At 27.7% G+C, this 138,007-nt stretch overlaps 17 protein-coding genes and 1 long non-coding RNA gene across 29 annotated transcripts in view; 7 read left to right on the forward strand and 11 right to left on the reverse strand.

Annotated features, from left to right (window-relative positions):
* The window catches only part of Eip74EF (Ecdysone-induced protein E74), a 198,970-nt gene extending 190,094 nt beyond the window's left edge, over positions 1-8,876 (reverse strand). The window contains exon 1 of the mRNA XM_015327235.2: positions 8,552-8,876. The gene's annotated coding sequence lies outside the window, so the exon portion shown is untranslated. The remainder of the gene's footprint in view (positions 1-8,551) is intronic.
* Positions 8,877-14,352: 5,476 nt separating this feature from the next.
* Positions 14,353-15,799, reverse strand: LOC107069714 (uncharacterized). Its single transcript, XM_015327243.2, has 3 exons — positions 15,552-15,799; positions 15,414-15,473; positions 14,353-14,858 (listed from the first exon to the last, which is right to left on the reverse strand). The coding sequence occupies exons 1-3, from the start codon at positions 15,675-15,677 to the stop codon at positions 14,628-14,630; spliced, it is 417 nt and encodes a 138-aa protein (XP_015182729.1). The 5' UTR covers positions 15,678-15,799; the 3' UTR covers positions 14,353-14,627.
* A 377-nt stretch (positions 15,800-16,176) lies between these two features.
* Positions 16,177-22,990, forward strand: Ctr1A (Copper transporter 1A). Its single transcript, XM_089172637.1, has 5 exons — positions 16,177-16,632; positions 21,638-21,822; positions 21,904-22,136; positions 22,239-22,294; positions 22,837-22,990. The coding sequence occupies exons 2-4, from the start codon at positions 21,655-21,657 to the stop codon at positions 22,279-22,281; spliced, it is 444 nt and encodes a 147-aa protein (XP_089028763.1). The 5' UTR covers positions 16,177-16,632; positions 21,638-21,654; the 3' UTR covers positions 22,282-22,294; positions 22,837-22,990.
* Positions 16,639-21,627, reverse strand: LOC149032499 (uncharacterized). Of its 3 annotated transcripts, none has more exons than XR_016176607.1 (4): positions 19,586-21,627; positions 19,288-19,522; positions 18,307-18,516; positions 16,639-17,120 (listed from the first exon to the last, which is right to left on the reverse strand). It is a non-coding gene; the product is annotated as an uncharacterized LOC149032499 (long non-coding RNA). The 3 variants fall into 3 exon arrangements; XR_016176608.1 differs by lacking the exon at positions 19,586-21,627 and adding an exon at positions 18,641-18,932 and having other exon boundaries at positions 19,378-19,578; XR_016176606.1 differs by lacking the exon at positions 19,586-21,627 and having other exon boundaries at positions 19,288-19,578.
* Rab9 (RAS oncogene family member Rab9) lies at positions 22,404-27,722 on the reverse strand. Of its 3 annotated transcripts, XR_016176605.1 has the most exons (4): positions 26,497-27,721; positions 26,177-26,433; positions 25,890-26,099; positions 24,147-25,626 (listed from the first exon to the last, which is right to left on the reverse strand). XR_016176605.1 is itself a non-coding variant. In XM_089172636.1 (3 exons), the coding sequence occupies exons 1-3, from the start codon at positions 26,929-26,931 to the stop codon at positions 22,910-22,912; spliced, it is 786 nt and encodes a 261-aa protein (XP_089028762.1). In that variant the 5' UTR covers positions 26,932-27,722; the 3' UTR covers positions 22,404-22,909. The 3 variants fall into 3 exon arrangements, 2 of the variants coding, with proteins under 2 accessions (XP_089028762.1, XP_015182743.1); XM_089172636.1 differs by lacking the exons at positions 24,147-25,626; positions 25,890-26,099 and adding an exon at positions 22,404-23,003 and having other exon boundaries at positions 26,497-27,722; XM_015327257.2 differs by lacking the exon at positions 25,890-26,099 and having other exon boundaries at positions 26,497-27,722.
* Positions 27,723-28,148: 426 nt separating this feature from the next.
* Positions 28,149-33,692, forward strand: drosha (ribonuclease 3 drosha). Its single transcript, XM_015327258.2, has 10 exons — positions 28,149-28,436; positions 28,721-29,695; positions 29,765-30,008; positions 30,088-30,279; positions 30,378-30,735; positions 30,823-31,240; positions 31,329-32,280; positions 32,358-32,567; positions 32,646-32,968; positions 33,052-33,692. The coding sequence occupies exons 2-10, from the start codon at positions 28,740-28,742 to the stop codon at positions 33,356-33,358; spliced, it is 3,960 nt and encodes a 1,319-aa protein (XP_015182744.2). The 5' UTR covers positions 28,149-28,436; positions 28,721-28,739; the 3' UTR covers positions 33,359-33,692.
* Positions 33,693-33,881: 189 nt separating this feature from the next.
* Positions 33,882-35,133, reverse strand: LOC107069723 (pseudouridylate synthase TRUB2, mitochondrial). Its single transcript, XM_015327264.2, has 4 exons — positions 34,975-35,133; positions 34,491-34,899; positions 34,257-34,393; positions 33,882-34,157 (listed from the first exon to the last, which is right to left on the reverse strand). The coding sequence occupies exons 1-4, from the start codon at positions 35,108-35,110 to the stop codon at positions 33,898-33,900; spliced, it is 942 nt and encodes a 313-aa protein (XP_015182750.1). The 5' UTR covers positions 35,111-35,133; the 3' UTR covers positions 33,882-33,897.
* A 104-nt stretch (positions 35,134-35,237) lies between these two features.
* On the forward strand, positions 35,238-79,166 carry LOC107069725 (14 kDa phosphohistidine phosphatase). 3 transcript variants are annotated; one of them, XM_015327267.2, is made up of 5 exons: positions 35,238-35,352; positions 35,527-35,703; positions 78,264-78,391; positions 78,665-78,704; positions 78,973-79,166. In XM_015327267.2, the coding sequence occupies exons 1-4, from the start codon at positions 35,292-35,294 to the stop codon at positions 78,698-78,700; spliced, it is 402 nt and encodes a 133-aa protein (XP_015182753.1). In that variant the 5' UTR covers positions 35,238-35,291; the 3' UTR covers positions 78,701-78,704; positions 78,973-79,166. The 3 variants fall into 3 exon arrangements, with proteins under 3 accessions (XP_015182753.1, XP_015182754.1, XP_015182752.2); XM_015327268.2 differs by having other exon boundaries at positions 78,668-78,704; XM_015327266.2 differs by lacking the exon at positions 78,665-78,704 and having other exon boundaries at positions 35,239-35,352.
* On the reverse strand, positions 36,401-74,597 carry LOC107069722 (arrestin homolog). 2 transcript variants are annotated; one of them, XM_015327259.2, is made up of 11 exons: positions 73,975-74,596; positions 65,641-65,743; positions 64,152-64,423; positions 55,570-55,620; positions 53,463-53,598; positions 52,322-52,474; positions 43,269-43,416; positions 42,826-43,017; positions 42,557-42,720; positions 37,593-37,874; positions 36,401-37,490 (listed from the first exon to the last, which is right to left on the reverse strand). In XM_015327259.2, the coding sequence occupies exons 2-11, from the start codon at positions 65,722-65,724 to the stop codon at positions 37,203-37,205; spliced, it is 1,770 nt and encodes a 589-aa protein (XP_015182745.2). In that variant the 5' UTR covers positions 65,725-65,743; positions 73,975-74,596; the 3' UTR covers positions 36,401-37,202. The 2 variants fall into 2 exon arrangements, with proteins under 2 accessions (XP_015182745.2, XP_015182749.2); XM_015327263.2 differs by lacking the exon at positions 55,570-55,620 and having other exon boundaries at positions 73,975-74,597.
* A 35-nt stretch (positions 79,167-79,201) lies between the features above and the next one.
* Positions 79,202-81,368, reverse strand: LOC107069700 (WD repeat-containing protein 46). Its single transcript, XM_089172762.1, has 6 exons — positions 81,352-81,368; positions 80,546-81,242; positions 80,133-80,449; positions 79,721-80,045; positions 79,494-79,607; positions 79,202-79,421 (listed from the first exon to the last, which is right to left on the reverse strand). Exons 1-6 carry the CDS (start codon positions 81,366-81,368, stop codon positions 79,317-79,319), a joined length of 1,575 nt encoding a protein of 524 aa, XP_089028888.1. The 3' UTR covers positions 79,202-79,316.
* A 202-nt stretch (positions 81,369-81,570) lies between these two features.
* Positions 81,571-88,018, forward strand: Nup214 (nuclear pore complex protein Nup214). Of its 2 annotated transcripts, none has more exons than XM_089172628.1 (6): positions 81,571-81,725; positions 81,800-81,986; positions 82,217-82,510; positions 82,584-87,426; positions 87,497-87,677; positions 87,786-88,018. In XM_089172628.1, the coding sequence occupies exons 2-6, from the start codon at positions 81,954-81,956 to the stop codon at positions 87,811-87,813; spliced, it is 5,379 nt and encodes a 1,792-aa protein (XP_089028754.1). In that variant the 5' UTR covers positions 81,571-81,725; positions 81,800-81,953; the 3' UTR covers positions 87,814-88,018. The 2 variants fall into 2 exon arrangements, with proteins under 2 accessions (XP_089028754.1, XP_089028755.1); XM_089172629.1 differs by having other exon boundaries at positions 81,600-81,704.
* IntS4 (integrator complex subunit 4) lies at positions 88,009-92,192 on the reverse strand. 2 transcript variants are annotated; one of them, XM_015327217.2, is made up of 8 exons: positions 92,051-92,192; positions 91,311-91,375; positions 90,830-91,248; positions 90,424-90,750; positions 90,087-90,360; positions 89,543-90,005; positions 88,976-89,465; positions 88,009-88,881 (listed from the first exon to the last, which is right to left on the reverse strand). In XM_015327217.2, exons 2-8 carry the CDS (start codon positions 91,359-91,361, stop codon positions 88,143-88,145), a joined length of 2,763 nt encoding a protein of 920 aa, XP_015182703.2. In that variant the 5' UTR covers positions 91,362-91,375; positions 92,051-92,192; the 3' UTR covers positions 88,009-88,142. The 2 variants fall into 2 exon arrangements, with proteins under 2 accessions (XP_015182703.2, XP_015182702.2); XM_015327216.2 differs by lacking the exon at positions 92,051-92,192 and adding an exon at positions 91,563-91,653.
* Positions 92,096-94,959, forward strand: LOC107069704 (uncharacterized). Of its 2 annotated transcripts, none has more exons than XM_015327222.2 (2): positions 92,096-92,236; positions 92,797-94,959. In XM_015327222.2, exons 1-2 carry the CDS (start codon positions 92,154-92,156, stop codon positions 93,347-93,349), a joined length of 636 nt encoding a protein of 211 aa, XP_015182708.1. In that variant the 5' UTR covers positions 92,096-92,153; the 3' UTR covers positions 93,350-94,959. The 2 variants fall into 2 exon arrangements, with proteins under 2 accessions (XP_015182708.1, XP_015182710.1); XM_015327224.2 differs by having other exon boundaries at positions 92,098-92,236; positions 92,805-94,959.
* A 609-nt stretch (positions 94,960-95,568) lies between these two features.
* On the reverse strand, positions 95,569-111,411 carry Ttd14 (TRPL translocation defect 14). Its single transcript, XM_015327219.2, has 9 exons — positions 111,058-111,411; positions 106,609-106,676; positions 104,969-105,006; positions 103,819-103,856; positions 98,610-98,738; positions 98,033-98,506; positions 97,655-97,862; positions 97,366-97,547; positions 95,569-97,281 (listed from the first exon to the last, which is right to left on the reverse strand). The coding sequence occupies exons 1-9, from the start codon at positions 111,095-111,097 to the stop codon at positions 96,944-96,946; spliced, it is 1,515 nt and encodes a 504-aa protein (XP_015182705.1). The 5' UTR covers positions 111,098-111,411; the 3' UTR covers positions 95,569-96,943.
* A 271-nt stretch (positions 111,412-111,682) lies between these two features.
* slim (scruin like at the midline) lies at positions 111,683-114,366 on the reverse strand. 2 transcript variants are annotated; one of them, XM_015327220.2, is made up of 4 exons: positions 114,131-114,366; positions 112,998-113,699; positions 112,597-112,926; positions 111,683-112,511 (listed from the first exon to the last, which is right to left on the reverse strand). In XM_015327220.2, exons 1-4 carry the CDS (start codon positions 114,131-114,133, stop codon positions 112,338-112,340), a joined length of 1,209 nt encoding a protein of 402 aa, XP_015182706.1. In that variant the 5' UTR covers positions 114,134-114,366; the 3' UTR covers positions 111,683-112,337. The 2 variants fall into 2 exon arrangements, with proteins under 2 accessions (XP_015182706.1, XP_015182707.1); XM_015327221.2 differs by having other exon boundaries at positions 114,110-114,365.
* Positions 114,367-115,067: 701 nt separating this feature from the next.
* Positions 115,068-116,229, forward strand: LOC107069706 (RWD domain-containing protein 4). The gene is made up of 4 exons (XM_015327226.2): positions 115,068-115,311; positions 115,520-115,629; positions 115,702-115,897; positions 115,983-116,229. Exons 1-4 carry the CDS (start codon positions 115,207-115,209, stop codon positions 116,148-116,150), a joined length of 579 nt encoding a protein of 192 aa, XP_015182712.1. The 5' UTR covers positions 115,068-115,206; the 3' UTR covers positions 116,151-116,229.
* LOC107069705 (RUS family member 1) lies at positions 116,147-118,716 on the reverse strand. Its single transcript, XM_015327225.2, has 9 exons — positions 118,336-118,716; positions 118,093-118,250; positions 117,845-118,005; positions 117,503-117,695; positions 117,307-117,422; positions 117,036-117,232; positions 116,694-116,956; positions 116,420-116,606; positions 116,147-116,342 (listed from the first exon to the last, which is right to left on the reverse strand). Exons 1-9 carry the CDS (start codon positions 118,403-118,405, stop codon positions 116,266-116,268), a joined length of 1,422 nt encoding a protein of 473 aa, XP_015182711.2. The 5' UTR covers positions 118,406-118,716; the 3' UTR covers positions 116,147-116,265.
* A 186-nt stretch (positions 118,717-118,902) lies between these two features.
* On the forward strand, positions 118,903-121,008 carry LOC107069690 (uncharacterized). Its single transcript, XM_015327195.2, has 2 exons — positions 118,903-119,768; positions 119,826-121,008. Exons 1-2 carry the CDS (start codon positions 119,105-119,107, stop codon positions 120,509-120,511), a joined length of 1,350 nt encoding a protein of 449 aa, XP_015182681.2. The 5' UTR covers positions 118,903-119,104; the 3' UTR covers positions 120,512-121,008.
* Positions 121,009-138,007: the final 16,999 nt, after the last annotated feature.

The following is a 138,007-nucleotide window of genomic DNA, read 5'->3' on the forward strand; positions in this document are numbered from 1 at the left end:
TTATATATATAAACTGATAAATATTCAAAACCTATTTAATTAAACCATGGATAAAATAAGAAACCAAACAAAAAAAAAACAAAACAAAAATCATTCTATCGAATACTTATATCGAATAAATTATAATAACCGATTCAAATTAAAATCCTATACAATTGACTATAAAACGAATTAAACGTAAACGTAAACGTGTATAAAATACAATCTCCTCCCCCTTAACAAAAAATAATTAAAAGAAAAAATACAACATATACACATACATATACCTACACACACATATATATAAGAGAGAGTGGAGTTTGAGAGAGTTTGATGTTTTATAAAAATGTCGGACCATTCTTAGCGTGTCTCCTCTCTCTCTCTATCTATCTATCTATCTATCTATCTACCTATCCCTTTCTCTCCCTTTCTCTCCCTTTCTCTCTCTCTTTCTTTCTCTCTTGAGAGTAAAGCATTAAAGGCTCTTCGCGGACCAGCGACTTGATTTACTCGTTCGAGGGAACGAACTCGCCCGGCACTTACGCTTTGCTAAGGTATAAGCCATACACCTCTCTCTCTCTCTCTCTCTTTTACTCTCTCATTCTCTCACATATATATATATATATACATATACATACACTCTTTTTCTCATTCTTTCTCTCACTCGTTCGTTCACTCACTTACTCACTTACTCTTTCATTCTTTTTTGCCTGTCTATCTTTCTCTTTTGTTCTCTCTCTCTCTCTCTCTCTCTCTTTCACTCTTTTTCTCTTTCTATTTCTTTCTAAGGTTCTATGTATAACCACGCTATTATGCTCGCAGGTAGACCGCTCTCGCGCATAGTCGTCGTAGGAAAATCTTGGTCCTCCCACGCCTCTTCGTTAACTTATTCATGGGCATAGCCCGCGGTGGACCATGATGAATCGAAGTCTCTCCACATTCTCTATCTCTATTTCTTTTTTTTTTTTCTTTTCTTTTCTTTTCTTTTCTTTTCTTTTCATTCTGTTCTTTTTCTTCTTATTTTTCTTTTCTCACTCTCCTTCTTCTATCACTTTTCATAAAGAATAAGGAAAAATTCTCTACACTAGTTTTACTTTTTATCTTAATACTCTCGAACATAATATGTACATTGTTAAACATTACTGATTATAATGAAATATTCAAACAAATAAACGAAATAAGTTAATTGTATGTTTTCATGTATGTTTTCAGACAAAATTGTAATCCTATTTAAATATACAATAAATGAAATCATTTCTATCATCTATCATATTTATCATAGTTTAAAAACTCTTCAAGAGTATTACTGTTACTCTACTTAAGGATTGATTGCAATTGAAACAAAATAAGTTGCATGTATCATTTTAAAGAAAATTGTAATCTAATATAAAATAAACAATGAATCCATTTCATTCATCCAATTCCATCATCTCTCATATTTATCACAGTTAGAAACTCTTACAGAACTATTATATATACTGTTATTCTACTTAACAATTAATCGTAATGAAATATATTTAACAAAACCAAAATTTCTCAATGATAACAATGCAACAACGACAACAACAACAACACAACAACAACCATCCCTCCCTTCCTCCCATCCAAAACATAAAAATTATATTATAATTTATTTCTAATTACTCGACCTAGTTTAGATATAGAATAGGACACTAAGAGAAAGCACGTAAATCTTAACATGCACATTTTCTCTCCTCTCTCTCCTTCTCTCTCTCTCTCTCTCTCTCTTTCTCTTTCTCATGAATAAATTAAAAAGAAAATGATATCACCTGAATCAAAAGTATGTTGGATAAAAAAAGATCATTCGTCATGAGCACACACACACACACACACACACACAGAAAAATAAATTAAAATGAAGAAATATGTGGTTTTAAGTAAAAATGTATGAAATAAAAATAATAGAAGATTAGGGTGGAGTATCCTAAGATTGGTTTGTAAGCATTCGTCTTCTTCTTCTTCATCTTCTTCTTCCTCCTCTTCGTCTTCGTCTTCGTCTTCTTCTTCTTCTTCTTCTTCTGGGCAACGAAGCGTGACGTAGCATTCGTGCAATAAACTCCGTGTGACGTCACTCATTCGATGACGTGTGGTCAACCGCGGTCAATGCACCAGCCCGACGTTTCTTGCAGGGCACTATAATGCTCGGTTCACCGGCCACCTAGATGTGTGGGTTCGTTCACGTATACAATCACAACGACTACTACAACTACGACGACGAACTGCAACGCGATGCACGTGCGCGCGTTACACCGCAAAATACCGGGTGTCCGTAAAATATAACCCAACGTGTTCTACCTACATCTTGCAAATCTTTTAACTCTAATCCCTTCTCCCCCTTTCCTCCTACTCCTCTCTTTCTCTCTCTCTCTCTCTCTTTTCTATCTCATTCATCTTGTAATACTTTAATTATAATCCCTACTTGTATTCTAAACATTTCCTTTCGTCCATTTTTTTTTCTTATTTATTTTTTTTTTAAGATAATATACCTCGACAAATATTTCATTAAAATAATTTAAACTGTTTCTTTTTTCTATTTTATTTTTATTAAATTACTATCATACTTAATTCCACTTGCATTAAGTATATTATTGAATAAAATATTCCAAAATAAAAAAAAAGTAAGTTTTTTAATTTCTTAAATAATTTATATATATATATATATAATTAATTTATTAGATTGAAACTTTTAATAAAATATCATTTTATTTTATTATAATATTAAATATATGTTTTATTAATAATATATTAATTTATTATAAATAAAGTTTTATTTTAAATTTAATAAAATATTATTTTCAAAAAAATAAAAAAAAAAACAAGGAAAATAGATTAAAAATTAAAACGTTTTGTTTTTTTTGCAATGATCAAAGACGAATCTATTTTAATTAAAAAAAAATAATAATAATAATAATAAATCTTCCCTTTCTTTTTACTCTACCAAAGAAAGAGAGTAAATGAAGAAAGAAAGGGAATAAAGGACATGAAAGTTTTGTTGTTGTCACGCAATCATCCACCTCTTCGTGGTCCTTTCCCCCTTCCTACCAACCCACCTACCATCCCCCCCATCGGAAAAGCGTACACCCACGCTTCTTCTTCGCCCACACTAACACACATACAGGTACATGTGTACATGTTATATGCATATATACACACAAATACATACACACGAGTTGGCACACTCCTTTTTTATCCAAAGGTATGGGCTATGTAGTACGAGAGAATAAGAAAGAAAGAGAGAGAGATAGATAGAAGTCGACTAGTAGTAGTAAAAGCAGGGAATTATCAGACAAGTAGAAAGGTCCACGGAGTGGTCGGCCGTGTCCTGATAATCAATGATCTCGCTCGTTCGGTTGCTCGTTCATTCGCGCGACCTCCTCCACCTCCTCCTCCTACACCTCCACCACCACCCCCTCCTTCTCGTAATAGTGCACGCTAACAGATGATTCTTTTTTATTTCTAATAACGTAGAAGAAAATTTAGAACAAAAATGAAAGAAAGAAAGAAAAAGGAAGATAAAAAATAATGGAAGAGAACAAAAAAAACATAAATAAAATTGGTGATGATCTCTGTAGTAATCTATTTTTAAAATATGCGGGGATATATGTGTTAATTTATTTTAATATATATATATATATATATATATATTGTTTGTTATTTATTGTATACATACTAGGGTACGTTTTAAACGTACGTTTATAACGTCACGTTTATAAAACTGTGAATTTTTTTCTTTTTACAAATTAAGAAAAATCTTTTTGGTATTAAATAAAAAGGAATTTTTAATCGATTAAAAAATTATTTTTCTTTAAGTTAGGCATCATTGATTTTTAATTTGATTTATATATTCATTCGTTAATAATAATCGTTTATAATATTTCTAATAATTGTAATTATGTATTGTATTTACTACACTTTATGAACTTTTTAATCGTTTTATTAAAAATTATTTTGTGGTTTCTTTTTTAAAAAAAAAAAGTTAACTGAATCGCGTAAAAATGTAGATTTATGTTTAAAATAAATTTATTAAACGAAAGATATTTTTATATTTTTTCACCTTTCTCTTTTATGTTTCTGATCATAATAACGTTCCTTCGTAACACTCGGAGATTAGTACGAGTAAAGAAATAAATAAAAAAAAAAAAAATAAAAAAATAAATAAATAAATAATTATATCAAAGTTTTATTTGTGTATATAATATAATATAAATGATACGAAGAGAGAAATGTGAGAGGATTATAAATATGAAAAGAGATAATATTTAATAACGATCATGCAAGAATTTAAAAAAGAGAAAAATAATCAATCGTACGAGTAACTCGGTAAACGATTTTAATAACGCTAATAAAATTATTATTATTATTATTATTATTATTATTATTATTATTATTATTATTAAATATAATTATTGTTGTTATTCGTTAACTTTATATTCTCTCTCACACTTCTTCCCACTCTCTCTCTTTCTCTTTCTCTTTTTCGAAATATAATAATCTTTTCTGCGTTAAACCGTATCAACGATTAATTATAAAATCAAATCATTCATTTCAATATATTAATTGTAATAAATACAAATCATTAATGAATATTAATTAAATAAATGTAATAAATTATATATATATTATTATTTATTAATTATTCATTTATAAATTAATAATAATTATATAATAATTTTATTATATATAATATATATAAAAATATTATATAATATAATTATATATTAAAATATTACATATATTATTATATTATTATATTATAATATTATATTATTAATTTATAAATGCATTGCCATTATTTTTTATTCATATACATATGCAATGCATTTATAAATTAATTTTATTAAAAATAATTAATATCAATAATATAATAAATGGGTATAATAAAACAATGAAACATAATTGAAACAATACTTGAACAGTACGTGTCGCTTATATAAAACACGTAATAATACAAACAATTCGCATAAGCGAGAATCCTTTCGAAATTTTCGTACATTTACAAACAGTTTGAACAAAAAACAAGGAAAAAAATAAGAGAGAGAGAGAGACACAGAGAGAGAGAGAGAAAGAGTGATGAACAATTTTTTGTTCAAAAAATTGTCTGAACGATATTCTAAAACGTTGGCAGATCTAATCGTCGGCAAAAGAAACAAAATAAGCTTAGACAAGCAACATTTTTACAACGATGAAAATTTAAACAACCAACACGTACGTCGTTTTTGTTCTCTTGCACATTTCACACACACATATTTCTTTTTATATTGAAAATATTCAAAATAAAATTACAAAAATTCCTAACAACTGACTCGATCGATTCGAAAATCGATAGAAATTACAACATTTGACAAAGTCGATAGAAAAAGAAGAAGAAGAAAAAATATATAATCATAGATAATCAATTATTTCCAAACGTTATCAACAGTTAAACATAAAATCAATCATACAAATCAATGAAAAACATTCCTAATTTTAATAAAAACCAATTACGTTTATAGATGAATTAAAATTATACATTTTATTAGATAAATTTTGTTCTTTATGCAAGATTACTTTTATAAGTAATTATTTTAAATAAATCAATTTTTTTTAATAAATTATTGTAATTTAAAATAATTACCCTTAAAAAATTACTTTCCCTCTTTATAAAAAAAAATAACTCAAGTTGATTGCAAAAGGTGGTAAATCAAATTGACACAAAATCTCGTTAATAGTTGACGAAGGGGATTTTAATTTTAAAAGAGTTCGAAATATTTGTCTTAAGAAAAAAATGGAAAAAATAATAATCATAATAATAATAATAATAATAAAGAGAAAGACTTTTTTAGTTTATAAGGCTAAGGTAGACCTTACAACGTGGACAAGAAGCAAGTCAAGTTGAGAGGCGCGGACGGGCGGTCAGAGACCCCGCAGGGACGGCGCAAACAGTACAGCATTACCCACTCGGTCGTTCTATCGCAACCTGGACCCAACAATGCTCAATAACCCTAACCGACAACCTCTCGCGGCACCTTTTATCCGATAACGTGGAAAAACCTCTCCTCTTACCCTTCTTAAACACTCTCTTCTTACCCTTCCTACCCTTTCCTCACACATTTCCCTCCCTTCCTTCCTTCCTTCCTTCCTTCCTTCATTCCTTCTTTCATTCCTTCATTCTGCACTCCCACTAAACTATTTATTTTATTTTAATTTTATCAGGAAACTAAAACACATTCGAAAATTTCCCATATGATTTTTATTTTTTTTTTTTTATTAGGAACGTTGAATACGAAAAATCGTGCGTACGATTTAACAAAAATTAAATCATAATTTTTCTTTTCATATTTTCTATATATATATGTATATATATTGTTTAACATTTGTTATTGTAATGTATTTTAATTCTCGAGTATAATAAAATCTATAATATTTTTTTTTTTTTTTATTTTATATCTTTCATTCCTTTTACCTCGGATATTAAAAATTACGCAAACTCGCGAAATGAAAATATGAAAATATTTCCATTTTAATATATTCTATGAAAGAAAATCTTACGATTTAATAAAAAAAAAAAACATTCAACATATATATTTTATTTATGTTATTTTAAATTTGTTTGAAATTTATACGAGAGAGAGAGAGAGAGAGAGAGAGAGAGAAAACTTTTTGTATTTTATTTAAAACAGCATTACACGAAATAATATATATATATATATATATATATATATATATATATATATATATATATATATCGAAATGATCATTTATAAACGAGATTCTCTATTATTTTTATTTCCGCAAAATAATTTTATGTATTTATATCAATTTAAAATGAAAAAATTAAAAAATACAATGTACGTTTGTTGATTACGAAATATAAATCTGTGGAATTTTATTATAAACGAGATACTCTCTCTCTCTCTCTCTCTCTCTCTCTCTCTCTCTCTCTTCTTGTCTCTCTCTTTACGTTTATTTTATTCGAATAATTGGTAACAAGTTTATACATGTAAAAATGTTTTAATTGAAATGCACGTTACGAAATACGTATTTGAAATTCCCCATACGGAAAGTTTAATATATTCGATTTAACTGTATGGAAAAACAAACTCGATGAAATTCTATCTATCCAACTATCTCTCTTCCTTTTCTCTCTCTCTCTCTCTCTCTCTCTCTCTCTCTCTCTTCTCTCTCTCTTTCTACTTGGACGAACGTAAAAGTGCTTTAATTTCGACGGGACTTTCTCTCGTGCATGGTACGTCATCGACGTCAGTACGAGCTGCGTCTTTTCTCGTGTGCATTACCATCCATATTACGAAAGAAATCGGTAAACACCAATTTTTTCCTAGATACAGAAGAACTTCCTTAAACCAAAAAAAAAAACAAAAACAAAAACAAAAACAGAGAAAAGGGAGAACTAAAGAAAGAGAGAGAGAGAGAGAGAGAGAAGTGAATAAAAACAAACACAAATTCGAGAGAGAAGAATAAGAGAAAAAAAAAAATCTAAGAAACGAACGAAAATGAGAGTAATTTGATGTGTATGATATTTAAATTGATACCATCCTCCCTTTTATTTTTTCCTATCAATAATTCCGATATCACGTGGTGATCCATACTAATTCGATTAACTAACGTTGAAGCTACAGAATTGGCGGGAAATCTTTCAAATTTTCTCTGACAAATTTTGTGTTTCTACAAAAGACTTGAACAAAATGTGAACGTTAACAAAAATAAAACTGTTTATCGTTATTATTATTATTATTATTCTTATATTAATTGCAATACTTGATGCAACGACGCGTCCTAGTCTCGCAATTTCACAGGGTCAACGATCCCTCTCTCCTCTCTCTCTTTCTCTCTCTTTCTCTCTCTCTCTTTCTTTCTTTCTCTACTCCTCCTCCTCCTCCTCCTCCTCCTCCACCTCCTCCTACCCCTCTCTCCACCCGTTTTATCCCTCACACGATTTCACCGAATTCTCGTAAAAAATTCTCTTGCGAAACTTACAAACTCCTTTCCTTTTTTCTCCTCTCTCTCTCTCTCTCTCTCTCTCTCTCTCTCTTTCTGTTTTTTTTTCTTTTTTCCCTCCAGAAGAGCACGCGTTTTCCGCTCGAAATAAATTCCAAACGGCGAATCTAAGAAACCGTAAGGGAAACCCAATATCATAAGGCGTAGACGGTTAGTACCCTAACTTCCTCTCTTTCTCTGTTTCTCTCGAAGTCGATCCACCTTCTGGTAACATTATCCACTGCCCCTTGGTACGTAACGAACAAACACACGCACACAAATATCCACGCACATGAACGCGTGTAACGTTGATATAATAATACACGTAAAAAGAAATTTTATATATTGTATATATAAAGATAAGTGTTTCGTTTGAAAAACAAAAACAAACAAAAAAAAATAATACACGTTTTATCAAACCTACGATATAATATCCTATAATAATAATAATAATAATAATAATCATTATTATTATTATAAAAATCGATCTAATCGGTAATATTACGATGTTTGATAAAAAGAAAATAAATAGATAGAAAAAAAAATTAATAAATAATAAATTTGTTATTTCACTCACCAATGAAGAATTCTTTCTGCCATTCGAATAGAAGGGGGATGATCCTCGATAATTGAAATCTTCTCTTTCTCTACTTTTGATTCCGTTTATCCACAAAAAAAGATATGCCAGAGATGAAATAAATGTTCCTGTTCTTCTTTGTAGTGTCCCTCTTGGTTATTGGTTGTTGGTTGTTGTTGAATTATCGATAGTACTCACGAATAGTAGTCACCAACTGACAAAACACTCACACACTATTAGATACACCGCCCTACTGTCGCAGGGATTCATGTTCTCATATTTTCTTTTATCCCTCTCATCTAATCGCGATACCGTTTACCACACAATGTATATATTATTTATACATATATATATATATATATATACGGTGAAGACGAAAAAAAACACGAGGAAGAAAGAAAGATACAAGTCAAATGATTAATACAAATTTGTAATCAAATATACTACCGTGTAGTATAGAAAAAAGAAAAGGAAAGTACGAATGAATGGAAGGAAAAAAATGAATGGATAAAGTGGAAAACTCGAATCGCGAGTTTAAAATCGGAATAGGAAGAACACACCACAGTCCGTCCCTGACAGTGTTCAAGCGCGCGAATGCGAATTCGAAATCCCCGTACGGAGTACTCCTCCTCACTCCTATCGCGAGTTAGGTGAACGAATATACCGGTGAGAGTATATGTTGTGTTGTTGTACATATATATATATATATATATGTATGTGTGTATATATATATGAGAGAGTAGGAGAAAGAGAAATAAAGAAAAAGAAAGAAGAGGACTGGTACGTTACGTATACATATACATATATATATATATATATATATATATATATATATATATATATATATATCTTCTATTAGTATATATGAGAAAGAGTAAGAAAGGGAAAAAGGTAAAGAGAAATAGAGAGAAATAGAGAAAGAAAGAAAGAAAGAGAGAGAGAGAAACTCGAAGCCGGCGGCACGTGGTCGTTCGCGATCGAAAACACTTTCGGGTTATACGACGTACATATACATATATATATATATATACATATATGTGAGTGTAGGTAAGTAAGTAAGCAAGCGAGCGAGCGAGCGAACGAACGAACGACTAAGAGTGCGATAGATAGATAGAGAGAGAAAGAGGGGGTTAAGGGAGAGGGAAATAACCCACGTTGTATATTTCGCGTCTTTCTCTCTCTCTAGATGCTCTGTGCTGCTTGTAATCGCGCGTCCGACTGAGCTCAGAACCGAGAACTCACCAAGTCCCCTGCTGGCCTTCTCGCCTAGTGTCGCTCTTCCTACTCGGCTGCCTTCGTCACCCTTCCCCCACCCCGATCGCGAACCATACCAACTTGCTTACTCGTTCCCTCCCGCACCCACCCAACCAACCCGCCAAAGCTCTCCCTTTACCTCCCTCTTACTCTCTCTCACTCATTCTTTCTCTCTCTCTCTCTCTCTCTCTTTCTCTCTGTCGTTCGAGAGAACCTCGCGAAACTCTTCGCCACGATCTTACTCTCTCTCTCCCCCTCCCCCTCCTCACCCCATCCTCCCTCTCACCATCCTACTCTTTCTACTCTCTTCATCCAGTACACACCGACTACTATCTCTCCTTTCTCTCTCTTTCTCTCTCCCCTTCTCTCAACGATATCTCAGAGCTCTCTTTTCCTTTTCATATCTACATCCCCTCTCTCCCTTATATATATACATATATATATTATATATATATATATATATCTTTCTCTCTCACTTCTTCCTCTTCTTCTTCTTCATATTATTATTATTATTATTATTATTATTATTTTTCTTTTTTCATTTTTTTCCTCTCGCGACGAATATGCACATACGTGTATTCGTGTATTTTTGACCTATGTGTATATATAATATATGTATATGTATATGTGTATATGTGTATGGGGTTCGTACAGCACAAAATTACGTTCGGGAAGACGTTTTTGGTTTGCGAGAGCCAGATGTTGTGCTCTTCCTCGACGCGAAATACTTTCATAATCGGTCGACGCAGCGCGTGCGTGCGTGCGTGCGTGCGTACGTGCGCGCGTGCGTGCTTGCGCTCATTCGTTCGTTCGTTTCTGCGTGCGAGCGCATGCGCACCAAGTGTCGCCTTACGACGCGCGCGGGACTCCGTACCGTTCGAATTTTTTCTCCCCTCTTCCAACCCTTTTTCTTTTCTTCTTCTTCTTCTTCTTCTTCTTCTTCCACCATGAGATATTTTATACACGTTCGAATCTTTCTTCACTGTGTTCGTTTTATCTCTAGCTTTTTTTTTCCTTCTTTTTTCTTTTTTTAACTATGATATACAAAATATAATTTATGTCATACTTTTTTTTTTTTTAAACACGTCTAAAGAATATCCAAGTTTTTACACAAATGGACTACAATTATGAGATTAGATATAGACAAAAAGTATAATAATTACATTTTTGGTCACTGATGGCCCACGTGGCCCTATTAAAATAACGAGTGATGATCTATGCGTTAAAAATAAGTTACATTTGATCTAACTATCAGTCATTATCTCTAACTCTTTCTCTCTCTTTTTTTCTTTACTCTATCTTCTTACTTATGCGTAGAAATGATAGTAAAATTAGAGATGAATGAACTAGAAAACGTTTCATAAGAAATATATATATATATATATATATACATGTTTGTAGTTGTGCCGATAGTCGTCATTCAATCATGGAAAACACAGTTAGACATTGATCGTCGATTATCTTTCTTCGGAAACTCGAGCGGCATCGTAAAAAGTGCCGAGTATCACGTTAGCTTGGTGCTCTCTGATGCTTACTGGCAATACATACACAACATACATACATGTATACATATATATACGGTTTGGTTGGTTATCTGTAGAACTGGTACTGTAGTCGTACTGTAGCTGTAGAGAAATGGTTGCTGGTGCTGGTGCTGGTGCTGCCGTGAGAAGAGTGGCCGATGAATGAGCAAAAAAAGAAGGGTATTGCTGGTGGTAGACCTTGGATAAGAGATCGGGCCAACCTACATCTAGGCTAGTAGGTCAAGTAGATGTTTAGCACGAGTATGAATCATGACAAGATATATCGAAATTGTCTAGTTTATGTCTCGTTAGAGGATACATTTAACATCTAACATAAGGACTGTTTGACCAATGATAACTTTCGATTCAAGGAATGATTAGAATTTGTTCTTATATACAGTGAAAGAAAAAACGAGAGGTATATGTACACATGTATGTATATATGTGTGTATGTGTACGTATTTTTTTTTGAGAATATAAAAAGCATAAATGTACAGGAAATCAAAGTTGAACCGTTTAACTGAAGGAAGATCGAAATGTTTTTTTTTTTTTTTTTTTAAAGCATATGATCGAATGACTTTTCTCTCTTTTATTCAATAAGTTTTTTCTTGACAATAATCCAAAGATCGTTAAGAAGTAACCATTGAATTTCTATGATACTTTGAGATTATCATTTCCAAACGATTCTATCTACTCAAATGCAAAGATTTATGGGGTTCCAGTATACGACCAGTATTAATTCATAAATCTAAATGGTATTCATATTGCCATGAAACGTTTGGATTCGCAAATCCTAAGATTTATTAATGCTAGTGAAAAGTGCATGCCGTATACACACACACACACACACAAACATACATATGTACATGCACCTGTAATAGTTCACATAAATAAAAATGATAATAAATGTATAGAAATTCTGAACAAAAAAATATATCAATTACTTTGATAATAATAATTACATTTTCTCTTTCTTTCTTTCTATTGTTTATGAAAAAATGAATACATTAAATAACAGACAATAAGAATCAATAAATATCCCAAAGTATAAGTCATGGATTGTGTTAGTAACGATAGGATCGTTAGGATTGGGCGTTCATCGTGGTATTAATAATTCAAATTAAGCCTTTTAACGTGGATTACAGGTAACGCAACGTCGAATGTTCGAACGGTCGAACGATCGAACCATCCGGCCGTCTCGTTGCGTTTGAGACCACGTTTTGTCCCCCTTTTCAGGGTCGATCGTTGTTACTAATATTCACTACGAGATACAAAATTTGTATAATAAATTTTCTGCAACGTTTTTAAAAAGTTCGTGCCAATTTTCATTAATAAAAAGAAAAATCTCAAAAGAACATTAAGATTAAAAGAAAAAAAATAAATCAATAGGAACTCGACTTACTCATAAAATTCATATTTCAAGATTTAAAAAAATAATCTATAAGTTCAATGTACAAATTAAAAAGTACAAATCGGCAAAAACTTTCCAAGCAATCCACCTCCTCCTCCTCCAATAGCAGGAGAGTATCGGCTTGCACAGAAAGTTCGTACCGAATTGAATAAAAAATCTAAATCAAGAGAGAACGAACTTTCTATGCAACCCAACATACAAAACGTACTCGCTAAAATAAAAAAATAAAAAATAGAAATAATTTTGGGCTGGATGATAGTGCAGTGACGTCAGGTAGGAACATCAGCGAGTTGAGAAGGAGTCATGAAGAAGAAGAAGAAGTAGAAGAAGAAGAAGAAGAAGAAAAAGGAGGATGAGGAGGAGGAGGAGGAGGAGGAGAAGGCCGTTGGTAGAGGAGAGAAGCTCCCCAGAGAAGGAGGGAAGAAGGGTAGGAGGAGGAGGAGGAGGAGAAGAAGAAGGAGGAGGCACACGGGTTCGCTTTTGCCTGAGTGTACCCGTTCGTCCACCCTAGCGGGGGCACCAACCTGGCTTTACTTCAGTTACACGCCGAGAGAGCCGGCGCTGTATATAGCTATATCATACATTCTCGCGTGTACTTACACCTAGTATAGGTGGGTATACTGAGTGTACAGAGAGTGTCCCGCTCGAGCATGATGCGGTTCCACGGCCCTTTGCCAGCGAGGCGGGTTACCGACTTGCCCCGTTCTCCAAAGAGAAAGATGAAGACGACGTTCAAGAGAGTGTAGAAGAAAGACAGAAAGAGATAGATAGTAAGAAAGAACAAGAGAAATAAATAGAAAGAGAAAGAGAAAGAGAAAGAGAAAGAAAGAGAGAGAGTAGGTCCCTTGGTTTCGATCGGGTAGAACGGAACGCGAGCTGCACTTCGCGAGAAGATCGATACCGGTACGAAGATGTATTCTTTCGTCGAGTATGTCAAACTAAACCACTAGAGTAGTCAAGTTCCAGTACTGATTATCCTATGTGTTCAATCGTACGAATGAAAGAGAGAAAGATAGAGAGAGAGAGAGAAAGTATATATATATATATATGATAAGGTTGTTATTTGATGTTAGGAAATGAACGTGTGTTCTTGTGTTATGATAGTAGTAGAATCATTATGATCATCATTCTTGTAATATACATGTAAATGAAATTTTGTTAATATATAATATGCATAATGTGTATGTATGATGTGTGTGCATGTGTACAGAAAATATATATACTGGTAACATTGTAACGATGAGACGTTTCTATCGGGACGGGTTCTTGACCTAACACGATTCACATATCCGAAATGCTGATCACTCGGAAACATAGACTAGCTTACTCGATATTTCTGAGGTCGTTGTTACCACGCGAATGAATTTGCGCAGTTCTCCGCGGATTTCTTTCTTTTTTTATAATCCTTGCTAATGTACAAATTTACTTTCATATGAAGAAATAATACATATATATATATATATATTATTTTTATATTTTTAGGACAATATTGTATAGTTTAATAAAAATATAGTTATATATTAATTAATATATAACTCATATAGGTATATATATATATATATATATATTTATTCTTTATATATAAATTTAATAAAAATAAAATATAAACAAAATAGAGAAAATAATATTAATTTTAATTATGTACACCGTATATATAGATGTAGTTTTATTAACGGATATATTAAATACGTTCGTTCGATTAAAGATAAATAATAGTTGACTTTCCTTTTCTTTTAGTTCTTTGTTTCTTTCTTTCTTTTTGTTCATTTTTTTTTTTTTTTCGTTTTCTATTCCTATTACGTTAATTATTCTTCCTAGATAGAAATTAAACGGGACATAAGCTAAAAGAGCCGATCAGTCGCGTTAATCAGGAAATGCAATATCTTAATTAAGTATAACGAGGAGTATGCGCGTTGACACTGTTGACTACTCTTATGGACACAGGATCTGTCACTGTGTCCGTTGGACTAGATCTTTGAGGTTGATGAGGATAGCTCACTTCCATGTCTATTTCATCTAATTCTTCTTCTTCTTCTTCATGGGTGTCCGACTCTTCCTCCTCCTCCCCGTCACCCTCTTCCTCCTCCTCTTCTTCTTCTTCTTCCTCTGATCCTCTAAACTGCATGTACCATATAATTATCATGATTGTCAAGAAAAAAAGAAAAATAAATAAATAAATAAATAATAAAATACATATATTTGTTTGTGTGATCATTTTGCATTATAATGTAAATGATTAAATTTAAAAATCATTAATTTTTGTTTCATTCCTATCTTTTCCACTGTCGGTAAGTTGCCCCTATATGATGATAACTGTTCATATTTTTTGAATAACTGGTTATCTACTTACACATTATACAATACATAATTTTATACAACTTATAATATTATTAAAATTCGAAATAGTATAATAATAAAATCAATAATAAAATATTCAAATTACTAAAATAGATTCTTCCATTTTTTGTACAGTCAGTTAAATATGTCAAAACAAAACATATATAAATAACATTGCAAATCGTTGCAAATAAAACTTATGATCATTATGATTAGGAAATTATAAATATAGATATTATTATAAATATTAATATTTAACTAACATGTAGAAAACTAGAATGACAGTTTCTGGTTAATTCGGTATATGTTGTGTCAAAATAAAGTGAGGTTAACTTACATCACTGACAGTTTTCCCGATCGGTATATGATCGTATCCTTGAACCCGAACGTGTTCTCTCTGGAAAGAAAAAAATAGTTACTTCAGAATACAAAAATTATACAATCTAACAAATGAAATTAAATTATCTCAATTTACCCATGCTTGATGTTCTGCTTCTAAGGCAGCTACTTCAGATTCCTCGTCAATGGGACTGTCAGCATCAAACCACAAAGGATCCGTTGCTCTTGGTCTTAAACTTGGCCACAATGGTAAAATCGACATTACGAATTATTTTAATTTTAAACGAACAAAACTATAATAACGAAAAATAAATTTTATTCCGACAAATCGCACGATAAACAATGTCAACTAATCGATATATCGTTGTACACTCGTGGCGCCACCTTCATTTGCAAAAGAAAAGAAAACGGAAGAAAACTGTAATCTAGCGTTATCTAACGGTACTGTTAGTAACTAAAGGGTTATATATATATATATATATACTTATTTCATATATTTACTACTGCAAAAATAAAATATAGCATAAGTGATTATTAAACAAAAGATATTTTCTATGAAATAAATTAATTTCAATTAAATGCATTATTATGAATAATAAATAATAATTAATAACAACGAACATTATTAATTAATAATAATTAACTTATTGCTTATCGTCGGTATATATATTTATATATATATATATATATACCCCTTACTGTAAGTCGACAAACAAAATCCCATTCATAAAAATCGTACAACTATCTCCATCTAATGTCAGATTGAAATATCTACTATAACATTATGTCATGTGCATGCACCTGCAATTGAGTCACAGTGCACGTTCTCATTCCCTCTCTACTTCCTCTCTTTCTCACTCTCTCTCTCTCTGTCCTCTCTCTCTTTCCCTCTCTCCCTCTGTCCTCTCTCTCTCTGTGACTCGTTTTTCCTTCAGAATCAGAACGATGGCGACGAAGAATGGAGCAACGAACAGTTTGTTAGGGGATCTGCGAGTGCCTGTGCTAGGGCGTTAAAGCACGCTCTTCAACACGATTTCGCAGATCCGAGTTGGACACGAAGCCGAACAGTCGAACGAAGTGATTGTAACTTTTTCGCGTGTTTAAAGAAAATTCCGTTGCTATCTAAAAAACGAACGAAAGAAAATAACCTCTAATATTTTCTCGATCTCGATTAATTTGAAAGAAAAAGGGAGAAAGAAAAAATAAGAAAGAAAACGGTGAGTAACGAAAATAAAGAAGCAAAACAAAAAATATACAATTTTTCTCTTTCTACATTCTGACCTCCACAAAAATCAATATAGATAAATAGATAGATTTTTATCTTTTTCTCTCTCTCTCTCTCTCTTTCTTTCTTTTTTTTACTCTTACTCTCATTATCTGTCTCTGTCTTTCTAATAGTCTAATAGTAAAGTTGAATTTATTTCGTAACAAAATACCTCGATGTTCTTATTCTCCTCTTTAACAAACGTTTTAGTCACGTAATACGACCTCAACGTTAATCTCTTTTCCAAAACAAAATTCTCATTTGATATGTGTTCTCATTTATAAAATCGTTATATATGGAGAATCGCGAGTTGTCGCATTTTCTCTGCATCCTCGTGCACGTGTGTTTATGTACGTACATACATGTGTACTTTTAGTATACATACGCATATACACAATATGTACATACATAAATACATTAAATATCATGATATATTGTGATCTAAAAAAGAAATAAATATCTTATGAATCTTTTATATTTATCATATATAAAAAAAAAATAAAATAAAATAAATATTGCATCATCATTGCAATTTATTAATTAAAAAGTAAAAAAGATAACAAGATTGAAATGAATTAAATTAATAATAATTAACTTAGTGTACAGTAAAAACTTAATTGATTAAGATGTTATTTAAAATTTATTGCGTTTCGATATAACCGTATCCGTAAACAAGAAAGATAAAAAGAAAAAAGAGAGAAAAAGAAAATTGAATTGAAAGGAGGTGAACGTATCGTAAAATCTTCGTTTCATTATTGTCTCCCCCCACCAGCCCTCCCTTCACTTCTATCCCCTCTTTTAAATAAGATATTTTTTTCTTACTCACACTCCTACTATATTGCATTTCTTAAAACTTACAAAGTTTCAATCTCCAAACGCGGTCACTTTCTACACCAACTAACAGTATAACGAAATCTAGATCTGAAATTCTTTACTTTCTTTTTATTTCATTTGGTAACCATTTCTTATGAACAACAACAACTAAAAAACGAACCGTTAAAAATATTCGTGAACCCCCACCTTTATATACTATATATACTCATATTAATTTATAACGATTTGCTATAGTTGAACCAATTGACGCCAATATTGTCCGTACCCTACGACCAGTAATTTGTATTTCCTAAGTGCACTGAGACCGTTCATCTTTTATGTATACATATATATATATATATATATACCTATTGCATGTGTATAACATACATGTGTATAGTTGAATGTATGTTAAAACTACTTAATCGATACTCTTAAAACCTACTCTTGGATATTTTACATATAACTTTGTTTAAACAATAAAATACATTATATCTCTTTTCTATTCCAAAATTTCAAATAATTATAATATTTAATATCAAACAAATAAATTCATTTTTATATATGTATATATATATGTATATGTACAAGATAAATATTTATTCTTATTCTATTAGTACCATCAGTTACGTAAAACTATTTGCTAATGATGAACTGCCTCTAACTCGTTAATCGATTTTAATTTCTAATAAAAACGATTAATAATTTTTAATTAATCCATATATCTTAAATTTTTCTTCAAAAGTTCTTATTACCAACTTTCTCTCTTTCTCTCTCTATCCTTTGTTGTTCTCATTCTCATACATATACTCACGAGGAAAGGAAGTATTGGAATTTCAATATTAGAGATTCCTGTTGCGTGACAAATTACGATCGAGTTTATTTGAAGGGCCTTGGTAAAGTTCTTTTCCTTCTTCCTTGTACTTTCCCCCTTCCTGTTTTATCTTGGCTCCCTTTTTGAGGTTACGTTTCCACGTTTAATGATTCTCCTCCTTCTTCTTCAATATTTTGGGAAGTTTCTTTCCTAAAAAATAATATAAATATTAATTGTTTGTTTTATACAAATGGTATTTGAATAAATGCATGCTCATTGAATATTCCTAAAAAATTATTTATAAACTTGACTTTGTGTTACGATTATCCTTTACCTAAAGTCAAAATACGTTTATGTTAATACTAATTGTTTTGCCATAATTATTGTATTTACATTAAGTACAGATAAATATGTATTATCTATTTGTTTGTTTGACACTGAAAAGTAGTTTATTTTAAATAGATATTTTTTATTTTTTGATATACTTAGGCATTATTTGCATAAAGACTACTTTTTCCTGTTTTCATTTTTGTTAAACCACCAAACGATTCATTTATCAATGATTTCGATCTTCCGTGGTTTCCGGGATGAAATTAATATTGGCTTAGATAAAATTCAAATCTATTCTAAATAAATATTTTATAATAATAATAATTATAATAATAATAATAATCCTTCATATATAAATATACAATTCATTATTGGATAATTTATAAATGTTTTATCATTAATATTATATTTAAATGTAATCATTTCTATTCATCTAACTAGAAAAGTCATTGAAATAATAAATTTAATATATTTATTATATAATTAAAATAAATGTAAAGAAACATGTTACTTATTAATTTAGCATTGATAAAAAAAAAAAATGAATATAACAGAAAAAATAAGTATTTCATAAATTGGACACCATTTTATAATGGCAATATTAAATATAAAATATTAGCATGTAAATTACTCCAATTAAATTATAATTACTGGTTTTATAATTAAAGTATCAAATAATGAATGATAAAGTATTTATATAAATTGTATCTTGGTAATTATCACAAGAAATATATTATATACTGTTATGGTTATCGTATCGAGGTATGTACACCTAATTATCACCGGTGACTTTTTTCGATTTTCCTTTTTAACTTTAATTAACGTTAAGAAAACGTTTATGGAACAATAGAACTTTTGTCGTCGCTTTATTTTAATCATTCATAACCTAAAAAGATTTATTTTCATTATTCCAATAGAAAAAAATGTAAGAATCTTTATGTATTATTACTATTAGATGATTGGTTCGTCATTAACGATTGAAATTGAAGCGGGAAATTTGAATGCATATTAGTATCAGACTGTTTGAATAATTTCTAACTCTTTTGTTCTTTTTCAATAAACAATTTATCGAACGTTTACACTTTGCAAAGGCTGATCACACTGATAATTATATTTGTAAACGTAAACGTGATCGTATATGAAACAATATATCTTATAACGTTTAATCAATGGATAAAACAGAATGAGAGAGAGAGAGAGAGAGAGAAAGAGAGAAAGAGAGAAAAAAAAGATAAAACAAAAGTAGGCGTTATATCTTATACTTGGCATCGATTTAAAAAAAAAACTCCATTTGTATTAACTTTTATTTTTTAAATAAAAGTGAGATTGTTCGAAAAAAAAATAAAAAAAAAATTGTTCATGTTAGACTAAACATTTTTCTATAAACTATATCGTTACTGTTAAAAGTTATCATTTTTGTTTAGACTAAAAATAATGTTCTTTTATGTTTAAAATATTTATCCACGTTTTGTAATAATTCATTTCGAATGATAATTTGTCGGAAATAAACTCACGCCACTTTTAGTTCCTTTTTTATTTTTTTTTTTTTTTCATTAGAAACAATTTAACAAAAATGTTTATATTCAAAAAAGAAAAGAAAAACGTCAGAATAATTATGTCTTAAAAAAAATTACGTGTCTTTTAAAGTTATACATATTGATATGTATGTATGTATATAAATATTTGTCGTATCTTCTTTTAGATAACAATAAACTATTAAACAATGGTATCATTAACAAAAACGAAAAGAATTTCAAAACAGTTTACTTATTAACAATGTATCGTAAAATTGATAAAAACAAATACAACAGATACACGTTTGCAATTTGAACTGAAATATTTTAATATAATTTAAATGAGATATTAATGGGATAGTCATTCACATTTAACTTTCACTCTGCATGTATATTATTTCTTTTTAATTATGCCACTTTTATTTATACTAAATTCCTTCGTTTCGAGTAGAAACATTTTACAAATTTACTAAAAGCTATTCAAAATATTATATTTCGTTTGACAAATCAGTTTTATTGTCTATCACTGTATCTCCTTCTTTCTTCTTTTCTCATTTTGTTTCTTTTTTTCTTACTCCGAGAAGATTAATTACGAAAAAACCATATCTTATATGCTGATAAAAGAGGTAATAATAAAAATATCAAAATGATAGAAAGACAAACAAATTGCAAACAAAACTTGTGCATTATCTACATTTAAAAAAACAAAATGATGATAAATTCAACTATAATTACATTGATTTAACGTGAATTTAACGTAGTTGGTTCTTCAATGTTGCAATTACGTTTCGAGTAATACTTAAAGTAGTATTCTCTCTCTCTCTCTCTCTCTCTCTCTCTTTCCTTATATTCTTATTCCCTCTCCTTCTCCCTTTCTTTTTCTCTGCACCGTTCTCCCTCTCTCTCTCTCTCTTTTTCCTTATATTTTTGTCTTTCTCTTTCATTTTTACTATATATATGTATATCTCTTTCTCACTTTAGCATTAGAATGGAATGTTCGCTCTTACATCCGTGTAAAAAAGAAAAAGAAAAAGAAAAAGAAAAAATAATGAACACGACGTCGATCCTATCATCCGTAGATCTCCTTTAGAAAGTCTCCGCCAAGTTGGTTTTTTTTTATCGTAGCATTTCGTTCTGCTTGCACGAACTCACGCGAGTCATGAACCGTTCTTTCTATCTTAAAACTCCGTTTATACGAATATAAATTTACAATCTAGTTGGCTATTTATCTGAGAAAGAAACAGATCTTTTCTTCCCTGTTTCTTTTTTTTTCTTTTTCTGTTGCTGTTTTCCTTCTTTTTATAATTCTTACTTGTAAGTATTTATTTTTTATAAACGTTAGAAACAATTTTTTTGATAATCTTTTAAGTGCCATTTATAATGAGGGAGTGGTTTAATCGAAGAATAATTTCAAACAAGTGAAATAAATAATAATAATAATAATAATAATATAAATGAATGTTTCCTTTCTTTCTTTCTTTTTATAGATATTTGACGATTAAAGATGAATTCCTCGCACACAGCCCATATGTCCCATGGGAGTATGGATCATGGGAGTATGGATCATGGAAGTATGGATCAATCAAATATGCATCATGCCGATATGGATCATAGTGGTCACATGCAAAACTCAGCAGCTGGCTGCGATAATATGGGAATGCATGGTATGTCGGTACGTATTTATCATTAATCGTTAATGAGAAATATCAATTTTTGTCTTTGTTCATAAAGAAAATTGAATGTTTATGTTCAGATGGTTTTCCATGGTGGCTACTGCGAGACCATACTTTTTGAAACATGGAAAATAACATCGGTCGGTGGTTTAGTTGGTTCCATGATTGGTATAATGATTATGGCTACACTTTATGAAGGTTTAAAGTATTACCGGGAATATCTTTTCTGGAAAACTTATAGTTCCTTACAATATAGAAGCGTTACTGTACCTCAAGAGAAGAATGTTGTCGCTGAAGATAATAGAGTCGTACAGTGAGTTTCCAATTTCTATATACTTTTAATATATGAGTATAGATTAGTTATACGTTAAGTACGATATATAATACGTGAAATGAACGATATTTATTTAATTAGCTTTTATCCATTTTGCCCTTTTCTAGTATGGTCGGTGAGGTAATCCATAAACGGCCGTAAGTAAATATATTTTGACGGCCTGCTAAATTTTGATTTTTTATTTAGTTACAGTTTTTCATGTGATGTCTTTAGTGTACTGTAGCCAATAAATCTCATTACGATGGGCTCTCTTTTTCTCTCTCTCTCTCTCTCTCTATTTCTTTCTCTTATCTTCTATTTAAATAGTAATACCTTACGTCTTGACAATAGTACCTTCTTCATTAACAATTTGTGCACGATCAGTGTCTTGATAAATGTTGTCAATTGTTGAAAAAAATCTGGACAATGTAATCGAATACTTATTCTCTTTTATAAATTGTTGTTATTTCCCATTGTTACTTCTGCAACATATTTCCAGCATGACTATTCTTCAATATAGAATTCATTTCTATTTCATCCTAAAAAAAACCATTGAATATTTATTATTCAAATAAGTTATTCATATAAAACTTTGATTTTTGTTTATTCTTTTTGCAAGAGCTTCAATGGGTTTATATCGATGTATATTAATTCATTAATAAATGTTATAAATACTATTTTAAATGTATATATTTCACAGGCCCACAATGCTGTCATGGATGCATTGTTTCCAAACGTTCCTGCATATTATTCAAGTCATCCTTTCATACTTTTTAATGCTGATCTTCATGACATTCAACACCTGGCTCTGTATCGCCGTAGTTCTTGGTGCTACCATCGGTTACTTTCTTTTTGGATGGAAGAAATCTGTAATTGTGGATGTTACAGAACATTGTCATTAGTAATTAAATATAGTAGCATAAACCATTAATTCTATTGCTCCGTTATGTATATACTATTAGGTTGCATGTATGGTGATTCTTTTTACAAAAAAGAAAATATCCAAAGTTCATAACAAATAGAAGCGAAATAGAAGAAGACACGTACGATAACAATATAGTATGTTTGTGGTTCTATGCAAGAAAAAAAATCTTTTATCAATACTGAGAGTAAATTGTTGATTCTCAACTATAATATTTACACAGCTATAACTATTCCATAAATATATATATATATATATATATAGAATCACAAATGAACTACGATTGTACAATTATCTTACTTAATTGTATCCTATTGAATAGAGCTATGCACATATTCGCTGTTTATGCTGACGTGCAAATGGAACTTATTTGTAAAATAGAATTATAGAAATAATATATTTGTGATGATTAAAAATATGATAATTTTGCAGAAAGAAAATAAGGAGCTAGAATCTTAATCTTTTTATGTAAAATATATATTATGTATATAAATATTATATATATATATATAATATATATTGTTGTAAATATTATTAAAAACAAGAAAACATTTAAATAAGAAACTTATATGGATTGTATGGAAAATACTTTTTTCGATGCATGCATTTTTCCAACAATCATTTGACTATTTTTATTACTACTCTTTAATTGTTAAATTTTTGTTTAAGCGATAAACATGTAAAAAGACTATTACCATTTGTTACATTAATAATATTTTGAAAAGGGCATAAAGTATTGTATCGATGAGAACGCATGTATAAAACACAACCGTTTTAATGCAATTTTGTGAAGATTATTAAAAAGTTATTACTTTAAATTAATTAATTAATTAAATAATAATCTAATTTTTTAAGTGTACGAAGTGTATGAAGAAAATTTACTATATAAAAAAAAAAAAAATATTACAATAAAAGACATCTATTTCATATAATTTTTCAATTAAATTAAACATTCATTATAACTGTTTATTCTAAATTTTGTTTTTTATTTTTTTATTTTATTTGTCTAAAAAATAATTCTTTTTGTTATTCTATCACGATGGTAAGTAATATATAGTTTTTGTAATATGGATTTATGTGGATGACGATTAAAATTAATATTTCATATTTTATTATAAATTTATACGTTTCACATAGAGCTATACAAAAAGCACCAGCATGCATTTCGTGTACACGATTGTTGTTGATCTTATATTTTTGTTACTTAAGAACAATTTGTCGTACAATATATTCGTGTACTTTTCTGCAATAGCGCATAACACATTTCTAAAGCTTTAAAGTAGAATTCTATTGCTTTAAGAACTTATCAGATATGTACACACTCATCCAAAAAGCTTTCTTTTTACCTCGCACATTATCATTATCATTATTATTATTATTATTATTATTATTATTATTATTATTATTTTCATAGGAAAATTGTCAAACAGTTAGCGCAAAATATTCTGTACTTCTCATACAAATGTTAATTTTATATGTATACATATACATATAAATGTAAACATTATGATATATCTGAGGTTTCTTCAAACAAACGGTGTCAGTATATTATTTGTATGAAAATAAAAAAATAATAGACACTGATGTATGATAGTGAACCTCTTTCACGTGATTATGAATGTACATTCTAAAAACACTGAGAAATACTTGACTCTTCTGCCAAGAAATGTGCATCGATATTATTGTACAACAATTCAAATATTTCTATTGCACAAATCAAATACAAAATAAATATTTGCAACTTTTATATAAAGTTTCAAATGACTTATGTTTATTTAACATTTTGTTCTAATTTTCGTAGATAAAATAAGCTGTCACAGCTTAGCTGAAAAAATCTCAGACATTCTGTATATAATAGATTGATAATTTAAAGGAATATATCATAAATAGAAATATAGTTATCATACTGTTCTTAATTTTATACTGCACTGATAAGGCAAATTTACGTTACAAAGCTTAATTATAATCTTTTTATATGTTGTATGTCTGTCTTACGTAATAAAACAATTCATTATTATTATTATCGTTATTTTTATAATAATCATTAATTATTATTCTTATTGTTATTAGTATTATTTATTACTATATTTATCACAAGCTGATGATGTGTATAACACTTAAAATACTGTAGATAGCTTAAGATCTGTGTAAAGCACATTTTGAAATATTATTAATTGTTCTTTCTCTTTTGTTTCTTTTTTTTCTTGTTCTCTTTCTCTTTCTTTTTCTTTTTCTTTTTCAATATTCTAGCAATACGTATCTTATACGTGAATTATTTTTTAATAATTTGTATGTAAGATACTCAATGATATACGGAGCACGTACTATAATAATAGCAAATTAAAACTAACAGTCCTGTTAATAAGATTTGTGCATAAACTTTAATAACATAAATATTTTTCTTAAGAGAACATCTAAAAAATTGTTATATATAACACACAAGAAACATTATACTGAAATATTTGATCATCGTGGATTTATTTCCAGCTTATTTGAAATATTGGCCTCGTAATTAACAACCGAGTATGGAAGGCTGGGCAAGATTCTCTTCATATTATTTTGTTAGACCTAGAAGAAAAAGCACGAGAGGTATAAGGAATGTGTGTTTTAATAACGTATTAAATTTAATTTAAAAAAATAAAAAAATAATAATTTTTTCTTTTAAATGTATAATTACCTAGATAGATATAATTAAAAAGAATCTTTGTTTAATTATCGAATAAAGTGCTATAAAATGAATTTTGCTATTGTGGAAGAACATTAAAAAACTAAATAATAAATGGACTATGTCAATCGATGAAATCAAAGGAAAATAATAATCTATCTCTTACATTATTTGGTACAATGTCCTTATACATCCTAAATATAGTTTAAACACCATTTTAGGAATTAGTTCAATTTGAGACGCATTATGTTCCTTCCAATTGTAAAGAAACTCTAAAGTGTTCCTTCCAAAAATGTTGATTCGTATCATAAATATTTCTTATCATGTCTATATCTTCATAAGAACCCATTTCAGTTAGCTGGTCACAAATGTAGATCTTTGGAGGGAAAATGTTTCATGCATTATTTCATTGAAAAAACAAAAGAATAATTAACATTTTAATCTTTCACCTACTCAGCACTGGAAACAGGCATACAGCAACTGGAACGTTGTGGAGACAGTTGTTTGGAAAGGTCGACGGTATCTTCAACTATCGGATGTTCTAATTTAGCTTCCAGTCGTGCCCATGCAGCAACAGCTGCTGCAAAAGCTGCTTCTACATTAGTTGCATCCTTCGCAGATGTTTCTACCAGTGGTGGATCCCCATTTTCTGCACACCATGCTTTAGCTTCTTCTGTAGTTACTTGTTTCTCCGATTCCAAAACATCCACCTGACAAAAACAACATTTTTGGTTAGACAAATGATCCTTTTGTTTCTTTGATGCAATACAAACCTTATTTCCCACAACTATAAATGGAAATGTAGATGCTTCTTCGACATCCGCATAATAAAGAAACTCTGATCTCCACAGAGCTAAATTCTTAAAACTTGTTTTATCATCAACAGCATAAGTTAAAAGACAAATATCAGAACCTCTATAAAACGGAGTTCTCAAAGTCTTGAATCTTTCTTGTCCTGCTGTATCCCATATTTGTAAAGTATAAGATTCGCCATTGATTTCTATATCCTTGTTTAAAAATTCTACACCGATGGTATAAAAATTGTGTTCGTCAAAGTGATTGGAAACAAATCTGTTCATAAGACAAGACTTTCCAACTCCACCGTCACCCAAAATCACTACTTTCAAAAGTGTTGATCTTGTTGAATTACGGTTGTGTATGTTCCCACTTCTAAGCGTATCCACTGTCATTGCATTGTTTCCAGACATTTTACAAATATATTTCAATCTTTTTCTTATCTTTAAATCAGCTTATACGAAGTTGATACAAATTGGTCAAAATTTTCAGTGTCTTCTTTTCAGATCAAAAAGAAATGATTTCTAGATATATATATTGTTGTATATATATATATATATCTTAGATAAACCAAATTAGTTAATTCGAACATCCAGGTACACGATAATTTAAAATAGTAATTATCTTATTTCTAACAGATAATATTATTAATAATTCGGCATGTTGTTCTTTCGTTATTCATTTAAAAGCAAATAAATAGCATAGTAACACGCACGCATATACACATACGCATACACATAGAATTTTTCACTTGACGACAAGCATAACCTTCTTTTCGATGCTTTCAATAATCGATATATAGTAATTATTTGATATATCTTTCTTCGATGCGTATAGATTTATGAAGTTTCAATAATATGATCATTTATTTAATAATAATTCATAGTTCAATCACAGAATTTTTTGATATATATAAACCAGCTTGAATCCTTTTTGTGTATGTGTATATTGTATTGCGAATATTAATTATTATACATAAGAAATGTATATTTGTCGTTTCTCGTAGATAGAAATAACTAAATCACAAAAACTCATTAAACAACGTACGTTAATTCAGATCTTTGTTTCAAAACTTTTGTACCGATAATAAATTATTTTTACATACTATTCACTAGTCCCGTCCATCTTTAAATAACGCAAAGCATTTGACACTTTGCAGACGACAAAAAGGAACGCCCATGTTGGATTCTCTATGACTAAATCCAATATGGCCGCCTCAGAATTATAAATACTGTTTTTTACCGGTAACTATAGAACTTACAGAAGGACGAATTATTACGAAATTTAAATCTAAGCTATGAGAAACTAAATCTAAGTGATACAAAATTAATTTATTATAATGAACAATCTTTCTTTCTTTTCTTTTCCTTGTTTTTTACTTTTCGTTTCTTTCTCGTGCAAATCTGTAATATATATCGTGCTGCTTGTAATCTAACAAATAATTATTTCTATTATGAACGCTAATATTATAAACTATAAAAACTATGAAAAAATTAGGTCTCTTCTCTATGAGCATTTATATAAAAATAAATTGAGCGGGCTATTTAAATTTTACATTAGCGTACATGTGCGTTTGACGTCAATGCGCAGGCGCATCGTGTTTACACATATGTCTTATGAATTTTTATATTTATTGTAAGATTGTAAGAATAGGTTGGTATCATTGTTCATACTTTTTGGGTAGATATGTTTTACAATGTTATAAATATTTGAAATAATTGTTGTTCATGCCGAATTAACGCATATATTTTTTTAAAAGTGTTGTTTTTATATATTATATCGAATCCAGTGAAAAAATGATTAAATAGTTGGTGAACAAAAAATTGAACTATGCAAGTAATTCATTAATTATTTTGATATATTTTCTATATATTCAGTGATTTATATATATTTATATACACACACATCTACATAAAAGGTAAAAAAAATATAAAATTATATAAATAATATTGTATCCAAAGATAAAAACAAAAATATTTATATAAATATTTTTCATTTTGTATGCATAGTAAGATTACATAACCTAATTTGATACAAAGTTGTTTACATGCATAACCTTCTTTAATAACATTTCATATAAATAATGCAATTATATAATTTATTTTCATATAAAAATACACTACTATTTTAATTAAGTAATAGTAATTATATTTTTATATCATTGGTCTTGACTTTTATAAAAGATATTTTATAAATTTGTAGATAAATTTCATCCAAAAAAATGGCAAATCTTCCACCAAATACCGGGCAACAATATTTTTGGAATTCTGGTGTAACACAAATGCAAAGTGCAGGATATTATCCTGTTATGCCATCAACTTTTCCTCCACCAAATTTTAGTCAACCACCACCGAATTTTCCACCAGCTAATTTTAATCAACCTCCACCGTCTTATAATATGCCAGTTCCTGCAGCAATACCAGATGACAAGTCAGCTAATCAATTTATGTCATTTCATAGCATTCCTCCAACGTATCAGGATAATACTGGTACCACGTATAATACAGATGATTCGTATTCAAATCAAACAACGATGCAATGTAATAAAAATTATTATCAGTCTTCTTCGTTCTCTCAATCAGAAAACTTTACTACAGAGAATTATAATTCCAACTGGAATTCAAGAAATGTATATCCTGATAATTTTAACAATGAATGGAATAGTAATAGCTCGTCAAGTTGGTCAACAATGCAAAATAATCCTACTACGTCTTGGTCTGAAGTTAATAGATTGCAAAAGGATAATCAAATGATTATGAAAAGTTCACAAAAGAATAAACCGTCCGAATGGAGATATAACAACATGGAATCATCTCGAAATCATACGAGTAGCAGAAAACGTTCTAAAAGTCCTGAAACTAGATCTAGATCTAGTAGATCGCCACGCAGATCAAGATATGATGATCAAAGAGATAAATATAAATATAAACGAGATAATAGATCGAGTTCAAGAGATTATTCGCATGATGATGGAGATTCGAAACGAAGGGGTTCGTATAGAAGATATGGCAGTCATGTATCGTCCTCTGAAAGATCTTATACGAGTAGTAGAAGCAGAAGAAGATCAAGATCTCCAGAGTATCGATCCTCAAAAACAATTAGTCCAAATAGTAGAAGTAGTTCGATGTTAAAATCAAAATGTCCAACTGAACGAGAATTATTATTAGAAAAATATAGGTAAGTAAATAGTAATTAAATGTATAAGTATGAGAAAGAACAAATTTATATATAAGTTTTTTTAAATAGGCGTAATTACTGCGCGACCAGCAAAGATATGGAAAGAAAAATGGATGAATTGTCGGCTATGGGTCCGGAAGGTATAATGGAAAATGAACGTAAAATTTGGACCCGTACTGCACCAGCTGACTTGTATTACACGAGAGATGAAATTAATCCAAAGATAATGAAGGGTACGCAGAAGTTGCGTGATTTATGTGATTTGTTTAAAAATATCCTTATAGATAGAGCAGCTGCTGCACGTGCACTACAAGTATGTTAAATAAATTTGAATATGTTAAATAAATTATTATTAAATGTAGTCAAGATAACTTATACTATTATTTTTGAAGCCTCCATATGAGCCACCACCAAGGAAAACTAAAGCTCGTTTGTGCAAGCATAAATCAGAAGCTTGTAGCAGTTCATCATCAGACAGTGATAGCTCTATAGATGAGGATGACAGAACAATGGAAGAATTAATGACTAAGAAACAACATCCTCAAAGATTACATCCTGAAATGTGGTTTAATGATCCTGGAGAGGTAACGTTTAATGAATTTTATAAATGAAAATAAAAATAATAACTTTTTATCATTTGTATTATTTTTATTTATACGAAAAACTTTGTATTGTTATATAGATGAATGATGGACCATTGTGTAGATGCAGTGCCAAATCACGAAGATCTGGTATAAGACACGGAATTTATGCCGGCGAAGGTGCAATAAATAAATGCAATCTTAATTCAAATAATGCTGATAAGTTGTATCACTATAGAATAACAATCAGTCCTCCAACTAATTTTCTAACTAAAACGCCAACAATTATCAAGCATGACGAGCATGAATTTATATTTGAAGGATTTTCTATGTTATCACATTTTCCTCTTGTTAAATTGCCAACGTGCAAAGTAATAAGATTTAACATAGAATACACAATTCTTTATATAGATGAAAAGCTACCTGAAAACTTTACTATACAAGAGTTAGATTATTTTCGTAAGTATATTGAATAATAATATCTGTAATTATAAATATTTGTTTAATATTATTGCCATAATGTGTACATTTTTTATTTTATTTTAGAAACATATTTATTCAGAGAAATATTAGAGCTTGTAGATTTCGATTTACAAGCTGCCCAAGATAAATCTGGCTGTGGACAATTTCATTTTATGCCAAGATTTGTACGTGACTTAGCAGATAACGGACAAGAAATTTTATCCATGAATGAGGTTTTAAACTATTTAATAAAAAGTAGTACTCTTTTAATAGAACCAGAAGATCTACCTAGATTAATTGAAATGCCACAATATAAGTGGCAAAATTTTGCTGATGAAGTTAAAGGGATGGTTGTAACGTATCCTGGAAAGAAACCTTGTAGCGTTCGTGTTGATCAACTGGACAGAAATCAAGTCGATCAACCACCAGGAGTTATCGCTTATCCTGAAATTGTACATTTTGGTATAAGACCGCCACAGCTCAGTTATGCTGGAAATGCAGAGTAAGTTTATTTACTTGATGAATTATTTTTCTAATAATTTTATTAAAATCTCCTTGTATTATTCGTCTACTATTTATTTCCATTTTAGTTATCAAAAAGCATGGAGAGATTATGTCAAATTTCGTCATTTGTTAGTTAATATGCCCAAACCATCTTTCGAGGATAAAAGAAAACTCGAAGCAAAAGAGAATAAATTGCAAGAATTGAGAACGCAGAGTAAAATGAAACGTAACGTTACAGTCGATGTAAGCTCAGAAGGATTTTATAGAACAGGAATTATGTGTGACATAGTACAACACGCAATGTTAATACCTGTACTTGTATGTCACTTAAGATTTCATAAATCTTTGGATAATCTAGAACGTACATTGGGTTATGAATTTAACAATAGATACCTTCTTCAACTTGCATTAACGCATCCCAGTTATCGAGAAAACTTTGGCACAAATCCAGATCACGCTAGAAATTCATTAACCAATTGTGGAATAAGACAGCCAGAATATGGTGATCGTCGAATACATTACATGAATACACGTAAACGCGGTATAAATACGTTAATTAACATAATGTCAAGATTTGGAGCTAGACGAGAAACAGAATCTTCCATAGCTCATAACGAAAGATTAGAATTTCTTGGAGATGCAGTCGTCGAATTTCTCACATCCATTCATCTTTTCCACATGTTTCCTGATTTAGAAGAAGGTGGATTAGCTACGTACAGAGCAGCAATTGTACAGAATCAGCATCTTGCTGTTTTGGCAAAAAAACTTAATTTAGAAGAATATATGCTTTACGCGCATGGCAGCGATTTATGCCATGATTTAGAATTAAGACATGCTATGGCGAACTGTTTTGAAGCACTTATGGGTTCATTATTCCTTGATGGAGGAATAGAAGTAGCTGATAGAATCTTTGGTGAAACTCTCTTTAAGGATGAAGAAGATCTTGCCAAAATTTGGGTGAATTATCCTAAACATCCTTTACAGGAGCAAGAACCGACAGGTGATAGACAATGGATTCAAAGCTTTGAATTACTACAGGTATAATAAAGTAATAAATGTATATAAAATAATGATATTATTTACTAATTATTAATAAGAATTATTTATGTTATTAGAAACTAACAAAGTTTGAAGAATCCATTGGTATAGAATTCAGTCATATTCGTCTTTTAGCAAGAGCATTTACCGATCGTAGTATAGGATATACTAATTTGACTCTTGGTTCAAATCAACGTTTAGAATTTCTAGGAGATACAGTTCTTCAACTTATAGTTTCGGAATACTTATATAAATTTTTTCCCGAACATCATGAAGGACATTTATCTGTAAGTATTTTATACATTTATATCTATTTAAACTTATTCAACGATTCATTAATTATTTAAAAAAATTATTTTTAACAGCTATTAAGAAGTTCGCTTGTAAATAACAAAACGCAAGCAGTTGTGTGTGATGATCTAGGAATGACGAAGTACGCTCTTTACGGAAATCCAAAAGCTGAGTTGAAAACTAAAGATAGAGCAGATTTATTAGAAGCTTTCTTAGGGGCCTTGTACGTTGACAAAGGTTTAGAATATTGTCATGTTTTCTGCGATGTCTGCTTCTTTCCACGATTACAAGATTTTATTATGAATCAAGATTGGAATGATCCCAAGAGTAAATTACAACAATGTTGTTTAACTTTAAGAACGATGGACGGTGGCGAGCCAGATATACCAGTATACAAGTAAATACGAATGAATATAAAGAATTTAAATTCTATCTCTCTATAATTTTTGTTTTCTATTAATTATATTAAAATTCTTACAGAGTAATCGAATGCAAGGGACCAACAAATACAAGAGTTTATACAGTTGCTGTTTATTTCCAAGGAAAAAGATTAGCCAAAGCATCAGGACATAGTATTCAAGAAGCAGAAATGAATTCTGCCAAAGAAGCTCTTGAAAAAAGTCAAAATCTGTTTCCACAGTTAGATCATCAAAAGAGAGTAATAGCGAAAAGTATGAAGATGCAACAATGGCCAAATAAACACAAAATGAAAGATAAATTTACAAAATTTAGCGATAGATCAGACGATTCAGATTCCAGCCAACATCGTAAAAAAATTAAAACATAAGATCTGTGATATGTTAATTTATTTTGATCGAAAAAGAACATTTTATCGTTATAATTACGTTATTATAAAACATTAACAGAGAATCTACGAAATTCTTATCACTTTCTGAAATATTTTTTGTTTTTTAATCATGTTTATAATTAACAACTGATTATTAGTTGTTTATTGAAAATAAATATAAATATTCTAAGTTTATGGGGATCTTTGAATAAGAAAAGTAATTAAAAAATATGTGAATTATGATTTTCCGATAGAAGAAGTGTAGAAGCCTATTAAGTATTAAAAAATATAATCGATGATGTTTATTATATATAAAGAATTTTTTTTATATCAACATCATTCCACCACAACATTGATGCTACTCTCTGAAGTCAACACTGCATGGTATTGCAAAATGGTAATTGATCCATGTTCTAACTATGCTTATGTCGTTTAACTTTAGTGATCGAATGAAAACTAGTTTTTTCAATGAGGCAAAATTATTGACATAAATAGTTATATATACAGAATATATACACGTGTATTTATTTAAACAAAATTTATTCATTATTTTCTATCAAAGTGGGACTAGTTTGTTCTATCAAATAATCATTTTCTTTTAATATTTTTCTACATACTCTCATATTATCTAAAATAGAATACATATCCCACTTTTTAGATAACAGTGCATGTTGTAGATCAAATAATCCATATTTGAAACATTGTACTTGTGTACAAGTAGCTGTAGAACGAACTTCCATACCCAGATCATGAACTAACGTCTTTAAATATTGTTCGTACTCATTGATACAGACAATTTCTACAAATAATATATATGTATTTAAATCTTATTTGATTAACAAATTGCATGCAATATATGAGTTTGTTTAATTATTTTAATTTAATAATTTAATCTTACCAAGCGTAAATTCTGGTGGTTGGAAATCTATACATTTTATTTCATATAATACAGGAATACTAGAATCAGCTGGCCTAATCAAACCTTGTACTGCTAATTCATATGCTTCTTGACTTTGGATATCGACTCCACATAATCTGAAATATTCATTCAAATCATATATATTAACTATATTTTTCACACTTCACACACACGATTTTAAAGATTTATATAAATATACAAATGACTACTTACTCGAACATTTTTCTTTGATGAGAAGATTGCATCGAGGCACATATTCTATCAATGTGAAATCTTTGTACATGTTTGTATGTAGATTTTTCAACTATTTTACCGGTTTTAAATTGATTATCAGTTGCCTGTCCTAAGATACCTTTGAGTCTGTAAAACCGTGCTGGTTTAGAGGCTCTAATTTTGTGAATCAACGAATTACCTTTGTTGATACCGCATACTAAAACACCACAACTATCTGGCTTTAAAATATTAGCAACAGTAAGTGTAATATCTCTTTCTTGATAACGTGGTCCTACAATTAATGGATCGTCTCCATAATTAGGACGAACAGTAACACTCATAGTTTCATTTGTATTTCCTTCAATTACAACGTAATCAGTAGGCGGCCTAACAATCATTTCATTTAAGTCTATGCAAAAAAATATTATTATTCGTAAATAAATGAAATAATTAACGTTAGATTTGTAATTAATAATATATTTACCTTTACATATATTTTTTATTAGAGTTTCTCGTACACTTAAAAAATGTAATAATGCTGGTTTATATATAACAAATACACCATTCAATAAATTCCAACCTATGCTTGCTTTGCATGGTACAACAGAACTCATAGACATTATTTTAACTTGTAATATTAATTATGTTTTATTATAAATATCTTTATAATAATTAATATTAATTATTCTCGCGTAATAATAACCAAATTAAATGTTTATAAATTTCAGGTTATGATTGTTCAGTACCAAAATTGACCATCTGATGTCGCTACCTGTTTCGAAGTGACATCTAATAAGAAATATGATTTTGAAGGTTAGTAAGTGCATATTCCAGCTTTATGTTAACCGGCCTTTGCAATTAAGTATGTTAAAATTTTATTTAAAAAATAATAATTTTTAATTTATATATTAAAAAATACTTTAAACTTTGTTCTAAATGTTTTGACAAGATTTGAAAAGTTTAGACAAGTTTTTCTTTTTGATATACAGTAATAAATGCAATTCAAATAACTTGCATAACTCGTTTTTTTTTCTAGGTGTTCCTATTAATAGCCAATGGTTTTCCACGAAGATGTCTAAATATCTTAGTGAAGTGCCTGAAGTAGATATCGATGGAAAGGGAGTTTTTAAATATATGTTATTAAATATTCATGATAAAGCCACCGATGACTACAAACCAGTTGTTAGAGGTTATCTCAGTGCAGCATGGCATGGTAAGTCACTATTGTATTTGACAATTGCATATTCATCTATCAATATAATAAAATGTTAACGTCATAAATAATAATTAAATATTACAATAGTTTTGATAACGCTCATGGGGGATTTTATGTATCGTAGAATCATTCATGATTTTAGGTTAATTTATTTATTATTTACTTCCCTTATATTTCTGTTGACGTATACTTCTTATTTATTGCATGGATGAAAATAAAAACCATAGTTACACAACAAATTATACATTTGTATGATATTATTATTATTATTATTATTATTATTATTATTATTATTATTATTATTATTATTATTATTATTATATTATTATTATATGCGATATTTTAAATTTCTTATATATGTCTTACATATAATATTTACAGTATTAAAAACATACTCTATACAGATTTATGAATTTATAATTTATGACAATTAATTAGAATAAAAGATTTTCTGTAATACTACTGGATTACATTTTTCTTTCTTTTTTTAATAACATTTTTTATACACATATATAAAACATGCTGATGCATTTGAAAATCTTATTTGTGAAAAGTCTACAAAATAATTTCTACGTACATCAGTTTTAAGAAAAATATGCTTGCGAAATTTTATATCTCTTTTGTTGATTTTTATTATTAATATTATTATTTATTTTCTTTAGTTTTAAGAAATAGTTTTGATGGAATGTCCATATTATTTTCTCTTTTTTGTTTTTTCTTTTTCTTGCAACAATAGTACCTTGAAAAAACATAGTAACTTTAAATTCCAACATATTTAGACTGGCAGTTGATATATTTAATTAGTTTTCAAAGATTTACATAATAATATGAATGTAATAAACATTTGGAAGTTCCATCAATAGATAAGTTTGATATATCATTCCATATTTCCTTTTACACGTATTTATATTCATCATTCTATTATTAAGAATAACTATTCTTTATATTTTTATTCAATTGACATATTTTTTGATCGCAGTAAATCTCAATCATTATTACCACGAAGCTTTTTCTATTTGAACGTAAGACTCTTCTGTTTCACCAAATATTTGCCAGCTTTGTATATATCAAATCGAAATACATATACATATATATATGTTATTAGCGTAAGAAAGTTAAAATATTAAAGGAAGCTCCCAATTCTTCGTACTGCAAATTGATAATTTAAAATCAGTCGATAAAATGACGATGAATGAAGGAACCTTTCTCTGGAGCATGAAAATGTATTTTCAAAAAATATCTACTTTCTCGACACATTTCCAATATGACAATCATTCAACGCACACTTCACATATTTTCATTTCTATCAATAATCTTAAATGTTATTTCATATTCCAGTCGCACTAAGAGGCTCTTCTGAAACAGCACCATGCTCTTTGTATACTAAAACCTAACTTACAGTCTTTCTCATTAGAATTCTTCAATTGATAATTTTTAACATCGTTATTATCTTTCTGCGACTGTCGAGTAGACATCTCGTCAGTTTTAACCAGCTCTCAGGTACTGTCTTCCTCTTCACATTGTTCTATTAGATCAACATCGGTAATTCTTGATTGTTTATTTGTCTTCTCAATAGTCTTCAATATCGATTCCTTGTTTTTCGTTTGATTACAATCATACTTATCCGGATGTTCGTTAATATCCTCCATTTTTCTCAAAGGTTTAGAAAATTCTCTAATCGGTGATGGGTATTCAACGATATCTGGATCAGTAGTGGTATCAGTTAAAGTGAATGGTAATTTTAAGGAAACATCACCTCCTATTGTTGATATTATCAGTTTCACCTATAAGAATAATGTTAATGAAACAGTCAAAAATCTATCCCATTAATTTACATATAAATTTACATAAATAAAAACGAGAGATAATTTTTTCTTGTAAAATACCTTAACGTAATATGACACGTAAATAGCAAAAACATTCCTATCTTCTGGACCGTTTCCAGGACAAACGATCGTAGAAGCTAAGGTACCACCGATCCTACTATTACCATCTTCCAAAGCAATCCAATTCTTACTGGACCCTTTGATAGGTTTCAAGGTGTAAGATTTTTTCAAACTTGATCCTGGTCCTATAGGACAGCCCTCTTTAGAAGATATAAGAGCTACCACGTTTTTAAATTTGCCATTGCTGAACATACACACATCGACATGTTGAACGACGAAAACCTAGAACACACACATAGAAAAAAAAAACAATTAAAAAACAAATGAAAGATAAAGATATAGTTAATAAAAAGTTTTCTTAGATGAAAGTGTTCTTTTGAAGTATATCAATCCATCAGAGTAATAATAGATTCAAAGATTTAATAAACATTTCGTGTATATACACGCATACATATATACAACAACGAAACGTGTTGTTCTATTAATTCGTACGGATATTCTCAGTAAATACAAATCTATATATAACTATAGGAATATTATTGAACAGTTATATACCTACGTTTCTATACATACATATAGAAATAGGAGGGAACATTTAACTAACCATTTACAGAGATATCAGTAGAATTAATACATCATATTTACTCTCTCTCCCTCTCTCTTTCTCTATCTCATTCTCTTAGTGGCTTCTACAAATAACAATAAATAGAATGTTGAATTTCCTATGACATGAATGCTACTATTCATTATCTCTTTCTCTCTATATATATATATTAGTTTGAAATTTAATCAAATGAAGTATTTTCACATTTAACTGATTTAATACTTTTCCCCTGTCTCCTCCTCCTCCTCCTCCTCCTCCTCCTCCTCCTCCTCCTATTTCTGTCTCTCTTTCTCCTTTTCTCATTAAATATCCTTAGAAATATGAATTTTCCTATAGCAGACAATACGTGATATATTAAATGAATAAATTAATCTATACATAAAGATTTACGTAAAAGATGGAGAAGAAAGAAGAAATAGAGAGAGAATTATACATATATATATACTGTTACTATTAATATTTGTGTGTGTGTGTGTATATATATACGTGAATGTATTTAAACTAGACTTTCATAATATTATTTTAAAAATTGATTTTTCTCATCAATAGATGAATGTAGTTTAAACTTTATTCTCTTTCTGCTATAGACAGCACCGGTTAAAGCAACAACAATAACAACAACACAATAACAAATAATAATAATAATAATAATAATAATAATAATAATAATAATAATAATAAACTAGGATTGACCACGTTTTATAGTCACGTTTGTCCATGTCGATGCATTTTCTTTTTCAAACAAATGATACTACTATTGTTCTCGTTTAAATAGGGGAAGATGTATACCAGACGTTTGTTGATTTTCTAAATATTGGTATTATTTGTATATTTGTGTCATCTTTTGTTTATTGAAGAATCTATTGTTAAATTATTAAAAATTTTTTAGTCATATATATGGGATTCCTTTTTTTGTATTATTAAAATATGATTTAATATTTTGTTTCTTTTTTTTTTTTCTTTAGATAATAACATAGATTTTGTTTTCTATCATATTAGTCTGGGTTTTGATCATGGATTTATTTTTTGCAAGTAATTGAGACGGAAGGGACGAACAGGTGATGTTTTCTCTTATTTTTCTTGTTTTTCTTCTTTTTTTTTTTTCTTTCTCTTTCCCTGTAGTAGAAAAGGTCGACCATAATAGTATCGGCCGTGAGGGACATATAAAAAGAATAGCGAAGGGTGTGGGTAGCCAAAAAATAGCACACTTAATCCCTACCATAAGTCTTACCAAAGTAACGAAAAAACTTTCGAGTAAAGTTTTTCCTTTTTTTCCTTTTTTTTTTTTTTTCTTTTAACATCAAATTTCTCTTTTAAGATATATAATTTACAAAATTTGTCATCGTACAGGAATATTATTTTAATGCACGTGTGTTTTCAATGATTTTTATTGATTTTGTTTTAATTGATTTCAATTATTATAGTTTAAAATTTATAGAAGTATTTATTTTTTTTGTTTTTTCTTTGAATTGAACAATTCAAATTTATTTTATTTTATTTTATTTTATTTTATTCGAAAAGTATATCCGAGTATATAATTAATTGTAATAGTAATTGAATAGTCTTTCGTTTGAAATTCCAAATGTCTTCTGATTTTTCTAAACAAGACTAATTGTAAGAGATAGAAGAGAAGTCATTACGATAAAGTGGATCTTAATGACATTTATTTGAAGAGAAGCAAGGTAATCGTAGTAACGATACTCGTTTAACCTTCTAATTATGCGATTTTCTATGTTAAGTTACGTTTAATTCGTTGTGCTTTGTTTTCTAGTTTCGACGAAATTAGATTTAGCTTTTAATGTCCTTCAGCGTAGTTTAGCGAGGTATTATATAAATGAGGTATTCACAAAATACGATTTGCCATGGCGTTTAAATCTATCCTTGCCTTTTAGCTTTGAATTAATATATGACGGAGAATGTAGTATAACATTTTCTTTCTAGAATATCATATTACTTTGTTTCTAATATTTGTCAAGATGAAGAGATTTTTTTTCTTTTTTAACGTTGTATCATATTCTATGATATATTTTATATACTTATGTATATTTTTATATTTATTTTATATTTTTATATATTTTATATTATTACTATATATATATATATATATATTTATATTAATTTTATATTATTACTACATATATATTTATATTATTTTTATATTAATTTTATATTTTTATATTTTGTATTATATATATATTAAAATATGTACGAATAATATATAAGTAAAAAAACATATCAGATATCTTCTTTAAGTTTGGTCACAATTTAATTTAGGGATAGTTAAAAATTGGAATAAAATTTAAAAATTCTCGAACGCATCTATCGATCGAAAATTAATTCAAAATCAGTTTGACAATACTATAGTATAGTATACTATATCTATGAGTTTACGATAGTGAAAAAGAAGATAGATAGTATATATATTTATATACATAAGAACGTGAAAATATTTACTCCGGTAAAGTGGAAAACTTTGAGAAACATCGAACTGATATATAATTTTAAAATACGAATATAATATGTATTTTATTTTATAATATATATTTATAGAGATACATTTAATATTGAAATATTTCTATAGCAATTTGAATAATCAAAAATATATATCATTTATTTGCATAATCGTGTACTTGCATATTCGTATCTAATCACGTATACTAGATTATTCTCCATTTACCCTGACACCATATATATATTTTAAGCTTATTTCAAGTATATTTAATCGTTCTACAATATACATAATTTCATATTATTGTTATAATTTTCAATGTTAAATTTAAAACGAATAAATATGTGTTTGATAGATCAATAAAGAATGTATGCACTATTAGTAGATTTTTTTTTATTTCTTTTCTTTTCTTTTCTTTTTTTTCATTATTGTAATGTATAAAAAAATAAATAAAACTTGTTAAAGAAAATGTTGAATAAAAAATATGACGAAGCACGTTCATCAAATAAAAAGATAGATAAATTTTTTTTTTTTTTTTTTTTACGATCAAGCGAATTATTTTGTTAGATTTTTATTCATATTTTCTTTTTTCCTCTCTGAAATATATATTTTTTGTTATCACAGAGAAAGAAAAAGAAAGAAAAAGAAAGAAAGAAAGAGAAAAATCTTTTGATATTTATTTTAATAATTCGTCATAATTATTCTCTACTACGGTTTGTTTTATTTCGTTTTTTTTTTTTATTTAAGTTTAATCGCGACAGGAAATATTTTTGCTTGACATTAAATTTAACAATTTCACGGTTATTGTAAATCTCGGTCAAAATTGAAATTGGAGAAAGAGAAAGCAAAAGCATTAACACAAACACATGTGGTACATATATACCACAGGTATTAACGTATCACATACGTTCATATAGAAGAATAATATATATATAATGCATTATAAATTATTGATTTCTATATCTCGACGTAATTATCAATTGGCCTTTGTCGTTAAATTCATTCCTATTTTCTACGTATTTGCATTGAAATTTAAATCCATGAAAATGGATATTAAATGTAAAGGCTCTTTCAATTATTTAATGAAATAAATAATATTAAACAAATATATATATAAAAAAATAAGAAATATACTTTCGTTTAAATCGTCAACGAGTTGTTGAAAAGTTTTACGCTATAAATTAATTTTGGTAAATTTATTTAAACATTCATTATCATCGTGTAATTAAACGTTATTATTCTTTGTGAAATAAATTTCACGAAAAAAAAAAAAAATAACGAGAGAACATCTGATGTTATTCCGATATCGTAAATATTAATTATAGATTAAATTTGATCCAAATATTTCATAATATAAATTATTTATTTGAATATTAATTATTAAAAAGTTCACGGTTGTTTTATTATTATTATTTTTTTTTTTAAGTTTTGAAACTGTGTTAAAACAATAAAAGAGTGAGTTATGTTAGGCTCATAATTTTTCAACTCGACGAGTGCTGAATATTTTTATTTCAAATGTTTTGTAGGAATAGAATAATTTATTATTAACTAGATTCTAATAATAAATTATATTTTATATTATATATATTACATATTTTATTTAATTATTTATTATATAATATATTTAACATATATTTATTTAAATGAAATAATTTATTAATTAAATTTATTTAAATTAAATTTAAATTAAAAAATATTAATAAAATATATATTTATATATAATATTTATATAAATATAAAAAATAATAAAAAAATAATGTAAATATTAACAAACACGTATATGCTTCGAACGATAATGTTAGTAATTGCTACCAAACGCATATATGCGTTTGTAATACTCAAAGGGTTAATTTTTTTTTTTTTTGTAGTAAAGATAAATTAAAAAATATTTTAAAAATGATATCTATATACCTTGATCCGTCTGATAGATTTGCTGCTATTGTTATTAACATTGACGTGGACGGTTATGGAATCATCATGAGTATAAATTGCACGATCCAATCTTGCCTCTAAACCAACATGTCCATCACTCAATAAAAATGGTTTTTCGATGGCAGCTTGTGGTACTATATTTTCTATGACAACAAAGTATCATATATCCCTCGATAAATCTTTCATTATTATTCTTTCTTTAAATCAACAAAATATTGAATAAATTCACAGTGAATAGAAAAACGTACCAACTTCATCGACAATTTCATTGGTTGAAAAGGAACTTCTCATTTTGCACGTTTGAATCTTTGGAATTATTCTTGATGCAGGAACACTGTACATCGTGAGACATGGTAATGGTGGTTTCGTAGTTCGTTGAATCACTCTAATCCCCATTCTTATGGTTGATTTTTCATGCAACTTATCTTCCGGTCGATCAGCTTATATGCAGCAATAATAATTGATAAAATAAATAATACTGATACTGAAATATACTTATATTTTCTTTTTGTTCATTTTTTTATATGCATGATTTATTTTGTAATCTAATTTTATTTGTAAAAGAAAAAGAAAAAAGATATAAAAAAAAAAACTACATAGAAAAAACAACGGATTTCGCTTGTTTTTTTGTTTTGTTTTTTATTGATCAATTTGTTAGTTTATTTATTTTGTATTTTGTCATTGTACTCACCCATGTAAACTCTGATATCGTAACTCGTTCCAATGGGTGCACCTGTATATTCTTTAGCAGGTACCAATTGCACCGATGGCGGTGCCACAGGTGCCAGTTTCATGGTGAATGGGTAAGCGTTTGGTCCCAATTTTTTTATCAATGCTTCCTGAAAAACAAAATTAAGAGAAACAAAAAAGAAAATTCGTATCAATTTGTTAATTGCATGCAATTTAATTAAACGTCAATAAATTTATGTTTTCTTATGCGTACGCGTGTATGTATGTATGTATGTATGTATGCGTTTATGTATGCGTGTATACAATTACAAAATTTAATAGAATTTTTGTAAAATTAATTATTTCTCTTTTTTTCAAATGATTTCAATTATTATTGTTGATCTTTTCTTTCATATTTATCGATGAATTTTTGAAGTGAAAACTTCTTTAGAATTGGGGTAATTTGAAAATTGTGAAACGGAACAACGTGAAACGGAAGAACGTGAAACCGATGAAACAAAAATAATTAATTAATTAATTAATTAAATTCAATATATAAAAATTCAGTGTAACAATATGTTTATCCACTAATAATTACGAAACTACTCAACTTATTTTATTTCACGTGATTTGTTCCAACTTAGCACATATCACAATTTTTATCGCGATTTTTTTTTTTAATTATTTTTTATTACTAATTTAAAGATTTGTATTTAAAGGTTATCTAGGTTTTGTAAGGTTTTTTTTTAAATAGATGGCACTGTATTACAATTCAATTGTTTCGATCTATTCACGTCTCGAAATTTGGTTTTCTTTGAAGGTTTCAACTTCTACCGTGTGTGATTTGCAAACATCTATTTGTTAGTATTATTATTATTTTTAGTTTATTTATGGATTTGATATATGATAGGATTGAAATGTCGAGAAGCTTTGATGATTTATAACTGGATTACACTTTGTCAGAGTATATTGGATTTACATCTCAACGTATATGTGTTTGTTCGCGGCTGATAACCATTGGATGATGATTATTACCTTTTTCGTTTGTTCAATTGTATTATTTTTCTCCAATATAATATTGACAATGTTTTTTCTTTTTTTTTCTTTAATATAGGATATTTTATACAATATTAATCCTAACGTGGTTGAATTTATGCAACCCTTGTAAATATGCGTTAATAATTCTCAAAAGGGAATGATTATTACACATAAATTTTTATTTTTAATTGAAACATATAATCAAATATTAAATAATATAAAGAGAATAATGATGAAAAATAATTGAAATATTTTAAAACGAAAATATATGCAATGTTATAAATTATTATTTTTAAAATCTCTAATATATTTATTCATGTATATATTTAATTAATTATATAATATATAATTATATATAATTAATTTAATATATATTAATATCATAATATATATATATATATATATATATATATATATATATATATATATATATAAATAATGGATAATATTTTTTTAAGCGATTTTATTTGATTTATTTTTATTTTTCCAAGGAAGGTACGTCCGAAACTATTTAATATTAGTACACTATCTACGTATATTTGATCTTAAAAGCATTTTGTATAGTTAACGATCATAATCCGAAATCAAACAGATGTTAATCCTTCACTAATATTCTATGAAGCGTTATCCTTTGGTTCCTAGAATCATATTCTATATATATGTATAACACGTGTATAATAACTATTTTAATATAAGTAGAGTGCATTAGAGATTAAAATAATTATAAATTAATCAAAAAGAATGTGTGTTTTTACTTGAAAACCCCAAATTACCATAAATAGAACAAATACTATGAGCTTTTAGATAAAAATAGACACTTTTATCGATAATTAACAATTACTTTAATACTTTAATGCATTCTACTTATATTAGAACAGTATTAGACACGAGTTATATACAGGGTATTAAAAAAAAAAAATCATTATACACACACCCTGTATATACATCCTAAATTCTTACAGAATAGAATCTTATAATTTATTGTTTATTCTATCGTTAAAAGAAACAAAATATCAAACTTTCTACATAAATTTTATTCGATCAATTTAATTATAATCAATTGTTATTATTTTTTATTTTTTTTTTTCTATAGTTTTATATTTTCTTTTCAAATGCCGATACTCGATAACAGTTTCTATTAACTTTTATATTTGAAAAACGAAACCTTACGAAGTTTAATTTTTATCGTACCGATAAAAAGAAAAATCATCATATCTCCATCACATATAGTACTATCGTATAGTATTATTTTTTCGAAAGAAAATTCACAAGTTGAAAGGTCATAAGAAGAGAGTGTAGGAGAAATAGATGATGGGTAGTAGGTAGGAGGAGGGTGGTGGGTGGGTGCTTGGGGTGGGTGTTAAAGGAAATGATTGATGAACCATACCAAGGGTGCCAAGTCATAACGAGCTTTTCAATCGTGATTGACTCGTTTGTAACAGGAATTGTAATTATTGGAACTGTCGGCGGACGTTTGTTTCATACGTTCCCAAAATTTTTTTCAATTTTCTATTTTTACTTTTATTTTTTTTATTTTTAATCTTCCTAAATCTCTATTATTATTATTATTATTTATAATAATATTAATTTATATTTATTAGTAAAATATTGGTAATTGTGATTGGAAATTGAATATTATGAATAGAAAGGTTAACGTCAAATGTGAATTCAAAAGCACCTGAATCTATTCAACCGTTGATACGCGTATACTGAAACGGGTTGCATAAATACAGGCGTCGAATGAATTTAATGTTTTCTATGTAAAATTATATATATATATATTTTTTAACTGAAACATTTGTCAAAACATAATCGTAAATATAATACATACACATCAGTACGATTATGAGTACTCGTGTTTAATAAAAAATATAAAATTTGATATTTGTTTGCAACGAATTCGTTTATAACTGACCAGTATTACTATCGGATTTTCTTCTTTCTCGTATTTTCACCTCTGTGATATAATTAATCGCCACAAATTGTTCACCGGTATTTAAATCGAATTAACGCGATGTCAAAATTAATAATAAATTTTGCTATTTCCTCGTTACAGATGATTCATTTTAAATGGTGCATGCACACGCCGTTGTGTTTGTGTAGCAAATGAAACTAAACTAAACTAAACTAAACTAAACTAAACAAAACTAAACTACTACGTTCACTTTCGATTGTCGATCGTTATAAATAACGTTCGCGAACGTAAATCAAACATAAATCGATAACTGTTATTGAATTAAATTGCCAACTACGATTTTATATTATTATTTTAATCGTTTTATTCTTTTTTCCCTTGTTTTATCGTTTTCGTAGTATGTTGTTCAGTTTAAATGATTTTCTCTCATCCATTTTGTTTTTTTTCTTTTCTTTTCTTTTCTTTTTTCATTTCCCCGTGAATTCCTTGCACGATCGTCTCGTTAATGATCCACTCAACCCTGTCTCTAGGCCCTTTCCCTTTCTCCCATCCCATCCGACTAAACCTTCCAACATTATCCCTTATTTCCTTTTTTCGTTTTTATGTAGAAATTTGTCTTTTCTTTTCTTTTCTTTTCTTTTCCTTTCCTTTCCTTTCTTTATCTCATCTCTCATTCGCACGAACGCGAATTTTCTATTACTGCCAGTGAACATAATAAATATTACTAAAACGTTTCAACTCCTCCCTTAGTAATTGTCTACAAAAATTGTACCGGGAATATGTTAAACACGTCTATGAGATATATCTTCTTTCCTGCGTGAGAATAAAACGAAGTATTTTTGCATTATCTTTATTCTCTTTCTCTTTCTATTTGCATATTATACTAAAAAACACACACACCGAATATACCGAATTACACACACCTACTGTAAAATGCTATTCCCATTTTTTTTAATGCGTGAAAATAATTATAATTATGTTTAATTTATTCATTTCTTTTTTCACACCATTGCATTTATAATTCTCTCCCCCCTCCTCCTCCTCCTCCTCCCATTGGTTCTTCCCTCTTCTAGCATTTGTTTTTATTTTTCTTTCATTTTATTTGAACCCATATTTTTGTTGTTTGTATTACTTTTTATTCCGAGAAACATACTTTAATATTTATATATTCATTTTCCTTTTCTTCCTCTAAACAACCCCTTCTTGTCCAACCTCTCCTTTTTCCACTCCCACTGGTTGTTTCATTTTATCCTATAGGTACGTTCCTTCATTATTCATCATCTTTGAAGATAACTGAGAAGGGTACGTTAACGTGCAAGCTCGAATGAGATTAAATTGTTAAAGAGGAAACCATCGTTATCACATTTTGATCCATTGGGTACAAATGTAATTATGTTTGAAATGAATGATTTATCATCGATTTTTTTTTTTTTTTTCTTGAGGATGTATTTTTCCCTTCACACGCAAACCCCCACCCCTCCTCCTCGTCTTCTTCCTTCTTTTTTTTATTTTTTTTTTTTATTTATGATGTAAACCAATCAACGCGAGAGTAGTTTATGGATTATTTCCGAGAGTGGAAATTCGTGAAATTCAGGAAACGGCAATGTTGTTTTCAGTGAAATTCATTTTAAATCATATTGCTGCGAACGAAAGAAATAATAAAACGAGAGATAGAAAAAGAAAGTTAGTAACACGGTGATTTAGTTTTTATATCTTTTTTCTTTTTTTTTTTTTATATATATAAAAGTACACGTTTGTTTACTTTCTTTTTTTTAAATTTTATTTTATATTAATAAGACTTATTAACTTAATCCTTTTCCTCGTATACAACATTTGGGGAGGAGAGTGAAACGTTTTAAACAAATCATCGGAATAACTCGATTGCTATAGAGGATAGAAAAAAAAAAAAAAAGAAAATGTGTCGGACGAAATATATTTGGTTTCGAAGGGGTGGAATAATCCCACGTTAAAAGATCTTTTTTTATTATTCTTTTTTTTATTTTATTTTTTTATCTGCGAATATGTAGAGGACGTACGAAGGTCAACTACAGTATTTTTTTTCTACTCTTTACCTTTTTTTTTTTTTTTTCACGTTTTTGTCCAATGGGACATTTCACGTCGCGTACAATGAGCTATGCTAGGGATATTCTACTATTATTTATTACAAAAAAAAGAAAAATAATAAAAACGTGTAACGTAGAACACAGTAAATGTACGTCATACTGTATAAACACGTAGGTATGTTGAAAAGTATTGAATTCAACGTAGAAAATCATTTTTTTTTTCTTTTTATTTCATTCCAAAACTCACTTTTATTTTAAAACGAATCAACCAAAAAAAAAAAAAAAAAGAAAAGGAAGAAAATAAAAAGTATTATTTCAATCGTTAAAGTTGAAAAGTATTTAACTACTCATCATCCTCTGGGTACGTCAAACGAGTTTATGTCACCCATCGAAATCGAGTAAGTCTCGTTTTTGAAATATTTGTAACCTTTTTTTTTCTCCTTTATTCTTTTTTATTCTTTTGATTTTTCCAATAACAATCGTATTTTTCCAATATGGCGTGTTTTAAAATATCACACTCCGGGTATATTCATCGAAAAGAAAAATTGTATTTTTCTCTGTCTTCTTGTTCGCATTGGGAATACATAAAGAGGATCCTATGTATATGTACATGAATGAATGCATACATGCATTATATATACAGTTGGTCATAGTAATATCGTGAAGAACTTTACATACTTCATTTGCATGCGGTAAAATGAGGATGATTTTATCAGTCCAAGGAGACTACTACTTTTACTACTACTTTTACTACTATTACTACATCTACTATTCGTTATTCAAAAGAAACTTACTATTTTTTAAATATTATTTAAAAATTTCATTTTTCGAAGTTTTTCTTTTCAAAATTTGTCATCGATTCGTTTCATTTCTTATATTCATGTCTCATTATCAATATTTCATTTGTTATGATAGTTTTTATTATGTTAACACTAGATATACCAGACCAGTCATTTTCACTGGTCGACCATTTTAATTCAAAATGTCTACTTCATGTAACATTTAGATTTCTGTAAATAATTCAGCGTTTTGTTATTTAAAATGTCTATAAATCCATTTATCTATTAAAATTATTATTTTTTTTTTTTAACATTTTTTGTTATTTTTTTTAAGAGTAAATAATAACTGGAAGCTTTAAAAAAGCATTTTTGTTATACATCAGTCATTTTGACTGATGTGGTAGAAATAGGTATACTGAAAATGGTGGTATATCTAGTGTTAAATAAATATTTAATGTTTTATTCTTCTCATGTTACTTATTGTTAGATATTGTTTTGCAAATGAAATGAATCTTAATTTTCATTAGAACATGAAACGTTTTATTTATAATGTGACCATTGTGCCCATAATTATGAAAGTGGTTCTAAGTCATATATCTCTTGTTTCGAGATATTTCAAGATTTATATTTAAATAAAATGTATTTAAATAAATATATTTATTATATATTTATATATAATAAATATTATATTTAAATAAATATATTTAAATACATAAAAAAAAAAATAGTTTTGTTCTAGAAAACCATTACTCAAATCAATTTCACGTTACTTTTTGCTAGATAAATTTTTGCAAATTAAATAAAATAATATATTTTGATTTTCATTAGAACATAGAAAGTTTTATTCATAATGTGACAATTATTTATTGATATGAGACAATTTAATTATAAAATAATTAAATTATTCATTTAAAAAAAAAAAAAACAAATATATACATGTTACACGTTAGGTTATTCGTATAATTTATTGGTATTTAGATACATTAATAAAAAAAATAGATTTATTCTTGAATAACTATAGTTTTGTTTATAACGTTGATGTAAAGTAACAATTTAATCTTTCTCTACTAGAAGATATCAAAAAAAAAAAAAACACACACACAAAATATATCCTATCTCGTCTAAAAATAGTAAAAGCTTTTAAAAGATAGAATAGGTATGGATATAAACAAGTAAATGGTAGGATATAAAAATTTATCATTACTTTCGAAGCTTAGCTTAGTGTGTCCTTGAAAAAAAAAAAAAAAGAAAAAAAATATCCTATATACCCAACCAAAAAAACGAGCAAAAAATATAAATTTTCCTTCTTCCTCGTTTCTTTTTTATTCAGACATATAAACGTTAGAATATCATAAAATACCATAAACTTTATATTTAATGAAAAGAAAAGAGAAAAAAGAAGAACAAGAATGAAAGAAGAAGACAAAGTAAAATTGGATATAATAAATTGTAGAATAACAATTGAAATGATGGTTGGATTGTGAAATTTGAAGGATTACGAAATTACATTTTTTGATGATACATATTGTATATATATTATTATTATTATTATTATTAGATAAAAGAAACATCTAAGTTTTCTTGGTTTGTCGAGAAAGGATATTCTATTTTCTATAAATGCAAAAACAAAAAAACAATAAAAAAAAAGAACAAGGAAAAGATGTCTCTTTTCTGTCGAAAGAGAGAGAGAGAGAGAGAGAAAGAGAGCGAGAAAGAAAGAAAGAAAGAAAATTTGCTGAGTCTTCTAACTGGCCTTGCCTCACCTTCGTGAGTTCAAGGATTCCATGTGTATGTACAATGGTTCTATCTATCGTGTTACTAGTTATAACAGGTAGATATAGAGAGAATGTATGAGAAAGAGAGAGACGGAGAGAGGAATGGTTTTCTATAGGGGATGCTGAAGAATAATATGGGCCAGGGTCAGATTCTCTACGGGGTCGAATCGAGCTACGTCATTCCAAACCCAACAATCCTTGCTTCTTGCTTGATCTCCTTCAAATCAAATATGTTATTTCCAAAGTTTCTGTATATATATTTATTATTAAATAATAATTGAATAAAATAATTATTAAATTATTTGATTTTATTTTTTAATTTTGATTTCATAAAAAGCACTAAATGTTATTCTAAAAATATGCATAAATTTAATTACAATATTACAGTTCAATTGTTATCATTATTTATAAAAAAAATATTTCATTTGTAAACATTTTTTAAAGTGTTTTATTGTTTACTTTCTTTCTAATTATTATAAAAAATGTGCGCCTGTATAAATGCAACCCTCCAACACACACTTTGAAAATGTTGCTTAAGAGCGCCATCTGTCAGGACGGAATTTTTTTTCTACCCGAAAGATAGGCAACCTGTCATACACACGTGTATAAACAGTTTTGACTGGAAAAAAATTCCGTTCCAGTAGATGGCGCTCGCAAGCAGCATTTTTAAAGTGTGTCTGGAGGGTTGCATAAGAACAGGCGCGTATTTTTATAATTAGAGTAATAATTAAATAAATAATTACAAATTAAAAGTACAAATAATATTAGAATAATATTATATAATAAATTATTCTCGAAACTTGTTTATTTAAAGGTTTCACTTCTAACTTGTGTGATATAAGCACATGTTTTTTTTTTTTTTTTATAATTTTCTTTTGGTGTTTTATTCGAAACTCTCGACAACGTTTGTTACATAAATGTATCTTCTGTTAAAGATTATTTACGACAATGATATTTATTCCATGAAATTTTATAAATAATACATATATGACTCTAGTAGTAACGCTTATATGAAAAAGAAAAAGAAGAAAAAAAAAAGGGGGAAGAAAATCTCTTGCTTGAAATTCTGATCGATTTCACACTCACCTTAAGTGTCGATTAGATCGATACCTATCATTCGTAACAGGTAAAACGTGACTTGTTTGATAGTCATGATACGACGTAGAACAATTTATATTGACGATGTACCATGGGTTATAAATTTTACTATTTTTTTTTTTTCCTTTTTTACAATCGTAAAATAATCCTTCTTGAAATGAGTCTTAAAATTTATTCTTTTTTAATATAATAAATAAATAAAAAACAACTCGTAATGAAAAATAAATACATTTATTTTCTAATTTAACGTATTGAACTTTTTTAATTATATTTTCGTTTCAATAAGGACAAATTCATTTCAATAATTAATGAAAAAAAAACATTAAGTGTGTTTAATTGAAATTAAAATGAATTTGTCCTTATTGAAATAAAATAAGATAAAAAACAAAGAAGTGGGAATGATTTACCTGAAAAGGTGCTACAATCTCGTGATAATCTGCTCCAGAATATGGTGGATAAAGTTGGGCAACACACATGACTGCCTCGTTGCAAAATTTTAGGCCCATTACTTCCTCATCTTCTCTCCCATAACGAAACGTCAGCGTTATTTGTCCATAAACCTGAAGAAAAAAGATGAAATAAAAAAAAAAATTATTAGGGTTCTATAACCAACGATTTATCTTAAATTCATATAATTTATACTTGACACAAAAATCATTATATTATTTCATAAGAAATCAGATTTAATTTCTATTTAGTTGAATTAAGTTTGATTCGACAAACGAAAATAGGTGGTTAATTAATGATCGAAGAATGTTACCAACAGTTGAAGGTTGCTTATTTCGTACAACGTTGAATTCAAAATTACCCATTTGCAAACACAACTATGAACGTTTTCACACCTTACGTTACTTTAGGGACTTCAAAGGAGTGTCATTTATCATAAATGAAATACATACGTTTCTCTCTCTCTCTCTCTCTCTCACACACAAACACACATACACACACACATATTTATGTTATTTGTATGTAAGTGACTTCTGTTCAAATTTTCAATGAAGAATTTACAAGGTTCGTACAAACGGGTTAATTAATTTTGACATATCAATGTTGTAGAAAAAGAATATAAAGTTATAACAAAGATAACAAACAAATGATTATGTTTTTTAATTTTGTTTTGGTTTGTTTAGTTTTATAGATATTATTGAATTTTAATAATTAATGGAAAAATAATAATAATAAATAATTAATAGAATAATAATAAATAATTAATAGAAATGAAGTATATACAATAACATAATAAATTAAATATAATATAATAGAATAGAATAGAATTAAAAGTATAATAATAATTAATTATAGTAGAAATTAAATATAATAAAATTAATATAGAATTAAAAGAATAAATAATAAACAATTAATAGAAATGAAATATATGCAATAACATAATAATTTAAATATAATAGAATTAATATAATTCAAAGGATAATAATAAATAGAATAATTAATAGAATTAAAGAAATAATAATAAAATAATTAATTGTAAAAGATTAATATTAATAAAAAAAAACAACGAATAAAATAAATAAATAATTTCAAACGACTTACCCTCTTTTCTTGAAGATATTCTGGATCGACCAATAAAACACCTTGTAACTTATCTATTTTTGCTTCACTTACGATGAGGTCTCTGTTTGCTAGGTAAACTGTTATTTTACCGTTTTGCGAACTTTTCTTGTAAACCCTGTAAAAGAGAAAAGAAAAAAGAGGAAGAAAAAAAGGAACATACAAAATGAATAACAACAATGAGAGTATAATATAAATCGTCGATTAATTCTAAGAATTATTAGGAATTTTATTCTAATTCAAAACTCAAATGATATATCATTAGACAATGCTCGTTATTTTTTTATTTTTCTTTCCAAATTGTTTAAAAAAAAAAAAAAAAGGAAAGTAAAGGTAAAAGAAAAAGAAAAAGAAAAGAAAAGAAAAAAGAAAAAAAAAATAAACAAGATTTGCAATTAGACTCGTTTGTCCTGAGTCCTGAGAATTTACGAGAGAAATGTTTCATTTTTTGATTTCTTTTTATTTGAACACAGTCAAAGCTTTTTAACGAAGCTTTTCCAGAAAAGAAACAAAAAAAAATAAATAAATAAAAAATAAAAAAAGGTACTCTAGAAGATTTTCATTTTTTTTTCTTTTTTTTTTTTTTAAAGATAAAAAGATTTAACAAAAAAAAAAACACAACTTCTTACGTTTCGATGTCAAGCAGATTAGTATTCGTTACTCCAATGATTTATATTTCATTTGCAAACGTTTTTCTTTTAGATATTTTTCTTTTTTTTTTGTTTTTTTATCTCTCGTATTATCTTTATCTCTACGAGCCTGGGATTTATTTGTTTTTTTTTTTTTTTTCTTTGATTTATGTATTATAATTATCTTGTTCCATATAATAAGCAATTTAATCTTTATTATCCTTTTTTTTTTTTTTTTTTTTTTAACAGTTATGCTAAAACGTATCGTTTTGGATTATTAATTTATTTTACAAAAATTGGAATCAATGTTTATTTAATTTTTTTTTTTTTTTAAAGATATAATATTATTTTGTTCCATATATTAGATTGGCTAGAAAGTAATTTTGATTTCTTTAGGATGAAATATTACTTTCTTCCTAACCCAATAATATTATATATATATATATATATATTAATTATATAATATTTTATTATATAACATTAATTACTTTCTTGCCAACCCAATAATAAACAATTTAATCTTTATTATTATTATTTTTATTGTAAACATTTATATTCAAACGTATCGTTCGTTCCCATTATTTCGAATGATTCATTTATTCTACAAATTTGAAATCAATATTATTTTTTCTTTTTTAATTTTGTTTTTAAAGATATAATATCACAAAAGAGAGAAAGAAAGAAAGAAAGTGTATTTGATTAAACATTTAACGATTGTACATATATAGATATATACATAATACAATTTCTGATTATGTTATCATCATATCGGTAAAAAATAAAAAGAGTGATAAGTTGATAATATAATTTTATATAACACCTACGCTTTTTGTTCAAATTCACAAGATTAAAATCTAATTATCGATATTTTCTATGAAAAAATACAAAAAAAAAAAAGAAAAAAAATAAAATTATCCAAAGGAAAGCACATTTGTTTGGCTGATAACGATGAGATAAATTAAAACGTATATACATATATATATATGTATCTATGTGTGTATGTGCATGTGTTTTTTAAATACGTCGTAATTGTGTTTAATATAATAATACTCGATTTGATTTAATTTATAACAAACGTTGAAATAATTCTCTTCTCTTTTTCATGATTTTCTTTTTTATTTTTTTTTATTTTTTTTATTTTTCATCAATGAAATTCGTATGAAAAATATGACAAATAAATTTGTTTTATAAATCAATAATCGAGTTTTTTTTTTATAAAATTTATAATAATATAAAAAAATATATATATATATATATTTATATTTATTTATTATATTTATTATATTCTATTTAAATAAAATAAAAAAAGGAAAGAAAAAAATGTAATAAAAGTTCTTTTTGTCGAAGCTCAAAACTTTTCAATCCATTTTAATATATTAAATGAAAAATGAAAAAAATAAAACTAAAAATGTATAACATAAAGAAATGAATTAATTGAAAAAAATATTATCATTTCTAACCTTTGACTGATTGTGAGAGTTGAAGCGGACAAATCCGAACTTGATTTGAATCTGTAAACAAAAAGACAAAAAAATAGTAATGAAAAATAAATAAGTACATACTTTTACAGTGTGATTCTTTTCTTAATTTTTTTTTCTTTCTTTTTTTTTTTATAAAAATATCTTTCATATCTTTCTTCTTCGTTTTATTTGAGATAATGTTATTTTAATTAAAAGACATTTCGATAAATCCATCAACGAGTATAATCTTTCACGTTTCCATTCAATTAACGTGTCTCCGTTCAAATGTGTTTCAGATTAAAATTGCAATAAATAGTAAGCAATGTAATATCGTTTAATTTTAAACGTAAAACAAACTTTTACGGTTTGAGGTAAGAATCGTTAATATATTCTTGATTATTCGTCATATCGTAATTAATAATAATATAATCAAGTATGATTATCAATAATGTTTTTTATTGTAAAAAAAACAACAACAAATGGATGAAAAGTTTCAAGGATAATTTCATTTAATTAAACTTTTACCAACGTCTATTAAACGATATGAAACTTTAATAATTAATTCAATATTGATATTTTAATTAATCCCAATTAACGTTAACTAGTGTTCATTACAATTAATGTTTTTAATTTATTTTTTTTCTTCTTCCCGTGGAAAAACAATTGAAACAACAAGTAGGACTGAAAAGTTTTGAACCCTACCACACAACACATATATTTTTGTACAATAAACCATGACTGTTAAAAAGAAAAAAGAAGTTTTCTTGAATGTTCAATAATTCATTTTGACGATATTTCTATTGAAACTTTTAAATGGAAACCAACAATGTTTATAATTTTCAATTTGATTTGATCTTATTGAAAGAAAGTACAATTGACTTTGAAAAGGAATCCCTTTTTTTTAAATTTTATTTTATAACGTTGATAAAAAGAATAGAATCAAATAAAATAGAATAGAAAAGAAAAAGAAAAATAAAAAAGAAAAAAAATAAAATATTATTAGATCGTAATAGAAAAGTTAGCTTGACAATTCTTTTACGAGTTAAACAACGTAGGTAGGCTGGTTGTATATATAAAAATCGAAGTCACTGTTGTAACTTCTTAAAGGTAAAAGAATATGTGAGTTGTTATAAACTAACAAGAGAAAGGGAAAGAGAAAGAAAAGGAATAAGAATAAGAATGAAAATTATAAAGGGTAGAAAGGAGAGGACAAAGAAAAAAAACATGAAGGAAAAGTCACCCTTTTAATACACCTACACATACATAATAAAATATATGCCCTACATCTTTGTGTGCTAAGAATATTATAACTGCGATCATAAAAATAAAAAATGCATAAATATTTAAAGCACACAAAAAAAAATCAAGGGTACTATCAAAGTATATATATATATATATATATATAGTTTGTGGTTTGTAGGTGTGTAGAAAATTTTATGAATGTATTTATGTAAATATATATATGCATATATTCAAATGTAAGTATATATATTATAAGTAGGTTATATATATATTCATATTTATTATATAATAATATATATATAATACTAAATAATAGTAACACAATAATAATATAATAATAATAAAAATATATAATAATATAGTAATTACTATTCTAGTAATATTTATAATATATTTGTACATATATAACTTACTTATAGTATATAATTTCATTTGAATATATGCATGATGTATATGTGGGGGTATGTTATATATATAAATGTGTTTGTATATATATATATAGTTACTATAATAACTTGCCATTTGTTCAACTTATTATGCATATAAGGCTTTAGGGAGTGTCGTTATCCTACCCAACTGGGACATTTGATGAAAATTTCATTTTCCTCCTTCTCTTCCTCTTACTTACTATACATTCGATGTCATGTCTATAACGTGACTAATGAAATGTCTTGAAAATTTACTGGATCTTATTTGAACGAAGAAATAAGAGAATAATTTCTCTAATATATAGAAATTGATAAGAATATAATAATATATATATATATATATATATATATATATATATATATATATATATATATAACGAAAAGAATTACAACAGATGATTTAACATTAGCATCGAACAACCGAAGAGTTTTAAACGACAACCCTTATCTCTTTAAGATAAGACATTTCAACGAGAGAGAAAGAGATAGATAGAAATATATATAGATAGATAGATAGATAGATTGATAGATAAGAGGATAAGAGGAGAAAGATGGTTATATATAGAAAGCTTATTTCCTTTTGTTTATCTTGCAAATGACAACTAACGTACGAATTATTCTTCCTTATCATTGTAAATAGTAGTAGTAGTAGTAGTAGTAATAGTAGTAGTAACACAGTGTAGTTAGGTGTAGTAATAGTAATAGTAATAGTAACACAGTGTAGTGTTGGTGTATTCCAATATGTACGAATGTATCTACGAACGTTCTTACTTATCATTTAATAGTAATGGTGAATAATAATAGTATATATATATGTTTCCATGTGTTCACATATGTACAAATGTATAAACGAACGATCTTACTCATCGTGCAATAAAATAGTGAATAGTAATAGTATATATGTATATATATGTTTCTGTGTGTTCACATATGTACAAATGTATGTGCAAATATTTCTTCCTTATCTAGTTGCAGTATTTGTAATAGTAATGTAATAGTATTCGTAATGTTTCAAGTTCTCACTCAAGTTATGTCAAGATGATGATCGATTCTCATTCGTAAGAATTAGTCTCGGTTATATATTTAAAGTTCTTTCACCATTTTACTGTAGATTTTAACTTCGATTAAAGTGTCCTCATCGTTCATCTTACTTTCTTCCTTTTTTTCTTCTTCTTTTTTTTTATTTAACGTTTATCTAACAACGAAATATTCCCCCTCTTTTTCTTTTTCTTTTTCTTTTTCTTTTTCTTTTCTCTCATTTTATTAAAGACGAAGTTATATCAACAACAAGAAAAAAATAAAAATGAGGGTAAAATAAAATATAATAAATATAACAAAATAAATAAAATATAATAAATAAAATATAATACAATTTAGCCTAGTCTATAATACGATAATTTTAAATTCGTAACATAAAATATAAATCAAAATAATCAAATTGTATGGGACTTGTATTTTCTTGTTATTAAAAAACTTCGTGTGAAATTAATAAAAGAATAAATATAATATATAAAATAAATAAAATATAATAAAATTTAGCATAATGTATAATACGATAATTTTAAATTCTAAAAAAGAAAATAAGAAACAAAAATGAAATCAACGACACCTAATCGTTCATATATTTCAATGACCTTTTCAAATCTTCTTTTAATTATCTTTTTCCAACTTTCAACATTTTCCATCATGACCTTTTTCTTTGAACTTTCAAATAAGAAAAGATCTTTCTGATATTGCTAATCAAATTTTCAAATTTATAATAATGCTACATAATTCATAGACAAACTTATTGTTAGTTTTGATAGAATCGATAATAGGTAAAGTGTCGTTTAGTGGATATAATAGTTTTTCATTTTTTTTTTTTTTTTATTAACCTTTTATATTTTTTAAGGGGAAGAAGAGAATAAAAAAAAGGGGGTGGTCTTTTCGTTGATCGTGTATTGTGACATGTGTCGAATAAAAGCATATTGTACAAGTTGAAAGGGTACTCTATAGCATGTCATGACCTTTCATGACCTTTCTCTCTCTTTCTCTTTCTCTTTCTTTCATTCTTTCTCTTTTTCTTTTTTTTGTTTTGTTTTTTTTTTTTGCACATACACACATACATATATATACCAGTATTTTTTTGTTTAAGGTTTCATATCAAAGGTAAATGCATTATAAAAGCGTGTACTTTCATTTAATATTTCATATGTGAAATTCCTTGAAAATTTCAATCTTCATTAATTAGACCTTCAAGAGTAAGTCAGTCTTCAGGTGTAAAATTAATTAGTCCAACTTAATTAAGTTATTTATTTGACTTGTACTACTTTCAAATTTTACCATCTATGAATGACAGAATTTTGCAATACAACGATTTAATATATTATTCTATTTTATTTTATCGTAAAAAAAATAAAAATAGAAAGAACATTTTTATATCAAATTGTTGAAAAACTACATTTTGTCAAAAAAAAAAAAAAAAAAAAAAACCAAAACTTAAAATACTGTATATCTAAAAAAAAAAAAAAAACTGTTTAAAAAAAGAAATAACTTATGTAAACTTTTTTAACAAACAAAAATAGGTGGGTGGTATAATTTTGAATTATAATCAAATCGAATTAATATAGATTCAAATTCGTATCATTTGCTGGATATATTTGTAGTAGGAGAAAGATAGTTGAAGGTCATCCATCAATCCTATTAATAAGAGAGAGAGAGAGAGAGAGAGAGAGAGAGAGAGAGAGAGAGAGAGAGAGAGGGAAACGAACTCATCGATTTACTCGAATTTGACGATGAACTTCCCTCACTCCCCCTTCCACCCCCCACCCCCTCCTACCACTCCCTTTTCGTCTACTGTTCCTTATCCTTATAGCTCTTAGCAAACTATGACCTTTTGCAGGACCCTTTCTCATTTCTATCCTATCTTTATGCATAAGATTTGAGAATTCTCACATTTACTCTGGTTTGACTTAATCAACCTAATTAATTCATCTGCATGCATGGACACAATTACTCACACATTAATAATACTTACATACGCCCACGTGTATTGTGGGGTTTGATTTTTATGATAAAACAAATACTACAAATCATCATGTTACATTTCAAGAACAATAATCTCAATTTATTTATATATATAATAAAAATAATATAATAATTAATATTAAATTATTATAAATAAATAAATTATATTATATATGTATAATAGTAAATAAATACAATATTTATTATTATATATATATGATAATTATTTATTGTTCCAAGGAATGTTATGAAAGAAAATGAAAAATATTAAATATTGACAATCTTTCGTATATAAATTTAAAAAAAATATATATATATATATATAAAAAATAATATACGTTGCGTTGACACGTAAAGCAAAAACATTTCTACATATTTTTTATTTTTTCTTTTTCTCTTTAGTTTATCGAATCTAAAACGCCGAAGATTTTTAATTGAAAAAAATGAAATGACGAACGGGTATTGATTAATCGGATAGCACGGAATAAATATTTTATTATTATTATTATTATTATTATTATTATTATATTTATATCCTTGATATTTCTATTTTATTCAATCCGATAGAGAAATTATTTGTTTCATTGTGAATAAAACATTATTACAGTAATAACGAATTACGTATTCTAATTAGTCGTATTAATTAAACATCTTGTATGTTCGTATGAAAGACGTTAGTAATGGCAGTAATATAGGATTGGAAAAAATTTCAATTCACATTTGCTATTAAATTTACAGAAAACATATCCATATAATTTATATGAATTATATTATATATATTATATGTTAATATATAATATAAATACAATATAAATAATAAATAATAAAAATAAATAAACAATATAATAATAAATAATAAAATAAATAATAAAAAATACAAATATATATATATAATTTATATTTTATACGTGTGAGTGTTAGTATTTGCGTATAAATACTTTCTCAACAAATTCTTGGATCACGCTTTTCTCTCTCTCTCTCTTTCTCTCTCTCTTTTTCTCTCGAGTAAGAAAAATTATATTTACTTTAATAAAAAATTAATTTTATCTTCCATTTTCCTTCCCTTTTCACCCATTCACCTCTCCTTGTCTCCCATTTTCTTTTTCTTAACGATATTTTTCAGATTTTTATTTAATCTTCGAAAATAACAATTTACAAATTACAAATCTTTTAAATATTCTTCTAAGATATTGCAAGAAAATGAAAATTAAATATAATATGTTCGAATGATTTTTGATCAACGTTGGAAATAAAAAAAAAAGGAAGAAGATTAAAAAAGAAATTTGTATTTCTGGAAATGAAAAGACGTGTTTACGTTAGTATAAGATTAGAATATTGAGTAATCTCATCTTTCATCTTATTCGACTCTATCCTATTTTCTTTGATTATTTTCAATTGGTTTTCTTCGAAATTTCTCTGTGTAAAACTTTTATTTAGATATTTCTAATCGGAAAAAATACAGTTCTTTTTTTTCTTTGTTTTCTTTAAATCTAAAAAGCATGAGAAAAAGAAATTTACTATAATATTTCTTATCGATAAATTCATTTACTATTAATCTCGTTTTTATGTTATTTGTTTATATACAATTCGTGTTTTACGTTTATACATTTTTCTTTCTCATTAAATAAAAGAGAATAAAAAAAAAAACAGAAAAAAAAACAGAATTGAATTTTTTCCCATCAAATAATAAAAATATTATTTGTTTAAATTTTGTCTGATTTATTTGTATTTAAAAAAAAAAAAAAGTTTAATTAAATACGAGATTCATTGTATTTGAAAATATTTCATGTGAAAACAAGACGAAAATATTGTTTTTCTTTCTCTCTCTCTCTCTCTCTCTCTCTCTTCTCTCTCTCTCTCTCTTTCTTTCTTCCCTTCTTTCATAGCCAATCCGAAAATACTTGTATTACTCGTCGTTGCGTAAGAAAATTTTTGTTTGAAGAAAATCATGTAGGAGTTGTGAATCTTCGTTTTGCAAATAACAAGCAGAAGAAATGTCCATAAGAAATAATTGATAGGAATATTTCGTTAACACCTATAAATGGCCGCTCACACACAACATGTGTGTGATAGCCGAAAACAACCGTTATTGGCCATTATTTATTTATAACTTTTTATATATTTAAAATTATATTAAAATTAAATTTGTTGTTTATTTTATATGTTAGTTTTATCGTGAATTTAATAAAGGTTTGTTTAAATTAATTTTTCAAAAATATTACCGCGCTATTACTGGCGACGTTTGACTGCATAGACGTGCGGCCATTAAAGTGTTAATATATATATATATATTTTTTTCTTTTTTTATTCAAAGGAAGTAACGAAGAAGAAGAAGAAGAAGAAAAAAAAGGGATGAAACATTAACGAAGTATACCGTAAAAACGTTTACATTCATATTACATTATATTAAATTATTCGATTATCGATCGTGTCATTGGTATTTTAGCATATTCTAATTAACAATAAATTTACTTTGATTTCAATGTAACGTAATCTGATAGAATATGACATTTAACGTTAGTTAATTAATTTTGGCTTTTATCATTGTAGTAGAATTATTATTATAAATAATAATAATTTTTACATCAAATATTGTTGATTAATTGATCGTAATATTATTAATTTAGAATTAATCTATCGTTAATATTTTATCCGTTAGAATTTATCATTAATTAATCCAATGAACGATACAAATATCTATATATATATATTAAATTCATGAATATTACATACACCATGATACACATGATGTCGTCCCTTTGATTGTTTTCACAAACCAGCAAGCGAATATTATTATTATGTGTAAAATATTACATCAAAATTTGTTATAAACATGTTTCTTTTCTTTTTACACGTTGCCGCACATTTTTAATTTGAAGATCGTAATCAGAAACACAAAGATCGGACGACTATAACCGTCATTTGCTGCAACGTGTTAAAAAAAAAATATAAATAATAAAAAAAATTGAATTTTTACAATTATTTATTATAAATAAATCTATACATATACGAAGTATTGTATTTTGACACGTGTCTAAAAAATAACTTAAGAATCAGTGAATAAAAATCGATGAGGAGGGGAGAGGACTATAAGGAAGAGGGTTGGAAAGGGAATGGAGAAGGGGAAGGGGGGAAGGGGAGGAAAAATTGAACAAAAAAGGAATCGATGAAGGACTTAGTAGGAGAGTGAGGAAAATACGCGTGCGCGTGTACGCACACGCACACACATTTACTAACTGTAAAACAAAAACTGCAGAATATCGTGAGGAACGAAAAATGATAAAAAAAAAAAGTTAAGGAGGGGGATATATAAAAAGGAGAGAGTAAAATGATCGATAAAAGGTAACGAGATAGCACAGCAGTGATATTTTTTATGACGATTTCCAATTACATTGGATATTCTTCTTTAACCCTCATCTCCCCCCTCCTTCTCCTCCTTCTCCTTCTCCTCCTCCTCATCCCCCACACACACATCCCCCTTTTCCCTATCATTTATCCTTTAACACCTTTATTTTGCTTTAATGTTTCATGATAAATTGCATTCGACAAAAAGCAAACAGCAAAGACTATGTACTCTACTACTATTACTATTACTGATACTATTACTAATACTAATACACTCGTAAATCTTTCGAAAAAGAAACAAAGATAGATAGACAGAAATAGAAAGAGAGATAAGAGAGAAAGAGAGAGAGAGAAAGAGAGAAGATTTACGATATGAAATGATTACTATTTTGACATGCAATCCTTTCACATTGATTTTTCAAATCAAAAGCAAAAAAAAGTAGTACAGAAATAATTTTATATATATATATATATATATATATATATATATATATATATATATAATATGAAACTATGATATGATATGATATATATATTTGTATGTATAAATTTAATACTTACTTATCAATTTGTTGTATATCAGTCGTTGCTGTTAACGTCGTTGTTGTCGAATAATTTTGCGAATTATTCTGTTGCACTTGTTGTTGTTGTTGTTGTTGTTGCATTTGTAATATCCTCTTTTCTATTTTTTCTTCTTGTTGTTCTTGTTTTTGTTCTTGTTTTTGTTCCTCGATTGGAGCGACGCATATCTCATCCTCCTTGCTGAGATCCGAGGTTACCTGCTTCATCTGCATTTGACAGCGTTTACCTTTGACCTCGCTCGTCATTTCATTCTGTTATAAAATATATTAGAAATAATGTAATATGAGATAAACTTATCTTCCCCTAATCCCCATCTCAACTCATCCTTACAGAGATATTTGATATTTATTGTTAAAAAGGAATTATTTTTTTTTATATTATTAGTATTGTTTATTATTTATTAGTTTGATATTTTTGTTGTTGTTGTTGTTATTATTACTATTATTATTATTATTATTTGTTGTTATTTATTGAATTTTTTCTAACTATAGGTAAAGTAATAATTTATTCATTAAATTTTTTTATTTGATCGCGATTAGATATTTCAGTTTTCTTTTTTTTTTTTTTTTCAATCGTTAAATCTTAAACTTGTTTACCGTCGTTCCCTCTTCTTCTTCTTCTACTACTATGTTTTGATTAAGATTGACTAGCCAAACTCAATAGAAGAAATTAAATGTTCATCGATTTGCACACATACACCAAAGCAATCGAAACACTTGCATAAATGACAGTGTTTTATGTTATAAGACTTTTTTTTTTTTAATATTTTATTATCAATAATTTCTATACCAATTGGATCCTTTTTCGCAATTATTACATTGTAAAATAATAAATAAAGAAAAATGATAAACTAACGTTATATTTATGATAATAAATATAAATATAATATCATAATTATTCAGGATACAAGTTTTATCGTAATAAATCGTATCAATTTATTTTTATTCGTATTATAAAAAGAGAAATGGAAATAGAAAAATTAAAATAAGAATAAAAAAAAAGAGATCGAGTTAACGAACGTTTTTGCATTAAATCCGAGAAAGTATTAATAATAAAACTTACATCACAGTGTTGTCACATTAACAATGATAAAAAAGAAAAAAAGAAAAAAAAAAGTTTATCCGAGAAAATATTCCAAATACTTCTTTCGAACTTTTAACAAAAGTTTATTGCTGTTACGGATTACGAAGTTAGCAAAGAAATATAAATAAATATCTAAGGACAACAACAAAAATAAGATTTATCTTTTCAAAGATTTTTATTTTTTTTTTTTTTAAATTAAAATTATTATTCGTATTTTATTTTTTTTTATTTTATCAACGAGATACTATAAATGCAATTATTACAAATCGTGTGTGTGTGTATGTGTTATTATCTTTTAATATATTTAACACAATATAATAGAAATAATAATAATAATAATAATAATAATAATAATAATAATAATAATAATAATAAGCTATGATACCTCAGTTGAATGCAATTGGACATCAACGTTATGGGAAACTTCGCCAATTTCCACTTGCACCCGACAGTTCCCGTTCTCAGCCATTTTCTCGCTTCCTCGTCCACTTTGAACCACATAAGTTAAATTAGAATACGAAATATATATATATATATATCTAACAACTTTAACTTTATTCCATCTCCTTTCATCGTTAATTCCTTGTTCGCATAAAAAAAAAGAGGAAAAAAAAATAAGCTTCACATTTACACAGGTGCAATGCATTTTACATGCAGGAATACATACACGTGCATACACACTTTCACATTTCTTATTTTAACGAGCCACTTTCCTTCTCCTCCTCCTCCTCCTCCTCCTCCTCCTCTTTCCACTTTTTTTTATTGTTGTTATATTTTTCAATTTGTAACTTCGAATCATTATAGAATTGATTTTCACGAATCAGTGAAATATTTAATGATCATATTATCAATTGTTTATTATTATTATTATTATTATTATTTTTTTTTACATATCATTGCATACAATCGATATTTCGATTATTCCATTAATTTTTTTTGTAATGTATATCTTTTGTATTTTTTTTTATTTTATTTTATTATTATTATGTGTTACAACTATTATTAAACTTTTCTAATATACGTACTTTTGTTAAGTTTTTAAAATACGAGTGTATATATATATATATATATTTGATATTTTGTATAAAAATGTAAATACGAAAAAAAAGATTTTACATAGCCGCATCGGAAATTACTTATGACTCGATTTAATAATAAAAATCTTATCCGACTATTTGAATAATTATTACGATAGATAATACAATTATTTTGTACTTGTAACACACAATTGATTCGCAAATTGATCCTCTCGTTATTGAATTGTCTCAAATACTCTTGTAAAAAAAAAAAAAAAGAAGAAATGTGTTGAATATTCATGAGAAATCGTTGTATGCAACTGTTATACAGATATTTAATACTTCAATTAGAGTAAAATAAAACTAAAAAAAAAATAAAAAAAAAAAAATAAGAGAGAAAAAAAGAACATTGAAGAAAAGAAGAGAACGTTCTTGTAAAACTTTTAATAACTTTTACTATATTCGATAAATCGATATTTGCTAATACATTCTGAAAGTAATTTTTCTTGAACGATAAGAAAAAATAAAAAATAAAAATAAAAAAGAGGAAATAGAAAGATAGATAAGAAAATATATATTTTTTTTTCTTTCTATTCGTTGAATTATTCTTTCGAGTTTTATTAATTTATTCTCTTCTTGTATTTTTCTTGTTCTAATTTTTAGTTTTTTTTTTTTTTTTTTAATTTTATACTTTTCATTTTTATTATATAATTGGAATATCGAATTTCGATCTTTTTTTCATCCCCATTTTTGTTTTGTTTTTTTTGAAAAGAACATAGCTAATGAAAGAACTCGTAACAATATTTAACTTGTTGCTATCTTTGACGAGTGACGCACAAAATGAAAAAAAAATAAAAAATAAAAATACAAATAAAAATAAACTTGTAACCAAGGTATAATTTTACTTTCCTTTTACTTTTTCTTTCTTTCTTTCTTTCTTTCTATTTTTTTAAAACAACTATTATTAACAATAGTAAAAAGTATGATAACTTAGACGTTTATTATTAAAAGATGAATGAAAATTGTTAATTAAAAATTAATGAAAAATTAGAACAAACGAAAATGGGGGAGGGAGAGGAAATATATTAAAAATTTCTTTTGACAAATCTATTCTGCATTGGTTTAAAGTTTAATCAATTTACTACAAAATGTATCTGTACATTTTTTTTTTTTTTTGTAATTTTATTTTTGTTTTCTAAAAGTGCATAATTACTGAGATATTCAAAGTCAAATATATTTTCTGGTATCGAATTAACTTCTGTGTGCATTTAATAATTTTCTACAAAGGTTTATGGAATTAATACTTCATTTATTCGTGTTCATTTGCTTCAAAATTATTAAATACAAGTTTATTAAAAAAAAAAAAATATAAATAAATAAATCCAATTCAAAGGATGTATATTAAAAATAAAAAAAATAAAAAAAAAAAAAGAAAGAAAGATAAAGAACAAAGGAAAGAAGAAAAGAGTTTTATGATGATTGAAAAATTAAACAATTCGTTCAATAGCAGCACACATTTAATATCTTTTATTTCTTTTATAATTAAAAACTATAATTATATTTATTTTAGACCAGAGAATCGTTAGAAAGACTCGTTTACAATAGGGAGCCATTAAGTGTTTTGAAAAATTTAACCAGAACGAATTGGTAACACGATTTTCGAAGGATATATGAGTCCTTTGAGAAATAGAAAGAAATAAAAGTGCAAGTAGTAAGAGTCAAGTAAAAGTCAGGCTCGAGGTTAAAGCAAAGATCACCAAGAAATCTGATAAATTATTATCCTTTATCTATCTATCTCTTATTCTTTTTAACAAGATTAATCAATATTGTTTAATTGACAAATTGTCTAATTTTTTTATTCAATTATCTTCAAAAATTAATTAGTTATTATAAATTTATTTCTATCAGATAAAATCGAAATAATTGCTGATATATAAAATATATTTGTTTTAAAAAAATAAATAATAAATTTAAATAATTTACATTAAATAAAATTTTGAATTGTTAATAAAAACCCTGACAATATTATTTTAAATAAATTAATTAACAACCCTAATGTTTTATCTGTGTTCAGGTTTTAATTCTCTTTCTTTTTTTCTATTCGTCAATCTTTTACTATTGTATTACTATTACTACTACTACTACTACTACTACTACTATTTTATCTATTGAACGATCTATTTTCGTTCACACTCAACGTGATAAAATAGAACTAGGAGCTCTTATTATTCCAAACTTTCTAAGCAAGTGTTCGTAACGAGTACTTAAACTCAAATGTTTGTATATGCTGCTTTACACACTGATTGTTTATTTTAATTCGAAACGACGCGTCGTTTCACTTGTTTAAAGTTTACTTAAAATTATTCCACGAATTTATAATCATCATGTTTAATTAGATTAGAATTATTATTATTATTATTATTAGATTTACAGATCAATTTATTTGTATGCGTTATATATTATATCATTGATTACAATAATTAAACAAAACAAAAATAAAATAAAATGTAGACAAAAATTAACAAAAAATTTACAAATATTAATATCATTAATTATTTATTATTATTAATAATAATAATAATAATAATAATAATAAAAAAGAAAAGAAATAGTTTTAAAATAAAAAGAAAAAATCGTAACTTTTCTCAAAATCTTAAATTAGTTCACAATGATTGAGATATACTACTAACTATCGATTTATTCGTTAGTTGTGGTTACTACACTACCGCAATTAAATGGAAATTAATCGATCGATTTTCAGGAATTGACAATAATGACGACATTTTGATAATGATGCTGGTCGTCTCATTGCGTTTATATTTATCCATGATTACAATTGAAAACAATGATGATATCGTTCATATTTTTCGTCTTGTAAATAAATTTCTAATTTAATTTCATTCTTTTTTTATTTTCCTAAAAGTAATCAAATTATTTTACCTTTTTTCTAATTATTTAAAAAATTATTTATTATATTTTTTTGTTTTAAATTTATTAAAATTATAATTATTATTATATAGAAATAATTATTAAAAAATTATCAATAAATTTATTACAATTATATTATAATATATAGAAATAATTATTAAAAAATTATCAATAAATTTATTAAAATTATATTATAATATTATAAAATTATAATTATTTTTAAATATTAATATAATATAAATAATTTTTCAAAATTATTATATAATTTTGTTTCGCAAAATTTCCATTCTCGGTTAAATAAATAAATAAACAAATAGAAAATCACAAATTAAAAAAGATCTATATAATTATATGAATAAAAGAAAAAGAAATTATTTATATCAATTATATGATAATTAAATTATCACAATGAAACATTTATTTAACTATCATTGTATTGTTCAATTTGTAATTGTAAATTGTGCAAAACAATTGTATAATATAAAAAGGAATGTAAGTAAATCATTCGAGAAGATTAGGACAAGTAGACAAATAGGTCTGATTTAACGTTTACTCTTATCCCTTTAATATAATCGAGAATACCACCCTCGACACGAGTTTTCTACGAGAAAGAGAAAGACCAAATTTATTCTCGAGAGCAAGAGAAAGAGAGATTGATACGATCAAGGAATGAGAATAAAAATGTCCTTTTCTTTTCACTTTCGAAGGAATAACACGGGGATAAAATGTATTACCTTTTAAAACCATTAAACCACATGATTTTCAAATGAATTTGTTAGATTATTTCTTTAACGTGTTAACAAGAGAAAATGTTTTTTTTTTTTTTTTTTTTTTATCAAAAGATATTTTCATACAAGTTTTTGTATCCTTGCCAATTTTCCAATACCATACGATATCACAAAATTTTGTTTTTTATTTTATTTTCTTTTGTTTTTTTTTTTGGTTTCATTTTTAAAACACGTGACAACCAGTTTGTTTGTTCTTTTCACACATTCTCCTTTCTCTTTCTCTTTCTCTTTTTTTTTTTATCTATTTTTATTTTCCCACTCTTTTTCTTTCATTCAGTATTTTTGTTCTTATTAAATGTTTATTTACATTTTAACTGAGAAAGAACTGCTTTACAGACAAATCGTAAAACTAGAAAAGCTTTTAAGATAATTATATAACCAACGTGAATATACTATAACACAACGTGAATTCATCTTACCATGAAAGGATTTATTGTAACCACGAAAAAGTAAAAGTAAACCATTTTCAATTTGTTGTATTTCAAGTTTGTTTAAATTTCGTTTGAATCGATTGTTAATTCATCTTATTATACGATCAATTTTCATATATTAACACTGTGCCGCTTGGAAATTTGGAATTTTTACAAAATTTAGAAAGTGACGGTAATATTTATTGCTTTCATAAAAATATGTTATGCAAAAATTGTTCTTACTTAATTCTCGATTAAATAAAGCACAATTTTATAGTTATTATGTTCCCTTAAACAACCACGAAATATAATTCAAATGTTTTGATTATTTTTAAATGGCACCAAAGTGGTACCACTGGCATACAACAGATAGTTTTTGCATGGCACCAACGTGGTGTCACCGGGACACCATAGAATTAACATTGAAGAATAAACGAGCAAACACACTAGTTTTTCCATGGTACCAGCGTGGTGTCACCGGACACCATAATATTAACATTGAAGAATAAAAAAAATAAAAAATAAAATGAAGTGAAACAAATAAATATGTTCGAAACACGTAATCGTATTTGTCGTTCACTTGATTACTTTCTTTATTTTAATTGATATTTTATTTTGCAAGAATACACACACACACACAATTAAAAGTATCTCGTTGGTTAAATCATTTCGTGAACACGTTTAACTTTCATTCCTTTTTTTTTCTTCTTCTTCTTCTTCTTCTTTTTCATTAGTTTTATTTTCTTTACGAGTCTGTTACCCCATCGAAAAAACATTTTCTCTTGGAGATGTTTTTTTATGACGTAAAAAAAAAAAGTCAAGAAAGATATAACGATCTGTCTCTCTCTCTCTCTCTCTCTCTTGCGATAATGGACTCCTTTGCTCTTATTTTTTATTCTTTCTTTTCTTCGTAAGAAATATTAGGATTAGAAGGATAGAAAGAAGAACGGTGGATCATAGGAATGACAGGATTATGTTTATCGTTTCAAATTTGCATAAACTAAAAATATGATATCACATGAAATGATTTACTTTTCTTTTGTGTGTTTTTCTTCGTTTCACTAATATAATAATAAAAATAATAAAAATAATAATAATAATAGTATTAATAATAATAACTTGCTGCGTGCGTACGATTTACGTACGTGTACGTAAGTGTGTACGTGGCATTCGTTTGATGCTAACAAAATATGACTAACGATAAATAAAAAGTAAAATGAATTTAACAAAACGTCAATCCGATGTCTAGGCGTGTGTGTATTTTTTTTTTTTTTTTTCTTCTTTTTGTTAGTTCGACCTTATTTTATATATATATATATATTTTTTTTTTATTTCTTTTTCTTTTTTTAAATTATTTTTCAATCGTTCATGCGTTTAACAATTTATCGTTGATTGGTTACGAACACTTGTTGATGATGTTCAAACGTTTCATACCATTACAATTTTGATTTTATTTTTAAAAAAACACAGATTGAGAGAAAAAGAGAGAGAGAGAGAGAGAGAGAGAGAGAAAAATAGGCACGCAAATTCAAAGGACACGCGCGAATAAATACGCGTATATGCGCACGCATTATTTCGTGTAGCGTAAATGATTTTCAAATTTGACGTCAATTATTCGATGAAATAAAAAAAAAAATACAAGAAAGAATGTAATGTCGAAGAATTGTTTTTAACAAGAAAAAAAAACACACACACATTTAATGTGTTTGTGTTAGAATAAAACAATGAATATGATTATAATTATTAATATTATTAAAAATAGAGGAAAATATTGATCACATAAGTAGTATGTCAACCATTGTATGTGATACGTGTTTCTTTTTTTTTTTTTTTTTTTTATTTGTTAAATAAACTTTGCACTTGGTATGCCATAATACCATTGAAGACCAGAAATTCTTTTCGTGAAGATAAAACTCATATAGAAATTCATGACGGAAAATAAACTTGGAAAGATAAGAAGCGGAAAAGAAAAAAAAATAAAAAAAAACTTTCTTCGTCCTCGAAAAAAAAAAAGAAGAAGAAGAAGAAGCAGAAGTAAAAAAGAAAAAAGAAAAAAGAAAAAAAGAGTGAAAAACAAGAATAAAAAAGAAGCTTTCGTTTATTCGATCTTCTCTCTGTCTCTCTCTCTCTCTCTCTCTCTCTCTCTCTCTTTCTCTTGTTCTTTTTCTCTATCTTCCTTTTTCCATCTTTATCCCCTTTTTTTACGTTACGTTATTTCGAAAAAGAAAATATAATATTATATATATATTCCTTTTTATATTCATCGTGATCACAAAGAGACAACAACGAAACGAGACACACCATAAACTAAACAATTTCCTACGAATCATATTTTTCTTTTCTTTTATACATATATTCCCTTTCTTCCTATTTGCATAATAAATTGTATAAACAATAATAATAATAATAATATTGATATTAAATTTTTTCGACAAAAATATGTGTACCAATATATTGTCAACAGAATTGCATTGAAATTTTCTTGAAATATTTTTCATATGTTGGATACACAACACACACACACACATCGAAATATTATCTATAATATAAAAAGAGTATATTTTGTTATTGATAATTTTTATGAAAAGAGAGAATTACGCGAGAAACATTTTTAATATATTTTATTTACTTTTCACAAAAACAATTTGCGTTCATATTCAAATTTACTTGTAACTTGTTGAGCGCCACGTCAGTCATCGGTGACTGACTTTAGACTTTCCATTTAGGCCACGTCCGTCACGGGTGACCGACACGTTCAACAACTATTTTTTCAATACAAAGAAACATTTGTCATCTGACAGGAAATTTCCTTAAAAAATTTACATGACGACGGTCAACGTGGTGTTAAATACAATAATAATTTAATATTCATTGAAATTATTTTTGTATATACACATTTAGTATAATAATTTGTAATATAATATGTAAATTCATTGAAAAATTTATAACAAATGTTGAATCATTTAGATTGAAATGAATCGAAAGAAACATCTAATTCCTTGTTTTGTTTTGCATTTAACACATTGTTTTTACTGATGTGTGCGTTTTAAATGTTGTCAAATCATTGACTCTTAAATACCATGTGTAAACAATCAAAATTAAATTAAATTCTGATCGAATATGGGAATCGTTAGAGGGGTGCAAATTAGAATAAATGTTTTCAAATATTTTCTAACGAATTTCAAATCAAATATTGAACGTATTGAAAACACGTGCAATTGTCATGAAAATTAAAATATCAAAAAAGTAAACAACTAATTATATTAAAATAAAAAAAATAAATAAAAACGTACAGAAGACACGTGCAATTCTCATGCAAATTAAAATATCAAAAAAGAAAATAATTAATTATATGAAAATCAAATAAAACGTATAAAAAACACGTGCAATCCTGACGAAAATCAAAATATCAAAAATATAACTAATTATATTAAATTAAAATTCAACTAAAATTAATTAAACAAACAAACTTTCAACACGCAATACACGCGCATACGATACATGTCATAAATACACACATATATATTTAAAAACATAGATATATATATATATATATATATATTATAAAAAAGTATACCTTGAAGAGGAGAGAAAAAAAATAAACAAGAAAGAAGTAATAAAAGAAAAAGAAATTCACAAAATTGACGATGACAAACGAATTTCACTTGAAACTTCCTCGTGTTCGTTGCACATATTTTGTCAATTTGTTGATCAACTTTTTTGACGAATAGAGAAAAACAAAAAAATTTGAATTTTACACCCAACAACAACAACAAACAAACAAACAAACAAACAAAATGTATATCGATGATCAATTTAACGTTCGATGTCTTATTAATTATTTGAAATATTATTTGTTTCAAATTTATTGATTAATTTATACGATGAAATATTTAGGCGTTTATAATTTGAGGATAGTATAATATAGTATGAAAGTAGTTAGGGTCAAGGTAGAACCCGACTCACAGTACCGTTCCCTAACACGGCTCACCGTCTACTGAAAACTCACTCCGACGTCAGGCGTCGCGACGCGTCCCCATCCTATTCCCATTTCGCGCGTTTCTTCTTCCAACCCATTGCTACAAACATAAAACCGTTTGGCCTAAAACGATAACTATACCGAAACTTATTTTCATCCATAATACCAAATAAAATTGTCCAACTAACGGAAATTCGTCGAATATTTGTTTTTTTTTTTTAAATACGAGCATGAGTTTATCTTTTATATTAAGCAACAAATATTTATTCTATTTTAAGAATTGTTTTTCTTATTTTTTGGGGGGGGGGAGGGAAAGGGATATTTTGCAATTAATAAAAAGTAGTCGATGTGAAGGAAAACAAATAAAACGATGCAGGAGTGTCGTTTAAAAGGTTTAATTAACCGTGGTTTTTTTTTTTAAGAAAAAATCAATTATCAATCGTTAAATATATATATATATATATGTGTGTGTTTGTATACTTTCTTTTGTTATTTTTTAAATTTTTATTTTAATTAAAATTTATAATATTATAAATTATAATTTATTTATATTATTATATTATTTAAGTTATTGTATAATTATATATAATATAATATTGAATTTTATTTTTATTTTATTGAAAAATTTTATTATTTTGTTATTCTTAAAATTAAGAATAATAATAATTATAATAAAATAATAATAATTATTCTTAATTTTATCTTCCTTTTTTCTGTCTTTTATTTTATTTTATTTTATTTTATTTTTTTTTTTAATTAATTCATCGAATCAAAGCAAATACTTGATCAATATTTAAAATTTTGTTGATTCAACTAATATTTGCTTCATTAATTTTCTACGAATATTGATCGTTTATTCACTAATTGTAAAGTAAGAAAATATTTAATATCCTTCGTCTTTCATATTATCTAATCTCATTTTAATACTCTTAATTATTTGTCGATCAAATTTTCCAAAGTTTAACTCATTAATGATTTCAAATCTCTCATAATATTTATGAGAAATATTTTCAAGATTCATTTCAGGTTTATAATTTGGAAATTTAATCAATGCAGACCATTGAAAGGTGATAAAATCCCTTTAAAGATATATAAAGAAGACAGTTAAGAAGAGAAGGGAGGAGGGTGAGAGAGAACGGGCCTAAAAGGATCGAATTTGATTTTCATTTAAATCGAGGAAATAATAATTCAGTCATATAATGTATAATAAGTGTATAAATTTAAATAATTAATGCTAACAACCAAGAAATTTGAAATAGGTTGTAAAAATATCCAATTCTCATTCAGATCTGAGTACTTTGAAAAATTTCCTGACACTACAAGGATGATAATCATAAAACATCCCAAGAGATTTTCAACACACGTCAACGACTCAAAAACAACTGTATAACGTTTATTAGCTTATGTTTTTATTCAGAAATGAATTCTTATCTATTTTAAGAATGAGATCTACATTAAGAAAATGTCAATGGAAAAAAACCTTTCTGTACATGATAGAAATGAATAAAATATACGTCAATTAAAAATCAAATAATTACTTCTAATTATTTCTAGCATGTAAAAACAATTTCTACATCAAGAATCTCAACAGGTGAACAGACAAAAAAACAACAACATGTGTGCAGATCACACGTGTTAGAAATGAAACGTTCAAAAAACTAAGTTTCCAGAGAATAAGACGAGTGCACACTTTCAACAGTAAGATAAATTGTAGTTATTAATAATAATTGATTTATTATAATATTATTACCATATATAACAAAGGTCACTGGTATGATCTCGGAATGGAATAAGTGATAAAAACTAAACTTTGTCTAAATTCAAGCAATAAGAATTGATGAATGCGATAGTCATAGATAGACACAAAAATCGGTAGATCAAAAACGCAACCCTGACGCAACCCTGACACAACACACACAAAGAAACAAAGACAAAAAGACACAAATACAAGCCACTCTTGTAAACGAGCCTCGCGGAACCAGTCTCGTGAAGAAAGAGACATATGTGTGTGAATTATTTTCCTCGATAAACATTCGAAGATTTTTGTGTCCATCTATGACTATCGCATTCATCAATTCTTATTGCTTGAATTTAGAAAAAGTTTAGTTTTTATCAGTTTTTTTTTTCACCAGATAGCGTATTCAAGTGCTAGAGATCCCAATATCTTATATAAGACCTTCCTGTATTCTCCTAGAAGATAACAAGCACAAATCATACCGATAAAATAGCAAAAGGATAGCCATTAAAATAGTAATAATAAAACTATCTCTCTTCGTTATCGCACTTACGTATCGAATGTCCTTATTGACCTGCTTTTTTTCTTTATCCATAAGACCTCGACATATTCCACAACGGGGAGGACTATGCGATCATCGATTTAGAAACCTTTCTTATTTTAAATATTGATCGAATCTCTTATTTTCATCATTGATTTAAAAAAAAAAAAAAAAAAAAAGGAATGGAAAATTTTAACGTAAGAAAAAGAAAATAAGAGAAAGAACAGAAATTAATAGAAATAGAAAGAGTGAGATAAAAAATAATAGAGAAAGAGACTAACAGGCAGGATAATATTTCAGAGTGAAAAATAAATGATTAAAGATGTATGTATGTGTGTGTGTGTGTGTGTACGTTCTCAAGGCTTCTTTTAAAGAATAACATTAAATGAAACAATCAATAAACACGACGATAGAAAATTATGGAAAAATCTTTTTTTTTTTAACATACCGGAAATTAATTTACGCGTCATTCAAGAATCCTAGTACCATATGTTTTTTTTTTTTTTTTTTTTTTATTATTTACTGGTAGCTATATATACCAACTCAATGCTATACTTTTACTATATTTTCCACTTAGTCCTTTACCTGTTCGTGCTTTTAATACCCACTGAGAGAAATGACTGATTATGAGAATAGGCAAAATGGTAAATAACAAACAAACAAAAATATATATATATATATATATATACGTATGTGTATATAGAAACTTACTTTTATAATCGATTTCTTATCATTTCCATAAGATTTTTGTTGTTACTTTCACCAATAGTCAAGCAAGCAGTGTTCATTTTTAATATTCAAGACACGTGTTGTTACTTCCTGCAAATACAAAAAAAATAATAAATTGTTAGATATATATATATATAATTATAACGTAAATATAGAATATTTTCTTAACTATTTCATCGAATAATCAATCTCGACAATTTCGAAAAACTTTCAGCATTTTTTTTTCTTTTACAGAATACGAAATATACTTACTGTGTATTTAAATCTCGAATATCTTATATCGTAGGTTGAAATGTTAAGCATTCTTTATACTTTGTCTAATTTTTTTTTTTGTTCAAGAAGAACAGTACTCTTTTCGTGCCAAACGGATAGATACTCTTCATCTTTTCATTTCTTCTTTTTAGGTGTTGAAAACTTCCGTTACAAAGCAGAATACACTTTTCTTTCTCTCTTTTTTCTTCTTTATTCTCTTTATCCTCTTTATTCTCTTTACGTTCTATATGTTCTCTCTCTCTCTCTCTCTCTCTCTCTCTTTCTCTTTCTCTCTCTTTCTTGTTAAAGTGAAACTTTTTAGGTGACAGTAACGACAAAATTTTATGAAACTCCCCTGACAAGAAAAAAAAGTATAAGGCATTAAGAAAAGAAAGAGAGAGAGAGATAGAATCCACAATATAAAAATATAAAAATAATATTTAACACCTTCTTTTCCTCCTTCATCTATTTTTTATTACAACTCTACGATGAAAGGTCAAAAAGTCCTTCGAAAATCTCCTTCCTATCTTTCTTACCTAATGTTGTTAGTCTAAATCACCTGAAATACAATAAATTTCTGTTAATTTTATAAAAAATATATTTAATTTTCTTTTAATTTTTATGTTACAGATGATGTTTTCGAACAAACTAAAGAACAAGTGAAGAAATATTCTGATCTTGAAGTAAAGAGTTTGGGTGGTGGAAGGATACAACATGATCCAGAAATTAAATCTATTCGAGTTTATGGTTACTCTCAAGTAAGTTAACAAGTACTATCTATACATGTACATATTTATTTTTTTATTATTTATATTAATTATATTTAATTAATATTTTTAATTATATTATATATATATATTTATACGCGTATTTATTTTATATATTATATTTTTCTATTTAATAATCTATTAATGTATTTTTATTTATTTCTATTTTAATTCTATTATTTTTTATATAAATATATTTATTAATATATGTTAAAGTTTAAGTTCCGTTAAAGAAATAATTAATAAAATTACTATCGGTAATAGCAGATCACTCTCTTACCTACGCAGTCACATCATTAATCGAGTGAGTAATTCAGTCGGTAATAGTAGATTAAATCTACAGTTGGTAATAGTAGACTAAATGCTCAGTCGGTAATAGTAAATTAAATTACAATCAATAAATTAAAAATTTAAATACTTTAACTAACTTTGAAAATAAATGTAATAGAGATAAATATTGATCTATTTTGAAATTTAAAAAATATAGCTGAGAAAACTAGCTAGACAACTCCTCACTACATCGCTTTGGTACTATTCTTAATTGAAACATATTTATTTAATTTTTTTTACAGGGATATGGGCAAGCCGATCACAGCTTAGCAGTAGATTTGTTGAAAAAAAAATATTCTAATTACGATATTACCTGGACGAATGATGGTTATTAAAAAAAAAAGCTGAAATATTTCTACCTGATGCTAGAAATTCTATCGAATCTTCTCCTTTGTAAAATATAAATATTTAAATAAAAGGAGCAAAAAAAAATCAATTTTTTGTACATATTATTTAGTAAAGAATTCATCATTAAAATTATAAATAATAATACAGATATATTTATTATTACAAAAACATTTTTTTTTATGAAAAGTATTTAATCATCATTTGATAATATATTTATAACTTAACTAGTATTGTTATTTCATTTAGATACAAACCTATCTAAAACACCATAACTTTTCTGAGGAACTTCCTTCTTTTTCAAAGCCATTTCTTCACTTACATCTTTGAGCATTTCTATGTGTTCCTAAATATAATAAAGGTTAAATATTAGTTTGTAGAAAATTGTACGTTTATTTAATATTATTGCAATACTTACTTTACGACTTAATTCTTTTAAGATCTTTTTAGTTTTAATTACTTTCGCAGTTCCTCCTTTACCTTTCGATTTAGTTTTACGTGGTTTAAAATCTATCTCCTTTGGCTTAATATACTACAATTTAAAAACAAAATTACAATCATATAATATAGATTATTTTATATGTGGTTGTAACAATAATAATGTCAAAATGATAGTATTATTACAATATTCAATTTGTTACTTACTAAAAGTTTCTTCTTTGCTTCTACTTTTTCTTTTAATCTAGGAACATCCACTTCTGCTAAAATTGTTGGATCTAATGATATTAGTTCTGGTTGAATTTTATCTAACAATGCTTTAACTTCTGCCTCGCGTCTTTGTTTCTTCGTTTGATATGGATTTATTTCTAAAGCATCAAAATTAGCTTCTGCGCTTCCAGGAACTAGGAGAGATGTAAAATTTTTGGCTGTTGCAACACCTAAAACATCTTCGTATGGACAGAACTGCATACTTGATATACTAGATGCTAATCTATGTCTTAAATATGGTTTTATTTCATTCACGGATTCTCTGTAAACAATTCAAATATATTACAAAATTAAATATACTACTGTCTGGATTAATAAAACGCAAAATTTTATTATAATATTATTTTACCTATAAACCTCCACTACATTTCCCATAGCAGCTGCTAAAAGACCTCGTTGACTGTATGATAAATGTTGTGCTGGATGTCGAAGAATCATATTATGAACAGGACCTGCAAGTTGACGAATATCCCAAACTTTCATATATCTATTTGAACAACTTGTAGCCATATAAGTTCCATAAGGATGAACGACACAAGCTTCAATTTTGTGTTTATGACAAAGCATTTTTGCTAGTGGTTGTTTAGAGTTAGGAGACCACATTGATACTACTCCTTTAGCATCACCGATACATAGCAGCGCATTAGTTGGATTTTGTGTCATAACCTATATTCAAATATTCATTGAAATTATTAACAAATATATATTTTATATTATATATTCATGTATATATAAATAGAAATATCTACTTGTAAAACTTACAGTTATGTTATTACATGTGGTAGAAAAACGAGAAACCAGTTTTCCTATAGAAACATCCAACCATGTGAGATAACTAGTTCTAGAACCGCTTGCAAGCAAAAAATGATATGGTAAAAATTCTAACTTATTAACATCGTTCATTCTCTTTAAACAATGAAGTTCTATTCCTTGATTGTCATAAATATAAACCCAATCTTTTTGTGCAACTGCAAACATTGTCTCGATATGAAGCCATGATACATCATGCACAGATTCCATAACGTTCATTTCACAAGCAAGTTTTTTAGTAATCCAATCGAAACCTGCTACATGTCCTTTCTTTCCACCCAAAACTAAATGTCTACCATTTCTAAAATATTTTAAACAATACGGACCAAAATTTAAATCTAGTGTAAAGAATTTAGTAGCACTTGTTATATCAACATTGTTAGCAATCTCTGATTGTTTATATTGTAGCGTTGAATCACCAGGATCAGCCTCTAAATGACCATAATCTTCAGTTAAGAGTAATTCTGCTCTAGCAGAATTCTCGATTGCATGTTTTATAGCTTTTTCTTTACGCTTAAATTTCTCTATATGTATTTTATTTTTTATCTTAGTCGTATCTTCTTTCAAGTTTATTCCTTCTCCTTTGTCATACTTTAAAAGTCTTTTTTTAGGGATGGGAACTCTTCTTGGATGTGATTTCTTTTTTTCTCTAATTGAAATAAAAGAAAACTTTTTATGTTAATTTATGCATACATGTACATATAATACATAACCAAATACAAATGCAAGTTTAATTTACTATCAAATGAAAATAATACTTACGTGTATTTTCCATCGTAAATATAATTTATATTAGCTTTTATAATACTTATTATTAAAATAACAATTCCATTTATTCTCACTCAAACAACTTGAACGTTTATTCAACAATAACATGTGCTTTTTAACCTATATATAGTTCTACCGTACTAGTTATTAAACATAACCTCTTGCAACGTGCGAATGACGAGACATCTAGTGTCGTATTTTATAGTTTCCAATTGCATTTTCTTACCTACAAAAGATGCAAATTGAAAGAAAAAGAAACGAATGCAAACGAGCGTTTGATTTAACCGGAGAATAAGACATTGTTTAGAAAAAAGGAAATGTTACATTGTCAACAGTGTTAATTGTAATCATCAGAAATTAATATGTAATTAATATCGTTGATTATTTTATTATTTTCTTTTTCACATCTTTTTTATTATATTTTCTCTTCAATTGCAGCTGCTGATAGAGAAACTTAGATTTTATTTATAAAAGTATATGTACTATACACGTTATTTAGTTTGTTATTAAAATTAGAAATCTTTTACGCAAATTAAATATATATATATATTTTATTTTTTTTTTATCTAAAAACCACAAAGTTTTATTAATCATGAACACTGCTCCTGATCCCAAAGATGTGCAGGTATGGTTATAATTGAAATTATTTTATGTTTTATATATATATATGTATATAAATAATTACATAAACTTGTGAAATCAGAATTTCTTTTTAATTAATCATTTAAGTTTCATTTATATTTTTCATTTTTTGTAATAATATTACTAAATATGATATCATTTATGTGCTCATTAAAGTTTAACAACATAACAGAAAATATAAATAATATTAATGATAAAATATTGTAATTCCAGGAATTCCTGTTTAAACAGGCAAATGTATCACAAATATGTGATAGTTTTACATCCATTCCATTAGCTTGCAACCTTGTTACTGTAGACAAGAAAAGAGGATTACTTTATATAGCAAATAATGATATATTAACTATTTTAATATCAGGAAGTGAGATCAATGTAGAACGCAAAATAGAAATTAATTTACCTTTTAATATATCCAAAATATCTTTTAACTGTGATTATTCATATCTTGCCGTTACACCATTGGTATCTAAAGTATTCATTTACGATGCCAATGCTCTTACAAAACATGTATGTATATTATAACCTTGCCATTCATAGAAACAATGTTACATATTAATGTTTAATATTTTATTATTTTTAGGAAGTAATATTATTATACGAAGTACAATTATCTCCATCAAATGCAGAAGCTTTTGTCTTGGATTTAAAATGGAATCCTACTATGCCCAAAATGTTCTGTACCGTAACAACTGATCATACTATTGGCAATTTTGAAATAAAAGATGGAAAAGAAAATGCAGTTGGAATAAAAGCATTAGAGAAATTAAATGGAATTGAAGCTTTATGTTTGGCATGGAGTCCTAAAGGAAAGCAATTAGTTGTAGGATGTAAAAATGGAAATATTGTGCAACTTAAGCCAGATTTAAAAATTGCTAGAACTATATTGGGACCTAATCCGTACGTTGGCGAAGTTATATCTATCTTATGGATTAGTAATTATCAATTTTGTGCAGCTTATTTAAGCGAAGAACAACACATTAATGTTCTTATCGTTGATGCTCCTAAAGGGGAAGCTAATGGAATTTTTACATGTTACGAAGATATAACATATGGAATGTTTGAGGTAGAAGGAAATAAAGATACACCTCGTTATTATTTTGATTGTGTACAAGAATGGGGTCTCATCATTGCTGCAAGTAGCGGAAGTAGTGAAGTAGCTGTTTTAGGATCAATAGATGGTGGTAATACTTGGAATCAATGGCAACTGATCGATAGTGGAAGAGCACAATTACCACTTATTAGAACAACAGAAAGTTATCCAGTTGGTTTTGCCATAGATAGAACACCAACACAAAAATTAGCATGGGGAGCAGATTCAACTCTTCCACATCCTGTTCCTATACTTCATATTTTAGGAACTTCTGGTCAATTGTGTAGTTTTCACATGGTTAATTTAACTCCTAATTGTCCTGCCATTACTTCACCACCTACTGAGACTGTAACTCTTCAATCTCCTCCAAGCATGATGATACCTTCTAATGTATCATTAAGTAATGCAGTAACCAGTACTCCTTATTCAAAAGAAAATCGAAACGTTGCATTATTTGATCGTCCTAAAACTGTAGCGTCAAATATTTTTGGAGATTCATTGAAAGCTGCTGGATTTTTTCAACAACCTCAACAACCTCAACAACTTCAACAACCTCAACAACTTCAACAACCTCAACAATCTCAGCATCCTCAGCATCCTCAGCATCCTCAACATCCTCAGCATCCTCAACATCCTCAGCATCCTCAACATCCTCAGCATCCTCAGCATCCTCCACAACCTGTACAACCTCAACAAGCTGCACAACTTCAACAAACTCCACAACCTCAACAACCTCAACAATCTCAACAATTTTTACAACCTCATCAACAAACTGTGCCAAATACTATAGAGGAAAAAGTATCAATGCCAGCTAAAGTTGATATTCCTAAAAAATCAATTCCTCAAGAAATTGAAAAAGTAGATCCCAAACCTGTTATGACTAAAGAAGTACATGCAAGTGAATCTGCTGAACAGCAAAAAGTACAAATCGATGATAGTATTTATGTACGTGCTTATATGGAATTATTTACTCTTTTTGAAAGGGAATTAAAAAACAGAACAGGACCACAAATATCTGAGTGTGGATCAGAGGAGGAACGACAACAATTAGGAGAAAGATCAGTTATAGTAGATCAATTTCTTACCGATTTACGAGAAACTACAAATAGTCTATCCACCGATATTGCTTATTTGAAGGCTTTACTTATGCAATCTTTTGCCTGGGTCGAAGAAGCTCGATCAAAAAATGCAGTAAATTCAGAAGGTGGTACTACGAGAAATTGTGAAAATAGTAAAATAGCAGAAACCCAGAAACTTTTTTATCATACTCAATCTCAATTGATACAAGCAAACAAAATTCTTGATTTTGAATGGTCCGAACATATGTATCAAAAAAAATCTAAAATGAAAATTCCCAGTTTAGAATTTCTTTATCAAAATCTTGTATTGCATAATAAAATTATTATAAAGGAAAAGAGCAAAATAGAAGAACTTAATAAAAAGTTGAAGTCAGTAAATCGTACAAATAAAACTTCTGGATTAAATCAAATGATGAGCAATTTAAAAGTATCATCATCCAAAAGAACGCCAAGTCTTCAAGGAAATACAGATGTTATTGATGCACGGTGTAAAGATATTGCTTTTAGGACGCTTAGTTTTACGTCTGAAAAACAATTGAAATTGAAAAATTTACTTTTAGAATCATCACCAAAACTTATCAAACCTGCAACTCCATCACCTATTCAAGATCGTTTAGAAGCTACCTTATCTTCTTTGGCATCTCTCAGTCCTGTAAGTACAGATTCTAAGAACAGGACAGAACAGTCTCTAACCAAATATGATTCAGAAAAAGAAGATACTGTAGGACTTAAACCGCAATGTCCTTTGGCTTTATTGAATAATGTTGTTGCCAAGATTGGATCACCCGATACAAGTTCAATGTTGATACAAAGCAAGACATCAGCTAAACAAATTTCTAACGTTCCTTCTTTTCCTCCTCCAGCTGTTAACAAATTTTTACAAGCTGACAAAAAATATCCTGAAAGTTTTGAGCCACTGTCACAATCTATGAGCAAAAATAATGCTATTGCTGATGCAACAATGCAAAAAACTTATAGCAATGTATATGCTAAAGCATTACCTAAAGATACAGAGATCAAAAATGATAATCAAACATTACCAAAAAATGCTTTTGAATCAATGTCATCATTTTCAAATAGCTCATTGGCAAATGCATTACCATTAGAATTTTCATCAGTCAAAAATCAGCCCGTATCACGAAATATTATTGCTTCAATGGCATCAGGTGTACCATCGACAATTGCTAAAACTGATGCTATGAATGCATTTAGTTTTGCTAATTCAAATATGTTGCCTGCAATGATAAAAAATTCTTCATCAATTCCTACATCTGGTTCTTATCCCCCGGAAATATTTTCTTTTGTTTCGGATACTGTAAATTCCATGTCATCGGCTAACCAACCACAAAAAGAGTTACTCAATTTGATGGGAATATTTTTAGATCTCGAGAAAAAAGAACAAACTGAAATGACATCTATTCCAGAAAATGTTTCAGTAAATAATAAGGCCAATGTTGCTATTAATGCACTCCCTTCAACTGATATTAATCCACCAGCAGTTTTTACAACTCAGGCTACAACTAATAATAATATATTTGGAAATCTTATGTCAAAACCTAATATAGAAAAAACTTCTGAAACTTCAATCGCATCTGCTCCTGGAACAAACAGTACAAGTGATAAAACTACATCTACATTTGGAGCAAGTAATACTCAAGTACAACAACCATCAAATACATCAATATTTAGTGGTCAACCGACGACATCTAATGTATCTATTTTTGGAGGTAATTCATCTTCTATTTCAACTGCATCGACTTTTGGAGTAACTAAAACTACACCATCTGTAACACAAATGTTTGGAACACAAACTACTCAATCTTCTTCGAATACATTCAGTGGATTTTCTTCTACTCCTTCAATAGTATCTGGCACCACTACGCCACCTTATAGTTTCTTATCAAAACCAATCTTTGGCCAATCTAATATTACTGTATCAACATCGAATGTAGCTGCGGTAACTACTTCATCTGCTGCATTAACTTTTGGGAACACTACAACAGCGTCTTCGATTGCAAATTTGTCTCCTCAAAATATTGGAAAACCTGTAGAAACAACAGAGGCAAATCCTCAATTCCTCCCACCAACGTCTGTTACTTCAGTTACGAATATCTTTGAAAAAACAGCTATAACATCTAATCCTGCACCATTTAACAATCCTCCAAGTAATCCTGTATTTGGTAGTATATCTACGACTCAATCAACCACCTCAATTTTTGGAGGAAATTCTCAATCAACCACCTCAATATTTGGAGGAAATCCTCCACCATCAACAACTCCGTCAACCACTTCAGTTTTTGGAGTAAATACTCCACCATCTACGACTTCGTCAACTACTTCAGTTTTTGGAGGAAATCCTCCTCAACCATCTACGACTCAATCAACAACCTCAGTTTTTGGAGGGAATGCTCCACCATCTACAACTGCGTCAACCACTTCAATTTTTGGAGGAAGTCCTCCACCACCCACGACTCAATCAACCACTTCAGTTTTTGGTGGAAGTCCTCCACCACCCACGACTCCATCAACTACCTCAGTTTTTGGAGGAAATGCTGTTCAACCACCTACGACTCCTACGTCAACCACCTCAGTTTTTGGTGGAAATCCTCCATCACCCACGACTCCTCCATCAACTACCTCAGTTTTTGGAGGAAATGCTGCTCAACCATCTACGACTCAATCAACAATCCCAGTTTTTGGAGGAAATGCTGCTCAAGCATCTACGACTCAATCAACAACCTCAGTTTTTGGAGGGAATACTTCCCAACCATCTACAAATACATCTATATTCGGTGGAAATTCTTCTATTACGTTTGGTTCAACTTCAACTGGATCAATCTTTGGGAATAATGCAGCAAAATCAGCAGCTTCAATATTTGGAGGTGGCGGAGGAACATCAGGTTCAAATTCTTTATTCGGTGTTAATGCAAATGCTGCATCTTCAACGGGGGTTGCCAGTCCTTCTTCTGGATCTTTATTTGGAAGTTCAGCAACAATAGGAAATGCTAATGCAGGATCTTCCTCTCTATTTGGAAATTCTGCCAGTAATATTCCTACTACTGGATCAACTTCTGTATTTGGAAGTCCAGTAAATGGTTCACCATCTATATTAGGATCACAACCAGCCTTTGGTCAAGCACCTGCTTTTGGTACTAAATCTGTATTTGGATCATCACCAGTTTTCGAATCACCTAAACCTGTTTTCGGTTCAATGGGATTTGGAGGAACAGGATTTGGTGCTACTTCGCCAGGAGGTAAATATTAATTGATGCTGATCTTCCTGTAATTTAAATCAATTAATATAACACATAATTTTGTAATCAGGATTTGGAAGTCCTCCTACTATAGGTGGAAGTCCTTCGCCACTTGGAAGCAATATGCCAACTGTATTTGGAAATACAACAGGTAGCAGTACGTTTGAATCTTTAGCTAATCAATCTGGTGGTCTAACTTTCGGTAGTTTGGCTCAGAAGACTCCAGAACCTGAAAAACCTGCATTTTCTGGGTAAGTATTATTGAATATATACAGAATGCATATAATTTAATTAAAATATATAATATAAAAATTAGAAATGATATGCATCATAAACAAGTACGTATTTTGTTGTTTCAGGGGAAGTTCTTTCTCTAATTGGCGATAAAAGTTAAATATAAAACATAATTACATAGAGACAAATGTAAAAATTATTTCTTACATATAATTTTTCTATAAAAATCTAATTACAAAAAGACTTCAATTAAAAACGATTTATTTACTTTTAATTCAATAAAAATAATTCATTTTCATAGGCTAATTTTAACATCACAACATTTGTGGAAAATAAAGAGAAACTAAATAAAATAAAATCTTTTATTTTATCTTATACGTTAAAGAGATAACAGATAAATTAAATATATTATAAGAAATAAAATATTTCCATGTAAAATATTTATTGATTACATAATAAAATATCATTAAAAAAAAATAAAGTTATATTCCCCTCTTTATTGGTTTTGGTGCTATAGAAACTTTAGTTGGCTTACAAAGATCTATAACACATGGATCTTCTAAGGGAGCATGTGAAAATACTGTGGCTGAAGGTACAAGAAGTGCTAATGATATTTCTACATTGCAAGCTTCCATCCATACTTGATGTGATAAAAGTACAGTAGTTCTTAATCTGTAATCATTCTGATCAGAGTTCTGAATACGCAAATCTGATTGTCGAGGTAACAATAATTGCACTTGTTGATCTGGATGTCTTAATTTAACTCTTAAAATGCTAGGATCTCGCAAATTTAATATTTTAGCTGTTAGAGGAATGCCTAGTAATAGACCCCCTGTAAACTTCAATGCAGCATCCGCATCTCCTCTAGGCTCTTCGATAATAGCACGACAAAATCTAGTAGATATAGGTGGTCTTGGAAGTCTTTCTTCACCCTGTATTGAAGGTGTAAGAAGTAATGGTAATAAAAGTCGTGTCAAAGATCCTGGCTTTACATCTGCTAAATTTGGAATTTGGAAAACTAATGCCCTAGAAAATGGTGGTAATTTGGAAGTATCTTGTGGCAAAGAATCTGCTTCTGATAAAAAATAACGAGCCAATGGAAGAGCACTGCCTGTTGCACTTCTTGTAACACGAACTAGTTCTACAGCTAAAGCCTTCAGCCACACATCATTAGCTAATGTTACTTCGGCCTCTCCTAATCCACTAAACAATCGTTGCAGCCTGTTTAATTAAGAAATAAAAAATGTTGAGATAAATTAATTTTTAAATAAATTAATTAAAGTTATAAAAAGAATATTAAAACACATATATATACTTTTGTGTATGCTGAAGTAGAGCAGAAACATTGTTACTTGTATTTGGTATTGGACTTGCTGATATTGAAGTAGTTGCAGAAACAGAGAACTCTTTCAAAACTGATTTCAATAATAACAAACAGCGAATATACAAGGCTGTAAAACGTGCTGCACCTTCCATTCGATTATCCATTTCCGCAAGACGATCAAGATCAATAGTTGCAGTTTCTAAAAGTTTAGTATTTACTCTACCACCTGGTCTTGCATTTTCTATACCCATTACTACTTTTTCTAAAAATTCTCTTCCTCTACGATCTCTACGTTCCTCATTAGCGGTATCTTCCTTGTTTGTTCCTGAACCATTAGTTACTGCTGGACGTAATCTTGGCACCAAATGTGGCATTGTGTCGCGTAAATAGTGATAATGTTTAGAAGTGTGTTCTGTAAATAAGGCATGCATACTTGGACAATGCAATGCTGCATTGAATATCAATACTAACACACTTGCATCTAATTACAAATATTAAGGATCATATAAAAATATTTAAATGAATTTTGATGTTATTTATGTTTATATTAGAGGATACAAGATGGTTCATCGACATCTGGTTCTGGTGTATCAAAGAAAGGATGTCGACCAAGAAGTTGTGGTACTAAAGGTAAAGTAAGATAAGGATGTGAAGCTCCCAGTGATGCCAAACATACTCTAATACTTTCTTTGTCTTGTGGATAACGTGTTAAATTATCCAACAGACGATTGACACACATGTGAAGACAATTTCTAGTAGCAAGTTGACTAGCTGCTAACGTAGCGTGTAAACCTTCTCTTACTTCTCCTGAAAAATCTTCTAGTGCACCCAGTATAGTTTCCAATTGATCTTCTCTAAGAGTTACACTAGCAGATATTTTTCTTAATGATTCTATCGCTCTTAATCTGACATTTTGAATTTCATCATTAAACATATCCACCATAAAATCTAATGAAATTCTAGCTATACTTGGTTGTTCTAAAGATAATTTACAAAGTGCTTCAACGGCTGCTGTTCGAACCTAAAATGATTTATAAATAATAAATTAATAATTAAACTAAAATATATACATATAAATTAAACTTTTTATATGTTCATCTACCTCTAAAAATTCATCTTCTAATCCATGAATAAATGCTCCACAAGATCCACTCTTTTCTTCCACTTCAGGCCTAACAGCACTGTCTACTTCTACTACTTTTTGTTTTTTATCTAGTGCTTGTTCAATATAACGTCGTGAAACACCTTTCATGGAACCTAATAAAGACATAGCTGAAGCTCTAACCCGTGGTGACAAATCACCCATCAAACTACAAATTTGAGAGAATGCACAATCAACCATACGTACATCTTCCCCATCTAAGCCAACGACCATGCTGCAAACAAAAGGAAAGTAATTAATAAAATTTCAAACAATTATATTACTTATGATATCTTACTTTTCAGGATATTCAATACCAAGAAGCCAAATTATTTTGAGAACAGCACGTCTAACTATTTCATAGTCATCGCGAAGAGCAGCGCATGCTTCTCCAAAGAAACTAGCAGGTAATCTACAACCTCTATGAGAATGTAGTTCTGCCATTGTTTCAAAGGCTTGTGCACGAACTCTTGGATCTTGTGATTGAGCATAATTTCCAACAAAAATAAGTGTATCATCGCTAGCATTAGCTGTCAAATATCTTCCTATTATAGAAAGACATCGTGTTTGTACGCCGTGCCATGTATCTTGTAAATGTTCACGTGCAAGAAGTAATACCAAATTTCTATAAATTAGGATCATATTATTTCTATGTTATAATAATTTTATTAATCACTATAAATGATAAATATTATTATAAATGCCTTTGGTAATCTCCTAATTTTAACAAAGCTGCTAAACCTTGACTCTTAACTCTGTGAGACTCTTCGTGTTTTAAAAGTTCAGCTGTTTCATTGACAATACGAGCTTTTTCAGCAACATCATTTGTTACTTCTCCAAGTTCACCAAATATCCATAATATTTTTGCACGCACAGCAGCCTCAGTTTCAATAGCAAATCTTTCTGAAAGTTTCTTTATTGCTATGGGTACATCATCAGGAGATATGGATGTTACAGTGTCAGATATACGAACAAGTAGCTGTAATGCATCGTTACCACCTTTACATTTTTCTAAACATTCTATATAGGCTAGCGTAGAGCTACCTTCACCATCATTTTTACTACTTCCAGCTGCTGAAAGTCGTAAAGTTCTTAATCTTTTCAAAGGTGGCTCATTGATTACCTATAAACGAAAGAAAAATTCATCTAATGTCCAGAATGACAGAAAGATCATTGACAACATACCTGACTTTGGGTAAATTCAGCTAAAACTCTTTTCTTCATCAGAGCAGCCATTCTATTCTAACCTACTATATATTTATTAATATTTAATTATAATAATACAAAACAATTGGAAAAATAACATAATAATAAACAATTGTAATGATACAAAACAATTGGAAATAACTTAATGATAAAAAATTATTTAAATATTAATCATTTAAATATTTTATAAATTATACATAAGAACAATTTCCAGCTATATAATCAACTGACCACATAATGAAAATGATTTCTTTTTATATTACGAATTTAGGTTTAAATAACCTAAAATTCTGGTTCAATCGTCAGCAATATAGTAATTAGTTTGTAATATAACTGCTACGTGTCGCTACATCATAATAAAAAAAAACAAATAATAAATAATCGATATGTCAATATTTTTAAAAATATCGAGATAATTATAATTTTAAATAATTAGTTATCATTGTTAATGACATTAAATTGAAATAAAATAATTATTTGAACATTTATTATAATAAGAAAAAATTACGATTGTACAAAATGATACTTTTAAAACTTAAAATTAACATTAGAGTACAATTTTACTATTAGGCTTGGTTTAAAAGTCAAGTAATTAAAATTAATCATAAAAATATGATAAAATTAAACAATGATATAAATAAATATAAACTAAAATTTAAAAATTTTCCCGCTATGCAATTAATACGGCAGCACTACCGACATCCGTTATTTCATCTTACCATTGTTGCCACACCTTCTTGAACTCGAGAAGAACAACAATTCACAATGGTCACATTTAGATTAGTGTTTGTAGACTGCACTGTTAATTAATTGATTAAAATTATGGCTTCCTTAGTTGCGGATTACGGAACTTCCTCGGGTTCAGATAGTGATGGTGATGACGTATCGGATGATGGTGATAACACGTAAGCTTAAATTAAAATGTTACATTTAGGTAGTATTGTTTATTTTCTGTTTTAGCTAACCTCTAATCATTCATATATATTACTTGAAAATTTGTTGATAAAGTTATTGTATCCATAATATTAAATATCATTTAAATTATTTTATTTGAAAATCAATTTGTATACTGACGTATAGATGAATTTTGATATTTGCATGTATCTAACTTTGCAGCAGATTTATTTTTTATCTATAAACATTTGATTCTTTATTTTTATGTATTTTAAGTTATCTATACATTTCATGCACGTTTACTACTGATTTACATTTAAGTATGTTCCTTATTTGATCCCTCTTCTATAGTTTTATTTTAGTAATAATATATATATTTAAAAAAGTATATATATATGTATGTGTATAACAAATTATTATTAAAATCTAATTAATAAATGGGAATTAATATTTGGATAACAATAGTATATTAAAGATAAAAATATATTTAATTGTAAATTTTGATGAATCAGTCTGTGCATACTCTTCAATTGAGCTGGTTCTTTGTAATCTGATATTGCTGAACTCTTAGTTTTAAAGGGGAAGAAGAAGAAGATGGGGAAGATGATGAGCCTGGTGAAAATAATGATGACATACAAACTGAAACTGCTTCCAAAGAAAAACTTCCATTACCTACACCTGATTTTAATGGCACACCTACTTTGAAAACTTCCGTATTCTCTAATCCATTTGTTGAAGCTGAAAAAGCTAAAAGTGCTATACTTGAAAAACATGTCAAAATGACTCCAACATTGGATGATACTAAAATGATAAATGGTAGAAAAATTTGTTGGAATTATAGAAAAGGCAGATGTCGATTTGGTCACAATTGTACTTTCGCTCATGACTCAGACTTGCATAGAACTGCAGCTGAGTTGGAAGCTATACGAGCTCCGCAAGAAACCATTATTTGTCAAACTCAGTATAATGGTCAGCTTTCTGTAAATGATGAAAATGATGTTGATCAAGAGAACAATCATACAAATAAACGTAAAAAAAGACCAGGATTAAGTCAGTCCTTAATTCCTAGTAAAAAGGTCTTAAAAATGTACAAAGCCCAGCAAACTAAAGCTATTAGTAGGTAAACAAAATGTAGTCATTTTAGTATTTCAAAGTATATAGTAGAATATAAAAGCAATGCTGACTATTATTGTCATTTGCTTTTAAAAAAGAAAAGATATTAGTCCTTCCAATACTTAAATTAGTTATAAATACAATTTTACAATTCTACTAAGCTCAGTTTACAGTTGTATAGAGGAAGCTGCTTTAAACATAATACTTGGAAGAACTATCTTCCATAAATAACAATTTTTATAAATTTTAATGACTTTTACATAAACAAAAAAGAAAAAAATATTTATGGAATTAAACATAAAGCTAAGATATCTTGCAAACAATGCTTCCAGAATGCTAATTATTAATTCATATTATATTTATATATATATATACATATATGTATATATATATATATATACTTTTTAAATAATTAAAATCTAGTATTTTTAGGTAATAACTGGTATATCTTTATGGAACAGGTTGTAATCTATACAAAGTTTAGATATTATTTATAGATTTAATACTTTTTATGTGCTTAAAAAAAAAAGGATTAATACACTAAGAGATCATCATGTATACAACAAATCGTTTTTGCAAAAATGTTATTCAATTGTAGTTGAGAGATATTCAAAGATTCATATTTCTATAAATATAGTATATCTTCTCTTGTCTTCTTATAAAACATTTCATAATTTTTATCTTCTGATCGTATGTAATCATTACTCACTTATACACGTATGAGAAAATAATATACGAACAAATTTTAGTATTATATAATATGAAGTAATATGCATTTAATACTAAAGAGTTTCCATTAAAATATATCCATACGTGTAATCTTTGATAAACATATTGCATTAATTAGATATTTTCTTGCATATAAAAGTTTTTATGTATTAACACTAGATTTACGAGCATTGCCTGTATATCTTTTTTTTTTTTTTACTGAAATCCGTCTTTTTGACGGATATGTTAAAATGCAATTTTGTTTTAAATTATTTATTAAAATGAGGTATATATATACCACATCTGGAAATAATAAAATAAAGGTGTTCCAGAGAAAACGACTAGAAATATATATTCATTGCATTATACAATTAAAAAGCAATATGTAATATTTAAAGAATAATATTTTCATGTTCAGAATTTTGAAGCATTAAATCGAAAATCTAGTGTTAAAATATCAAATAAAGGATGCCCACATATTCCAATATTTTAAGCATCTTCTATAGAATTTATCTCGATATACTATTTCTTCCTCATCTATTAATATATTTATAATTACATTATGTACCTCATATGACTTGTTAAAAAGATATACGAAGTTTATAAATTTTTGTTTGTTTTGTTATATATAAGTGTTTTTATGCAATCAAATATGTATTGTCACAGACAGTCCAAAGTTTTTCCCTTATAAATATAATATGGTTGTTCATTATTAAAAACAGTAATGTCAGATATAATCTGCCAATATGAAATGTACAAATAGATAAATTAATAAACATTAAATTAACATTTGTGCATATTTAAAATTAGAATGTGTTGTTATAATATTTATTCATATTTTGTACAATTGTTTGTACAATTATGAGATTTTTTGGAAAATTTGCAATAAATTGCGAGGCAATAACTACATAAATGTTGATTTATTTATTTTTTTCCTTTCCTGAGACCATAGAAAATAATTTTTATTTGAAATTTTTCAAACCACACGAAGAATAGTACTTTTTATATTCGACGTCCGACAAGTTTTACAAATGCAATAAATACTGCATTAATACCTCATTAAACATGCGGAATATACTGAAGCTGGATAAACTGGATAAACTGGATGCACGATGTCACTTGCATGCAATGTTCTTGTTGCAAAGTTAAAAAACAAACACACGACTCGAAATGCAAAGAGCGATACTATAACATCAACTTCCCGCGCCAGACTAATGACTAATTGAGCCGACAGGTGCCGATAACGAACGACTCTTGCCGAGCTCTCGGTATGATGCGCGAAATTGATGCGTACGAGCAAAAAGCGAAATATTTAAATGTACATTTAATCTTATTATTGCGTTTTTTTTTCTATTTTTATAATAATTTGATTCTAACATTTTTACATGTTTTGATAAATATTAATATATCTTCTCGTAATTATTTTCTCATTAATTTATACTAAACAACATATTGTCGGTTTCCCAATTTGATTTAAAAAAAAATATATAAAAAGAAAATTACTGTAAGGATAATTTCAAAATTGATAGGCACATGATATTTTATTTAGACAATAATGTGTACAACATGAGTTCGGATCCATTTTACATGAAATAGGTGATAATAACTTATTATTGCATTTTTCATTGAAAATATATATATATTTATATATAATTTCCTTTTTTTCGCGACTGAATATCTCACAGGCACTTTATCTTTAAAAAATGGCAAAATTTGGTAAACGTTGTCCTATGTAAATAAGCACAAAGAGTGTAGCCATCACAGTTATCATCTACTCTTATTTTAATTTCTCTTCCCTCCCCATTCAAAAAAAAAAAAAACAAGAATTCGTACATCATGCCATTGCTATTCGACACTCTTAAATCTGTTTGATATACACCATATAATAAATTATGATGTTTCATAAAAGCTATAACTCAGTCATACCATTGCAATTAATCACAGAAATTTTTTTGACAAGTAGTAAAATCATATATATATATATATACAATTTGTAAACCTATTGATACGGGTTATGTGCCCGCTTTAAGTATTGATAAGTTTTAAATTTGTTATGCTCTAAATACGTAATTTCCGTAAATTACGTTAAAACGTATTTTTTTCCACGACCTTTTTTACTTTTATCTTTTTTAATCTAGAAGATAATAATTAGACAAGCAATGTGCATATTACAATCGACTGAAGAGAGTCACATATATACGTATAATAATTAATACCACCACATATCATCCGTAAATTAAGCTACCATTTAATATTCTAACGCTATTATTTAAAATTGAAAAGTTACAATAGAAGTATCTTGAAAATTGTGTTTTTTTCAATAATTTTCTTCACAAGTTTGTAGACATTTATTTGGAAAAATTTAATGTACTTTGAAAAAATCGACTAAAGATTTTATTGAGAAGAGTATAACTTCGTGTTGATTGTATGTTCTATTTAAAATAATTATACTTCATTTTTTTTTTATATGTCGTAGATTATATATAAATATATATAAACCTTTATCACAATCATTCATAGTAATTTTCTTAATTAAGAATCAAGACAATACTTTAGGTAGAAGGATGCATAGGAAACTAAGGAGACGAAGAAACCTTTCTTAAGTATATAAATACTTGGTATTTCGATAGACATATCACTTGTTGATATAGATCAACAAGATTAACAAATAACGATTAAATCCTTAAATACATTCTCTTAATGGAAGATATCCAAATGTGTAACACGTATGTTCGATTAAAAAATAAAATTTATTATGTAAATTTGTCCTTATATATTGTGTAATTTAGTCAATGCCAATCAAATTTATATTACATCTTTTTTTTTTTTTCTAGAAATTATTTTTCCTTTCTCTTTTCCTCTCCTTCATTTTTTTTTTTTATTCTTTATTGTTACTGTTATACTTTTACATTATCATGAAAGACATTTTTATTAAGTTTGCCATCTTTCTTTTCTTGTGGTAATTCATTTATCTTTTTCGTCGGAGTGTCATATGTACGCTTTTGACTCTCTTGATTAGTCTTTACATTATTCTGATCGAAATATTTATATCGATCTCCGTTTGCTACTCTACTAACACCATTCTGTACTACGCTGATAACATTATTTACATCATGTTTTATACCACCGATTCTGACATCGGCTCCGTTAACTTGATTCCTAGTTTCAGAAGAATCTTTCATGTCTGAAAGATTAAGATTCTCATTTTCCAACATCCAAGTACCTGGTGGTAAACCTGTAAAAATTGATAGATGAAAGAACATTTACATAAGAATAAAATTTTGTACGAAAAACACATTTTATATTCTTTTGTACATACCATTTAAATTGTGGCAATATTTATTTGTGGTATTCCATTCTTCTCGCAAACTAAGATTAAACATGCTATAATCAGGATTCCCAGTGACTTCCTTCTCGATAGTGAGGAACTGTGGTAGAATATTTTTTAACTGGTCTCCCGTCAATGCCGTATAAGTTTCGAGTAACATGAGACCTCGGCATCTAAAATAAAATGGAATTTTTCTTACAAGGACGTTTCTTCAAAAAAAAAAAAAAGAAAAAGAAAAAAAACAAACAAACGAAACGAAAAATGTCTTGAAGATACTTACCTTGGATGTGCCGGTTCTTTATATATATCCAACTGAAAATACTGATTATTGATAAGGAAACAACGTCGCCTTTTGAAGATAGTAAAGTGTGAATCATCACGTTGTGCTAACATATTTAAATAATCTCTATGTGTTAATTGGGTCTTTACCTCAATTACTTGACCACACATTTTTGGTCTTCGGATGGTATGTATGTAAGACCAATGACCTTGAATCAAGAAATATAACGTTAGAATAAAAGGAACTTCGTTTTTACCTTTTTTTTTGGTTTCAAATATATATATATATATATATATATATATATATATATATATATATATATATATATGAAAAAATAATATAATAAGAATAATAGATAAATAATAAAAGAATAATTACCCTTTTGACCACGCTTTCGCAAACGTGCTTGCATTTTTGGATTATTACTTTGGAGGTAGTTATGTACGACATCGAAATCCTGATATGGCGGAAATTCGGAGTCTAATGGTAGGGGATCTTTTACGAGGAACTTAACTTTACGACTGCTAGAACGTAATCGATCTCCAGTATCAATGCCTAATTTCTGGCAAACACATTCTATCATACGACAGAGTTTTATTTCAAAATCTTGCGAATTGTCGATCACGTCGAAGTAAGGATGACCGACCCAAGCTGCTGCGGCCTTGTAATCCAATTCTCTAGCAAGTTCAACACCTTCCGAGCGACAAGCATGATCTTCGGTTGAATAAAAATCTTCAGCTCCGTTTGCTGCTGACACCATATGGATGATCTGATTATATCGGTTATCTCTTAATTCTACGTTGTTCCAACCATTTGAAGCCATCATCAATTCCCATTCGTCTTTCGAGATAACTATGGAATAATTATAAGTTACATTTTTAGAACAATATCTCATAAATATTATTTTTCAAATATATCTATTTAATTTGTTATAATTTATAAATAAATTACTTACATGCCGAGGCATCCATTGCACCACGATCACAAATTATAAGACAATTTCTTGAGCAACTTTCGCCTAATTGAAAGAACGTATTTTCAATCTGGATCATCGTACGTAATAGATTCTCCTGAAATTTGAATCCTGAAACAAAATACAAGATATAATAATAAAATAAATACGCACACAAAGAAATGATATTCTACAAAAGTTTAATATCATGAATTGTTGTACGAATATCGATAGCATGTATTATAAATACGTTGTCAAAGACAATGATTCTAATGTTCTCTTTTAAAATGTGATCTATTCGTTTAAATGAACTAAAAGAATAAGATGGTAAAAACAAACAAGACTACTATTAGTGTGATGGAAATCGTTCCAAATGTAAGAAGCATGAAACTGGCAAAAGCATCTGTGATCTCTTTAGCCATTACATCTGGCTGTAAGATGTTCTTTTTAACTGCGAACATATTTCATTCTTTTGAATTATATGACAATTAAAAAAAGAAAAAAAAGACTAAGAAGAACGATTATCATAATTATATAACTTTGTTTTTTTATCTACAATTTGTTCTTGAAAAAAAAAAGAACCTATATCGAGTGTTTAAAATTAAATAATAATAAACATTATCACGTATTTTATCGTATGTTCATTTTAAATCGAAAAAGAAAAAAAAAAAGAAACACACTTAGATTATAGAAAATTAAGACGGAGTTTCTTTTTTTAATTCTTTCGTAATATAATTTGAAAAATGTCAATTTTGTAACAAGGTCTATCACTTATGATAAGTCAGCAATCGGGGACTTCCGTTTCTTTCAACTTATCTGATATTTGAAAAGTAACAGGAATATTTGTCTTCTTTTTCTAATATAACTCAACCACCACATTCAAATATATTTTCTTCTTCTTTTTATTTTGATTTTGAAGCAAAAGATTGACGTCATTTTCATATCGAAAAGACATTTCTTATTCAAATTGATTCTTCAAACTCTCAAGTCACTGTGCGTTATCTTTCAATTTCTTTTTATTATGTACTTCAAACGTAAACAACAATCTACATTGTTATACGGTAAAATTGTTTAAAATACCACGTGCAGATAAATCAATTGCAATTTTAGTCCTCTAATACAACGGAAGATACCAATCGACTTTAATCATATCATCTCAAGAAATATAGACTCATCCAAATTGAGTGTCACATTTTTCAATTGATTTAAAATACAAGAGGTATTTGAAATTTGTAGAAATTACTTTTTTTTATTTCAACGAAGTCTATATTTTATAACATTTATTATGAAAGATTTAATCGAGAATCTTCATCGAAAGTAAAACACCAATAATCCGGTAGACAGAAAAATAATACAACAGTTTGTTCAAATGATAAAATTAAATTTCAATTATATAAGTTAAGATTTACTTTAATAACGTTAAACTTTAATTATGTTAAAAACTCGGTCAAATGTATAAGCTTTTTGAAAAGAAAAAAAAACAAAAACAAAAAGAATTGAAAACATTTAAATGAAATATTATTTTTTTTAGAAATAATTTTCAAAGTATACAGAATTATATTTTGAATATTTTATTACGTTATTTTATTACGTATATGACGTTTTTATTACGTATATTTTATTACGTTATTTTTCCTAATCTTTTCACCTTTAATACTGGGTTAACATATAAATAGTACCATTCCCCGTAGAATTCCGATGGTTTACTGGTTACGAAATACTATGAATTTTCAAACATATTTAATCGATTCGAAACACATCAATTTATATGTAGATATTGATATTACTCACATGTCGTATGATAAGCAATAAAAACAATACACCATTACGCAATTTCGAAAATAAAGTTTCTTAGGTTTGTAAGAGCGAAAGTACGGAGGGATGAGAAAGGTGGTAAGGGAAGGAAGGAAGGGGTGGTTGGTTGGTAGTAGGGTATCGATTTGCTCCAAACAGCAGCCGCACACATAACACTTTCGCCCTTTGACCTTCACCTTACTCCGAAAACATTTCTCTCTCTCTCTCTCTTTCTATTTCTTTCTGTTACTATTTTTTTAAACGTGGTTTGAAAAGATACATTTATTTAAATAAATATATTTTTCTATTTCTTTTATTCCTTAGAAAGGTCTAAGTCGAAACAAAACAAAACAAAATAAGATAGTCATACATATGTATATGTAATATGTGAAACATGTAAATTATTGGATACAATTAAGATTTGATTTTATCGATGGTGTTACTACCATATTGTATATTAGTCATTCAAAGTATAAAAAAAAAAGGAACGTGTTCGTTATTCGTGTTAATAAATCATGTGTTGTCTCTTATTGAATCAAAAATTAATTTGAAACTCGTGCAATGCACCACACACATATACACACAGATTGACAATTGGTTTATTGCCAAAGAATGAGTGAAACCTAGTTGTGTTCGGTGGCAAATGATTGGACGATAATAAAATACGATGAGACCAAAGAGACATATATAAAGAGATTCATTTATATATCTTAAATTGGTTACTTTAAGAAAGAGAGAGAGAGTAAACGATCATCAACCTATAATAACTCATAAAGTTTCAATATCGATCAATTAAATAAATCATTGTAGCTGTTGGAATGTACAGTCAAAGGTTTATTGTACGAGTATGATAACATTATGATGATTGTTGCTAATTATTAACTTATTCATCGATGATAGAATAATAAACGATGATCAATCAGAGTTTGAACTATTTAAGAGTCATGTTTACGATTTTAATCACTCATTGGCATTTAATTAATGTAAATAAAGATAAATAACGATTTGTTTACAACGTTATGATTAGTCAGATAAAAAAAAATGTTCTAATTTGACTATTATAAACTTTCTCTCTTTCTCTCTTGAGAAAGAGAGAGAGAAAAAGAAAAGAAGCTTTTCGAAGCCAAACAGATGTAAGGGCGTATGCAATATCTCTTTTTAGGAAGCCAGATTAATGCATTTGTATGATTCAAGGACGAGAAATTAAAGACTAATGAGAAAGTTCTTTCTTTTTCTCTCTCTTTCTTTCTTTCTTTGTTATGTAACTAATAAGTCTAGATTATATTTTTAAAAAATAAACGAGTTATTTCATGAAAAAATAAACGTCATACTTCGTTTAACGTTATTCTAGTTAATCGTGATTTTTTGAATTTTAGAAAATACTTTCCCCATAATAACACGTAACCAAATGTATTCTGATCTTGATAATTAAAAAATAAATATGATTATTAAGAAAGATGTATAGTATTGAGGAAAATTGTTTATAAAAAATATCACTCTACTAATATTAGTAGAAGTGTTATAAAGGTAAAAATGTTGGCTATATAAATATATATTAATATATATATAATATAATAATAATATAACAAATATATAATATAATTATATAAATAAAATAATAATAAATATATATAAAAAAATAATAAATTATTATTATTAGATTATATATTTTTTTCTAATACTTTATTTAAAATTGTATTAAAAAAAAAATAAAAAGAAATAAAATCTAAATGTTTGTAATTGATTTCTTTTTCTGAAGTAAAATTAAATCTATGCTAATATTACTATTATTTGTTTAAAAAATACGTATGTATATTTATTCCACAACGAGAACGAATATAGATTCTCGTTATCCTTGAATAATATTCCAATCGATCGTTAATAATAACGCATTAATTAATTACTATTAGCAAAGTACTTAGAATCCAATTATTTATCGTATTAAACCAGTTTTATATCAAATGATACCAATAATCTCATGGCAACTATTCATAAGAATCTGACGGCAGGGGTTTGAGGAAGGGGGTATTGGTATCCTATCGATCTGAAATGAAAATGAGATGGAGAAAAAACAAGTGGAAAATTTCATCAGACTATTGTTGTGATCGATAAAATAACCTTTAGAATGAGAATTGCAATAGCCAATAGCTTAAAGGAACACAAAAATTGAGATGAACAGTTTGTTAGATGACAATGGGTAGGAGGAGGTAGAGGAGGTGGTGGAAGAGGGGTTGTATTCTCGAGAGGATTGCACATTGCGTGATTTTCTAGTCGAATCGAAAGAAGAATTTTGGCAGGTCGCCTTATTTTCTTTTACGCAATCACCAGATGGTGTGCGTTAGTTTCGACATAGTTTTTCTTCTTGTTCATCAAACCACTAAAGCGAGAGAAAACATTTTCAGAACATATATATATAACTAACACGAATAAAGCAGCAACGTGTGTAGATGTGTGCGTATTATACGTAACGTAATAATTTTATAATGAAAAAAAAAAGAAAAAAAAATAAAAAAATATAATAATAACATACAGCAATATATAATTACATTATATATACACATACACAACGGTATAATTATGTTAGCATAAAAAAGACATAATTTAATTTTACGAGGATTGTTAATGTGTTTGAAAAAAAGAAAAGAAAAGAATAAACGTTTCTTATGTTAAGAAATTTAAATGAAATAAAGATTTCAATCTAAAGCACGCAAAGTAAAGCAAGAAGTAATATTTTTCGATATTATCATTCCTATTCACAGTTTTACTAATTAAATTTTTCTTTATTTTCTCGCGACGAAAAAACACCTCTCATCTTCTCACCTTTCTCGTGAAAATTTGGATATGATAAAAAAAAAAAAAAAAGAAAGCATATTAAAACGTGCCATTGATCTGTCTAGAAATAGCATAAAATGACCTCTTTGTTCCAATCGACTATACCTAAGTCTAAAGCTTATTTTATTGTTAGTAACATCTATAATTAGTAATAGATCAAGAGAATAAAAAATTACTCACTGTTATTTGAATTAAAAAAAAAAAAAAAGGAAAAATATGAATTATTATTATTCTTCTTCTTCTTATTATTATTATAAGGTTGGATAAATTGGCGTCACATGTTCTCGAGAAATTCGCGAAGAACGGATCTCTTATGAAAATTTCTTGGCAAAATGTGTTATATTATACTATTTAAACAAAAACGCTTTTGTATTTCTTGCTAAAGAGAAGAGAATTTTAATATATATATATATATACAAAATATATAATAATATATAATCATATATAATGATATAATAAATATGATATATATTATATCATTATTATTATAAATCGTTATTCGTACAACGATGAACATGCATGTAGAAATTACTTTTTTTTTCTTTTTAATAATAAAAAAAAAAAAAAGTACAAAGAGAGAACTCACCTTCCTCGGCGTTCAGCTCTGAAAACTTGATGCCACCACTGAAATGGAAAAAGAGCAGACGATGGATGAGACCTTTGTAAAATAATATTTGGAACGTGTAAAAAGCTCTGTTTTATTTGTGTGTGGGTGTAGATGTATGTTAAAGAAGAAGAAGAAGAAGAAGAAGAAAATATATATATATATATATATATATTATTATATATTATGAGAAATATATAGTGAAAATTTGGCAATAAATAAATAACAATTCGTTTGTCAATGTTATCAGTAAAATTTCAAACGAAGTCATTTCCTATAATTATATACTTCTTGCTATTATTAATATTATGATATATACATATGCACATATACGTATATATACGTATGTACATATATATATAATATAAACACATTTATAAACAAGGTGAGTCAGCTAATTTTAATACCTTAAATATCTTCGTTGTTTTTGAAAAATACATCAAAAATATTTTTGGAATTTTATGAGCTCCCATTTAACCCATTTAATTCTTTTTAAACATTTGACGTATTTTTTTTTTTTTTGTTAAAATAACAAAGATATTTAAAGTATCAACGTTAACTAACTCATCCTGTATATAAATACGGATATGGATGTATATATATATACGTAAAAAAAACCTAATGTATAATTAATTTCTCTTTGAAATATAAAAAAAAGAAGAAGAAAAAAAAATCTACAAAACATTATCTCAACGCGATTTGTATAAAAAAAAAAAAAAAAAAAAAAAAATCAATCACGATTATTATGAGAAAATATTCTTATATCATTTTAATACACGAATACGAAAAATAGAGGATCTATTTTTTTTTCCTAAGGAAAAACAATTAAATGAAGAAATAATAAAATTATATATTGGACACGTTTTTATTTTTTTTTTTTTTTGATTTTAAATAAAATTTCGTGAAACTAATACGAATCTTTTCATGGATATGCCAAACTTATTTGAGTTTATTCAATTCTTCTTTTTTAGGTTTCTTCTTCAACATATGTTCAATCCTCCATTAATCGTCATCGTCATTCTTTCTTTCTTTCTTTCTTTCTTTCTTTCTTTCTCTCTACACAGACACCATCATTCTCTTTCTTTCATTCTTTCGATTCCTTTTGTAAATTTGTTATCGTGTAATTGCATACCTGAGCAGCACGGACGCTGTCTCGGGAACACGGAACACCTGAAAAAGAGAACAACCACCGCTCTATCGAATCCACAACGTAGGGGGATAACTCAAACCCCAAAAACATGTAACTCCTCTTTTTTTTTTCTTTTTTTTGCCTCTTTTTTTGTACAAAAAAAAACTAATAATCGATAGAAAAAATGTAACGTGTAAAAAAACAAAAAAAAAAAAAGAAATATTTTGATTTCTTTCCTAAACTCCCACCCAGTCTCACCCATTCCATTTGTTACTTAAATAAAAAATAAAATAAAATATGGGAAAATTGTGAAACGAGCTTTGACCAAAAAAAAAAAAAATTAAATATTAAAAAAGATAAAAAAAGAAAAAAAAAACAACAACAATTTGTTCCGATAGGTTTAACTATGATCGTTAAAATCGATTTCTGTACGAGAAGAGCCCGGATTGCAGTTAATCGTCAAATACAATTGCGTTAACTTTAACAATATCAAATTGTTTAAAGGGATCAAAATGTTTCCCTTGTTGTCTGGCTAAAATCTATATTAAACTCTCTTCGAAAGAAAAATTGCAAGAATTCGTATGCGTTATATCCGGTTGGTACGAATGAAGAGATAGGAGACTGAGAATGATCTCTTTTTTTTTTCTTTTCTTTTTTACTTTTGTTATTTTGCTTTGAGATAAGGAGAGATCAAGACGAGACATCTTCTATTTTTTTCTCTCTCTCTCTCTCTTTCTTACTGTTATTATTTTTATTATTATCATTATTAGTATTATATACACTTGGTGGACTATAAATCAGCTGACAAAAGTATACATTTTATTACTTTAAACATCGTTTAATTTATAGACTGCACAAAAATTTCTTTGATTGCATTTACTAAAAAAAAAAATAATGTAATTTTTCAAAATTAATAATATAATAATTAATTAGTTTAACATGGTTGTAATCAAATCTATTTATATAACACAAGAAATAATGAAATTTTAATTATATGTCTACGTTTATAATGATTTTATTACTTCCTCGTTAATTAACAAAATTACTATTTTTATTTTTTTATTTTCTAAGATAAAATTAAACTCGAAATAAGTAAAACAACTAAATGTGTATAAATTTGTAAATTGTTAACATCAATTCACAATATTATTTCACGGCCTATTTATTAATAATAAAAACATAATAAAAATAAAATTATTAACATATATATATAATCTAATAATACAAATAGATTAAAGGATGTATATTTATTAGCTACACAACTGATTCATAGACCAACCATGCATATAACAAAATTTGTCTACAAATTGCAATTTTTTAAATCATCTTCATTCGTACCATTCGCTCTTTTTCCTTTTCTCTATTTATGGAACTGTATTTGTTTTCGGGGTTAAAAAAAAAACAAATTAATAAATAATAAAAATCTATAATTCGGATGTTATTAAAAAATAACGAATCGACACACAAAACAAATTTATCAATAAGAAACAAAATGTCGTCATCCGTTTATTATACGGCGACATTAACATAGGTTTCCCTTTTTTTTTCTTTCTATTTTTTGTGTGTTTCTTTAGTTTTCCTTAAGATCCAAATGTTAAAAGCAAATAATAATAAGTATATATATATATATATTTCATGCCTACTTTCCATCCCATATTTTCGAAGAAAGTACACAGCCGTGCCTGTCCTGTTGTTTTTCCACCGCAAGGTCCTGCACAAACAAATAAACAATTTATAATTAATTAATTGAATTAATGATACTTTTACAATCAACCAATAAAATAATCGAAACGTGATATATAAAATGATAAGAAATAATCTTGATTATTACAAATATACTACGAGGATGTTGAATTTTCATAGCATAAATAGAAACGAAGTAGTAATACAATCATAACTAAATTACATGTTAATTTAAACATTAACTCTATCATATAAACGTTCTATGTTAATATTAAAACAATGTTCAAGAAAAACAATACAAGATATAATAAAAACATTCGTGTTATATATCCGAGAAATGATAAAGTCGTATGTTGTATGAAAACCGTGTCATAAGAATATTGTTTCGAGTTCGATCCAGTTTGCTAACGTGAAGGTTAAATTCATTAAAAGTATAAGTTCTTTTTGTTAATGCAACATTTATTAAGAAAAGTATTAAGGTCTCGGTGAACAATATTGTATGATTGCAATTCTGATTGATCATTTATTTGTCATCAATTGTATTTATGAGCAATTTTCCTTGTCCTTTTTTTGTTCACATTCCGACCTTTAACTCAACAAAAAAGAAAATAAAAAAAAAGAGACTGAAAAAAAAAATACAAGTAATAGGTATGCTTGAACAACATTCTATGAATTATGTTAACATGTTACCAATACATGGTTTTTATAATCATTCTAAAATTCAAAAAACAAATTATAGAAACTACTTAATATTAATTCGAAGCATTGATAGAACTAAGGTGTTTGCTTAGAAATTTGAACTATGTGAAAGAATCTTTTGCATTTTGTTGCACACCATCGTTGTTTGTGTTTTATTATACCTATATATACATAACACTACTCTTGGTGTATTTCTAAAATAAGTAAAAGAACAAATTTACCATCATATTTTACGAAGCTAATTTTTTATAAGCTGATCCTAGTCATTTTTTATTATTGTCATCATAACTAACTACGCTAATAGTAGAAATCGATATGTAATAAGATAGCTTATGATAACGATGATTGTCGTCCTTCGTGATATGTATGTATATTTCAAGAATAAAAAAAAGAAAAAGAAAAAGGAAAAAATAAAGAAGACGTGTTTATAAAACATTATAAAAGATGAAACATTATTGTTTAAGTATTATTACTTGTTAATTATTATTTAATTGTGATGATTATTTTCTAACAATGTTAAAGTAAACGATGTCTTTTTTTTGTTAACGGTGAACAAAAATTATTATTACATCGAAATGATTATTTATTTAAAAGCAAAACATTAAAAAGATAAAACATCATTTAAGTGTGATGATTATTTTCTAAGAATATTAAAGTAAACGATGTTCTTTTTTTAACGGTGAACAAAATTTATTATCAAATCTAAATGTTTGTTTATTTTTTAATATTTAATATAACTTCGAGATAAGTCGTCTTCTTCTCGTGTATATAAAAGTGAAAGAAATGATTCTTCTACTCGATCAAATTGACTATTTATATTTTTATTCCACTCTTTAATTGATTTAAATTGTACTAAACTGATATTAATAGGACGATGCACGCAAACTCGTTTATACAGATCTTCAAACATTCATCCTAACTAAATAAATAGCTCTTATTTTTTTCTTTGTATTCTTCTATACTTCATTTTTTAAATTCACAATTAAAAACAAAAACATTTAAATAAAACTTGGCTATTTTTTTTTCGTAATTTAAAATTAGTTAGTATTGTAAAAAATATAGATTCTAATTATAGAAAAAAAAAGAAAAAAAAAGAAAAAAAAATTGCAGATCTTGAAATGAAAATTAAAATGTCTACTATTTAAACATGTTACTGTTAAACATTTGAGTGCTATGGACGCATATGCATGTTTGAAAATATTAATATAAAATAATATAATGTTTATATTAATTAATTAAATTATATTTAGAAAGAAGAACTTTAATTATTAGATATAATTTATTATTAGAATCTAGTTAATAATAAACAATTTCATTTCTACAAAATATTGTTAGTAAAAGTATTCAACACTCAAAGGGTTAATGTTGAAATAACGGTGATTATTTTATAGAATGTTCAGAAGATTTCGGTCAATCTTTAAAATGTGATTAATTTATTTATTTGTGTTTGAAGAATTAGGGGGAATGATTTTAAACTATTATAAGTAAAACAAAACATGTGGAAATAAAAAAATATGTAGACAATGCTTCTAACAATTTTCGGTCAATTTATAAAATGTGTTTCAGGAAGGTGTATTTTGAACATGGAGGAGAATAAGAAAGGGAGAATCTCAAGCTATTGTCTAAACATAGGCAAATGAAGCACACTTCTATAGAATTCAGGTTTCTCCACATTAATCTTAAAATGTTTAATTCATTAGTTCATTAAAAGAATGATGCATCCGCGTTCTTTAGAAAATCAAATTGTAAATTGAATTTCTTTTAATTGTAAATTGTATACAATTAATATAATACAAATTTAACGTAAAATGTCTAAACATTATTTTCTTTTAAAAATAATTACAAATGGACGAAAAATTAAAAAAAAAAAACGCATTAAGTTAGACCTAAATATATTATCTAATTACGCCATGTATTATCATGATCAAAGATAAACGTGAAATGACCTTCAGAGAATTGTTATAAAGTAGTTAATCAAATTATGAAATCCTCTTGTCTATCGTATAAAGCCAATTTTTGTATTCTTTTTCCTATTTTTTTTTTTTTTTACTTTACTTTATTAAATTATACTTAAAGAAGACATGGAAAATATATAATCTTAAAATACGTATCAAAGTAAACCGATAATATACGTAACATATATATAGATATATATATATGCGCAAGGTCGTTCCAAAAATTTCTTTCTTTTTTGATGATAAGTTGAACAATATTATATGCATAATATATTATAATATATTAAATAATATAATATACTAAAAATTATAATTTAAATAATATACTAAATAAATATCAATTCTACTTTATTTGACCTTTTATTATACTTTCAATTATTCAACATAAAAAATATTGTACCTGTAGAATTACTAAAAAGAAAGAAACTTTTAGGACAACCTAATATAAAAATAAATAACTAATTAAACTTTAACAAACACTTTAACAAAAATGATATTTTAAATAAACTAATTGGAAGATAATACTATTAGTTTAAATTATCAAAAGAAAAAAAAAGGAAATTTGTACCATACGTAGGAATAAAGAAATAAAATATTTATATAATTATTTTATAATGTAAAATCATAAAACTATAAATTGATTCGTGAAAAGTTTTGTCTGTTTTAAATGAGTAACGAGAAGAAGAAACCTCATGAATATTGTGAAGGTTATTATTAGGGAGAGATAAAGATAAGGGAAAAAATGAAGGAAAGGAAAAAAAAGATGGCTTTTCATTTGACGAATAACGTAGAGTCCCCTTTCACCTTTGTACCTGGGTTCCATTGACGAAAAGAAATCATCCCCATTCCTTTATTTCTTTTTTCTCTATCTTTTTCTTGAACCTTCTTTTAAAATATTCTTTTTTTCTCTCCTATGCTTCTCGTTTATTTTTTCTTTTTTTTTTTTCTGTTTGAAAAAGAGAACTTCCGAATAATTTAAATACACGCGCGCGGTTTTTTCACGATAGGAGGAGCAGCACCCATTTATTGTCGTATTGCGCGGTATCGTTGTTGCTGTCATCTTTTCACCTGCATAGTACACTCCATGAATTCGATCGATATTTACTCTCCTCTCTTCTCTCTCTCTCTTTCTCTATCTATCTTTCTTTATCTCTCTACAAATAGAAGGATACTTAAACTCTGAGAATAACGTAAATTTACCATAAACGTTACAAATAAATCATCAACAAAGTTTATACATTTTTATATTCATTAAAATGAGCCAATGCAACATTGTTCTTCTATGAGAGTATGATAATAAAAGAAAAGATATGCACGTGTTAGTTTTAGAGATTAATTTCTAGTTAACAAAAAAAAAATAAAATAAAAAAGAAATATATTAATTGAAATAATTACTTTTTTTGTGTGTGAATATAATTTAACGAAGAAATATGAAGAAATAAAAGAGGAGTATTATGCAAGAGAACAGTAAAACATTCGTCGTAGGTGGAAAAACGAGCACGTGGTTTCTCGCGAGAGCGAGAAAGAGATCTTGAGCGTGAACGAGAGAAAGAGAAAGAGAATGCTGCTGGCTTAGTTGCGTGTTTAGATTCTTCTTAAAGATATTTCATATAATGATTATTTACGAAAGAAATATCTTGTCTATCCTTGAAACTTTGAAAAAATGGAAAAATCTAACTCGATGATTGGCAGAAACAAAAAGATTGAAAAAGGTATAATCCGTTATAAAGAAATAAAGTAAAAAAGTTTGCTTACCTCCTGTGAGTACTAATTTGTACAGCCTCTTCTGTTCCATTGCGAATGAAGGGAATCCTTTTTCAAATAATATTTTGTTTCGAAATTTCTTAAGCCACGGGAGTTGTAGCACTTCCTACATCCAATTCTGGTTTCGCGACGTTTGACACGTGAATGGCGTCTCGTTGTTTCACAAATGCAATAAATACTAGATCAACACATCGTCGTACATGTCGAAATGTATTATAGTTGAATGCATCGAATGCATGAGTGCAGATCTCTAAGGAGACAAATACGTTAAAAAGTATTATGACGAAAACGATATCACCGTTCTCGTCGCGAACTTGAAACAACGAACACACGGCTCGAAATAAGTCCCGTTGCACTAACCTTCCACGCTCATGCACCCTTAGCTCGACGACAGAAGCCGAATGACAAACGAATTTAGCCGAATTCTCGCAAATGCGCAAAATCGATGCGCACGAGCAAAGCCAAAATGTATTTGCATGAATGTTATGACGTATGTCGTATTTTTGTTTTATTTTCATATAACGATTTAATTTTCATCTTTTTGCATGCTTTAAGATAATAATATATCTGTCTATTATTATTTTCTTATTAATTTCATTGAATCAATACACGAACGTTATACGGCAAGCAAAATTTTATTTAAGAAGTATAATTGCATAATTGCAATAATGATCGTAGACATTTGTGTATTATGCATTTTCATTTTTTTTTTCTTTTAGTGTAAAATTTTCACAATAGATTAACCTAGTTTCCATTGAATTTTATTTGCAGATATTATAATAATTTATATTTGAACTTTTTGAGAGAGAGAATTTTATTACTATATTATTTAAATAACTATTAAACTCATTTAACTATTTCATTATCTTCAACCTTCAACTAACAAAGTGAATGCAATAGATCTAAAGAATTTTAATTACAATCTCTTATACCTTTATTTCATAATTTCTAGTTTTAATTTTTAAAATATACTATTTCATGATCTATAATTTGTAAAATACTGTATAACTTTGTATATAAAAGCATATGTCTTTAGAATAACATTGTTAACTTTTAAAATATAGTTTGAAACAATTATAATTAGCGATATAAGTACAATAAAGCATTGATTATCTGAAAACCGATTATCTAAATGACTGTTTAAAAAAATGCTGTAAACAAAATCTGATTATATTAAAAGACAATTTTAATATTAATGTAGTAAGTTACCAATAATAATCAATGTTCTAAAATATATAGCATATTTTTAAAATGTTTTAGTGTATAGTATATTATACGCAGGGATCAAGTCTTCGTACAAATTTTAATGGTATACCAAGATTAAGCAATTTATCCGGTGATCGTTTTCTCAAATCCGAAATGTAATAATTTAATGCTAGCCAACATATTTCAGATAATTTAGGTATTGTTAACCAAACTGCATAGATAGCATCTGTTCTTGCTGCCTGAAATAAACATTTAACAAAATGATAAAATAACAATATATTATGTGTAATTTTGTATGTACAAAAATGATAAAATAATACTTACTTTATCACGTTGCATGCTTACACCACCAAAAGTATACATACGACCCTGAGGAGTTAAGGCAGCAGAATGAAAGAATAATGGTCGTGGGAGTTTACATTTTCTTAGGCAAGTCCATTGCATTTCTTTCAAATCTAGTCTCCAAACATCGGAAAAAACAAAAGCTCCATTTGTACCTCCAGAAACAACAACGTAAGTTACACCTGTCTTTTCATCCGTATATTGGACTACACCATGACAACGTCTAGGAGCAGGAATTGTATTATCCTCGCTATCGCCTTGAGTATTTAAAATTGTCCATTTTCTTTTTTCCAAATTAAAAGTTGGTATTTCCTTATAATTCATAAATGTATATTTAATACTAGTTAGAAAAATACTATCTCATTTGAGCAAACAATACTTACTGCTAAACTAAATGCCTCAGAGCCAGTACCTCCTCCTATAACATAAATGTTTTTTCCATCAAAACCAAGCTCATGTCTATACCGTCCCATTGGTTCTGACAAATCCTTTCCGGTGCAAATGTAAACTTTTTCCCATAGTCCAGTTTCAAAATTAAATCTATGAATATCACAAGTATATTCTCTTCCAGTTGTACCGCCAACAGTGTAGAGATAAGGTTCATTAAATAGCAAAGCTTGTCCATATTGTGGTTTTGGCATGTCACCTTTTGCTATCACTCTTGTTGTTTTCCCATTATCAACATTACACACATAAAGCTGACCATTACAGACATCACCAAAGGGTACACCTGTTCCACCATAAACTATTAATGCATTTCCTTTCAAAACAACCGCATTAGATGCTAATTCATCTGGTAGATTTTCTCGGCCAGGTAAACGTTTCCATTGATTTGTGGCTAAATTAAATTTCCAAATTTCTTTAAAAAGTGGTTTACTGGCAAGCCATATGCCATCATTTCTCATATCACGATCATAATCAGTAATGCAAGGGTTAAATCCACCATATGAATAGAGGTTTTTATGATCGCACACTATTCTGTGTCCACTTCTTGCCTTTGGTCGTTCTAGGCATCGTGAACGATGTCTTACAATAACAAATGGTTTAAAAACATACATTTTTTTTACGGTTGATTCATCACTTCCCTATAGAAATAATAGGTTTATGATTTTTTATGTGAAAAATTTCTTACAAAGTAAATTCTTGAAATAAATTATGACAGAAAATCTACATATGAGAAACGTTTTCTATATTTCTTACACATGCAACCATAGTAAATAATAATATTTCTTTAATTTCATTCTATGTAATAGATTCTGTACACAATCACGTACTACATAAGTATATACGTGGCTATATATTTTATGTTAGTTATTATAGTATACAGAGAGAAGCAATAATGGCGTCTAGCTAGAAAATATTTCTATTTATATTCTTGAACATCTATTTCCACAAATTTTTTCTTACATTTACACTATTGTCATTCGTTCTACTTTTAATAATTTTTATTAGACATAATTATTACTTCTAATTGTACATACTTAATAATACTAACATTTTTTGCTCAAAATCTAACCATGTATGTAACCGACGTAAATCTTGTATATCAAATACGTGTCCAATTTCTATTAAATAGATTTTCTAATGTCTAATTATCTCTTTCTAATTATCTTTCTTGATGTAAAGTCAATATAAACGTAGTTGCATTACAAGCATATAAAGTTTTAATTTAAAATAAACGATTGATCAGCTGAAAAGAGTTGTAGAATCCTTTTTTTAACTGCACTTACAAATTATATACGTATACATGTGCATATAGGTATCCTGAATTGCTTTGCGACTGCGCGTCATCGATCAGCTGAGCGATTTACAGCTGGTTATGCAGGATGCACCTGTGCTTAACTTGATATATTTATTTGGTGTTTCTCATGCCGTCCTTCTGCAATTAAGCTAATTATTTTCTAATTACATCTTCGCATTTTGCAATTCTGCAATTTTGCAATAACACATGTAGATTTCGTATAATTAAATAGGTACAAAGTTATTCAATAGAATGTCTAAAAAATAATATTTTAATACGTAATATTGACAAATAGTTGTAATATGTAAAAATAATATTATTTTTATTTGTACCATTATTATTATTATTTATTATCCTAATATAATGTAATGTATTCTTTTCTCTTGTAATTAATTGTTATAAATTATTATTATAGTATAATGCACATATCTTTAGGGATCCTGTAGGAGGGATGCGCCATTCATATTCAGCTCATGTGTCATTGGCTGAAAATTTTGAGGGACCGCTTGAATTTATAATAATTTTTTCGTGTAACCTATTCTATTTTAATATAAATTTTTAATTATCATTAAATATAGTTCATTTTTGTCTATATTTAATGCAATTCATTATTTCATAATTATTTCAATGTTTAAATTATTCGCGCCCAAAATCGAGTTCCGGTCCCCCAGTAATGTACATGGCGCATCCCTCCTACAGGATCCCTACATATCTTATAAAAATGGCGCCATCTATATAAACTTGAACTTCATACGAAGTTTATTTCTAACCTAACCAATACCCATGGTCGAATCTTGAGATAAAATTATACAATTGCAAAGAAGAATAACAAAAATAGTTGCAAAAAGGAAATGAGTGATGTCGAATTACAAGAGGAAGAAAGAGAAGTATTACTTTCTATTTATGAGGGTGATCCAGCATTTAATCAGTTAACACCCACTACCTTTCAATACAAGGTTTGATATATTGCAAAAGTTTTAATTTTACTTAAAAAACATATTTTATTATTCATTAGATAATTATTATTTTTACTCTTACGAATATTGATTAAAACATTCGATATATTGTGTCAAATGTAAATTCTAACCTGTTACTATTTGAAAAGAAAAAAATAATGTCATTTTTAATACAAATTGTTTATGCTAAACATATTTTTATATACAGTATGGAGAAGATAACGACATAAAGTCATTTCTATTGGAAATTTCATGGGGTCCGAAATATCCATCTGAAAAGCCAAACGTCAATATGAATACATTTTACAATAAACACATGTAAGTGACAAGATTATCTGATTTTTTTGTATTCTATGGTTTTGATTAAAGGTAAATAATTGGAATATATAGTGTACAAGAAGTAAAGGATGAAGTAGTGAAACAATTAGAAGCAGAAGCAGATCAATGGTTAGGTAGTGCTATGACATATACATTATTCCAGTATGTTCAAGAACATTTTACCGAACTGTTATCTATGCAACCGGATTCTATTGCTGAAATAAATTCACAAGCCAGTAAACTTAAAATATCGAGTGAGAATCAACAGGTACACAAATAAAATATGTATTATAGATTTTATTATATTGATAACAAATTTATGCATAAGAATTAATGATTTCATTATTTTAAAGACGGAAGAAGTTGTAAAAAGACCAAAGAAAGAACAATTAAGCAAAGCTCAAAAACGTAGACAATGGAATAAAGCTGATGGAAAAGGAGAAAGACCACGTGGATGGGATTGGGTGGATATTGTTAAACATTTATCGCAAACTGGTCCAAAACAGGAACAAGAGTCTTAGTTTACATTTTCTAAGACTTTATTGTACAGATTTAAAAAAAGGTGTGTCATATTTTTATAAAATGCTAGAAATAAAGTATTCTCTCTCTTTTTCTTTTTTAACCTATTTTATAATATTATTCTTGAGATCTTTTAATATTCCATACACATCTCCATGAATTTATGGATAAAAGATTATTTTTCAAATTCCATTCTAAAAATAATCAAAATGTAGTTTTATAAAAAAAAAAATCTTATACAAAAATTCTATTAGTAATTATCATTACATACCTTTGTTTTCTAAATGTTTTGCAAAAGTTTGATACTCTTTATCAATAATAGAATCTGTATGATAAAAGGTACTTTCCATAGATGAAAAAGAATTATGATCTTCAAGAGAATCACATTTCTTATAAAGAAGATATATACGTATTAAAGGAAATGAAGGTTTATATGTTTCAGTTGTAAATAATAATTCCTAAAAAATATATAAAAAAATAAATAATAAATTAACAATTAAAATAGAAAGGCCAATTGTTAGTAATTAAAAAAAAAAAAAACTTACAATAGGAATTTTGTGTGATATACTTGTTAATATACCACAAAGGCAAGCATGAAAGTATGCTTTTAATATTTCATTCTGTCCTATGTTTTTTTTCAATACCACATAAATAGTCTTTTTCTTGATATCCAAAAATATTAAATATTCCTTATGTTGAAAATCTTGTAGAAAATCTTCTATACGCTTTGTCATATTATGATTATTTCTTTTCAAAATATATGAAAGTGATACTCCTAATTTTATATTAAAACCGCATATATCCTTAGCTAGAAAAATAAAAATTCAAATTTATAACAAAATTGTCTTAAATATCATTAGAATAATAATAATATAAATTATTTTTACTAGGTTTTTTCCAAAGGAATACTGATTCTTTTTTATTAATTTCTGCTGCATTAGAAACAGTTCCATGAATAAGATAATTTTTTATTAATAAAGCAAGTCTATCTTCATTTAATGAGTTTAACCATAAAACTTTGATTGCTGAATAATTGGCATATAAATGTACTATTACCAAAAAGACATAGAGTTCTAATAAATATCTATAAAAAAAATATATATTCATATATAACAATTAAAAGATAATTTGTATATAAATAAATTATAATAAAATTACCGTCCATCATAAATAAACGACAGTATGAAAATTCCAACGAAAGATGCAACAAGATTAACACAAGTTTCTTGACTTCCATCTTTAGCTGAAACATCTGCTAAATTGTTTTGTAAAGCCTAACATAAAAAAAAGTAGCATATTAATAAATAATGATATTTCTACATAGAAGATAAATGAATATTGTTTTTCAGGAAACCTGATGTTGCGTTAATGCAGCTCTGGTTGCTGCACCGGCTACGCCAACAATAGATTTCATTGCTGTGGAAGCACACAGTATGACCATTGAATGAGCTAAGAAATAGGGTATTAATAATTCCATGCCCATTGCCACATCATTAAGAATATCCGCAAAAAATCTCCATTTTTTACATTGTCTATCTAGGTCAGACCTAATAGATCAGAATATAAATTGTAAACATGACGTTACAATGTAGAGATTAATAATATTTAAGATTTGTAATGTTTATATTGATTGCGAGATAAAACTTATTAACAATTTTTATGTGAATAGTTTAAATAGTAATTTTATAAAGTTTACCCATTCCACCATGCAAAAACTATGCGCCCAACCATACCAGTTCCATCTTTTAAAATCCAAGTTATTGCTGCAGCTAAAGGTGTTGCAGTAGATTCTCCAACACCTACTGCTTGCATAATCGAATGAGTCGTGAGAGTACCCATTATGGTACTTGCAAATGCCTATTACATTATAACAATTATTAATATACAATTTACTTTTCCTTTTTAACATGAAACGACAAATAGAGTGTTCGCTGGTATTCTAACCTGTACAGTATCCCATATTTGATAATGAATGTAATCAGGATGAACACTATCAGGAAATCCTTGAGGTAAAAACACGTCTTTGATAAAAGACAAGGTTCCAGATAATATCGGCTTTTTACTTTTTGATCCAGTATTTAAATTAACTATTGATGTGTGATCTAACCTCAATTGTATTAGAGAAATATATTATATGAGTGTTATTTATTAAAAATATGTTTCATAAAAAAAAAAAAAGTAATTCACCTTTTGAACTAACGTATATGTTTTCTTTCTCATTGCCAGATATTTCAGTAAATAAAATTTGGTTTTCCATGGTAAATAATGAATAATATTAATCAAATTTATTACAGTTCACGTGTTGACATCTTGCAAGTACTTTTTCATAAGAAACGATTGACTTTTATTCATTATTATATTATTCCTTATTACAGTGATATTATTATCCCTTATCGGTCGTAAGTCATCTCTCATGTGACAACCAAACTTTTTCATTATGGACAATTAATTAATTAGTAATTAATAATTATTATTATAATTGTTAATGTCATACATTTGTAATACTCTTTCAAGAAATAAATAATTTCTAATAATAATGTTATTCTTACACTATTTAAATTTAGGTTGCATATTTACAGTAACAAGATACAACCACCTAGTGAAAATCACGCGTATAAATCTGACTACCGATAAGGGTTATATTCATTTTTACTTTATATTTATATTAAATATTTATTAGAGTATATTTTTGTTTATTATTGTTTATTTTTAATCAATATATATATATATATATAATACATTATTAATTAAATTATAATATTCAATTTGATTCGACTGAAATTAGTCGATAATACATACGCCGTTGAGAAATAAAAAAAAATGTATTCAAAATTAAATATGGATTTTTAGGCGAATAATCGGCAAATTTGCAGGTTACTTTTTTGACAAATTTTTCTATTCGAACAAGTAAACAATATAATTAGAAAATATACTATATTTTAATCGTAAAATAATAATGAACGAAAATGAAATATCCGACATATTGACGCGTATTCAAGAAATCGAAAAATTACAGAAAGAACTTCGAAATTTATTACCAAATGCAACTAATAAAAATCGTACTAACATAGAAAAACCTTTAGAAGTTAATAATTTAAAAAGAAAATCATCATCAACAATACGTTTTCCATCTCTTTTAACATTTCCTGGACTAAATGAGCAATCAAATGTTAGAAAACATAATCGCATAAAAAGTTGCAAAGAAATTCGTTCATCGACGATGAATATGAACAACATTCAAATGAAAGAATCATTAAAAAATGTCAATGTTTCTAAGAGAACATCGTTAAATATTACTGTCAATGATTCTTCCGTAAAATGTCATCGTAACAACAACAATAATAAGGATCTTCCGAAAATATTAGAAAATTCTGTTAAAACTCGTGCAACAAATTTGCAATCATTTCATTCGAAATCAACATTGAATAATAAAAAAACATCTAATGTCTCAACGATATCCGAAAAGATTGTTAATAATATTCCGAATAAACGAGATTTTAAGAAATCAGAGAAACAAAAAATAAATAATTGTAAATCAGTAAACGTTAATAAAAATATAAAAGATCAAAATGAAAAGAATATTTTGTCCGAATATAAAAGGAAATCAAATTTATCGCCAGGTAAATACAGTGAGTTATGATATTTTCTGTATATAATTTTGAATATTTTTGTATTAGTCATGGAATTCACCATACACTCCTGTCCGCAGACATCGGATGTGCAAGTTCAAATGGAAAAATTAGGAAAGAATCATGGAATACTCATATGTCGGGAAAATCAAAATGAAAAAGAAAAAAGTAACGATATTTTAATAAAAAAAAATAAATACAAATTGGACATTTTGGAAAAAATATTGAAACGTTTGGGTTATTGCATTTTGGATGATCAAAGTATATCGTCGTCGTCTATCGGTTGTTACTCGAATGATAAACCAAGATATTTTATTTTACGTAAAGTAGAGAAATCACCTTTTATTACTAACGAACAACAGGAAACCGACGAAATTCTTTCTTCTATTAAGGAAGTCATTATTTATACAAATATTGCAGCAAATAATGTTAGATTAGATTCAAATTTCGGTAACAATATAGCGGCCATTTGCAAGATTATCAAGAAATTCGATGGTATCGACAAAGTATCTAAAATTTTTAAAATGTCTTGGAAAAAAACAGGTTTCTCTGATACTTTACGACATGGTAATCGATTAATTGAGATACAAGATAACATGAACGATCAATCGTGTTTAAATTTTAATCGAAATTCACCATTGAAACCTATCGAAACGATTAACACGAAATCATTACGCGGCAAGAAACATTCGTTTAAATTTCTACGAAAAATTTGTTTCTGTATGAATTTGTAAATAAAACGATTAAAGAGGTTCTCTTTCTAAACGTTTACTTAATTGACAAAAAAAAAGAATAAAATATCAAATTTATTGTTAAAAATAAAAAATTCAATAGATAAGTTCTCAAACACCACCTAGCAATGTAACGCCCATGCGACAAACTACAGATGCTTATTATCCCCGATGATATACTATATTAATACACGCGAGTACGTATGAAAAATTTGATCATATAAATATGAAAAAAATATATAAACACATAATAAATATACACGGTAACGTGTAACGGGTAGTACAAGCGAAAAAATGATAATTATATATGAAAAAAAAAAATTTTAAATCACTGCGCATAAAAAATAAATTATTTACATTAGAATAAAAAGAATGTTCAAATCTGAACGTTATAATCTTGAATTTTCTTTATTAGAATTTTAATTACCGTTGCAGAAATAATCAACATAAGAAAAATCATAAACAACTTTCTAATCAAAGTTTTGTTTTAGAGAACAACAGCTCAGTCTATTAGTGTATTTCGAAGAAGAAGGTACTCCGAAAATATATTTCGTACTTTTAAACAATAATCGATACTTCTATCGATTAATTAACAATTATTTTAATATTCTAATACACTCTACTTATATTACAGCATGATTTAACACTCGATGTTATCACTGTTCATGAACAATAAATTAATTATATTAGAATGAAAAGAATGTTCAAATCTGAACGTTATAATCTTGAATTTTCTTCATTAGAATTTTAATTACCGTTGCAGAAATAATCAACATAAGAAAAATCATAAACAACTTTCTAATCAAAGTTTTGTTTTAGAGAACAACAGCTCAGTCTATTAGTGTATTTCGAAGAAGAAGGTACTCCGAAAATATATTTCGTACTTTTAAACAATAATCGATACTTCTATCGATTAATTAACAATTATTTTAATATTCTAATACACTCTACTTATATTACAGCATGATTTAACACTCGATGTTATCACTGTTCATGAACAATAAATTAATTATATTAGAATGAAAAGAATGTTCAAATCTGAACGTTATAATCTTGAATTTTCTTCATTAGAATTTTAATTACCGTTGCAGAAATAATCAACATAAGAAAAATCATAAACAACTTTCTAATCAAAGTTTTGTTTTAGAGAACAATGGGTCAGTCCATAAGTAAATTTCGAAGAGGAAGGTACTCCGGAAATATATTCCGTACTTTTAAATAATAATCGATACTTCTATCGATTAATTAACAATTATTTTAATATTCTAATACATTCTACTTATATTACAGCATGATTTAACACTCGATGTCATCACTGTTCATGAGCAATAAATTAATTACATTAGAATGAAAAGAATGTTCAAATCTGAACGTTATAATCTTGAATTTTCTTCATTAGAATTTTAATTACCGTTGCAGAAATAATCAACATAAGAAAAATCATAAACAACTTTCAAATCAAAGTTTTGTTTTAGAGAACAATGGGTCAGTCCATAAGTAAATTTCGAAGAGGAAGGTACTCCGGAAATATATTCCGTACTTTTAAACAATAATCGATACTTCTATCGATTAATTAATAATTATTTTATTATTCTAATGCACTCTACCTATATTACAGCATAATTTAACACTCGAAGTCATCACTGCTCATGATCAATAAAATACTTACTTTCGAATAAATAAAATAATAAAATCTGTACGTTATAATATTGAATTTTCTTTATTAGAATTATAATTACCGTTGCAGAAATAATCAACATAAGAAAAATCATACACAACTTTCTAATCAAATGTTTTGTTTTAGAGAACAATGGGTCAGTCTATAAGTGTATTTCGAGGAGGAAGGAACTCCGAAAATGTATTCCGTACTTTTAAACAATAATCGATACTTATATACAATAATTAACAATTATTTTAATATTCTAATACACTCTTCTTATATTACAGCATGCTTTAACACTCGATGTCATCACTGTTCATGAACAATAAATTAATTACATTAGAATGAAAAGAATGTTCAAATCTGAACGTTATAATCTTGAATTTTCTTCATTAGAATTTTAATTACCGTTGCAGAAATAATCAACATAAGAAAAATCATAAACAACTTTCTAATCAAAGTTTTGTTTTAGAGAACAATGGGTCAGTCCATAAGTAAATTTCGAAGAGGAAGGTACTCCGGAAATATATTCCGTACTTTTAAATAATAATCGATACTTCTATCGATTAATTAACAATTATTTTAATATTCTAATACATTCTACTTATATTACAGCATGATTTAACACTCGATGTCATCACTGTTCATGAGCAATAAATTAATTACATTAGAATGAAAAGAATGTTCAAATCTGAACGTTATAATCTTGAATTTTCTTCATTAGAATTTTAATTACCGTTGCAGAAATAATCAACATAAGAAAAATCATAAACAACTTTCAAATCAAAGTTTTGTTTTAGAGAACAATGGGTCAGTCCATAAGTAAATTTCGAAGAGGAAGGTACTCCGGAAATATATTCCGTACTTTTAAACAATAATCGATACTTCTATCGATTAATTAATAATTATTTTATTATTCTAATGCACTCTACCTATATTACAGCATAATTTAACACTCGAAGTCATCACTGCTCATGATCAATAAAATACTTACTTTCGAATAAATAAAATAATAAAATCTGTACGTTATAATATTGAATTTTCTTTATTAGAATTATAATTACCGTTGCACACATGATCAACATTCATGAAGTCATATAAACAACTTTCTAATCAAAGTTTTGTTTTAGAGAACAACAGCTCAGTCTATTAGTGCATTTCGAAGAGGAAGGTACTCCGAAAATATATTCCGTATTCTTAAACAATAATCGATACTTTTATCGATTAATTAATAATTATTTTATTATTCTAATACCCTCTACCTATATTACAGGATAAGTTAACACTCGAAGTCATCACTGTTCATGAACAATAAAATACTTACTTTAGAATAAATAAAATAATAAAATCTGTACGTTATAATATTGAATTTTCTTTATTAGAATTATAAGTACCGTTAGACACATGCTCGACATAAAAAACAAAAACATAAACAACTTTCTAACTCATGTTTTGTTATAGAGAACAATGGCTCAGTCTTTAAGTGAATTTCGAAGAGGAAGGTACTCCGAAAATATATTTCGTACTTTTCAATAATTATCGATACTTCTATCGATTAATTAACAATTATTTTAATATTCTAATACACTCTTCTTATATTACAGCATGATTTAACACTCGATGTCATCACCGTTCATGAACAATAAAATACTTACTTTAGAATAAATAAAATAATAAAATTTGTACGTTATAATATGAAATTTTCTTTATTAGAATTTTAATTACCGTTGCAGAATTAATCAACATAAGAAAAATCATAAACAACTTTCTAATCAAAGTTTTGTTTTAGAGAACAACACTTCAGTCTATAAGTGTATTTCGAGGAGGAAGGTACTCCGAAAATATATTTCGTACTTTCAAACAATAATCGATACTTCTATCGATTAATTAACAATTATTTTAATATTCTAATACACTTTAATTATTTTTCAGATTGTTTCAACGCATATACATTGGTTTAAACGTTACATACCTATTAACATACTTTGAATAGAATATAATTTTAATATGAATTTATTTTTTCAGTTTATCAGATGACTGTCTTCAACTTGATTGCGTTCCTAGATCGGAAGGTAATATAATATACTCCAATTACTTACATTGCAAATAAAATTGTATTAATATTGATTAAAATTTTCTGTTTCAGAAGTGGCTTAATGGGTAGCGGGTAAATTTTTTGTTCGTAAAGGGTGGTACCATTTACAAATAAAGAATTTACTTCAGGGATGCGACCCTGCCCACGCGAGCCATGATTCTATCTTACTCCCAAGGATAGAATCATGTTCATTTGACTTTTAAGCTGGAGCTACCGTCCTTTTTTCTTTTTTTCCTTTTTTTTCTTTTTCGGCTTTTTGATATGCATAGATAGATATGCATGTAGCATGGGAAACTGAAGCTTCATTGTAAGGGAAGGCATCTTCCGCTAATTGTTAGACGGACCCAAGGATTCATTTCCGTAAGTTCGCAATAGTATACGGTGTTGGACTGAACATTTAGTGTAGGTTTCTCCTAAATTTAGAGTCAGTGGACTAGTCCAATCGGGGGGAAACCACTTAAAAAAAAAATCGTGAAAAGTTCCGCTTTAAAAGTTATACCTATCCCCTCTTTTTCCTATCCCTTTTATTTTTTAACTCCTTTTTATCCCTTTGTTTTCTGTTGCAGGTTGAACTATGGTGAAGAGACGACGGCAGGTGGACCAAAGGAAGACCAAAGGAGGACCAAAGGTGGACCATAAAAGAGTAAGAAAAGGATTTGGTAATAAAGGATAGTATAAAATAATTATTTGTTTAAATAAAATGAAAATTTGTATCTTTGTATTATTCTCTTTGTAGCATCGCACATGTGTAATAATTATTTTTAATGTATTTTCTTTATTTATAGGTTCCATGCAACAACTCATAATTGTATACTCTTTTTAATTATTGTACTTTATTTTATCTAGATTGAAAATTATGTATATATGTATATATTCTAGGATGTATTAGTTTTAAGTAACATCGATGATTCTATTGAATTTCTTTTCAGGTTATACTCCTTGTTTAATCATTTTGTATTTTTTGATATTCAAATTTTTCTCTGGTATTCTCCCTTGTAATTTTAAGGATTTTTCGAATGGTACTCTTATGGTGGGGCCTAAGAGTTAGGTTCTTTCCTTTGAATTATATTCGGATGTGGGCATCTTTAAGATGCACATCCCTCGTGGGTCTTCAGAAGCGGTTACCTCCTCGTGGTTAGACCTGGGCAATGGATATTACTTTCCATGTAATGTTTATCATATTTTTATATGATACACATTCCATTGCAAGTAAAATCCAGCCAAAGACCGCTTACCATAAACATTATAATTGTAATTAGTTTCTGTAATTTTCCAATGGTCATATTTTTATTCCTTTCCTTGGCTCCTTCTATCCATTTCATCTCCAGAAACTAATTGCCTTATAATGTTTTTTCATAACTTTTATAATGTTACAGGCATTACACCGATAAAACAAGAAATCTTTTATTGTAATATTTATTTTATTTAATTTCAGAATAAAATTATTTTTGTTATAATGCATATTTTATTTTTTAATGCAGGTTTCTACTATCTCACAATATGTTGATTTCAAACAAGTCTGCAATTAAAAGGAAATATCATACCTTTCTAAAGATAAATTTTTGCAGAGAACAACAGCTTAGTCTTTAAGTGTATTTCGAAGACGAAGGTACTTCGAGAATATATTTCGCTCTTTTAAACAATAATTGATACTTCTATCGATTAATTAACAATTATTTCAATATTCTTATACACTCTACTTACATTACAGCATAATTTAACACTTAGAATCTCATTACTGCGCATGAACAATAAGATAATTACGTTAGAATGAAAAGGACGTTAAAATTCAGACGTTATAATCTTGAATTTTTTTTATTAGAATTATAATTAACGTTGGACACATACTTAACATAAAAACATGTCATATAAACAACTTTCTAATTAATGTTTTGTTCTAGAGAACAACAGCTCAGTCTATAAGTGAATTTCGAAGAGGAAGGTACTCCGAAAATATATTCCGTACTTTTAAATAATTATCGATACTTCTATCGATTAATTAACAATTATTTTATTACTCTTATACACTTTACTTATATTACAGCATAATTTACACTCGTAGTCATCACTGCGCATGAACAATAAAATACTTACTTTAGAATAAATAAAATAATAAAATCTGTACGTTATAATATTGAATTTTCTTTATTAGAATTTTAATAACCGTTGCAGAAATAATCAGCATAAGAAAATTCATAAACAACTTTCTAATCAAAGTTTTGTTTTAGAGAACATTGGGTCAGTCTTTAAGTGAATTTCGAAGAGGAAGGTACTCCGAAAATATATTTCGTACTTTTCAATAATTATCGATACTTCTATCGATTAATTAACAATTATTTTATTACTCTTATACACTCTACCTATATTACAGAATAATTTAACACTTGAAGTCATCACTGCGCATGAACAATAAAATAATTACGTTAGAATGAATAAAATAATAAAATTTGAACGTTATAATATTGAATTTTCTTTATTAGAATTATAATTACCATTGCACACATGATCAACATATATAAAGTCATATAAACAACTTTCTAATTAATGTTTTGTTTTAGAGAACAACGGCTCAGTCTATAAGTGAATTTCGAAGAGGAAGGTACTCCGAAAATATATTCCGTACTTTTAAACAATCATCGATACTTCTTTCTATTAATTAACAATTATTTTAATATTCTAATACACCCTTCTTATATTACAGCATAATTTAACGCTCGAAGTCATCACTGCGCATGAACAATAAAATAATTACGTTAGAATGAATAAAATAATAAAATTTGAACGTTATAATATTGAATTTTCTTTATTAGAATTTTAATTACCGTTGCACACATGATCAACATATATGAAGTCATATAAACAACTTTCTAATTAATGTTTTGTTTTAGAGAACAACGGCTCAGTCTATAAGTGAATTTCGAAGAGGAAGGTACTCCAATAATTTATCTCGTACTTTTAAACAATAATCGATACTTCTATCAATTAATTAACAATTATTTAAATATTCTAATACACCCTTCTTATATTACAGCATAATTAAACACTCGAAGTCATCACTGCTCATGAACAATACGAATTCTTTTCGATTATTCAACGATTATTTTAATATTCTAATACACTTTAATTATTTTTCAGATTGTTTCAATGCATATACATTGGTTTTAATGTTACATACACATTAACGTACTTTGATTAGAAAATAATTTTAATATGAATTTATTTCTTCAGTTTATCAGATGACTGTCTTTACCTTGATTGCATTCCCGGATCGAAAGGTAATATAAAATTCTCCAATTACTTACATTGCAAATAAAATTGTATTAATATTCATTAAAATTTCTGTTTCAGAAGCGGTTTAATGGGTAGCGGGTAAATTTTTTGTTCGTAAAGGGTGGTACCATTTACAACTAAAGAATTTACTTCAGGGATGCGACCCTGCCCACGCGAGCCATGATTCCATCTTACTCCCAAAGATAGAATCATGTTCATTTAACTTTTAAACTGGAACTACCGTCTTTTTTTTTTTTTCTTTTTGATATGCATAGATAGATATGCATGTAGCATGGGAAACTGAAGCTTCATTGTAAGGGAAAACATCTTCCGCTAATTGTTAGACGGACCCAAGGATTCTTTTCCGTAAGTTCGCAATAGTATACGGTGTTGGACTGAACATTTAGTGGAGGTTTCTCCTAAATTTAGAGTCAGTGGACTAGTCCAATCGGGGGGAAACCACTTAAAAAAAAAATCGTGAAAAGTTCCGCTTTAAAAGTTATATATATCCCCCCTTTTTCCTATCCCTTTTATTTTTTAACTCTTTTTTATCCCTTTGTTTTCTGTTGCAGATTGAACTATGGTAAGGGAACGACCACAGGTGGACGAAAAGAGGATCATAAAGACGGACTATAAAGGAACATGAAGTGGACTTGGTAATGTAGAATAGTATAAATTAATTATTTGTATAAATAAAATAAAAATTTGCATCTGTATAGAATTCTCTTTTTAGCATCGAACGTGTTTGATAATTATTTTTAATGTATTTTCTTTATTTATAGATTCCATGGTACAACTTATAATTGTATACTCTTTTTAATTATTATACTTTATTTTATGGAGATTGAAAATTATGTATATAAATGTATATAGATTGTATTTCTATAAGTTGAAGTTATTCTAGGGTGTGTTAGTTTTAAGTATCATCGATGATTTTATTGAATTTCTTTTCAGATTACACTCCTTGTCTTTCATTTTGTATTTTTTAATATTGAAATTTTTCTCTGGTATTTTCGATAATAATTTTAACGATTTTTTGAATGGTACTCTTATGGTGGGGCCTAAGAGCTAGGTATATTCCTTTGAATTATATTCGGATGGTGGCATCTTTAGGATGCACATCCCTCTTGGGTCTTCAGAAGCGGTTACCTCCTCGTGGTTAGACCTGGGCAATGGATATTACTTTCCATATAATGTTTAACATATTTTTATATGATACACATTCCATGGCAAGTGAAATCTAGCTAAAGACCGCTTATCATTAATATTATAATAATAATTGGTTTCTTTCATTTTCCTAATTAATATCATATTCACATTCCTCTCATTACTTTCCCTTAAATATTCCCTTCATATTATATTTTAAATAATAATACTCGATTTATTTTGTTGTAAATTTAATCATGTAAATTCTTTCAGTCGATTTTTTTGACGTGTAGTGCGGTCGGTTTAAACACGTCTCGGTCGCGATCGCGTTCGCGTTCGCGTTTGTAATAAAAAACTTTATTATAGTTTTTTATTTTCGTTACCGTCTACTGGTCAACGTCATCTTAAGGGTAGGAGACCCATCGGGCATTCATCACTGAAGACTACAAGTAAGTATAAATTTTCTATCAAACATTTTGATGATCATTTTAATGTGTCTTTTATATTATGACGATGATATTAATAGTTCTTTTTCATTTTTCTGTTTCAGACTACCATTGCAATCGTGCGTGTTGGCAATGAAGGGATCGTTTGTTTGCATCGTTCAACAAAATCGCGAATTAGAGTCAGTGTTTGTTCGCCGTATATAAAAATTTCGGTTTTGTTCGGGTAAAGAAACTCCGATAGTTTCTTTTATTCGATTGAAACGCGCGCGCATCGTCATCCAAAATTTTTTAACTGCGTGCAATGCAGTTAATAAAAATTAGAGTCAGTGTTTGTTCGAATAATTAAAGTAAAATTGAATCGCGAAGTAGAGTCAGTGCCGTGTTCGCGATAAGAAACACGTAGAAGTTTCTCCGTCGTTTGAACCGTCTACAGCATCGTCATCTTTAAAGGTGGGATACCTGTCGGGCATCATCTAAAAAGATGAAAAGGTAAGTTAACTTTTCTATTAAACATTTCATTAATAACTTTATATGATTTTTGAAATAATAACAATGATTCTAATCGTTTTGTTTTACTTTTTCTGTTCACAGGTAAGACGTGTTAGTGTTTGATGTTTCAACTGTCCGGTATACAGTTGTAAAAGTAGAGTCAGTGTTTGTTCGAATAATTAAAATCAAATTTTTATCGCGAAATAGAGTCATTGTTTGTTCTTTTATATTATATTATTTTTATATCACGGATTTAGAATCATCTATAACTGCGAGCAATGCAGTTAATTACAATAGTGTATTTGTTCGTTTAAAGTTGTTTTTTTTTTTATTTATAACAGTCGTACAGACTGTTCGCGAAAGTAGAGTCAGTGAAGTGAAGACCGGGAGTGAAATTTTCGTGTGTTTGCATTTGACTGCGTGCAATGCAGTTTTTTTAAAAGTAGAGTCAGTGTTTGTTCGATTAATTAAAAAGTACAATTTTGATCGCGAAGTAGAGTCAGTGACCGGGCGGGCGTAAATTAAATTCAAATAATACGCGTATGTAGAGTCAGTGTTGTTCGTCGTATCAGACAAATTTCGGTTTCGCGATAAGAAACTCATCTATAGTTTCTTATATTCGTTTATCGCGTTATTAGAGTCACGCGAGTGAGTGAGTGAGTGCAAGGAAAAGTGCATCAAGAAATTCTCCGATGGACCTGGTGGACGAGGGATGCAGCTGGGACCATTTTCTACGAAGTAGGAGTGTTTTGGAGCCATCGCAGAACTTCTTAAACCGCGAGTTTTTATTTAAAGTCCCTCCGGTGCTCAATCATGCCGAGGATGAAAGGTCCGAATCGGCACGAGCTACTGGTTGTAATTTTTACAAGAAAAATTATTGACGAGCACATGAGTTTATTCCAAAAAAGGATTAGTCCTATTTTGGAATGGCTCATGAAACTGTATATTTCATTGTATGTATGTTTCATTAGTTTAGGATAGGTCTTCTTGTCTTATCGGTTAAATTCATTTTAATTTACAGTGCAAATTACTTAAATGCACTTTTATTTTTTATTACGTGTTTGATTCGGGTTTTAGTAGTGGTGAAATCGAGTATTAATTTACTCGATTTCGTACCAATAAAGCATGTAATAAATGTCTTACATGCATTGCTTCGTAATTAGTATATTTAATCGCGATTAATTTCGATATTATAAATAAATGAGCAAGAAGACAAACCCCTTTCGCGAACGGATAGACTCTGGCAATTAAGTGGCGGCTATAAAAAGCCCAGTTCTTTAATTAGAACAGCCAACTGAATCAAAGGAGTCGTCCGAGGTTTTTTAATTATTTTCAATTTTTAATATCTTTCTTTTTTTTTGAAAGTCTTAAAGACTTGTAGAGTCATAGTCCGCTTAGATTTATTTGAGAATATTTAAATGTATTAATCAATTTTTTAGATTAGGATTTTCAGCAACTAATATACTAATACCCCCTTTTCTCCCCCCTATGCATTCTTCGTTCTCATTTATGCGTGTTACCCAGGTGTTACACGTATGGGTGAGAAAAAGATTGCATGGGTTATTAGTTTTTAAGTTTTCCTTTGGCGGCTGTCATTGTGCTAGTGATTGCACGGTGTACAGTGCACCTGTGTGTGCGTGATAGGTGGTGCATTGTACATCGTTCGTGATTACGTGAAATACCGCGCATTTTTGAAAAAGTTATTAAAATAAAAATAACTTGTAAAGTCACGCGTGCGTACGAATTTTTTTTTTTTTTTTTAATAATCGTTTTGCATAGTAGAGTCACCCACATTTATTAGTGGAAACATACACGTATATAACTAGTATGCACATATACTAGTGTATACTTGTATTTTTGCAGTAGTTTTATTTGCAATAATCACTAGCCTTGACAGACGATTACAGCAACTGGTACGTAACCTATTAGCATGTAAGTTTAGAAATACGCGGTTGAACTAGGGTGACGGAGGTGCCCCGGGGCATGCTCTCTAGTGTAGGCTTTTGCACCCTGGTGGTATGTGTGAGAACCGTGGAGTGAGTGGGTGGGTATGCGTGTATTCTCTGAGTGAATGTTAAACTTTAATATTAAGTAGTTAGGACCCCGGAAAAGCACATGGTACACTTGCACTTTAAAAGTGCAAGTCCCATCTCCGGGTTTTTTTATATAGAATTGTCACAAAATTTTATCTTTTTATTCTATCATGCTTAACTCGTAAATTTATTTTGTGACAATTCTATCATTTTTAATATGTATCATGATTCAAAGGTATTTGCAACCATTTAAAAGATTTATTTTTACTTCGATTCTATCTCGAACGAGATATAATCGAAATTAAATTCGCAAAATCTTTGATGAATTTGATACTTAGTTTTAAGTATAACAGGTTTAACACTTCGCACTATCGCGATTTAGTCTTTGAAATGTTTGATATAATTCAATATAAATTAAATAAAAATATATTGCAAAAAAATGCATTGCATTTTTAGTATTATTTTTTTTTCAATTCGTTTTTATTGTTCGATAGTAAAAGTACGAAGTGTTATTAGGTTCATCGATTAGCTTAATTAACTGCTCGGACATTCGATTAAATGTGCTCGTGTAACATGTGCACAGTCGATGAACTCTAAGTTCATTGATTGTCCACGAGCTAGGATAGCTAACGGTAAACGCGAATTTATTTTGTAATAATTATTTAACAGAGTTATAACGAACATCGAGCGGAATTATTTTGCAAAATGGTATGTATGATAGAAAAATAAATGAAATTATTTCATAGGTATTGTAATATGAAATGTATTTCATTTATATTAGTGTTATAAGCAGTTGAGAGTAATTGGGTGAAAATGTCTTGAAGTCGTTTCTAAATTGTAGGACCATAATTTGGCATGTTACAACGATATGGTATTAGAATAGAATCGATATTTTACATAGTTAATAATATTCCTTTCGACGAAGAGATATCTCTCGATCAAAAGGTAATAATTATTTTCAATGTAAAAAAAGCTCAGGATGTTTTACTAATCACATTTTTATTTTCAGGGTTGTGTTAGGGTTGGTTAGGTCGGGTTTTTTCCATTTTATAATTTAGAATCAGGGACGATTCTGATTCTATATCATTGATCGTTGTAACATGCTAAATTATGAGAATACTTTTTGGGAATGATTGACGTTTTTGGTCAATGATTCTTTTCATGCTCGCACGTAGGGAATGTCCGACAGTAGGCATCAAGAAAGAAGAGGCAAAATGCCGAAGAGGCCCCCACTTAATTGTGGCTCAAGAGGGCAACTATGGACTCAATGAGTTATTTGCAAATTCAACAGCATGGTTGAATTTTTGCGAATAGCTCTTTGGTCATTTGATATTTTGATTATTTTATTTTGCTCGTCAATAATTTATGGTGGTTTTTTAAGAATGGAAGTAATTAATATAGTTTTCTTGATGTTATAGGTGAACATCGTTGGAATTACCACCACCAGAGATTTTTATTGCCAAAAATAAATCGAGTATTTGATAAATTTGATTTTATAGAGTACAATCCCATTTAGAATCCCCCCCTCACTTTAATATCCTATCATTTTTTCATTTCCAATTACCACACACCTTTCTTCATTCTTCATTTTATTCATAGAAACTAATTATTTTATAGTATTTTTCAATATATCATTTTTTCTAGGTATTGGAAACTTAATTTTCATTTCATTTTGTTTCAGAATATATAATAATTCTAATGCACTTGTAAGTGCATCGTGTTTTTCATCGGGAACTTTCCCTTCGATGCATTCATTGCATCTTTTCAGACATCCAAAATAATCTTTTCTTTTTCTTTTTCAGGTTCGTTTTGAGTTTCTTTTTACAATGGGTAGCGGGTAGATTTTTTCTTTGGTTTCTTCGCAAAGAAAGGTCTACTTCAGGGATGTGACCCTGCCCTACGCGAGCCATGATTTTCTCCTACCTCCAATAATTGGGAGAAAATTATGTCCTTACCTTGAATTTCACCCCACCAACCATCACTCCTTCCCTACTTCTTTATTTTTCTTTTTGTTTTAGGTTTCTTCCTGTTCTAGGTTTCTTATAATAATGGAGTATTCAAGAGGAGAGGAATATGGACCAGAAGAGTCCATATCCAGAAGTTATGGTAAACAGGTTGTATTTTATTCATTTATTACTTTTTTTATTCACAGGATGAATTATAAAGACGATGTAATATTACATCCAAGAATAATAGGAAGCAGAACTTAAGAGGACAATAATTATAGTAAAAGGTAATATAAAATAATTACTTGCAAAAATAATTCAAGAATTTTAATTCTTTTTATTTTATTCTTTCTAGCATCGTATATGTATGATAGTTATTTTTAATGTACCCTTTTTTTCTACAGGTATCATCTAATATCTTCTTTTTTTTTTACAGGTACCGTCTAATATTATATATATTTATTTTTATTATATTGTATTTTTTATAGATTAAAAATTATTCAACATAAAATATTCGTAACTTGTGGTTTTCTTATGTGCTTATATTGAAATTATTCTAGAGTGTGTTACTTTTAGGTAACATCGATGATTTTATTAAATTTCTTTTTAGGTTACACTCCTTGTTTATCATTTTGTATTTTTTGATATTTAAAAAATAATAAAAATAATTCTAAAGATTTTTTATGGTGGTACTCTTATGGAGGGGCCTAAGAGTTAGATTCATTCCTTTGAATTACATTCGGATGTGAGCATCTTTAGGATGCACATCCCTCCTGGGTCTTCAGAAGCGGTTACCTCCACGTGGTTAGACCCGGGCAATGGTATTTTACTTTCAATGTAATGTTTAACATATTTTTATATGTTTTACATTCCATTGCAAGTAAAATCCAGCCAAAGACCGCTTACCATAAACATTATAATTGTAATTAGTTTCTGTAATTTTCCAATGGACATATTTTTATTCCTTTCCTTGGCTCCTTCTATCCATTTCATCTCCAGAAACTAATTGCCTTATAATGTTTTTTCATAACTTTTATAATGTTACAGGCATTACACCGATAAAACAAGAAATCTTTTATTGTAATATTTATTTTATTTTATTTCAGAATAAAATTATTTTTGTTATAATGCATATTTTATTTTTTAATGCAGGTTTCTACTATCTCACAATATGTCGATTTCAAACAAGTCTGCAATTGAAAGGAAATATCATACCTTTCTAAAGATAAATTTTTGCAGAAAACAACAGCTCAGTCTTTAAGTGTATTTCGAAGACGAAGGTACTTCGAGAATATATTTCGCTCTTTTAAACAATAATTGATACTTCTATCAATTAATTAATAATTATTTCATTATTTTAATATACTTTAATTATTTTTCAGATTGTTTCAACGCATATACATTAATTTAAACGTTACATACCTATTAACATACTTTGAATAGAAAATAATTTTAATATGAATTTATCTTTTCAATTTATCAGATAACTGTCTTCAACTTGATTGCGTTCCTAGTTCGGAAGGTAATATAATATACTCCAATTACTTACATTGCAAATAAAATTGTATTAATATTGATTAAAAATTTCTGTTTCAGAAGTGGTTTAATGGGTAGCGGGTAAATTTTTTGTTCGTAAAGGGTGGTACCATTTACAAATAAAGAATTTACTTCAGGGATGCGACCCTGCCCACGCGAGCCATGATTCTATCTTACTCCCAAGGATACAATCATGTTCATTTAACTTTTAAACTCGAACTATCGTCTCTTTTATTTTTCCTTTTTTCTTTTTTGGCTTTTTGATATGCATAGATAGATATGCATTTAGTATGGGAAACTGAAGCTTCATTGTAAGGGAAAACATCTTCCGCTAATTGTTAGACGGACCCAAGGATTCATTTCCGTAAGTTCGCAATAGTATACGGTGTTGGACTGAACATTTAGTGTAGGTTTCTCCTAAATTTAGAGTCAGTGGACTAGTCCAATCGGGGGGAAACCACTTAAAAAAAAAATCGTGAAAAGTTCCGCTTTAAAAGTTATACCTATCCCCCCTTTTTCCTATCCCTTTTATTTTTTAACTCCTTTTTATCCCTTTGTTTTCTGTTGCAGATTGGACTATGGTAAGGAAACGACCACAGGTGGACCAAAGAAGGACTATAAAGGAACAAGAAGTGGACTTGGTAATGTAAGATAGTATAACATAATTATTTGTATAAATAAAATGAAAATGTGTATCTGTATAGAATTCTCCTTTTAGCGTCGAACGTGTTTGATAATTATTTTTAATGTATTTTCTTTATTTATAGATTCCATGGTACAACCTTTAATTGTATCCTCTTTTTAATTATTTTACTTTTATTTATGGAGATTGAAAATTATGTATATAAATGTATATAGATTGTATTTCTATAAGTTGAAGTTATTCTAGGGTGTGTTAGTTTTAAGTAACATCGATGATTCTATTGAATTTCTTTTCAGGTTATACTCCTTGTTTAATCATTTTGTATTTTTTGATATTCAAATTTTTCTCTGGTATTCTCCCTAGTAATTTTAAGGATTTTTCGAATGGTACTCTTATGGTGGGGCCTAAGAGTTAGATTCATTCCTTTGAATTACATTCGGATGTGAGCATCTTTAGGATTCACATCCCTCCTGGGTCTTCAGAAGCGGTTACCTCCTCGTGGTTAGACCCGGGCAATGGTATTTTACTTTCAATGTAATGTTTAACATATTTTTATATGTTTTACATTCCATTGCAAGGGAAATCCAGCCGAAGACCGCTTAAACCATAAACATTATAATTGTAATTAGTTTCTATGAAATTTTTCCAATTATCAAATTTTTTTTATTCCTTTCTTTGAATCCTTTTCCTTTATCCAATTCATTTATAGAAACTAATTACTTTATAATGTTTTTTAATAACTCTTATATATTGACAGGTAATTCTTACATCAAACAATTCGATAGTATTTTATTCCTAAAATACACGATTAAAAACCTTTTTTTTTTAAGTATTTTATTATTTATTGCCTTTTTAATTATTTATTTAATAATTATACAAAAATGCGCGCCTGTAAGCATGCAACTCTCCAGACACCATTTGAAAATGTTGTTTTCGTGCGCCATCTGTCGAAACGGAATTTTTGTTCTGCCCGAAAGCTAGGCAACCCGTCATATTCGCTTGTATAAACAGTTTGAACTGCAAAAAAATTTCGTTCCAGTAGATGACGCTCGAAAACAACATTTTCAAATGGTGTCTGGAGAGTTGCATGCTTACAGGCGCGCATCCAGCTTCTTTACCTTTCCGATTGCTTTCAGATGACTTAATTTTGTTATGATGCTAACTTCAAACCTTGCTGCTAGTTCACGCATTGTTTCAGATGGATTTGCTTCCACTACAGCTTTCAGTTGATCGTCATCCACCTTGCTCTCAGACCGCCCGCGTGGTTCATTTTGAAAATCAAAATCTCCAGATCAGAATTTTTCGAACCATCGACATACTGTACGTTCGTTAGCCACATCCTTGCCAAACACTTCATTAAAATTTCGGCTTGTCTGCGCTGCATTAGTTCTACGACGGAACACATATTCGAAAATAATTCGCATTTTTGTCTTATCCACGGCTTATAATATTGAACCTCCAGACGACAATACGATAGACCATTAAAAACAAAAAGAGTGCATCTGAAAGCCAGATGGCGTACCTTCTCAATGCAAAAAAAAAAATAAAGGACGATCGAAGTAAAATATCGGAGACATCTGGTATCAAACAGATGCACTTTTTAATTGAATTAACATAAGATATGCATATAAAAAAAAGGAAAAGTACAAATATTAAATTAATTAATAAGATATATTAAGAAAGAATGTTTTATCCAATCAGAACAATCTTCCAGCTGCATTAATCCTTTAGTTGCACCAATCATAAAACTCATTATATCTCGATATTCATTGGATGATTTTAAATTGTAAGGAAGCGTCATCTCTAGGTAGTTTCATTAATTCATATTTGAAATTTAAAAACTGTCAATTTTGTTACATTTAGAGAAATTTAAAATATATTTACTTATTCTCTTGATAATTGAAGACATTATTTACATGGATATTGAAATTAAACGTAAAATAATTTGGTAAGTAATGTTTTAATAATGAAATAAAACATATTTTATCTTTTCAAGTGTATCATATTTTTTATAATCCAACCTTTTATCTTAAAGACATAAGGTAGTTAAATTAAAAAAATAAACTTAAATTAATCTAATACAATATAGGAAATAAAAAATATTTCAACATCTATAATATTTCTCAGTACTTAAGATTCTAATTAGCAATTCCCTACTATTTCATGCATGAAGCGTGAGTAATGAAAATACCTTGGAGGTCATATTCATATTCGATGCATTCGATGCGTATCAAA

The sequence above is a fragment of the Polistes dominula genome, unplaced genomic scaffold (genome assembly GCF_049000335.1).
Source record: "Polistes dominula isolate Pdom_NZ unplaced genomic scaffold, Pdom_raw_medaka contig_23, whole genome shotgun sequence".
NCBI lineage: Eukaryota > Metazoa > Arthropoda > Insecta > Hymenoptera > Vespidae > Polistes > Polistes dominula.

What these genes read in the sequence shown, in the direction of transcription:
- LOC107069714 (XM_015327243.2), bottom strand. Translation starts at nt 15,677, where the DNA reads ATGTCGATTTTACCATTGTGGCCAAGTTTAAGACCAAGAGCAACGGAT. An exon ending in AAGCAGAACATCAAGCATGG is followed by an intron (nt 15,474 to 15,551) that starts GTAAATTGAGAT and finishes TTTTCTTTCCAG; the next exon opens with AGAGAACACGTTCGGGTTCA. An exon ending in TCGGGAAAACTGTCAGTGAT is followed by an intron (nt 14,859 to 15,413) that starts GTAAGTTAACCT and finishes TGGTACATGCAG; the next exon opens with TTTAGAGGATCAGAGGAAGA.
- Ctr1A (XM_089172637.1), top strand. Translation starts at nt 21,655, where the DNA reads ATGAATTCCTCGCACACAGCCCATATGTCCCATGGGAGTATGGATCAT. An exon ending in TGGGAATGCATGGTATGTCG is followed by an intron (nt 21,823 to 21,903) that starts GTACGTATTTAT and finishes GTTTATGTTCAG; the next exon opens with ATGGTTTTCCATGGTGGCTA. An exon ending in GAAGATAATAGAGTCGTACA is followed by an intron (nt 22,137 to 22,238) that starts GTGAGTTTCCAA and finishes TTATTTAATTAG; the next exon opens with CTTTTATCCATTTTGCCCTT.
- Rab9 (XM_089172636.1), bottom strand. Translation starts at nt 26,931, where the DNA reads ATGTCTGGAAACAATGCAATGACAGTGGATACGCTTAGAAGTGGGAAC. An exon ending in TTATAGTTGTGGGAAATAAG is followed by an intron (nt 26,434 to 26,496) that starts GTTTGTATTGCA and finishes TGTTTTTGTCAG; the next exon opens with GTGGATGTTTTGGAATCGGA. An exon ending in ATGCCTGTTTCCAGTGCTGA is followed by an intron (nt 23,004 to 26,176) that starts GTAGGTGAAAGA and finishes CCACAATTACAG; the next exon opens with ATTTCTTCCATCCAAAAAGA.
- drosha (XM_015327258.2), top strand. Translation starts at nt 28,740, where the DNA reads ATGGCAAATCTTCCACCAAATACCGGGCAACAATATTTTTGGAATTCT. An exon ending in TTATTATTAGAAAAATATAG is followed by an intron (nt 29,696 to 29,764) that starts GTAAGTAAATAG and finishes TTTTTTAAATAG; the next exon opens with GCGTAATTACTGCGCGACCA. An exon ending in AGTTATGCTGGAAATGCAGA is followed by an intron (nt 31,241 to 31,328) that starts GTAAGTTTATTT and finishes TTTCCATTTTAG; the next exon opens with TTATCAAAAAGCATGGAGAG.
- LOC107069723 (XM_015327264.2), bottom strand. Translation starts at nt 35,110, where the DNA reads ATGTCTATGAGTTCTGTTGTACCATGCAAAGCAAGCATAGGTTGGAAT. An exon ending in CATCAAAGAAAAATGTTCGA is followed by an intron (nt 34,394 to 34,490) that starts GTAAGTAGTCAT and finishes TGAATATTTCAG; the next exon opens with ATTATGTGGAGTCGATATCC. An exon ending in ACCACCAGAATTTACGCTTG is followed by an intron (nt 34,158 to 34,256) that starts GTAAGATTAAAT and finishes TATTATTTGTAG; the next exon opens with AAATTGTCTGTATCAATGAG.
- LOC107069725 (XM_015327266.2), top strand. Translation starts at nt 35,292, where the DNA reads ATGATTTTGAAGGTTAGTAAGTGCATATTCCAGCTTTATGTTAACCGG. An exon ending in TAACCGGCCTTTGCAATTAA is followed by an intron (nt 35,353 to 35,526) that starts GTATGTTAAAAT and finishes TTTTTTTTCTAG; the next exon opens with GTGTTCCTATTAATAGCCAA. An exon ending in GAGTTTATGGTTACTCTCAA is followed by an intron (nt 78,392 to 78,972) that starts GTAAGTTAACAA and finishes TTTTTTTTACAG; the next exon opens with GGATATGGGCAAGCCGATCA.
- LOC107069722 (XM_015327259.2), bottom strand. Translation starts at nt 65,724, where the DNA reads ATGGCTGAGAACGGGAACTGTCGGGTGCAAGTGGAAATTGGCGAAGTT. An exon ending in GATATACAACAAATTGATAA is followed by an intron (nt 55,621 to 64,151) that starts GTAAGTATTAAA and finishes TTTTGTTTACAG; the next exon opens with ATTCAAATCAAGTTCGGATT. An exon ending in AATCTATCAGACGGATCAAG is followed by an intron (nt 37,875 to 42,556) that starts GTATATAGATAT and finishes TGTGTGTTCTAG; the next exon opens with GTTTTCGTCGTTCAACATGT.
- LOC107069700 (XM_089172762.1), bottom strand. An exon ending in AATGTAGTGGAGGTTTATAG is followed by an intron (nt 80,046 to 80,132) that starts GTAAAATAATAT and finishes AATTGTTTACAG; the next exon opens with AGAATCCGTGAATGAAATAA. An exon ending in AAGCAAAGAAGAAACTTTTA is followed by an intron (nt 79,608 to 79,720) that starts GTAAGTAACAAA and finishes TTTAAATTGTAG; the next exon opens with TATATTAAGCCAAAGGAGAT.
- Nup214 (XM_089172628.1), top strand. Translation starts at nt 81,954, where the DNA reads ATGAACACTGCTCCTGATCCCAAAGATGTGCAG. An exon ending in CTGATCCCAAAGATGTGCAG is followed by an intron (nt 81,987 to 82,216) that starts GTATGGTTATAA and finishes TTGTAATTCCAG; the next exon opens with GAATTCCTGTTTAAACAGGC. An exon ending in TGGTGCTACTTCGCCAGGAG is followed by an intron (nt 87,427 to 87,496) that starts GTAAATATTAAT and finishes TTTTGTAATCAG; the next exon opens with GATTTGGAAGTCCTCCTACT.
- IntS4 (XM_015327217.2), bottom strand. Translation starts at nt 91,361, where the DNA reads ATGGCTGCTCTGATGAAGAAAAGAGTTTTAGCTGAATTTACCCAAAGT. An exon ending in CTGAATTTACCCAAAGTCAG is followed by an intron (nt 91,249 to 91,310) that starts GTATGTTGTCAA and finishes TTTCGTTTATAG; the next exon opens with GTAATCAATGAGCCACCTTT. An exon ending in GGTATTGAATATCCTGAAAA is followed by an intron (nt 90,361 to 90,423) that starts GTAAGATATCAT and finishes TTTTGTTTGCAG; the next exon opens with CATGGTCGTTGGCTTAGATG.
- LOC107069704 (XM_015327222.2), top strand. Translation starts at nt 92,154, where the DNA reads ATGGCTTCCTTAGTTGCGGATTACGGAACTTCCTCGGGTTCAGATAGT. An exon ending in TCGGATGATGGTGATAACAC is followed by an intron (nt 92,237 to 92,796) that starts GTAAGCTTAAAT and finishes CTGAACTCTTAG; the next exon opens with TTTTAAAGGGGAAGAAGAAG.
- Ttd14 (XM_015327219.2), bottom strand. Translation starts at nt 111,097, where the DNA reads ATGGAACAGAAGAGGCTGTACAAATTAGTACTCACAGGAG. An exon ending in TCGAAAATATGGGATGGAAA is followed by an intron (nt 105,007 to 106,608) that starts GTAGGCATGAAA and finishes TCTCTTTTTCAG; the next exon opens with GTGTTCCGTGTTCCCGAGAC. An exon ending in AGAGCTGAACGCCGAGGAAG is followed by an intron (nt 98,739 to 103,818) that starts GTGAGTTCTCTC and finishes ATTTTGTTTCAG; the next exon opens with GATTCAAATTTCAGGAGAAT.
- slim (XM_015327220.2), bottom strand. An exon ending in CTGAGGCATTTAGTTTAGCA is followed by an intron (nt 112,927 to 112,997) that starts GTAAGTATTGTT and finishes ATGAATTATAAG; the next exon opens with GAAATACCAACTTTTAATTT. An exon ending in TAAGCATGCAACGTGATAAA is followed by an intron (nt 112,512 to 112,596) that starts GTAAGTATTATT and finishes TGTTTATTTCAG; the next exon opens with GCAGCAAGAACAGATGCTAT.
- LOC107069706 (XM_015327226.2), top strand. Translation starts at nt 115,207, where the DNA reads ATGAGTGATGTCGAATTACAAGAGGAAGAAAGAGAAGTATTACTTTCT. An exon ending in CCACTACCTTTCAATACAAG is followed by an intron (nt 115,312 to 115,519) that starts GTTTGATATATT and finishes TTTTATATACAG; the next exon opens with TATGGAGAAGATAACGACAT. An exon ending in ACATTTTACAATAAACACAT is followed by an intron (nt 115,630 to 115,701) that starts GTAAGTGACAAG and finishes TGGAATATATAG; the next exon opens with TGTACAAGAAGTAAAGGATG.
- LOC107069705 (XM_015327225.2), bottom strand. Translation starts at nt 118,405, where the DNA reads ATGGAAAACCAAATTTTATTTACTGAAATATCTGGCAATGAGAAAGAA. An exon ending in CTGCATTAACGCAACATCAG is followed by an intron (nt 117,423 to 117,502) that starts GTTTCCTGAAAA and finishes TTTTTATGTTAG; the next exon opens with GCTTTACAAAACAATTTAGC. An exon ending in TATCACACAAAATTCCTATT is followed by an intron (nt 116,607 to 116,693) that starts GTAAGTTTTTTT and finishes TATATTTTTTAG; the next exon opens with GAATTATTATTTACAACTGA.
- LOC107069690 (XM_015327195.2), top strand. Translation starts at nt 119,105, where the DNA reads ATGAACGAAAATGAAATATCCGACATATTGACGCGTATTCAAGAAATC. An exon ending in GAAATCAAATTTATCGCCAG is followed by an intron (nt 119,769 to 119,825) that starts GTAAATACAGTG and finishes TTTTTGTATTAG; the next exon opens with TCATGGAATTCACCATACAC.